Source organism: Lygodium microphyllum, chromosome 9 (genome assembly GCF_053477565.2).
Source record: "Lygodium microphyllum isolate KBCC chromosome 9, Lygodium_microphyllum_v1.1.10, whole genome shotgun sequence".
NCBI classification, from domain to species: domain Eukaryota; kingdom Viridiplantae; phylum Streptophyta; class Polypodiopsida; order Schizaeales; family Lygodiaceae; genus Lygodium; species Lygodium microphyllum.
This window is the reverse complement of record NC_141143.1, coordinates 130,449,216-130,593,394: the sequence shown is the minus strand read 5'-3', so window position 1 is coordinate 130,593,394 and position 144,179 is coordinate 130,449,216. Positions and strand designations below refer to the sequence as shown.

Below are 144,179 nucleotides of genomic sequence, written 5' to 3'. Positions count from 1 at the left end.
GGATGTTGGTGGTCAGTTGCTAGACCCCTTTGCAGGCTCGTGAGAGCCATTTTCTTGTAGTTTTGCAGGCTGGACAGCCAACCATATGTCAATCTTCCGCTTCACTGAGGCCACATGTAGTCTTGAGACCCCGTTGGACGAGTGTCCGGGATGTTGGTTCTCTTTCAGTGATTGACTCTGGAGAGTTTGACTGCTCTCTGTTGTCTTGTATGCGCCATGGTGATGCTATGCACGACTCTGATGCTTTATAGCTGTGCACTGATGAGTTGTGCTTGCTTCATGAGAAGCATTTGTGGATTGCTCCATTGTATGGAGCTGCGGGATCGCTTATCTCTTGGATGTCATGGACTTGAGGATGCTTGACTCTTCTTCTGCAAAGGTTCCCAACACTTCTTGCACAGCTCACTTTCCCATTGGGCATTGGGTAAGATGTCATGATTCCTCACCTTGTCTTTTTTTTCTTTTCTTTGTTTCCACTCCCCATCCACATTGGCCTTTTAGTGGGAGGTTGTTGGGGTAAAAGGCCTCTGGGCCTGCCCATGTACACTATGACCTGTCAGTTCAGTTGGACAACACCTACGTTGTGTGCTCTCTTCTCTCCCACATCTTCCTCTTCTCCTTCTCCATTGCCATCGCATCCCCTTCACACCACACCCTTGTTGGTTTGTTCATTCTTGATTTCATGTGTTTTGGGAGAAGAATGGATAGATCGATGAGTGTGGAGGATGTATATGCTATGTGGGAGATAGCCGCTACCAAATTGGATGAAGCGCTTGAAACAGTAAGTGTTTCATTAGATCCGGTGGTCAAGCTTGTGAAAGCTCTGACATTTTGGTTATGATGTCATGACCTGATAGAATCATCTGTGAAAACAAACATTCATGCATCACAACATAAGTACTACTTTGAAACGGAATAGGAGTGTGGACTCCCGAATGGATTAAGAGTAGAGCTCAAAACAAGTGTGAGATATATTGGGTCTATTGGAGTAGGAGAGATTAGGTGATTTTGGGTTGGAAATTTAGTTTTGAGGTAGATTAGCAAGACAACATAGCCTCAAATACAAACCTTTATAATTTTTTTTTTTTTCAAAAAATCCAATTTTCAGTTCATGTGGGAGGTAGCCGCTACCAAATTGGATGAAGTGCTTGAAACAATAAGTGTTTCATTAGGTCCAGTGGATCAAGCTTGTGAAAGCTCTGACATTTTGGTTATGATGTCAGGACCTAATAGAATCATATGTGAAAACAAACATTCATGCATCAGAACATAAGTACTACTTTGAAACAGAATAGGAGCATGGACTCCCGAATGGATTAAGAGCAAAGCTCAAAACAAGTGCGAGATATATTGGGTCTATTGGAGTAGGAGAGATTAGATGATTTTGGGTTGGAAATTTAGTTTTGAGGTAGATTAGCAAGACAACACAACCTCAGAAACAAACCTTTATAAAAAATAAAAACTTAAAAAAAATCCAATTTTTGGTTCTCTGTTTAATACATTGTGGGATCTAAGGGACTTACTTGCAAGGCCAAAACAAGGGGTTAGGGATGAATTGAAGCTTTCACGATCCATTGGTCTTTAAAAAAATTGGATTGATACTTTGGATGGCCATTAGGCCATTCTTATATTCACATAGCCAAATTAGGCCTTAGTCAATTGGTGAGAAATTAGTGCCTTTGCCTACTTGGATGGTTCATCACAATTCAAAAGGAACATGCCATTTAGACAAGGTAGGCCATGAGGCCATTTGGTCCTAGGCTAGGTTGCCACGCCATTTAGCCACTACCATGTTAAGCTTGCCCACTCACTTGAATGATCACCAAGGCCTTTTGGCCTTGAGAGATGGAAATCAATTAAAGGCCAAAAAGAGGGATGTTCTAAGGCCATAAATGCATCATAGATAATGAAGATGACCAATGGCCAATCCATTAGGCCTATATGCCTCATTAAAATATGGACCTCCTCATAAGCCACAAGACTTATTTCCAAGACGCACACCTTCCTCATAAGCCACACGTTAAGGCCTTTAGCAAGTTCCAATTCAATTATTTGAAAAGGTTTCAAAAGCCTTGGTTCCATTGGCCATCCTTGGCCCCTACACTACATCAATTCACATGCACATTCTTAGACAAGTTAAAGTCAATTATTCCATTGCTCAAGTTAGCATTAAAGCCTTGACCATCACTCAATAAATTTAGTCACATGTAGGCTATTAAAGCCTTTCCCGAAGTTGATTATTAGATGCTAGTAGACCACACCTTTCCATATAGTCACCCACATGCATGTCATGTGAAGCACACACATTGCATGTGAATCATGCACATATCACCTGAATCACCCGCCTGGATTGGGTCACCTGCCACAAGGCCAATGAGTCAAATGCACAATGGCCGATTTAGCCAAATGGCAAGCTAGAAGCCCACGATTGATAAGGCCTGGCTATTAGTCCCATAGCCAATAGGGCATGATTTTGAATGGTTGGCTGGCCTTGAGTATTTTTATTTTGTATTTTCTTAAAACATGAAAATGACAAGGCACATTGGCAATCGGTCAGTATTATGTTGAGTAGTAACAACAACATCATCATGAGCAATAAGCATGTGCTTTCGGTTAAGTAATATTTTGTTCTAATAGATACCATGTCTTGCTTGTTCTAATAGATACCATGTCTTAGATAGCAAGCATCAACATGTTACAATAATCACATCATCACAATAGTAGTGGAGGTGATTTCACAACCACAAATGTAGAAGAGGCTAATTTTGCAACCACAACTAGCAAGCACATCCTAAAGAAGACCAAGCATGTGAGTGTGTATTACATCACCGTCCATCACCACCTCCTCTCTTACACTTCACCACTAAGACTACCACCTGCCACCCTCATTTGACTTCATCAGCCACCTTACACACTAGGCTGCTTAACTCCATACATGGCCATTTGGCCCTCCCCACCCACTCGGCACTACCAACAATAGAGACTTGGCTACCACCACAACCTCCAAAGTAGATGCCCCATCAAACCACCTCACTACATGTCACCTTGCCACCCACTTACCACACGTCTTTAGGTGGTGATCTCATGGCCACATGCCATAATCGCCATTGCGTCTTGATGCAACCATGAGCCTAGTGGCCAATTGGCCTCCCCATGCATTCGGCCATCATAATTCATTTGCCACCCTAGCTACCTTGGGCCAAAACCCTTTGGCCATGTCATCAAGTCACCATGCTAGTGTTTATACTCCATGTTAGCTTGGACTCAAACAATCACTTGGAAAGCCTACCTAATCTGTGGACCAAGCACATTCGTCATGATTGCTACAAGTGGCTAGTTGATTTGTCTTGCAATTGACCACATCATTTGTGTCAATTTGATACCCTCAAGGCCATGATATTTTTTGCCACCTAGGCTTTGGAGTCCACGATTGTCTGTAACTATAACTCGACCCTTCAACTTCATAGTCATAGGTGGATGCTCATCTAGTAACCTCTCAATCTAGTGCCATTGATTGTTGACCACACCACCCCCAGTGGACACTCTTGGACCACCAAAGCTTGTTCTCAAGGACACCTAAGTTGCATTCAAGCAATGCACAAGTTGCCAATAGTGACATGCATGAAGTTGCATGAGTCTAGCAACCTCAAGAAATAAACTATTTTGTCACTCCTAGTTTTAGTTGGTTCAAGTGCACATCAAATTGCCTCAAACATGGATATTTAGATCACCCAAATGGAGCATGTTGTGTCTAACTTTGAGTTGCAAATGGAGGAAATTGACAAGGCCAAGGCAGACTGTGAGGTTGCATCGAGATTTGGTAGTACACAAACTAGCACACACCACCACAACTCGAAGTCATTCTAGCCACCTCCATTGACTTTGTGTCATCAATGCAACCCTAGATGGTCATTGATAGTAACCAATTGTAGTGATTACCTAGTGCTTACTCAAAGCTATCCTCACTCAACTATAGACACCCTTGATTGGGCATGTTGCTCCTATCATTGCTAAGGAATTGTTTCTCATCAAGATTCGTAACTTTGGAACCCTCACAACGTTGAGCTAGTGACTATGTTGAAACACAAGTTGATTGACTCTTGCACTTAGAGCTTGTGACTATTAGCAAACAATTCATGAGGTAAGAGAGATTTATTATTTGATGTTCCTTAGAAGAATAAGGAAAATGGAGTAGAATTGGCACTTTTAAATATCATCCAAGTGGATAACTCAAGAGTGTACCTCTAAGTCCACGTAGTTTCATGTTTCTCAACTTGTGCTTCTCATCATCTTTGTCCTTCTAGAGTGCACAATACAACAATACCTTCCACTCTCCTAGGTTAAGAGAACATCATTAGGTCATGCTCCCCTTGAAGGTGTCGAACTCAAACAAGCTAATAATTCAAGACTCAACATTTCTAGTCACTACAACTACTTGAGCTTTTAGTCTTCAAACCCAAGACTAAAGGAGCCCTATTTATTACTCTAGATCAACAAGAAGACCATATTGACTTGGTAGAGAATTCCTAGGGATATTGACATGAATAATGCCTTGAGAATAGGTGTGTCTTGTATCACAATTTCACATGCAACATATCTATCGACCCTAACTATATCATAAGAATTAGTGCTATTTGAGCTAAAGAGGAAGCAACAACATGTGGAGTAATTTTTTGAGAGATATTCTCCAAACCATCAAGGGTACTCATTGGGCATCACCCATCGATGATATACACCTAAGAAGCACAAATCTTACAGCCCCATGCATAATTGGAAATTCTTGTTGCTCACATGAATATCTTGGATTTAGGCATGTATGTCAAGCTTAAATCTTACCAAGATAAGGGCTATTGACCCTTGAGGTGAATTCACAGAAAGCATTGCTTAAGAAATAATTAGAGCTTCATTAGACTTTGTACTACATCCCTTGGAATTCGGTTATCGCTTTAGAGGGACTTGCATGAAGACACCTTGTGGAACTAAAAACATTGCATTAGGATACCCTTGAATTGGTAGGCTTAAGACATTATCATTTCAAGAGCCCTCACCGAGGGAAAGTGTTGTGTTGACATAATTGAGGTGCCTCACACTTATTTCCATGAGCACCTCAACTTCTCCAAGGTCAACGAGGCTAGTTGGATGAAAGGCACTAAAGGTGGCTTGTGTTACTTCTACAAATCACAATATCAACTAACTCTAGATTTCAAACAAATTCCTTGATCTATCTAGCTACTTGAGCCAATGATGTGTGGTCTTAACTCGAGGAACCATCCATGTCTAATGTCAAGTAAGGATGCTTGGTGTGGGTTTTGTAATTGGGGAAACATAGCAGTTCACTCACCTAGGACACAAACTCTATGAGAATAAACATTATTCCTTCAAACTCATTGTGAATTGAGGCATACTAGAATGAGCATATGACACTGGAAGCATCAATAGCTAGGGGTAATTTGATTGTCACCTCCTCATTACATTTAGGACTACCTATACAAAGGGGGGATCTAAGAAGCCCATACTCAAACGTGAAGAAATAAGAGTGTCTAGAGATTATAACACAAAGGCAAGGACAAAGAAGCAAAGATCAAAGAGACAAGTATAAAATTTTAGAGGGAGACACGAACCCATTCTATCAAATCTAAAAAAGGGAAAGAAACCTCTACAAAACTTCAAGGGTACTTAATAGAACACCATCACATCAACAATCTACACCTCTACATCATGATCCCTTTGGACTCATGCACTAGTAGAATACCATATTGAATAAACTACATAGGGCTAAGCAAGCTTGACAATTTAAGGGCCATTGCAATTGTGAAGAAACAACCAAGGATTTGTAGAAAGAAAGCTAGGGGCATCACTACTATAAGGGGCATCATTGGGGGTGTCTAGGAGCTTGCAACCCACAATATTGCTAATGAGTCTAGTGCTAGAGTTGCTACTACAAATAATTTTACTTGCATGTCCCTTGTGACAGTGACAAAACCTCCTCTTGCTATAAAATTCCTAGGACTCCATGCCAACAACCTTGCAAAAAAACACATGAAAAGTTGTCAAGTGATACATAGAACACTATAGGATTCCTAATGTTAGTGCAATACAAGGAGCTCTTGGGAGAACCAAGCGTACGGAAGGACTAATTAGCCAATGAGCTTGTGTGAAACGAATACTTGGAAACTCTTATTGATCATCAAAGTAGAAGTTGGAACAAAGGTTATGTAGGAAATCATTGGTTGTGGTTTCCCAAACCACCTATAAGGCCATCTTTGTCACACCACCCATTGAACTACGATCCTTGAGAACAAGCCTTCTATAATTGAACATGATAAAGCACCAAAGTCAATAATCAAGCAAGAACAATTGCTAGCACCCATAATTAATATGCTTGATGAAGGGGATATCGTTGAAAGGATATGCTCTTCAAAGCAAGAGGCAATTGAATCACCATAGCCTAGCAATATCGCTCAGCATGACCCAAGGAAGCCTCATGAGGAGACAAAGGAAAAAGAGATCCCTAGTGAGCAATCTAATGATACAATTGCCAAACAAGGCAAAGGCATACAATCTCCTAAATCCACACCTTCATTATCCAAGAGAAAGAAAAGAAAGCCAAAAAAAAAAAACAACAACATCATCAAACAATTATTGCTACAGAAACTACAAAAATTGAATTCAATGAAAAGAGTGAGAAGCCGATAGCCCTGATACACAACCAATTCATAGATATCCCATTCCTGCTTATCGCAAAAGTGCTAGACATGTGAATACTTCTAAAAGTTTCATGCATTCCAAGCAATAGGTGCTTGCAACTATTGCAAATAAAAATCAATCCATGGATAACAAGGTGCATGATGTCTGAAGCAAGTTTGGAAGATTTCAATTTCGACCTTGAGCTAATAGCCTTCATAATGATAGTTTTAATTAGTTCAATTGAGTCCATAGCCTCCCACCAAGAGATACTAATTCCATGAACTACAACTTTAGTCAAAGCTCACAATCATTCAATTATTTGTAATATTATTTTAAGATCCAAGCCTAGTGTCCATGTAAGTTGTAATATTTTATGCCAAGTAGAAAGATCTATAGCTCAGCAAGGATGCGAGCACTAGCTTTCATTCACTTTCATGATGGTCAATGTAATCTAATATGTATGCATAAACTTGGAAAGATTGGCCAAGAGCCAAATAAGATAGATGACGCCCACCTTAAGTGGAAGCCCAAACTCCAAGCCCCACGTATAAAAACCAAAAAATGAACAGATAAGCTCATTCTTGTGATGTGAAAAATTAAGAGCATGTTTCTTCTTCTTGCTTCTATCCTATCTACTTGTGCTCCATCTTGAGAGTGAGGGAGAGTGAAAGTGTGAGAGTGAGGGATTGGAGAGCTAAAGCTCCTTCCTTGCATGTGGTCTTCTCCTCTTCCCCTTCTTGGGTGAGAGGCATATTAGAGGAGGGATTGAGTGGTCTTTCTTCTTCATTGCATTTCTTTTCATGGATCGAGAGCTATGGAGTAGAGGATGCATATCGAGTACCATTGCATGGATTGTGGAGCCATCGTCAAACTGTCACTTCATGGCATTGTAGAAGGTAAGACAGTGAGTTCACTACACCCTTGTTGGTTTGTTTGTTCTTTCTTTCATATGGTTTGGGAGAAGAATGGATATATTGATGTGTGGAAGATGTGTAGGTTATGTGAGAGGTAGCCGTTGCCAAATCGGTTGAAGTGCTTGAAGCAATAAGTGCTCTATCAAGTCCGATGGTGGCTTGTGAAGGCTTCAACAATGGGCTATCTATGTTCTTTGGATTTGGGAGATTTTTGATGTTGGGATGCATTAATAACTACCTTGGGCTACTAGCTTCTTCATTGGATGATTCTATCATATAATTTTTGAATTTTCTCTTTCAAATTGAGTAGTATATGGGGGATGCTGCTATTTTCTTTTATTATTTTGAATTGTTTCCAAACATGGGCGATTTCTCTTGTGGATCGGCAGCTGCATCATGGTTTTTATTTTTGGTAGTTGAAATTGTTGGTGACTCTTTCTAATAGGCAAGCACTAGCTTTTTGAAAACTAGTTTGTTTAGTTTTTCACTCCTTATTCAACTTGGCTCTTAGCTTGGATTTGTGCTTAAACTTAGCTCTCTTATTCCTTGCCTTGGATGAAGCTTTAGCCATATCTAGTAGAGATGCGTATGTGAGAGGTCTAAGCAACCATATCCATTAACTTCCTACATAATAACTTTGAGCATGAAATAGGGCTTCATTATTTGTTATTACCTACATTAGTAAGCTCTTGGGTCTCATTTTTGTTCTTTGTGGAGCCATTCAAGGTCTGGTCTTGGTAGTCTTTGAGGCTATTGAAATATTGTTAGCAACCTTGTTTTTTTCTCCCTCTATTTCAAAAGAAATGGGGCCTAATGGTTGTCATTTTTTTTCTTAAGACTTGAAGAATTCCTTAAGCACTTTCTTGCCATCCTCAATTATCTTGACACTAGGTAATCTCAAGGGTATATATTGTGCTTTGTAATCAACATCACACTTGTTGTATGCTTGAAAGTTCTTCTAAGCAAGACTTTCTTTCCCACATCATCCAAATTTGGGAGCACATAAAACATGATTAGCATGCTTTTAATCTCTACAGTCACAATAATTTTAGATTTCCCTATGAGGAAATATGGGGATCCTCCATAAGGTCTAACATCTGCATCTATTAGTATAACCTTTGGGTTGTCAAATCTCACTCACTGCATCATAAGGCAGGACAATGAAGTCCACATCTTTATCACTAAGAGCATTAGTGGCATGCTCTCTTTAATGATAATTTTGACCCTAAGAAATGCTGGTGATATTAGTTCTAATTCATCAATATTTGTGGCCTTGACATTATGAATTGAAATGTTAGGCCCTATAGACCCAAACAAGGTTCTGCTAGATGCTTAGAATTTAGGGAAGTTTCAAAACATATGAGTAGTACCACACTCATTCCATCTTAGGTTAGGCTTATCTTTGATAGAGGTTCTTGCTTCTTTGATAATTATTTGGCATATACCCAAGTTGTTCATAGTTCGAAAGCTCAACCATTTTTCTTGGGCGGTTCATACCTCTTTCTTTTTTGCATCCTAGCATCATGATTAGAATCAAGTGGTAGTCCATGAGCTTCGAGTTACCCTCTTTGTTATATGTACCATAAGGACTTGTACACACCTCTTCATCATATTATTCTTCAACAAGATATGTAGAGGGATTCGTGGAAGGGCACATTGGGCCCTAGAGGTTTGGGTATCCTTGAAGGATTGAGCTCATGCCTTGGAGGTGTTGATCCTTGATTAGGTGGGGTTGGCAAAGCCAATGATGGATTCCTTGGGTAGAAAGGCTCTCTAATCAGTCATTGTCATCCAACATGTGCTTGTGTAACAAGGTATAGGAGGCTTATAGTAGATGGTTGACAAATAAGCAATATTATGGCCAAAATGGCTGCAATTAGTGCATACTCAATTAGGTCTAGGACACTTCACAAGTAGGTGATATCCATTGCAATGTATATAATGCAAGTCTAGTCTACAAGCTTTTGGTTGCTTTATGGCTTCCATGAGTTTTGTGAAGGGGATGCAATGACAGTGGAGAAGGAGAAGAGGAAGATGCGGGAGAAAACATCACACACAATGTAGGTGCTATCAAGAATGATATGATAGCCTTATTGCACTTTCATATTATACATGAATAAAGAATATGGGTGGTCACCGTAAACAGGCAAGCCCAAGGGCCTTTTACCCCAACAACCTCCCACTAAAAGGCCAAGGGCTACGGAGTGAAAAAACAAAGAAAAAGGAAAAGAGACAAGGTGAGGAATCATGACATCTCACCCAACGCCCAATTGGAAAGTGAACTGTGCAATAAGCATCGGGAACCTCTGTAGAAGAGTGAAGCATCCCCAAGTCCATGATATCCAGGAGACAAGAGATCCCATAGCTCCATACAGCGGAGCAGTCCAAGAATGCTTCTCATGAAGCAAGCACAACTCATGAGTGCAAGGTTGTAATGCATAAGCATTAGAGTAGCCCATATCATTAGCGTGGTGCATAGGAGACATCTGAGAGCACATAGACTCTCCGAAGTCAATGATGGGGTCTCAAAATAGTATGCGGCCTTAGTGAAGGGGAAGACTAACATACGGCTGTAGCATCAACCATAAAGTGCACTGAACGCAGATCAAGAGGCTTGAGAGATGTGTATGTCTCATAAAAGATAGCATGATAGCTGCGTATAACCTTCTGGGCAGTCACCCTCTCCATAACCAAGGAGGATACATCTACGTGACATAGGCATATCTGGCATACATACAAATGCCTAGCAGCCAAACATCCTCAAGTAATCATAGGAGGGTCTCATGCCACTCCATGCCTCGTGTGGTGTAATACCATCCCAAGTTAGACATGGCATCCTATTAAGCAAGTAGACTGCCATCATAAGAGCCTCACCCAAAAGCCATAAGATAACCCAACTATGGTAAGCATAGAAGCAACCTTTGCCTGTAGAGTCAGGCACATGCCATGAGCAATCCCATAATACCATGGGCATAGGAAATCAATGCCAGATTGTTGACAATAGGACTAAAATTTGGGAGAGATATTATGACTCTCATAATCCATCTGCAAGCACTTAGGCCTGCAACTAGCAGAATCCATAAACCTATCAAGCATAATTGCGGCATCCTCAATCCATAAAAAGGGAAAATCCCAAAAATGGTAGGTAGCATGATCCACAAAGGTCATAAAGTATGATGCTGCACAACGGATCATGCCTTCCATAACGATACTTTATGACCTTTGTGGATTATCCACAAATGGTAGGTAGCATGATCCACAAAGGTCATAAAGTATCATTATGAGAGGCATGATCCACAAAGGAAGGCATAGGTCCATATACTGCACAATGGACAAGATCTAGAGGATCATGCCTCTCATGATTGCCATGAGCCAAAGGGGCTCTGCAAGGACCATAAGTATAATCAGGGCAAGCATCAAGATTTGCATGCGACAAAGGAGGAAACATGGAGTTTGAACGAGACAAGATCTCCATCTCTCTGTGGTGCATATGGCCTAAGCGATAATGCCATAACAATGCATGTGGTATTCGGATAACTGCAACCATAGAATCTCCCACATGAGAGACATGCACTGGGCAATGAGAACCAACTCTAGAACCTCTGGCCAAAACCAAGCAACCACGATAGATCTTCCATGACCTATCCTGAAGAGAAACATAGTAACTTGCATCATGCAACTAACAGATAGAAATCAAGCTCTTACTGAGCATGGGAACATGTAGAACATCCTTGAGCATAAGAGAAGCCCCATTAGGCAAAGCTAGGTGTATATCCCTTGCAACAACAATAGCATAAGTCTGCTCAAGGACCAAATCAATACATTTGTCAACCTCCTTGTAAGAAGAGAACCATGCTCTATGAGGGGTAACATGACAAGATTCCATAGAGTCCAAAAGCCAATCAAAGGCATAGGACTGATAACTGAGCAAGTAAGTTGTAGGGAAACAAGATGACAAGAGTACATGCTCTATTACATCATCATGGGTAACCACATGTACCTCACCACTAGAAAGAGTGGTAATACCTGCTGCATCGTTGACTCTCTGCTCATGTCGAGTCCATCTCTATCTCTGCTACTCTCTAATCCATCTAAAATATTTTCTTTTAACATGCCCAAGCTTTCCACAATGGAAGCATACAACATCTATAATTGAAGAACATGTAGAAGACAACAAGGAGTCCAAGTCATCATGAATAGGGCTATCCATAGCATCCATGGAGCTCAAGGAGTCGAGGGCTATCCCAACAAAGGGAACCTATTCATAAAGACAATCATCTGCAAGTACATCAGTGGTAGAAGCATTCTGCAAAGACTCATGAAACCTCAACAGACGGGAGGACATAAAGGCATCAACTAAGGATGCAAAAGCTCCCACATGAAGAAGAGTTGTAGCCAATTGCATGACATAACCAACCATAGTACAGTAAAGCATAAGACATCTATCATAAGAGCATATGGTATTTAGCCATGAATCAGCCCATAACCATATGCATATGCATAGCTCTGCAGTACATCATGCCACCTAGGAACATCCAAGTCAAGTAAAGACCAACAAGTGGCAAAGCATCCTGGAAGAGTTAAGCTCCAGGAGAAGCCCAAACATCTGTACAACAACATCCAAATAAGCGGCTCTGTAAGGTACAAGATAGTAGACAAAGTGCATAGCCGGGTAACCACACATAACATCTGCTCTCTGACATGCACGAGCAACAAGAGCCCAACTAGCATAGAGGCTAGGCAACAAAGAAGCAAGAAGGCCATAACTACATCCCAAGCACTATAAAGTCCACTAATTGACCAAATATCCTAAAATAAATTCAAGCACCAATGAGCATACAAAGCTCAATAAAACTCTGCCAAGACAATGAAGCAACTCTGCTCATCAATACATGTTTGCATCAATTAAACATCCAGGGATCCATAACATTGGAGCATAAGGCCAAGTAGCATCCAAGTCCATAATGGAAACATCCGAATCAATGTCCAATTGCTCCACAAAATTCCTCAAATGCAAGTATTGTCAAGCCCAAACATTTGCCATAATGTAGCGAACCCAAAAGCATCCACCAAGACATAAACCCACATGGGTAGCCTAGGCATAAGCAGTCATAAGTGAAATGCCACATGCAAATAAAAAATGATAGTGAACCATAAAATTGAGCTCTACTTCTTTCTCAAAATCATTGCGGGAGCAAAAAGAACCATGTCGCATCATCCAATATACATCAGTACATAACTCCAAATAGCCAGGAGCACCCCGTGACCAATAGGCATAACCACCAACTATAGCATAAATAGCTTTAGCCCTGAAGTTTCCAGCATTAAATAAATGTTCAAAACTGAGCAAACAATGGCTCAATCTAAGCTCAAAATCGTAGGCAAACCATAGGCATACTTTCCCATATGTATAGGAACCAATCGGGCATAATTGGGCATCAAATGACCATGTAGCATAAGCATAAAATGTAATGAAAGGGGGCTGCCCTATTTTGGGATAACTGTGGACTATGTAAAATAGTCAATGGCTGACCAAATTCAGCCCCAAAAACATCTCACATCATAGGGATACATTTCCTTATATGTAGGCACCATCTGGGCATGATCGGGTATCAAATGATATGGGTAAGTAAGCACAGACATGAAATGTTGATTGTTGTCCTATTCTGGACAGATCTTGGGACTATTCAAATAGTCCATGGTTGAGCTAAATCAGCTCCAAGCTCAATGCCAACCACAAATATTAGTGCCCAAACCCAAAACCAAGTGTCAGGAGGCTTCAACAAGCCATAACCAAGTGTCAGGAGGCTTCAACAAGCCATAACCAAGTGCCAGATAAAGTAAATGAGTTGGAGGCTGTTGTAAATGCCTGGGATAGGCTAAAATTAGGCATGTTGCTATTTATATAGCCAAGAGGAGCTCAAGATCAAAGCCCCAAGCCGTGTGTAAGTGCCCAAGCTCAATACCAACTACCGAGGGGTCTCAATAGACCATAAACAAGTTCCATGTGGGTGAGGAGCTGTTGTAGATATTTGTCATGCTGGAAAAAACATCTATCAACATGGCATGATTGCACCGGTTGTAGATACGAGGTTGGGGAGTTGCTACGAAGGTTGCAAGTGGTCGGGGTCCCCAAGGGGCCAAAGAAGGCCACTAATCAAGTCAAAGGTGGAGGGGAGGCTTCAAGCTTCATGGGCAAGCTCAAGACTAGATGCCCTCTTCAGAACCCTGTTATCCATGAAAATGGTTGAAGTGAAGATCTCTTACCTCATGTGCGAAAGGTTGACAAGAGGCCGGGAAGTGCTCGGGAAGGACCCGCTCTGATACCGGTTGAAGGGGATGCAGTGGTAGTGGAGAAGGAGAAGAGGAAGATGCGGGAGAGAAGAGCACACACAATGTAGGTGCTATCAAGAATGATATGATAGCCTTATTGCACTTTCATATTATATGTGAATAAAGAATATGGGTGGTCACTGTACATGGGTAGGCCCAAGGGCCTTTTACCCCAACATTTTGTGAGTTCAAGTTGTTGTTACTTGAAAAGCAACTGGGAGTTCCTGTGTAGCATTGAGTTCACCATTACTTCAACTTGTTTAGAATTCTTGGGTTCTTATTTCCTTTTTATTTTGCCTCTCTCTTTATATAGTTCTCATATCTTAATTTTATTGTTTAGTACATCATTGATGTTCAATCAATCTAGGGTTAAGTTGTTGATGATGGCTTCATGGACCCTCTTGTCTCAAATACCTTTGGTCGATGCCTTACTCATAGCTTTTGCACTCACGCTTTCTAAAGTGAATTCTTTTGTATAGGGCCCACACTTTAGCCATCTAGCCATTCATAATTTCTTCTTTCTAGTACTCACCACTCATTAGCTATATGATTAGGTTTTCTACATATTCAGATTTAGCAAAACATATTATGAAGAGGTCTTCAAGTGTTGATAATTGTGATTTTTCCACATCATCCAAGCACACATACCATGTTTGCTCTTTTCCACCCAAGCACAATTTAAAGGCTTGTTCTCTTCTCAAGTTAAATCTAAGGTTATTAGCCTCAAATACTTGCTCAAATTGCTCTATGACACTTAGTGATTGTCTCTTACTTGATAATTTTCCATTTATTTGGCAGTGCAAGGGATCTTAGCTTACTCTCTAGTCCTAGGTACTTTACCTAATCGTATTAGTAAGGTATTGGCTACATGTGCCATGTTGATATTATCAAGAAGTTGGTATTGTACTAGGTTTGATAGGGAATCATTGGATGATATAATTTCTCTTGAAGTTCAAGATCAACCTCTTGATACCATCAATATAAATTTGCATTTCTACTCATTTGTTTTATGTGGCTATGTTCAATTTTAGCAAATGATTGAGAGTGTCTTTGATTTGGGTTTAAATAAATTGTAACTTATTTAGTTTGGCTTCATCCATTGATTGTCCAATGTTGAAATTTTGGCATCTCTAAAGTCTTGGATGGACACTTGTAGGTTTTGCAAGACATCCTCCTTGAATCTTTCCATCACCATCTTGTTAGCTAGTCTTTGGTTTGTTTCTAGGCCTACTAGCTCAACTATTCTATTGATGAATTGCTAGATGGAGACATTTTCAATTACTTGTTGATCCTTTGTGTGTTTAGGACTACTAGACTTTGGCATAAGAATTTCTAGTCTACTACATAAGCAAATCAACTAATGGGTTAGGCTGTAGATAGCTAGATGAATCTTCACTTTTCCTGCAAAATCAAGTTCTTTGCATGTCCTAGGGTTTGCTTCATTTTTAGCCCTTGTAGGTAAATTTCTCTCTTATTAAGCTTTGATCTATGTAATTTTACGGGTGTCCTCATTATGTGAAGCTCTAGGGCTTTTCGATGTCTCTTTTCCTTTCCCACTATGTCCCTTTCCAAAGTTTCTATCTCTTAAGTTTCTTGTGATGATCACCACATGCTATTAGTTTAGTCTATTTTCCTTAGATGAACTCCTTATCGAATGTGATATTTTGAAGCACAATTATTTGTGACCTTCCTATGTTGGTGCAAGTTGTGTGCACTTATTTGTCTCAACTAATCCTTTAATGTTCAATTTTTGATCGGTATGTTCTAACTCTTATTTTCTCTACACACGTTTGGTGAAACTTTGTTGAGGTTGTAAGCAATAGATCTTATTTAGTGGTTCTAATGAGCAAATTAGGTCAATGTGCAAACTAATAAATTTTTATACAAGGTCTAAGACCCAAGACACCTCAATGTTAGATACTAGTGCTAAAGTGTGCTTAACGTGAGTCAAATAGCGAGTCCCGCTTGAATAGAATGAGTAAAAATTACTTGTGTTTAGTTCAAAGAGATAAGTTGATTGATTGGATCTTATGCAAGTAAGCTTTTGTAGTGTTTGTTAGGTCAAGTAGCAAATTTAGTTGAAGCTTATAACCATGTTGTGGCTAAACTCTTTGAAAAATTTGCCATAATATATGATGTAAATTCAAACATTGTGTCCTAGGGAAGGTTCAAGTAATTGTCTCTTTACTAGGGAAATTCACTGTAATGAACTTGGCAAATTGATTGAATGACCCCCTAAGTGAGATGAACTTGAGTCTAAGTTCCTAAGTTGGAGTGAATTGAGGTCCTAGTTGGATTTCAAATGTGTCCTATACCTAGGTGTTGTGAGTTCACTAGGTTGGGTCTAATAGAGTCTAAAGAGTTGATCCTACAGACTAACTCAAATCTAGGCAGGTCAACATGTTAGTCAAAGCCAGATGAATTTCTTTACATCTTAATGTGCCTAAGTTGGATATGTAAGTTGCAATCCTACATGGATTGGATTTAGATGAGTTAGGTCTAAGGCATGTCTAAGGAAGTTATGTTAACATATTTGGTAGTGATATGCATAAACACACGTAGGACCACTATGGCACTTGTTTTTCCTCTTTAGGAGGTTTTTCCCCATGGTATTGTATATATGTCTATTCACTTAAGGGCATGCTAAGTCTTGTAAATATTTTTATTCATGTCCCTCAATACACTTTTAGTTGTGCTTTCTCAAGCTTCATCTTCTCCAATGTGTATGTGCATTCTTGTGACAGCAATTGGTATCAAAGTAGGGGCTTCGGCTCTTGGTTAGAGTTAGCACCTTCCACTTGATTTCCTCATATTGGGATGAGATTTGAAAAGTACTCATAGGTTGACAACTATTGTTATTTCATCCTTTGGTGAAAACCTTTTGACAATATTCATTATGTATAGGTAAGAGCCCTTACAATCTCTCTTTATATTTGCTACATAGCATAGGTTGGTTTTCCATATATTTTCCTCTATATAGACAACTTTTGCACCAAGTATAGTCAACGGCCATATTTGGCAACAATGGTATATTTCATATATTGGCTATTGAGGACACCTTAGATGAAACCAACTATCCACTATGGGCCTATATGATGGGTCATATATTGGTTTTGTAAAGGGGCTTTGGAGGATTATGCATAGAATTGATGAATTTCCTGGTGGTGGTTTTGAAGCTACAAGTGCAATAGAAATAGGTTATATTGAGGATGATACAAATTCTAGCTCTACTTTTCTGGAGCACCACCACCACCTACTCTTGAGTAGATTTTTTGGGACGGAAGAGATGCAAAGGCTTACATTTTGATCTCATTAGTATGATCCCACATATGTGCTCATATAAGATGGTTAAGGATGCATGGGATATAGTTGCATGTTTGTATCAAAAGGAAGAAATGATGCTTGTGCTGCTTACCTGCATAAGTAGGTAGACAGTGAACATACATATGAACATGACTCCATGCATAGTTTTTTGACAAAGATAAAAGATCTTAAGAAGCAACTGATTGCTATTATAGATGGGATTTTGCTAGACAATTCACTTATGTAGATTGTTCATGATGATCTTCTTGATTCTTATTAAAGTTTGCATCTTCTTTTTGTTTATAATGAAAGGCTTTGAACTCTTTGTCATTTGATGAGCTATTTTTCATTTTCTTGTAAGAAGAACAGTCTCGACAAAATAGGTACATTATATGTAATATAGATCAAGCTTTTATGGCTAGTTAGAAAAGCAAACAAAAGTTGCCACACAAATGTTGTATAGACAAAGAAAGTTGATAAAGATGAAAAGAAAAATGAGAATAAAATCTATTGTAGGTATTGTAAGTCAAACAATCACACAATTAAGAATTACATTAAATTAGCTATGAAAGAGACCAAGAAGAAAGAGGATGGTATGGCTATTGTAGATACCTCTTCTAAGTTAGAACCTACAAATATTGTGTAGGATGTAGAGTGCCATTTACTGCACAATGCAATTATAATCCTTCTTCATATGTTCTTGCATGTCTATTGTGGATTCAGATGTATGGTACTTTGACATCAATGCCACCAAGCATATTACTTCTCTACATAGTCTTGTCACTTCTCTTAAGGGCATAAGAGAAGTGACAAGACTATGTAGAGAAGTAATATGCTTGGTGGCACTGATGTCAAAGTACCAATAGCTCCTCTCATCCAATTAGAGTTTGCAAAATTGTGTTGATTGTTATTAATAATAGTACTTTCACAATTATTGTCACATGTACCAATAGCTCCTCTCATCCAATTAGAGTTTGCAAAATTGTGTTGATTATTATTAATAATAGTACTTTCACACTTATAGATGGCTTTTTATGTATTGAAGATCAATAAGAATTTGGTATTAGTTTCTACACTTGCTAAATTTGGCTTGATTGTGAAGTTTGTTGATGGAAAATGTACAATTCCTGATCTGTCTTTTAGGAATATGATTATTGTGTCTAAATCTTTGTATCATGGACTATACAAGCTCAATAATTATTGCAAATTTATGGAAGACATTGCACGTGCAATGGTAGATTCATAGGCTATATCAGATGCAAATCTTTAGTATGCACATTTTGGTCATCTAAATTTTGCCAGTTTGTTATGCTTGCAAAAGTTTGATATGGTGTATTTATTTTCTACTATTGAGGCACTTGGAAAGCACATTTGTAAAGGCAATGCATGCATTAGGTAAAATGTGGCATGTTTCGTTCTCAACAAACGGTTCAATGAGAGCTATTTGCAATTGTAGCTTGCACATAGTGAAGTTTATGGTCCAATGCAAATAATGTGATTTAGGAACTACTTGTACTTTTTGACTTATTGATGATTACTCTAAGTATGCATGGATATATAGTTTGAAGAATAAAGTGTCTTTGTGCTTCAAACAGTTTGTTAGCATAGCTAAAAGCTTGTTAGAATGCAAAGTGGGTACTATTTGTTTTAATTAAGGAGGGACTATATGTCTAAGGAATTTAATGCATGTATGGCTAAGAGTGGGATAAAACACCAATATAAAATGCCATATACACCATAGCAAATGGTGCAAGTGAGAAAAAGGACAAATCTCTCATGGAGATGGCATGATGCACGATTAAGAGTCAAGCTTTGCCTCATAGTTTTTGGCTTGAATGTGTTTTATGTGTAATCTATATTCTTACCAAGTGTCCCACTGAGGCATTGTAATATATCACTCCATATAAGGATCAAAAAGCCATTTGTTGCTCACTTGCGTATTTTTTTTGCTTGGCTTATGCTTTAGTACCAATGCAAAATACAAGAAAATTGGATGATAAGGCTTTGAAATGCGATTTTCTTGGGTACATTATTAAAAGAAAAGATTAAGTTATACCATCCATAAAGGAAGTATATATTGGTTGGCCATGATGTTGGTTGTCTTTGTGGAATATGTTGTTCAGGCTTTACTTTCACGAACAAAAGAGACAAATGTATGGTCATAGGATATTTGTGATACTTTATTGCCTCTTTTCAATGATGCACAATCACATGTAGCACTAAATGAGGTAGTTTTTCAGCATATGTAGGTTTCTCATGATACCATAGATAATCCTATTTCTGATGCAAATGTCAATAATGCACTTCTTGATGAGAGGGTAGAGATTGAGTAGTCCAAGTCTATGCAAAAATGGTTGGTGCAAACATTATGTGATGGTAAGTTATATGCAGCATTGACTAGTCATATTTGTTCAGGTTCTCACAGTGCCTCTTATGCATTAGATTGTTATCTGTTGGTTGTTTCTAATTTGTGTGATGAGGATAAGCCTATGTCTTTGGAAGAGTCACAAAATTGAGAAAATTGGATGGCTGCTATGCAATTTGAGTATGATGCTATTGTCAAAAATGGTGTTTGATTCTTATGTGATTTGTTACTTGGCAAGAAGGCCATTGGTACTAAGTGGATTTACAAGTTAAAATTCAAGCTAGATGGTAGTGTTGATTGCTATAAAAGCTAGACTTATGGCAAAGGGTTATGCTTAGCAAAAGGGCATCGAATTTGACAGGACCTTTGCTTCCACTTACTATATGATAACTATTCATAGTATTTGTACATTAGTATAATGTTTGGAGTGTACATTAGTTGGACATCAAAACTACATTTTTGAGATGATTTACATGAGGAAGTGTATGTTTGTCAGCCTCATGGCTTTTTGTTGGAAGGGCAAGAAAACAAAGTATGAAGATTGAAAACGGGTTTGTATAATCTAAAGCAAGCATGTTGGTTTTGGTATGAGAAGATACATGGTCCTTGACTACACGTGGTTTTCAAAAGAGTCAGTCCAATTAAGAGCACCTTCTATGTTAGAGATGAGGATGATGTGCCTCTGATCCTTGTTGATAACATAATGTGAACATTGGTCCTAATGAGATGCATATTGTTGATTTTAAGATTGAGTTGAATGTAGCTTTTGACATGTTAAATTTGGTATATTGCATGATTGTTTGGGCATTCAATTTAAGCAATGTGATGAAGATATTACTTTATGTCAAATAAAGTATGTAGAGATATTATTTTGGAGATTTGGTCTTGAGGATTGCAAGCATATTGCTACTCCTATGGAGACAAGTTTTAAGTTGAGCATTCATGATGTTAGAGACTGTTTTGATGTCTTTCTCTATCAATAAGCTATTGGATGCATGATTTGTTGATGCATTATGAGGCTAGATGTTCAATTTGCATCTCAAAAATGAGTAGATTTATGCATAGCCTAGGCATCAAGCATTGGTAGTGAAGTGTATCTTTCACTACTTGAGTGGTGACACCTTAGGATAAAACATCCCAAGGGGAATCATTGTTACCATATTTACATGCTTTTTTTAATGTTCGTTGGGTTGGTTGTTATGACACATATTTCCACAAGCGGTCTTTTCTTCATGCTTGAAAGCTCATGCATATTGTGGTTCAATGGATTGTGGCCACTTTGGTCGTAAAGCTGAGTATACTGCAACTTTCACATCTATGGTTAAGTGTGTTTAGCTCAAGCAACTTTTTGTTACTTTGGGTATTGAATAGTCATCTACCACTTCTAACTTCAATGATGGTTAGTGTGAATTAGTAGTTGCCTAGAATTTAGTGTTCCGTGCACATATTAATCACATCAAGGTGCATCAACATTATATCACAGAGAGACTCTCTATAGGACATATCAACTTGGCTTATGTGCCAACATAGGACAAGCTTGCACATCTTTTCACAAACAACTTTGCCTTGCAAGAAACTTGAAGCTTTCCATAAAGCTTTGGACTTACTCCCCTTCAAAGATTGATTTAGTCTTTCGGGCTCGGTATTTCCCTGTACATGAGTGCCAAGTATTTTCATTACATCAGTGCTGCCTCCAAGGAACTTTTTTCCCTTGTTAAGAGGAATTTTCCCCCTCAGTCTTGTATATATGCAGATTCACTTTAGGGCATACTAAGTCTTGTAAAACTTATCTATTGATACCTTTGAACACACTTTATGTTGTGCTCTCTCAAGCTTCTTCTTCTCCAAGTTGTGTATGTGCATTCTTGTAACCCTAAATCCAACAAATTACCTGAGGACTTAAGTGCTATGAAGGTGTTGGATCTAACATGTCTAAGGAGGTTACACAATTGGCTTAAGTGGTTTTGATGTGTTGGATCTAAATGTGTTTAAGTATGTTTGAATGTGATGATAAATGCAATGGTGACTATATGCCTAGGTGCAAGGATTCTAGAGGTCACTTTTAATCGAATGAGTCTATGTGGTTAAAGCTATGGAGAGTAACTTAATAGTGGTTCTAAGTTGCCAGTCTAAGTTGATTGCCAACTCGAATTATGAGTCTAGGTAAGTTGTGACCAAGTGGGGGTGTCTAGATTAGTTTAATGCCAAGCTAATTGTGTCTAAATTGTCTTAGTGTGTGTAACTAAATGACACTTTTGCCCCTAGGTGATTAGGATTTAGGTCTTTAATTCTTATGAAGGGATGATCAGCATAACCTTTGTAGGGTGTAGTGTTCATTAGTAAATGCCTAAAGGTGTAACCTAAGGGTTGAGGCCTAGTGACCTACATAGGCTCGGGTTAGGAAGGTAGGTGGTGAGTAGTGATGGCCTTAGGATATTGATTTGTGCCTAGCTTATGATTGGCATAGGTGATGACCTAAATGCATGTGTGTACAAAAGTAAATGTGCAAGTTATGTGTGTTGCTCTAGGATTAACATTATAGCAGGATTATGAGTGACTAAGGAATTTAACACATGAGGGTGCTACGTAGACCTACTTACAATATGTTGTGGTGATGACACCTGTGAATGGGTTACAAAAGTGGTCTTTAAGTTACTCTAGTCTATGAGTATACAAGTGGCTTTTGACTCTAGGTGGGGTGATGTTAGTATAATCTAGACTTAGTGTGTATATGTTTGTGCCTAATGGCTACATATTAGAACCCAAACTACAAGTGTAGCTTGTGTACCCTAAGAGGAACGTGTGTACACCTAATGAGCACCTAACCCTAGGTTGTGTCTACCCTAAGTATGAATCCGTGCGTGCCTATAAAGGGTGGACATGAGTGGTGGTCTAGCACCAAAGTGGTTAAGTGAGAATGCATGTGTGTTTGGACCTATATGTTCACGAGTGCCATGTGTGACTAAGAGGGAAAATAGGTGAATGTGCACATAATTGCATAGGTGATTGCGAGTGGTGAATAGGGTGTTCCTAAAAGTGTCTTTATGTATATGATTATCTTATGAGTTTACTAATATTTATATTTGTGTTAAGTAGAAATTAACTAATATCAAAATAATAAGTAATAGTATTTATTTGGAGAGAGAGAGAGAGAGAGAGAGAGAGAGAGAGAGAGAGAGAGTGTGTGTGTGTGTGTGTGAATAGGGTGTTCCTAAAAGTGTCTTTATGTATTGATTATCCTATGAGTTTACCAATATTTATATTTGTGTTGAGTAGAAATTAACTAATATTAAAATAATAAGTAATAGTATTTATTTGGGGGGGGGAGAGAGAGAGAGAGAGAGAGAGAGAGAGAGAGAGAGAGAGAGGGAGGGAGGGAGGGAGGGAGGGAGGGAGGGAGGGAGAGGCCTTATGTTTTAGCCAAGGAGATGTAACAAATTATTTGGGGGGGGGGGGGGGGATCAAAAATTTTTTATCCCTAGAAGATGGCACTAACAACTTCCCCCCAATTAGTGACCTTAATTTTTTAAAAACTTGTGATGTGGCACATACCAAGGCAATACAGTGTCATTCTTGTCTTGCCAACATATCATCAAAGTGTCATCATCATCGTCTTCATCGTCATCGGTGTATCCGTCAATGTGTTCTCTCTCTCTCTCTCTCTCTCTCTCTCTCTCTCTCTCTCTCTCTCTCTCTCTCCCTTTATAAAGGATTATTCTTTTTATTTTTTATTTTTAATGACTACTCATTTATAGTTATTATTAGATAATTATTAATAATTATTCATATTTTTATTTAAATGTTAACTAAGTAAAATTATTATTATTATTAAATATCATTAACTAATATGTTAATTATCTAATTAGTAATCTTATTATGTAATTTTAATGATTAATTATTATTATTTATAGTCTTATTAATTATTACTCATTACTAATTATTATTAGATAATTATTAATGAATACATTAATATTAGAATTTTTAAATTATTAATTATTATTATTACAATATTAATGATATAACCACTAATAACATTAATTACAAATTAGTCACTTATATTTTAAGCAATTATTAATTAAATATTAATATTTTTATTTAAATATTAATTTCCTAAATTTAGCATTTTTATTAATATTATTATTAAGAATATTAAATATCTAGTTATTAATATTATTATCATATTTTAATTATTAATAATAATTATTAATAATTTAATTAAATATTACTCATGGTTAAATATTATCAATTAATTATTAATAATAGTATGGATTTTGATTATTAATTATTATTATTGATAAAAATGTTACTTATATGATTATTAATTATAAAGTATTATTATCTAAGTATTAGTTGATATTATCAATTATAAGTTTAATATTATTAGTATCTAATTAGTAAGAATGTTATGTAGCTTTTAATATTATTTTCTAATTATGAATACTATTTGATATTGAGATTATTCTACTAATTATTAATATTATTAGGTACTAGTAAAATATTGTTTAACTATCATTTTTAAGTTATGAATATTATTATACATTATTTAGTATTGATACTATTTTCTAGTTATTAATATTATTAGGTGCTAGTTTAATATCATCTAACTATTATTAATATATTCAATTACTAGTTTGATATTACTAGTATCTAATTAGTCATAATGTTATGCAACATGTAATATTATTTTATACTTATTAATATTATTAGGTATTATTTAGTATCTAAGTGCTATATAATTATTGATAAAATAATCTAGTAATTAGTATTTATGAGGGCGAAGCCATTTGGAGAATGTGGGTGATGCAGAGATATTTGGATCATTTAGAGAGGAAAGAAGAGAGATATTTGGAGAGAGAGAGAGAGAGAGAGAGAGAGAGAGAGAGAGAGAGAGAGGAGAGGCCTTATGTTCTAGCCAAGGAGCTGTAACAAATTATTTGGTGGGGGGATCAAAATTCTTTGATCCCTAGAAGATGGTACTAACGGCTCCCCCCCCCCAATTAGTGACCTAATTAATTTTTTAAAAACTTGTGATGTGGCACGTACGAAGGCGACAGAGTGTCATTGTTGTCTTGCCAACATATCATCAAAGTGTCATCATCATCATCTTTGTCGTCATCGGTGTATCCATCAATGTGTTCTCTCTCTCTCTCTCTCTCTCCCTTTATAAAGGATTATTCTTTTATTTTTTATTTTTAATGACTACTCATTTATAATAATTATTAGATCATTATTAATAAGTATTCATATGGTTATTTGAATGTTAACTAAGTAAAATTATTATTATTATTAAATATAATTAACTAATATGTTAATTATCTAATTAGTAATCTTATTATGTAATTTTAACAATTAATTATTATTATTTATAGTATTATTAATTGTTACTCATTACTAATTATTATTAGATAATTATTAATGGATACATTAATATTAGAATTTTTAAATTACTAATTATTATTATTACAATGTTAATGATATAACCACTAATAACATTAATTACAAACTAGTCACTTATATTTTAAGCAATTATTAATTAAATATTAATATTTTTATTTAAATATTAATTTCCTAAATTTAATATTTTTTATTAATATTCTTATAAAGAATATTAAATATCTAGCTATTAATATTATTATCATATTTTGATTAATAATAATAATTATTATTAATTTAATTAAATATTAGTCATGGTTAAATATGATCAATTAATTATTAATAATAGTATGAATTTTGATTATTAATTATTATTATTGATAAAAATGTTACTTATATGATTATTAATTATAAAGTATTATTATGTAAGTAGTAGTTGATATTATCAGTTATGAGTTTAATATTATTAGTATCTAATTAGTAGGAATGTTATGTAGCTTTTAATATTATTTTCTAATTATGAATACTATTTGATATTGAGATTATTCTACTAATTATTAATATTATTAGATACTAGTAAAATATATTCTAACTATCATTTTTAAGTTATGAATATTATTATACATTATTTAGTATTGATACTATTTTCTAGTTATTAATATTATTAGGTGCTAGTTTAATATAATCTAACTATTATTAATATATTCAATTACTAGTTTGATATTACTAGTATCTAATTAGTCGTAATGTTATGCAACATGTAATATTATTTTATACTTATTGATATTATTAGGTATTATTTAGTATCTAAGTGCTATATAATTATTGATAAAATATCTAGTAATTAGTATTTATGAGTGTGAAGCCATATGGAGAGAATGTGGGTGATGCATAGATATTTGGATCATTTAGAGAGGAAAGAAGAGAGATATTTGGAGAGAGAGAGAGAGAGAGAGAGAGAGAGAGAGAGAGAGAGAGAGAGAGAGAGAGTGTGTGTGTGTGTGTGTGTGTGCTATAATTATTTTAGCATTGAAAAAGGGGTCACTAGTGCCCCCATAATTGGTTAAAATAATACATGCAATAGCACACCATGGCCCCTTGCTCTATATCCCTCTCCCTTCTTGTCTCCGTCTCCGTCTCCCTCCCCCCCTCTCTCTCTCTCTCTCTCTCATCCTTTGACATGCATGGCTCAATCATTCCCGTATGTACATGTGCATTTCTCTCTCTCTCTCTCTCTCTCTTATGCATACCCCCTCTCTCTCCTTACCTCCCATCCATGCTCTCTCTCTCTCTCTCTCTCTCTCTCTCTCTCTCTCTCTCTCTCTCTCTCTCTCTCTCTCTCTCTCTCTCTCATGACATGCCTACTTGTACATGTGTAGATTGCTTGGGAAATGGAACCATCGTCAAGTGTGCTACCCCAAATGTGGGGTCTAAGGTTTGCATATATGTAGTGTCTCTCGTTGTGCCAAACCTATTGTGTACATAAATAGCCATTTCTTAATGTTGAAGGTAGAAGACATTTGCATAAACATGAGGTGCAAAGAGGCACATGTAGAGCAAATGTAAAAGATATTTGAAAAAGCATAGAGGAGATGGTGATATTCTTTAGTGTAGCTGGTGGACCTTGACACTTATACATGACTGTGGCTAGAAGACTAGTGACAAGGGCCTTGGTCCATGAGCAAGGCATTCCCATGTCTAACATTGAACTCTCACCAATGGTTGAGGAACTCCAACCACTTGTTCAGAGGAACAGGCAACATATTATTCAAGGAATGGACTTGTATGTAATATAGCAAAATAAAATCCTCAATAAATGATTTTGAGTGTTCCATGCATGTAGATTCAAACATATGGTTCATGTATCATGCACAAAGAGCAATAAGAGGATATAATCTCATCTTCTGAGGGTAAAGGAATGTTGTGTACACAAATCTTTCCATGGTAGTCTATTTCCTAGGCAAGCCATTGATGATGATAGTAGGTGCTTCATATTCAAAATGTCATCTGACAAGGTCGGGTGCTAGGGGTCGACTTGGTGAATTGTATGCAAAGGAATGGTAGTGGTAACATATACAATAGTTAGATATGCTTCGACCATGTGCATCATATTAATGATTAGACCACCATGGTAGCACATGTGTATGACCCAAGCTACTTTCTCTTATCTTATTTTGCCATCACAAGATGAACTTAACACTTCAATTTGGGATTATGCCTTTGTAGTGTACAAGAGTTAATGATTGTGGCAATATGCGAGATGAAAGAAGAAGATGCAAACACACGTCTTATTTTGGTCAAAGTTGAATGAAGTAATGGAGAAGTGTGGCCACCCAAATGTTGATTTTCGAGGGTTCATGGTAGATGAGGCAAGCACCAATTGGAGGATAGTCCCCAATAATTCAAGGAAGGGAGAAATCTTGCTTGTTTCATTGGGAATAAAGTCTCCAAATACACACATCACAGTATGTGTACAAGAGTTTCCAAGACGAGCATGAGCATTTATACCACATGTGGAGATATGCATCCATAGGAGATGATGCAACTATGCAATACCGATGCATTTGGGTCTAGTGGGCATCAAGAAAAGTTGCAGATTGCAATATTCTAGCAATACTGATGCATTTGGGTCTAGTGGGCATCAAGAAAAGTTGCAGATTGCAATATTCTAGCAATAGATTATTGGCTTAGTTGGTGGCATATCAAATATCCATGTTGGAGATGACACTTTGTTGGGGTAAAACTAATCTATAAGAGTAGGTAGTGTGATATGTGGTGCAATTGTTTTCTCATTCTCCATACAATTTTATGCTATTTTTGTGTAGGTGGTGGAGGACATTGCTTATATACTAACCATAAATCTGGCAAAGCTAGTGCATGCAAGTTGATTGGCTAGTGAGGGATTCAAAGTGACTATCATCTTATACGATGCACTTGTTAGTGATTTGGACAGTGCTATACACAGAGCACAAAATGACATGCATTCATCAGAGGAAAGTTTCATGGTGTAGGACCTAATGCAAAGAATCTTTTGAGTTGACTACAACAAGGGATAAGCCCAACACCAATAGTGGTAGCAAGCATAGTGGAGGAGGTTGTAACAGGAACATAAATGCACCAACAACTTGATTTTAGAGGCGATAATGTAACTATATCAAGGAAACAAATGGTTGATTAAAAGGTGGATTGGAGGAAGCAAACACCTCTCACTAGTCTGAGTGTGTGATTGAAAACCAACCTAAAAGAAAGGGCATAAGAAAATTAAATTTTGAGGGTCTTGTGCCTTCTAACCTATCAAATACAATTTCTCCAAATTATTTAGAGGAAATGATGTTGGAGACATACCTTCACGATACCATCTAGGCTATAAGAAGGATTCAGCTCATAGTCATGCCCAATGTCAGGCATCGTTGGAGGACTTGACAAGGAAAATGCAAGAAACCAATCAGAAACAGGACACATGGGATACCCGCACCTTCATTTTGGGGCATCATGGAGTGGTCCAACTCAAGAGGAGAAGCTAGCAATCAACATGGAATGCAACACCAATTCATATGGTTATGCAATGATAGTGTGGACCATATATGGAACATTTGTCCTTCTATTCAACATGCACCACCTAGAGTTCCATAAGTATGGCTAGTGGCATGAGGCACAAATTTGACCACCATAGAGGAAATTCACATGCTGGAGAATGGTGGTTTTGTTTTACAAAAGGTAGCACAATAAGTGGACACTAACGAGGACTCACACATATATCAAAGCAGTGTTTCATAAGCTACAAGGAAAATGATAGATTCAACATAGACTCTCAATGCAAATGTAAAGGGCCACACAATAGTGAAGCCCTTGAAACATGAGCTTTTCAAACTAGAGACACCTAACTCAAGTGTCTTGCATGAGTGTTACAATGTGTACATTGCAAAGAACCCAACATGTAATTGTCAGGATTTCATGGGTCGTGTAGCAAAAGGGAAGGCATATATTTTGCATGCAAGCGCTTCTACTACACGTATCTTCAAGTGTTTGGAATGGATGAAAATGTAAACATGTTTATATACCAACCCATGCTTATTCAAGAGAACTTGCACCTCATATTTGGAAGTAGAAGAAATTTTCTAGTGTTGCCCATAGTGTGACTAGTAAAGCAAAAACTATGCTAGCTCTTAGCATAAATGCATTTTATTTTGTTGAGAAAATATAGTCATAGATTGCTTGGTTAGTTGTTGTGGTCAAAATTTTGATAATCTTTAAGTAACCTTGTCTCTCTTAGTTGTGGAACTATAGCACACTCGCTAGAAGTCAATGCAACACAAATCAAGATCTAGATTGCTTTCATGAATTGTTTTGTATTGAAAACATTGAGAGAGAGAGAGAGAGAGAGAGAGAGAGAGAGAGAGAGAGAGAGAGAGAGAGAGAGAGAGAGAGAGAGAGAGAGAGAGAGAGAGAGAGAGAGAGAGAGAGAGAGAGAGAGAGAGAGAGAGAGAGAGATGCACACACATGAAGAGCCTCCTTCACATTTGATCCAATCTACAATGGCTCAATTAATGAGAGGACATGTAGAGAAGAATAAAGGAAGAAATGTATGGAGAAGAGCTTCTCCATCTAGTCCCGCACTTTCTCTTCATACACTCATATTCTCAACCTCGCACTTTGCTTCTCACCCTTCAAGCTATGGAAATAAAAGGGGAAGAGGAGAGGGAAAGCAGGAAGAAAAGATGAGCTTCACCCTATAAGTTGCGCACGCACACGCGCGTGCGCGCGCGCGCGTGCACACACACGCACACACACAATCTCTCTCTCTCTCTCCCTCTCTCTCTCTCCCTCTCTCTCTCGCCACCAATGTGCATAAGAACACAATTTATTTTTTTCTCTCTCTCTCTCCACCAATGTGCATAAGAAGATAAGCTAGAAGCAAAAAAAGTGAATAGTCTCAAAGTTGTGCACACAACAATGACCTTATCTATTCACTTTTACACATTAGGCTTTTATTTTTGGGCTCCCACTTAAGTTGGGTATCCTCACCATTTTCCACCACAGATTTCATGATTGGTCATGTTTCAATTTTCATGCATGTTAGCGTATGTAGATATTGTTTATGTAAAGTAGCATATAGATTATTAAAGCATTCACTAGGTAGTAAGTTGGAGGTTGATATATTACGTCCTTTAAAAGTTTAATCACAAACCAAAAAATTTCATAGGAACCCTTATCGCTTTCTCAAATCCCACTTCCTTTCACTTCTGCTCTTTAGTTTGCCTTCAATAGTTTTCTTGTGAGGGTTAACTTTTACCCATCTTGCTAATCAAGTGTGCCAGTCCCATGGCACGCTCCTTCGGTTTAGTTCAAGGGACTTCATGGAGGTTGAGATAGGAGAGAACTTGTAGGATGAGAGGGGAATATGAGAAATGGTTGCTTTTGATAAGCGTAACATGGTCACTGATGTTGAGAGGTCTTTCACTCCATTTTTTTATTTGCCCACATAGAAGTTGTGCTCTTCCTTGGGGGGCATGTCTAACTAGTAGTGGATTGATAAAGTACTCATGTAAGTGCAATACTTGAGGACCTACTTTGGTGATGGGGTGATTGGTGCAATGGAGTTTAGGGAGATAGGTCTAAGGGTGAGCCATTGAATGACTTGCTTATGATGTGCCCTAACTTGTGAAGTGGGGGAGAAGAGATAGGGGGATAAAGATGGAGTTGGTTGGTCAGACCACTAGGTGCACCTAAGCTTGAGGACCTTAGGTGTAGTAAACATGTATACACTTGACCTAGTTGAAGCTCTTCGATTTCTCCTTTTTTTCCACTCCTCCAATGGGTGACATCACTATCATCCCAAGCATTTTTCACCTATAGTGCAAGGTACAACATACTACTTTTGACACTGAGTGCCAAGGGACTAACACTCATCTAGGAGGGGGATAATGTTGACCTTAAGGAGCGAAGAAGGATACAAATAAAAGTCAAAGTCAAAGTGTTGGAATTTATTTCTAGAAAATGATTATTTTTTGGGCTTCAATACATTATTTTAGGCATAATCCACCACCACTAATAATGAGTAGTTGTAATTTGTTCCCTTTATTTTATGCAAATGAGAGATCATGATTAATTATGATATAGTGAGATTCAGTCTCATTGTATACAAGTTTTAATATTTCCTAGAGGTAAGTTAGAATATGTACAATAGATCTGAGGATTATGGGCATGCAACTTTTATTCACTTTTTCCTAGACTAGGTCTAACTAATCTACATTGTATCCATATATTAAGAGAAGGAATGGTCAAGAATACAAAAGAGGGGTAGAACATTCAACCTTGGATATGAGCCCTAAACCTAACCCTAATTTATAAAAGAATGATCAAGAATACAAAAGAGGGTTAGGACACTCAACCTTGGATATGAGCCCTAAACCTAACCTTAATTTATAAAAGACAAAAAAGGAAATCGATACCTCATTCTCGTGTGTGAAACTTTAAGAGCAACCATTCTCTTGAATTGATTTCATCCTCATGCACCATTGTTTGAGAGTAAGGGGGGGAGATAGTTTGTGTGTGAGAGAGTGAATGTAAGATATTGAGTGAGGAATTTGGAGAGTAAAGCTCTTTTTCTTTTCTTCCCCTTTGTCCTTCATAGTTTGGAGGGTGAGAAGTAGAGTGAGGGGTTATGAGAGTGAGTGCATGTGAGAGAGTGAGAGATTATGGGTGGTGCATGTGTGAGAGTGAGAGACTAGTTGGAGAATCTATTCTTCATATCATTCTTCTTATTTTTCTTCTCTACATTTCCTCTTATTGGTGGAGCTATTGTGATCAAATTAGACTTAAAGGAGTGGAGTTATGGGTTGAGGAGAACCACTTGAATGGTGAGGCCACCAATGAACCTTAGATGGCATTTGGACTACAACATGTGAAGGTGAATCTACCATGCCCTCCTAAGTTGTTTGGTTTTCCTGCTTGCATTGAGAGTGAGAGAAGGGAGCACAATGACTTGGAGTTTGGACCATGCTACAACTAATTGAGAGATATTTGAGCTATTATACTATTGAAACTCTTGAAAGAATAGGAAGTTGCCCAATATCTTGTCATTGAGGATTGAGCCCGACAAGATGTTATTAAAAAACATTGTTCCATCATGGAAGTATGCTATCCTTAGATCTTCAAAGGATGTATATAATGATGTTGAGATTGAAGATCTAGCACATGAAGACATCATGATCCTTCGATCAATGCACTTTGTGTTTCTGATAATTTTGCAATCATAGCTCCACATAACAATGAAGAACTATGGATTTATTTAATAATTTGCTTAAACAGCTTCTATTTTTTTCACCATGCAAGTTGTTGTACATGGGGCATTCTAGAATGTTTAATACTCACTATTATGCACCATAATAGTGCTTGATGGTACATAACCTAGTTTCAACTCCCAAAAGAGTGACAACTTCTTATAAAAACCGGTTTTCTCCTAGGTCTTTCAAAAGCAATTATCTAATGTACAACAATCTTGTGCAAACATGTCTTTGATGTGTTAAACTTGTAAATGAAAACTAGTAAATACATCAAACCATTCTAACCATCAACCCAAGAATGTGGGTGCATCTTCCTTGTGAGCATAATTTGGTATCTATATTTACCACTTTTGGCTAATCCTAGAGTACACCATCTGTTTTGCATACCTCCATTAATTGATGCTATCAACAAACCATTGATATCCAAGATAATAGTTGGCATTGTCTCAAAACAGTGGACTCTTGGGATCTTCTCACTTGTACTCTTTGAATTTTCCAATTTAATAGGAAAAGATAAGTCGTTTTCTTTATTTTTGCATCATCTTTATCTTTTGCACATACATGGACTCTTTTCTACCACTTCATTCAAACCCACATTTAGGGGGATAGCAACATCTTTTGCTTCATTGTAAGAAGTGAAGATAGTACCTAGCTCCTCCCCTACATTGTCCTCCTCAACAGTCTTCTTTATCTCCATCTAAACATGCATCAAGCTTTATAGTCATGCTATATTTTGAGTGCTCATGGGCATTATCTTCCATCATCTTATCTTTCATGCAAACTTAGGTTTTTTGATTATGACAAGCAGTAAGAATAAATCACTAGTATACCCTAGTGGAATCAATTGAACCACAGCCATGTACTAATGGAAGCTACAAGTCTCCCCAAAGTAACCCAAAATTGGTAGGTACCTACTAGTCTCATAGTACTTCCTAAATGAGAAAGGGATCACTAAAACTTTTCAGGAATACTACACAAACATGAAGTATACAATATAATCATTCATAGGAATACACTATCTTCAAAATTGTTGATCAGATATTTCTTGAATGAAGAAATCATAATAAACGACATCAAAATTTTAGAGACAAAGATAAGGTGTTAGATTTAGCCATTAGCAGCCCCCACACAATGCTATCCTGAAAAACTTTCATTTCATATGAAGATAGATATGAAAATATACAACCAAAAATACATTAGGACAACCACCCTTCATACGACGTCTCATGACATTTAAGGTCTGCACTATACATAATAGATTAAGCACCTACATGCATAGTAAAGTACTAAGGTGCAATCCAAGTCTCAACACCTCACACAACATGGTGGATGACTAGGACAGTCAAGACTTGAACCCACTAGAATAATAGATCAAGCACGTACGTGCATACTATACTAAGGTGTAATCCAAGCCTCAACACTTGGCACAATGCGGAGGATGACTGGGATAGTCAACCCACTAGCATGTAACTAAGTAATATGAAGTACTAAAACTAACCTAGAGAACACAATTATACCTTGTTAGAGGCCTTGCATTACCATGAAAGCTCTCTCTCAACGGGGGCACATGAGTTGCAAGCTCTTGCCATTGTGTTTAGTTATCATTCCATATGTGCCTAGGGAAAGCATTTAGTTCTATTTTCAGTTGTACTTTTTTTTGTTCACTTCATCATTACATAGTACTAATCTCATCTCATTGACTTTTAAGGCTAGTTGCGCAATTGCGCTAGAATGCTTTGAGTATCCTACAGGGGATCTATTCATTGTTGGTCAATGTGCCTTTCCCATAGTGTATTCATTAGCTTTCTACTTCATTGAGCTTGTGATACCATAACTTGACCATTAAACACTTGATTGCTTCATACACACCCCCATCCATCCATGTTGCTAAGTTTCATAAAATTGGTAACACCATAACTTGCTCAAACTCATGAAAATCCTTGAATCAAGGTAAAAGACTCTATGTTGCCTCGATCCAATCAATTCTTGCTTTTTAAATCACATGGAGAGCTTTGACATAGCCTCATACATCACATAAACAACTTGGAAAGAAATTAGACAAGCTCTTATATCTAACATTATGATACCCTAAAGTAGTTGAGTGTGTTTCTTGGGAGCACTATATGAATATGCAATGTCTATGTATCTGGAATTGGCACCTAAATATTTGTTGAAAGCAAACTATCAAGGCCTATAGGATGATGGGTTGGTTAAGAATTCAAAGTATGATGGTCAAGATCATCCTCAACAGATGGGCAATGGGGATACCTTGTTTGAAGGTGATCCAAATAAGCAAGTTGTGTATAGAGATTTTATTGAGGCTTGTTATCAGGTGCCTTATGCAAGGTAAATTGCTACTAAGTCTAGGAAGGATATAACCACGAATGCCATTAAGGATTATAAGTTGCATGTTAACAAGGAAGTTGGGAAAATTTATGTTAAAAAGAAAGCTAAAATTGGAAAGATTTGGTTGGGTACTTTGCATACATAGGTTAAAATCAGCAAGATAGTTCTTACGAGGGTAAACTTCATGCAAAATTTGATGCTATGGATTATCATGTGGATGTTCATGCGGATGATGTACCCTCTGCCTTATATGACTTCTGATTGGATAGTTGGGGTAGTATGGTAGATGTCCTTGGTATAATGCACAAAGTGACTAACTATCTTGAGCAATGTGATAGGGGAAGTGTGGCGAGGATGACACTGGTTAAAGGTTAATAGGATCATCTTATGAAATCACAACAAAAATCAAATTATTTTTCTTAGTAGTTGAAGTTGAAATAGGAAGAGTATGATGTATTGGTATCTCAATATGAAAAAAAAGTTTCGAATTCGCAACAAATCATTGAGATGTATATTGCATTGTTTGAGAAGTGGACAATGGATTTGAAGGCCAAGTGAATGACTGAAATTCATGGTTTTCTGGATAGGTATGTTGCTTTACAAGTTGATCATAAACTTCTTGTGGAATGGTTTCAGTGTTTGCTATGGAGCTCGAAGCTTAGAGCTTGGAGCTTGGAGATGGAGCTTGCTTGAAAGTGCATATTGGATCATGAAGCTACCTGTGCATTTGTGGGAGGAAGTGACTTGATTGGATTCGAAGGTAAGCTCACTACGCTTCCATGGGTCTTGGCAATGTGCTCATGAGAACAACGACAACTACTTTATAGAAGATTTCAAGAATGGATATAAATTGGTTGCAAAAGCCAAGCATGTGGAAAGGATGTTTACCTTGGATGTAAATGTATGCAAGTTGAAGACTTCTATGTTTACACAAGGGTCAAGCTTTAGACTTCTGAAAGAGTTCTTGAATTTGGAAACAAACACTTCATCCATAATCCTATCAAATAAAAAACGTGTCCAATTCGACATAGAAACATTCTATGCATACCAAATGATTTCGTATGTATCCCTGGATATAATCTCAGTTTTAATGAAAAGCATAATTTTTTCCATAAACCATCTTGGTTGCAATTTTCTTGATAGCATCCAATTGTTTGAGCGCATAAACATTCTTTGGTCCTGTTGGGTCCCTGAAAGCTTCCTGCATCTAATCTTTGGAGCATTTCCAACAAGTTAGGTTGGACTTAAGAGGTAGATAGACCACATGACCAACAATGGCTATAGTCAACTTGATTTTCCCAACAATCTTCCCATTAGTTTGCCTCATGATATCCAATTCTATTGATGTATGTGCATTAGTCAGCTACCTATCCCATGGTGTACATTATGCTAACAATGCAAATGTTTTAAGCCACTCATGATTTGTGGGCTCAAGAAGATTAAGAGAAAATGTAGAATCTGCAAAGGGTGTTACCATATTTGTAGCACTTGGCAAAATTTTGGCATTTTCAAGTGTAGTCTTCTCCTCCTTTGGTTGTCCATGCTGGTCATCAACAATAAATTCAGTGTGTTCATCCTCATCTACATTGACTCTTAAGCACTTTGACATGACAAGCTTGTGAGCTGAAGACCTAGATGTGTAAGTCATGGTGGTGCTAGTTGAAAACCGAACCTGCAATGGCAATGGGAAGGAAGAAACATGCATATTCATTGGCTCCATTTCTTTTGGAAAGTCCAAATTGAACTCATTGTTTGACTCGATTGTGCCATGAGTCATGTCAAAATTATGCCTTTCTGACATTTCACACCACACCTTGTCCCTTTGCCACATTTAACACCAATTGGGCATAATTAAATTGACAGTAATATAATAAGGTTGAACCATTCTCTTGAGTTTGAAACCATTTCAGAGCAAGCTTCAAAATATTCGCTTTTAGGTCTTGTAACAAGACTCTTGTTTTAGTACTACTCCCACAGCCAAATTAGAGACAACAACAAATACACCAATGGGTAAACCCATGCAAGAGGTTGTAAAATAGGGGCCACAACTAGCATCTTTTTCAAAACCATGTAAGCCTTTTCCTAATCCTCCTCCTCAAAAAAATGTATACCTTTCTTATTAAGAGTAGTGAAGGGAGAGCAAATATGAGACAAATACCTCAAGTACCTAAGGTGCCATTTGACCTAGCTTATAAATCTCATCAATTCTTGAACATTTGTTGGTTCCTTAGCTTTTTGAATAGCAGATATCTTGGATCAATAGCCACAGTTTCTTTTGACAAAATATGGATCAACCATACTCTTGCTGCAAACACAACTTGAATGGATTTAAGGACATGCCAAACTTCATGTGCCTCTCAAAACATAATGTGAAATGCTTTAGGTGCTCCCCCTTCCTACCAAACACATAGAAGTCATCAATGAATACTCTCATAAAGGTTGTCAAGTATGGATCATAGGTCTTTTATGCAGCTCCCTAAAACTCTTGAGACCCATTCTTAAGTCTAAAATTCATCACTCTACTAACATAAGCTCCCCATTCTGTAATAAATGCAGCCTTGTCCATATCATCTGGATGCATGCTAATCTAATTATAACCAAAAAACCCATCTAAGAAGCTATATCTCATGTCTTGATATGTCATCAAGAAGAGAATTAGTAAATAGTATTGGAAATGGATTTGTTATGGTTGATGAATTCAACTACATGCAGTCAACACAAACCCCAATCTTCCCATTCTTCTTAGGTACCACTACTATTGGAGACATCCATGCTACTTCATTTACTAGTTTGATAAAACCAACCCTCAAAAGCTTGTCAATTTTCTCCTTACCATGTTTAGCATAATTAGGATTCATTCTATACCTCTTTTGGATAATAGACATAGCACCCCCTTTTTAGGTTAATCTTATGCTGACACACTACTAGATCATACGCTCTCACATCTATGTAATCCCAAGGAAATATATCATGAAACTCCTTGCACAACTCAATCATGTATTTCTTGAATGCTTCCTCCACAAAGATACTTAATTTGATGGATTTAGGCTCTCTTGATTCATTTAGGTTTACTTCTTGAACTTCATCCTCCACAACTCTTGCAGACTTCCTCAACTATGCTCATATCTCTGCTCAGCCTAAATAATAGCCTTTTGTCCTTCATCATGCATATCTGAACTGTCCATACACTCTACGTCCTTATCAATTCTCTGATTTTCAAATATCCCTTGCTATTTTGATTCAGGATAATGGTCCTAGGGTCTTGAAATTCTTTATACTACTAATTTCACGACCTTTCCTAAAATTTAGATTGCTTCTAACATGCAAAAGGATCTTTAGGATACTGTCCTAATTAGTTTTGATCTACAGATTGAATAGTTTGCTATTCAGGAACTTCATTTCCAGTACTTTTGGGCTAGTCTTGATACCCTTGAATGATGTTATCATATCTATTTCAAACAATGGAACCACTGAAGGATTTTCTTGAATAAATACATGCTCCTCCTTATCTCAACTTCATCTACTAGGTTGATAGTTTGAGCTACTAGAGGTTTGGAAGTATTCTTCAGGATTACTTTGTTGACAATAGATAATGTGATTTCCTTGATTCCTTTGGGGATGCACACATAATCATGCCCCAAGTTCTGCCTCAACCTAGCAAGTTTAATCCATGGTCTGCCTAGGAGAATATAATATGAATCCCCAATCTCTAACATTCTTAACACAACAAAACTTACTTAAAACTTTAGATCAACCACGTTGATTGGTTCTTGAGAATACCTAATGGTTGTAACCTCCTTTGATCTGCCATCTTGACCTGAAATGGTGTAGAGTAATAGTCCACCTTACTTTTATTGGCCACATATGTCTGTTCAAGAAGAATGTTAATTCTAGATCCCCCATCCAAAAGAACACCATCATATGTTTCTCCTACATATTCCACTTCAATGATAGGGACCTGGTAGTCCACAATCTCCCTTTGTGTAGCTATAATTGCCTAACAATCAGACACTTCTTGAACCTGCAAAGATTTCCCTTCAAGAAGCTCTTGTTGCTTTTGTCTAATTTTTGAGAGAAGCTTTTCCTTAAATCATGGTATCATGTTCAAAATCTAATCTAAGGTCGATTTAGAGAAAATCTTGCTAAGACTTGAAATAACTCTTTTGAACCTCCTCCTTGCAACTTTTTGAACTTCTGTCTTCAGGTTGCTAATTTTCATGATCAAGATTCAAGCTTCCTTGCCACTCTAGATCTTCAAACTCTTCAAGTACTTCTTTTTCTATCTTTTTTTTTACAACTTACTAACTTGCTTTGTGACCATCCTCTTGGCTTTTTCTCATTTTTCCCAATCAAGTTTCATATGGGCTTGACTTCTAGTGACAACTAATACCATAGGTTCTTTAGGACAATCTTCTATTTTAATACAATTGGAACATTCACATAGGATATGCATGCTTACAACATTCATATTACATGACACCTCATCTCCCCTTCCTTGCTCTTCCTCTCTTGATGAATCTCCTCATACCCTTCAAACAATCACTACATCTTTAGGGATCTGCATTTGTTTTTCTTGGTCAGGTAGCTCTTAAGGTGCTCTTGCAAGTCTTCTATCATTGCAGGTCCTTGCTATTGGCATGTTATCTCATTCCTATGCCTTGCCATAGTTCACAGTTGGGTCCTACAAAGTGTTCTTGACCTCCACAACAATGGCATGCTCTTGTTTATATAGTTTGATGTTGTCCCTAGAAGTTAGTCCTTGGCTATCTTGTTGGCATCCTCCTCAGTCCCTTGAAGGGTCTTTGAGGCATTGAGTCAAGAATTACTTAGTTTATTGTAGCTAGCTATATAATCCTTGCCCTAGGATGCATCATTGGCACTTGCTGTCCTATGCAGACATAGAGATTATACTAGCAAGTTTTGGTTTCATGCCCATTCCTTTGACATATTTCACAATATTTTTCCTTTGTGTTTCAGAAAGTCCCAATTATTTTAGATTTTGCTTAATTTTCTTTTCAAGCTTATTGTCCTCGAGCTTCTTCTTACCCTTATCCTTTGCTTTCTTTTTCTTGACTTTATTTTCCTTTTTTTTTCTAATGTTTTTTCTTAGTGATGTCTTTCAACTCTGTACTACTTGAATCATCATTCAAATCCTTCTCATCCTCATCACTATCACTATCATCATCTGACTTTTCCTCTGAGTCTAAAGAATCATCATCATTATGGTTGTTTGACCCCATCCTTCTTTCTAGTCTCGTAGCAGCTCTAACCAAAGTATCTAAAGTATCATTTGGTGCAACCTCTACATTTGCTATAAGACCTTAAATCTTACTCTTCATGCTCTTAATAAAATAAGAGATCTACATTTCCTGAGATAGTCTATTGGCAACATTCAATCTATTTAACAAAATTTGAAACTTTTGAACATAATCTTCCACTAAAATTTCTCTTTGATCTATGTTTTTAATCTTCCTCAAAATACCTCTCGAAGTTTTGTCCTTCCTGAAATGCGACAGAAATGTAGTCCTCAATGCATCATATGTAGTGAAGGCACCCATACCATAACTACTACACCAATCCATAGCTTGCTCCTAAAGAGTGCCTAGAAACTACTACTTTTTAACTTGGTCTCCATACAATTGGTTAAACCCACTTGTTGTCGATCTTGTTTCAAATTGAGCCACATGACAATCAATGTCTTCTTTATTTTCCCCTTAAAATTTGGTTGCTCATACCTTAGGGTTTTGAGTTGGTGTTGCTTGAGTTTTCTGCTCCTATTACCAAGACCTAGTGGATCAAACACTTGCTTTCATTGTATAGGTGGCCCAAAAAGAGTAATTCATATCCACAAAACATCTTGTATATTTCTCCTCAAATCATTAGGAGTCGTCTATGCCTCTAACTCAGCATCATCATTTACATCTCCTCCTATTGCACTTGTGGATGGGATATCCCCTAGCACAATATCCTCAGGTTTAGGTTCCTCCTTGTGTAGGTTTTCATCAACTTTTGCCTCTCTTTTAACATACACTTCTCCTACAACCTGCACTTCTCCATCCACTTGAAACTTCAAATTGGCCCTCAAACAAAATGCATTGGGATTCCCTTCTCAAATATTCCCTCAATTCTATTGCTCTTGTCCAATATGTTTTTTTCCCATATTGAAGACGAGACAAGGTCTACCCCACCTTCTCCTCAATGATAACAACATCCATTAAATCTAACAAAGTTTTGTAGTAATCTAGGCACATTTGGATGATAGACTTGTGAGTATCTAATAAGCACACAATACTTTCATGTGCATATTTTTTATGGTGGAGACAAGCAAAAAATATAGTGCATCTAGCAATTGTTATTGTGCAATGCATCTTAATATGCCAATAATTTATATTTGGCACATTGCTAACTTTGAATAGCTTGAACTTTGCATCTCAACCACTTAGTATAAGTGACCAAATCATCAAAATTATCCCTAACCTGTTTTGCATGGCCAAAGAATGATCCAACAAAGATTGTAGGTGTGCTACAATTTAGCTCTAACAAGAATAAATGTATGTTGAATCCCATATCATTGGGACAACATGTATGCATTCTCTCAAAAATCAAATATGCATACGTGCCCTTGGAGATCATTTACCAAACAAAGTAATCAACTAGAGCATATACTTGAAAAAGTAATTGTGGCACAATAAAAAAGATGGATTGGATCATAAAGGCAAATTACCTATCACGGCCTTGAAACTATAAGCTAGCTAATATATCATTTCTACCATCAAAAGATAACGATTTGAAAGAACATAGCACGTCTTTACCTACATATTTCACATTGTCGAAAGGAAAGGGTCACTCTGGCAAACATACATACAATGCTAAAGAGAATACTATAGATAAATTTAGGCTTGGGAGGGTGGAGCCAAGTCCACATATCTTGTTTCAATGAGGAAGCTACCAAAGCATCCTAAGCTTAGTGTTCAGGACCATCCATAACAGAATGAGACAAAGTTTCCTATGTTAGAGTCCCCTATCAACAACCCATGACACACCATAGAGAGAAATTTAGGTGTTCCCAAAGTTCATGACAATCTCAAGCTACATTGGGTTGCATACACACCCATTAACAATTGAACCTTGCCCTAATACATTATCTCCATTATCAAGAATTTTTGTTGGATAGCTTGATGGAGTAATGAGGGTTGCAATGAAGAAAATCATGTGGCATAACACCATATCTATAAATAGCATGACCACTAAGGAAAAAATTATAATCCTTATACACATAGATGGCACTAGCCCATTAAGTGTTGCTTATGTTCCATTGCACAATAGTCCTCTACATTCGATATTGTTTATGCCCCTTACCTTCCATGGTGCTAACTTCCTGATGTGTAGGTGAGTAAAAGCTATTGTTATAGTGCTTTTCCTTTTGTAGGGACTTGCATTTATGGAACCTCTCCATGTCACTTTAAATGACATCAATAAGGTCCACCCTCTACATACTAGTAGATATTGTCCAAGAAGGATATGGGTACTATAATTACAAAGACACTTCCTTGAAGTAAGCAATTTTTTCCAAGCATCAAATCACAAAGTAAAATCTAAACTAATTTTATTGACAATGATCACATGTGGTATCTAAGCCAAACAGTTTGAGTAACAGTGTTAATGATGGATAAAATGTATCTAAATAGGATTCTTGATGTGCATGATGTTTCACCATAGACACCTAAGAAGCTTCCTTAGGGTCTTGTTCTTGAGAGATCAAACCAAGCTCACCTTGAGGTGACATACTATTGTTGAGACAAAATAGGAGGCTCATGCACTCACATAGGTACACCTACATGATACCTCAAGATTGTAGTTGCATTTTGAGATGAAGTGACACCCAACTAGATGTTGAGGCTTGGATTATACCTTAGTATTTTAGTATGCATGTAGGCACATGTCTATTACGTATGAAGCACCCCTTAAATGTTATGTGATGTCATATGAAGGGTGGCTATCCTAATGTATCTTTTGGTTGTATTCTTTTGTATCTATCTTCATATGGAATTAAAACTTTTTAGAATAGCACCTTGTGGGGGTGGTTGATGGCTGAATCAAACACCCTATCTTTGTCTCTTGAAATTCTAATGTCATTTATATGTTCTATTCATTTAGGAAATAACTGATTAGTAATTTTCAGGATAGTGTATTCTCATGAATGATTATGCTGTGTACTTCATGTCTATGTAGTATTCCCAAAAAATATGTGCTATTTATGGTCGTTTCTCATTCAAGAAGTAGTAGGTTGAGATATGAATATTTCAGGCAGATTGTTGTTTGTATCGATTATGATAGGCCATTACACTTTGGCAAACCTACCTTGTTTGTGTGCATAATGCTCATGATTTAGGAATCAAGTTTAGAGTGCTTTGGATGGGCATAATTTATGACAAGATAATTCCCTCAACAAGGGGATTGGGTCCTCACAAGGGTGGGCCTAATGCCACTCGTTCGGAAGATCCTAGTGCTTTGATTGTTATCGAAGGTTTCATTCCCTCAAGCTTTGTAGCATTGGAGACCCATTTCCATTATGGAATCATTATATAAAATCTTCTCAAGATCAATGCTTACACATTTCAAATAATTTTCCCAAAATTAGCTCAATTCTCAAGAACAAAGCTAACATGTTTCAAAAAAAAATAAAAATCAAAGTTGATTCATCCACAACAATATGGCTTCATGAAGGGATGGAATATTATAAACAATATTTTTAATGTCCGATTAGGGATACCAAAGCTTCTAATCAAGAGATTGTAATGATTCTGGTATATTTTCAAAAACATTTTCATTATGCTACGTAGCCCTGTCTTTGTCAATTAATGTCTTCCATGAGTTTTGGGCCTCAAATGACTTTAGGTATTGATACAATGAGCTATGATGGGGTACTTAATAGAGGGGTAATTGAAGAGATTTCTCTCACTCAAGCTCTTTGTTGAGGATGCCCTCTTAGTCCTTTGTTGTTTGCATTGGTGAGTCACTTGATACTCTATTGGATAAGTTGGTGATTGATAATGAAACTACTGATCTAGCTCTTTCTAGTAGAACTAAGCTTTCGGAACAATCACTTGCAAATGGTTCATCTATGTTTCTTAAGGTTGACAAGTCTAATTTGGATAGGGCAATGGTTATTTGGAGATTGTTTGGTCTATTGGCCTTGGACCTCCACATCAATGCACTATTCATTCGCATTAGTTGTACAAAGAGATATGCATGCTTTGGACTGGTATAATGGAATAGTTTATGGGGGAGAGATCAATGGATACTTGGAATATCCCATTGGGTTGGATATGGCCCACACATTGCTCCCTTAGATGGTTCACACTCTTACTAGTTTTACGTATTGGAAATCTTAAGACACAACCAATGATGATAAGCATAATCGATTTCTTGCATTTATTTCCCAAGCCATAGAAGTCATTTCAAGAATTGGCACAAGCCATCCACTTTATGCTATAGAAATTTTTTTTATATATAATTTGGTTTAAGTTTGAGTCTCCTAGCAGCATATTACCATACCATGTTTGGATAATGTTGCCTTGTTAATTTTCAAGATTCACATTATAGCTTTGTGAATTGCTTCATCACAATCCTTGTGCAAGCAAACATCATCCTTGGGTAAACATTAGTATGGCTTTCATTAATGAAACCGATATCTCACATGGCTCACAGTACAATGCAAGCTTCTTATTGGAATGTTTTAAATGCAAAGCAAATATCTATAAATCTCTTCCTTCACACTTGATTGTTCCTTCAATACATGGCATCCCCTTGACCCTAAAAAGGAGGCTAACTCATTGATTGTTTCTTGACAAAAAATCCTTCACTTCACTACAAATCCTTCACTTCACTACATGTCATCCCCTTGACTCTAAAAAGGAGGCCAACTCATTGCAAACAAAGGCTTTGGCCCCATCCAAGTTGCTTAATTGGCTAGCACAACTAGGTTTAAGGACTATATGAGATGTTATCATTCTTGGGCAATATTGAATTTATTCTTTTTGCTACATTGTTAGAACTTTTGAGTTACTTGGGGTTATCAAGTGATTTGGACCAACTTGGAGAAGGCTTTTATGTGTCCACATGATTTCCTAAAACAAGTAGCCAATTAAGTTTATCATAAGATGTTTAAGATAGGAGATGGATAACTAAGAGAGCAAATAAAGTTTGTTCTCAAAATAGTAAAGCTACATGGTGTAATTGGTTGTCTCAATTGTGGGGATCCAAGTGCCCTAACTAGGGTAAGATTTTTGTATGGAGACTTCTTATTGAGAATCTCCTTACAAGGGATACATAGCACTATCACAAGCTCTCCAATGATAGATGTCTTTTTTACTATGTGATGAGACTTTTGCTCATCTTTTTATTTCTTGTCCAATTGCTAGACAAGTCTAGAGTTTTATTTCTTAAATATGGACTTCAATGAAGCATCGTCATATGATCATCCATTCTTGGGTTTTGGATAAGATGCCATCCACTACCACTTTATAACTATAGTGTGCTCATCTTCTTCACTTTTTGCATTGAACTAGTCTTTGGGATATCTAGTTGACAAACAATGCTTTTTTTTTCTTTTTTTTATTTGGGTGCAATTCAACCTCGAAGTAGCTACAATCATGTGGGATACGTTCAAGGATCGCTATTGTGGCAAGCTAATTCCATGGTTTTCACTGGTCAAGTTTTTTCAGTGCTGTGAGCCATGTTCAAGGATAGCTCTTGTAACTAGATCCATGATTTCTCTTGGTGTGATCCTTTAGATGTAGCTGCTCAACGCTCTGTGAATGGATATCATCTAGACCACCCCGGTTGTGCCCCCTTCTGTTAGAGGGCCCTTTCTAAATGTTTGAATTCAACGAATTAAAATTCACGAAAAAATGCGCGCGCGCGCGCGCGAGAGAGAGAGAGAGAGAGAGAGAGAGAGAGAGCCTCTTTAAAGTCCAGAATTTCTTGAAGAAGCCACCATTGAAGACTCATTATTTTGTGGGGGTATGTTTAGCCTGTTCCCACAACAAGGATAGCTACATTAATAACAGTGAAAGAAACAATCAGCAAACTGTATGACCACAAAATTTACAAAACAAGTGACAAGCTTGCTTGTAGAACGAGGAGAGATCAGAATGTCTATACAAACTCTACAGAAGGGGAAAAAGAAAGCTAGCAAGCAGAATGAGGAGGTTCTCAAACCTAGCCTCTTCATTTTTTAATGTCATATAAATAGTTGGTGTATGCAAGATAGTGCTTGATACTTTGTTCCTGCCATTGGTGCAAAAGGGTCTTCGGATTCTGCAGCATTGTTCGGATCCAAGAGATCAATACAAAATTTGATTGCTTCAACTGCTGACTTTACCGAGAAAAAGCCGAAACTATTCCTCATCATTATAGCATGTTTTAATACTCAAAGCTAGCTGCAGGTATTGTACATATTTACAAGTTAATATATCTCTGCAAAACTGGTATTGTACATATTTACATGTTTTAATACTCAAAGCTAGCTGCAGGTATTGTACATATTTACAAGTTTATATATCTCTGCAAAACTGGTCCACACACTTTCATGGCTAAAACTGTAAGAGCCTATATGGTCATGAAAAATATTTCTCTGGGAATTCTTGCCAGGCAAGTTATCTTACAAAAAGAATGTGGTATGTAAGGGTTTATATCCTTGTCAGATTTCCTGATGGTCTCTTGAGAGGAACACCGCAATAAATAATTATAAACCTTACTGACAAAATTGTGGGTTCATCTAATGTGAACCCTTCAAAAATGCATTGGCTATCTTTGATTTCACATGCCGCTGAGAGGCTGCATTCCATTCTCCCGTCTGCCATCCACACTAAATTATCAATTCATTGCTTCACTTCTGTTAATAGACACGCCCACACCCACACCCACACAACAACACACCACCACCACTGCGCCCCCCCCCCCCCCCCCCCAAAAAAAAAGAACAGAATGTAATTCCCCAATGCAAGATTCACTTGATTAAAATTTCAAACGTCAGAACCCCAAGATCAAAATTTAACTGCAGTTCTTACCTCAAGCATTTCATTGCGATTGCCATCAAACATGCGAAATATTAAATCAAGCTCCCTCTGCAAATATCAAACAAAATCACATGTTTATTGCAGCACACCAAACCAAGGTCCCTATACAAAATGTGATGAAGATAATTAAGAAGGCGATCCATCTAGCAAATCACAACCCATTTGACGAGAGTATATAACAAGGCACTAAGCAAATATCCTGGTTTAAAATACGGTTGCCTTCCATGATACTGTGTATTCAATATGCTAAGGCCCCAAACTTTGATTGGGAAATTTACTCAGCATTCAGTAATCAAAATGCCTTTTATATGACATTACAATCGTCCCCATGTATGAGCAAACCATGAGAAGTCAGTAAAGTGTGGAGGATTAAGCTCACCTTTCTTACAAATTGGGTTGACGAATGAGCTTTGAGTAATTCTTCAAACTCTTCTCGAGTCATTCGACTGCCTTGACCTGACAAACAAGCCCAAAATATCGATATATGAGAACCAGTTTCCTGCTTATGATTGGCAAAGCCAGAACATATATATTCAGTGTGTGCTTGTGAATGAGTATGCACTTTCTGTTTGTATTGCATCCATATTTATATTTACACAAAATCATTGCTACAGTGATGGTGCCCAACAAAACAGAAAAAAACAAAAAAAAAAACTGTAACTTGGCCAATGCATTTGGATAATTATGTGGGTACTAAATATCAATATTGATGGATGCGTTCTGGCATGTAGGTATGTCAGTGTACGAAGGTCTGAGTTTTCAGCAGCAACATCTAAATGATCTCAAATTTTTACAACAAAGAAAAAGGGTCTCTCTTCCTCACCTTCTCTTGTCTGTGTATTATGTACTAGCCACCCTTGAGTGGCCACCCAGGGATGTCATAGAATTTCTTCTGTACAGGGTTTGGAAAGATGGTTCACACTCCTATGGCCTCTGGACTCTATGTAATTGATTTGTCAACTGAAACTTCACTTGCTTTTCCAAGCTTCTGATTGCAAACACAAAAGGGTTTTGCTTACAATCAGGGGCTCCTTTTGTACATTAAACAGAAGAATGGTGTTTCTACGAAGTGTATGACTGAAACAGTGGTTTTTAAGAACAGACTATTGCAGAAAACAAGTAAAAAGAAAGGGATAAGAAAGCAAAAAAAAAAAAAAAACAAACAAGGATTTTGTCTTACAGTGTGTATGTATGTGAAAGTAAAATTTAGAAGAAAGTCGATAATAAGCTGTTAGTATTATAATGACAATCAATTCCAACCTCAACCCATCACCCATGCTCTCTGCGGGCCATTGTGTAGGTCAGTCCTTCATTGGAATTGTAATATTTTAACTGTTGAGCAATTCTAGATAGGTATCCAGACATGAAACTGATTGGGCAGGGTGTACTTCCAAAACAACCCCTTCACATTGCAGATGGCTCCTAACTGATACCATAACCAGCACATATGAAATGAGACTAAACCAAATAAACAGGTTTAGAAAGTATGCCACATCAACCATGGTTCAAGCCCAAATTTTGGCACTCTGGTTGTCAGCCCCTCTGAGACACTTTCAATCACAAGAAAGAAATAAAGACAACTAAAATGAAGTAGGAAACAGAAGCTTGTACATAGCAAAGCCATACTGCACCTATCACTTACTTTTTTAACGACAAAGGAAACACTTTCATACTGTAAAACAACTAGACGTTTATAGAGCCAGCCATGCTGCATCTAATCACTCACTTTGATTTGCTACCAATACCAGCATGAAACACCTCAAACATAAATAAAAGTAAAAAGTTGAAAGCTGAAAACATAAAAGACTGCATTCAGTTGATTAAAATATTACCTCGGTTAGCAATTGATTGAAAAATGTCATCTATGGCATCCATGTGTTGCAACAGGTCCCTTAGGGCAGCAAGATCCTGGCAAACAACAATGTGAAAGCTATCAAAATATCCAGACATGTACCTACTAAAGAAGTAAACACTGGAACCACATACGGCCCTGAGTATACCTGAGCACGGCGCTTGTCCTTGAAAGTTGGCAAGATACGAAATGCAAAAATAAGCCCCACAAAACATGTGATGGCCAGAGTTGAGGTTGACCCCATCACCCAATAAAACATACGAGGGTGATCTTCAATACCACTACATTTTTTTTACAATGAAATTGATGAAAAGCAGAAAATGACATGTTTGTATATGAGAAAACTCTAGTTATGGATCTAAAGAAAAGCACACATACCTCAAGAGATTCATCCCAAAAAAGCTTGCTGGTACAGTAGCTCTGTAAAGTTGGTTATCCATCAGGTGAAAAACCGTGGCAAAAAATAAAGGTTATTTGAAACATCAAGCTTTTCTTCCAAGAACAAAACTGGGGAATGCAGGGAGACAAAAAATTACTTACAAACTTAAGGTTACAGTTGCAATGGATATGTAAAGGTTCATTGTTATGATCCGATTTCGTGTTGTATCAAGTCCAAGCTCCCAAACCTTTTGCCAACAATCACAAACTGTTAGGTGTGTTCCTTCGATTTGTCAGACAGAGACACATCCAAAGACAGGCAGCAATAGATGTAATGATTACCTCTTGTGCTGCATCCATACCCTTTCGCATTTCCTCTAGTGCACCCCCAGCATCATCAATCTACCCAACGGAAAGAGGAGCGCTGTTACACTTATTTGACTTCAAAATGAATTTAATGTGCTGTTAGGTTGGGTGCAGCGCCACCTCACGCTGATAAGATACGATCAGGTCTGCAGCTGCCTGGCGAAGTTTGAGTGGTTGCTGCTCTGCTTTTGGAGCTTCCCTAGACAGGAGGACAAAAAAAGTTGATTAATTTACCATTTTCTATTTACAACTTCAGTTTACAATTCTCAAACTACAAATATGGCAATCATAAGTTTCTATAAATTCACATGTGATTTATCTTGCAGAAAACCTTTATGAATTGTCCCTGATATTGGACTCACAAGTACTTAAAAAAGTTATTAAGGCACAATGCTATCAGTACAATCTAACTATGAAAATAGGAGTCCACAATAGAAAAGCTTTTGAGAGAGGTGTTAGATATTAATACCGCACCACGTGAACATGTGCATGTGTGGGTTTGAACACCCCTTAGACCTACCTATGTTACATAAGGGTCGAACGTTTAGGTATGAACCTTAGCCCCATAAGAACCATAGTACTTGCAATTCAATTATCTTGGCTTTCATATTGTGTGACTCTCTCTTTTCTTTTTGTGAAGTTTGAATTAATATAAAGAGATATTTTAATCAGGCCTTTTGGCCAGCCAAGCACGACCAAAGATTGGCAAGAAACTCTTATGAACCCAAAAGGCTATGAAAACACCACTCTAGAAGAATCAAAGAAGACGATGATGAAGTGGGCAGAGTAGGGGTGCACAATATCCTTGCATGGAGCAGCAACCTCTCCAAGTATCAAGCTAGTCGAAACCATGGAAGTAATCTGCCATAATAGCAAGCCTCGCACACAAACCACATGACCATGGATGCCCAAGGCCGAATCAAAGATAAAAGCATTGTGAGTCCACCAGATGTGCCAAAGAATTGTTCATCACATAAACTGAAAGAAAGAAGGATGATGGGAGTGCAGCCTGGCCATTGATAGCATCTTGCCCAAAACCCAAGAATGGATGGGCATTCCCCAACTTGTGAACGAGGTCCATACCCTAGAAACAAAGTCCCAAACCTATTTGGCAATGGGGCGAGAGATAAAGAGATGAGCAAGGGTCTCATGAGTCATCACAAGTAGTACAAAAAACACATTTGCCATGGAACACACCACTTGTCAAAAGACCCCCAATAAGAAGTCTGCATATAAAAACTTTCCCTTGATAAGGAAGCTTAGACTTCCGTAGACGAGGCAGCCGATCACACCACTTAGCATTACTGCCATGAACAAGCCAAACTTTATTTGCTTTCTTGATGGCCCATCTCTTATCATCGACCATTTTGTGGCACGTTTGATTGGCTGACCGTTTCAAAAAGTCTTCCGGTTTCACAAAAGTCCAATCCAACCATGGCGACAAGAGCTGAACAGCAAGTAAGGGAGAGTGCCTCCAAAGCTGGTCTTCCAAGGTCAATCAAATCAACCTATAACCATGAGGTACCTGGAAGTATTGTCGAATACAACGAAAAGAATAAACCTTGGACTAACCTTGAATAATAGCATCTTGAATAGCCTTCGAATTCAATTTGGCCATCCTATTAAATTTATCCCTTTGCAGTTGCTTGTCAGGCCAAATGAGCAACTTGGATGTCACCAAAACTTCTGCCTAAAAGGAATTAGCTTATAGGATGGTGCCAAATAGTGAAGCAAAGAATCTCCTACCATGATTTTGTTGGTAGTTTAGTCAGCTCATGAGTGAGCTTGGGCATGTACAATTGTGGGCTGGGCACTGCAGATGTTTTACATATATTTTATTGTCATTTTTCTGATGGTTTTGGCCATTTATTCTGGCCGACTGGTGCATGATGCTAGCCAACCCGATCTTCTTATGGTATTATTTTATGCCTATTTATTTGGGGTTCCCTTCTCCTCGATCATTCATCACTTGAAGTTTTCCAATGCAAGTCCTATTGAAGAGAGGGAGCTAGTGCCAATGCCCACACAACCAGTGACTCACTATTGTGTGTGACTATCTCGTGTTTGGTACATGGATTCCATTTTTCGAGCATATCTCTAAGTTCTCCCTTTGCAATGTTCTTTTGTTTTCTCGTTTCTCTCATGTTGTACAATCTATTACAGCAGTCTCCTACGCTTCCATCGCTGCAACCACTTTTGACATGGTACCAGATTTCAAGCTTGGTGCTCTTGATGCTGTTCACTGCTGTTGTAGGTCTGCAAACTGCTGTTGATCAGTCTTTTCAGCCTTTTGCTGTCCAGGCGACCTGCTGCTGCCCTAAATCCCACTGTTTCCAGCATCAGCCATCTGTGTTTTTCCTCCAGCTGCCTGTGTTTTGACTGTTCTACCTGTACTAGGCAGATTGTGACCTGTCTTCTCTTGTTTTTCTGCATTTTCGGTGCTTAATCAGCCTGCATCTTTACTGCTAATGCTGCATTTTCAGGTTCTATGGTGTTTGTAGGCTGGGCAACCTGTCACCCCCATTCTTGGCAAACTTCGTATGCATATTCAGAGCTATGTGGACACAGAGGAGTTCCATATTATGCCTCTAGAGGGCTGTGATGTTCTGTTGGGTATCCCATGGTGTCACAGGAAGCATGCTATCTTGGATACTTACAATAGGAGCAAGACTCATGTGTTAGATGTGAAGCTTAAAGGAGAGTCTATCCCAGTTGTTTCTGCTTCTGCAATTACTTTTGTGATGAAAAATCATACTTCAGCGTACTTGGTTTTTGCAAAGCAAGTTAATGAAGTTGACAGTAATGTGTCTATCCTAGGTGAAAGTAGAAGGGCTTTCTTGGATAAATTTAGTGACTGTTCCTCAGATTCGTTACCAGGAGAGTTACCCCCTGAGAGGCTTGAAGATCATACCATAGATCTTATTCCAGGGACTAGTCCGCCCAATAGGCCACTGTACAGGGTCAGTGCAGCGCAATAGAAAGAGATTATGACGCAGGTTAATGAGCCTTTAGAGAAAGGACTAATTCAGCCCAGTAGTTCTCCGTTTTGTTCACTTGTGTTGCTAGTTCAGAAAAAGGACGGCTCTTGGCGAATGTGTATTGACTACAGAGCCTTGAATAAGAATACAATCAAGAATAGGTTTCCGATTCCGAGGATAGATGACATTCTTGATCGATTACAGGGAGCAGGAAATTTTAGCAGGATAGATTTAAAAAGTGGATACCATCATATCAAAATCAGGCCAGAGGATATCCATAAGATTGCTTTTAGAAAGACATTTGGTCTCTATGAATTTTTAGTCATGCCATTTGGATTGACCAATGCTCCTGCTACATTTAACAGGATGATGGATAGAATTTTCCACCCTTATCGAAGTTTCGTTGGCACATTCTTTGATGATATGATTATCTTTTCAAATAATAAAGAGGAGCAGAGAAAACACCTAGTTGTAGTCTTTAATGAGCTTAAGCGTAACAGATTGCTCATTAATGGTAAGAATAGTAAATTCTTTTTGAAAGAGATTCACTTCCTTGGGCACATAGTTTCTAAAGATGGTGTGAAGATGGATCCTACAAAGATAAAAGCAATTGTCTCTTGGCTAGACTTGAAAACTGTTAATGATGTCCGCAGTTTTCTTGGCCTATGCTCTTACTACAAAAGATTTGTAAGACACTTTGCAGAGATTGCTTCTCCTTTACATACGCTTGAAAAGAAGGATGTCAAATGGCAATGGATTGACAAAGAGAAACCAGCATTTAGATGTTTGAAGGGAAAAATGACTACAGATCCAGTACTTATTTTGCCAGATCTGTCTAAGCCATTTGTAGTGCAGTGTGATGCATGTGGAAACAGCATTGGTGTTGTATTAATGCAAAATGGAAGAGTTGTGGCATACGAGAGTAGAGTACTTTCTATCGTGGAAAGGACTCACCAAATTTATGAGAAAGAATTATTGGCTATGATCCATGCACTCTCTAGTTGGAAGCACTATTTGCTTGGTGCTGATTTTGTAGTGCAAACGGATCATCAAACACTTAGATACTTTCTCACACATGCTAAATTGACAGAGAAACACATGCGTTGGGCAAATTTCCTATCTATATTTCATTTTCAGATAGTGCATGTGGAAGGCAAGAAGAATGTGGTTGCAGATGCTTTATCTCGCAAACCACAAGTATTAGCTGTTTCAATTCCTTATCACCATGAATTGGATAATATGAGAGGGCAGTATGCTGATGATGAAGATTTCTCTGAAATCTATGAACAGTTGATCAATGGCCAACATCATGACCATTATGTGTTCAAAGAAGGCTTTATCATGATGCATGGAAGACTATGCATTAAAAAACAACTAAGGCCAAAAGTTTTATTAGAAAGTCATGCTCCACCATATGCAAGACATCATGGTATTGATGCTACAGTCAAAGCGGTAGAGACTTTCTTCTATTGGCCAACCTTGAGATCTAATATTGATGCATATGTCAGATCTTGCCTTGTATGTCAAAAGGTCAAATTTGATAGACAGAAGGCACTAGGATTATTGCAACCACTATCTATTCCAAAATGGCCATGGGAAAGTATTGCCATGGATTTCATTTTTGATCTTCCAAGAACTTCTTCAAGGAATGATGGAATCTGGACTATCATTTGCAGATTCAGCAAACAGGCACATTTCATTCCTGTAAAGAAAAAGGTTAAGTCAAAACACATGGTAAAGATATTTATGCAAAATATCTTCAAGTACCATGGAATGCCACGGTCAATTGTCAATAATAGAGACCCAAGAATGACTAGCTTGTTTTGGAAAGCATTGTTTGAAAACATGGGCACTACGCTGAAATTTCCATCTTCTTTCCATCCACAAACTGATGGACAGTCTGAAGAAGCAAATTTGACTGTTTTAGATTTACTAAAGTGTTACGTTTCAGATCATAAGACTTCTTGGGAACACTACTTCCCATTGGTTGAGTATGCATACAATAATACAGTGCACTCATCTACTGGCAAAGCACCTTTTGAGATTGTGGAAGGTGGAAAGAAATTGCCTCCCATTTTGCAAACAAAAGATAACATCTTTGAAGCAGATCGTTATGTAAAAGATTGGAAAGAAGCATATAAAAAGGTCCAGTATGCCCTAGAAAAGTCACAAGCTAAACAGAAAAGAGCTGCTGATAGTCATCGTCGAGAGCTCTTGTTCAAAAAGGATGATTGGGTCTTATTGCGTTTTGAAAAGGCACATTTGAGAAAACAAAAGGGCAAGGAACGTTTGTTTCCAAAGTTGAGTATGCGTTATTATGGCCCTTTTCAAATCTCAGAGAAGATCAATGACGTAGCATATAGGCTGAAATTACTAGAGAATTGGAAAATCCATAATGCATTCCATGTGCGCCTATTGAGGCCTTTTATTGGTGAACTGCCAGAAGATTTGGTTCAAGAGGAACAACTTGAAGTAGAGGAATTAGATGAGATTCTAGTTCCTGAGCAGATCCTGGCACATAAGGATAGGAAAGTGAAAGGTAGATCTATAAGAAGATTTTCGGTGAAGTTCAAGAACTATTCACCAATGGATGCCAAATGGATGGAAGAGGCTGAATTAGCAGATTCGCCTCAGTTATTGCAACTTTACCAAAAAGCTTTCTTACTGGAATCCACAGTGACTTCGAATGCTTTTTGAAGCAATGTACATTCTCTATTGTATAGTTGAATATTGTATCTCATTGAATAATGCATAATGTATGTCTTACATTTAGCATTAACATGTGTATCATTGAATGAAATCTTAGTGCTTTGAAGTTGTACTTGTTACACTTTAGTTGAATGAATATGCATGTTGTGACACTACTAGTTCGCGCATACGTACTATCGCCTTGTGTTGCATCCGGAAACATATATATTAGAAAGGCTCCTAATAATCATAGTTGGATACAGGATGTAATCCTCCATCTATGTGAGACTTGAACTTGCGATGACACAAATGGTAGTGGGAAAACTCCTAACATCGCCCCATGTCATCTGTTAGCAAGTGATACATCAAGCACGGAGATAGAGCTTGCTCCCTCCGATCACCTCTCTCTCTATTCTCAGAAGAAATGCTTTGCATGATGGATTGATTCCATCGAAGGTACAATTCTGTGTTTTCTCTGCTCATGCTGAATAAGAACAGTGAACTCTGCACATGCTGAATAAGGACAGTGAACTCTGTTCATGCTGAATCAGAATAGTGAACTCTACACATGCTGAATCATAAGAACAGTGAACTCTGTTCATGCTGAATAAGAATAGTGAACCCTGCACATGCTGAATCGTAAGGACAGTGAACTCTGCTCATGCTGAATAAGAACAGTGAACTTTGTTCGTGCTGAATAAGAACAGTGAACTCTACTCATGCTGAATAAGAACAGTGAACTCTATTCATGCTGAATAAGAGCAGTGAACTCTGCACATGCTGAATCATAAGAACAGTGAACTCTGCACATTCTGAACAGTAAGAACAATGTGCTGGACAGTAAGAATAGTGAATTCTACACATGCTGGACAGTAAGGGATGTTGATCTGGACATGTTGTAGTGTTCCTATGCAGATGGGATTTACTTAGAAGAGATGAAAACCAACTGTTCACAAGTTATGTATTTTGGAACATTACCATTTTTGTAATTTTCTATCTTTTAATTGATAAAGAAATACCAAGAGGGGCACCGGTCTTCGGGGCTAATCTGGTGTTGAGTGAGGGAGAGAGGTATCTGTTTATGTGTATGTAAAGTCCAGGTGTTAATTGAAGGAACTACCACTTTATGTGAGTCATAGACCGGTTTCATGGTACCTCCTTTCTGCTCTACTAACAATAATCCTCATGGCCTTGACTATCTCACTTGGAGTGTTGTAATGAAAGCAGTGTAGAATTACTTTGTATTACACAGGTACAGGATGAGCTTTGGCACATGCAATCCACACTTCCAGAGGCTCATCTTGTGGGGATTGTGCTCTACAAGCTCCCGTTTGGAGTAGCCAATGCTTTGCGGGCACATGCATCCTTGACACCGGTGAGCTTTACCCACATATCCTCAATGTTGCTTGAGCATGAGGTGTCATTGAAGTTACAGGGGAGGCTTCCATCTCAGTACAGTGGCTATGCTAAGGCATTTGCAGCTTCAGAGAGGGGTTGAAGGCCCACTACTATCATTGTGGTGAGAAGGAACATTGTGCAAGGATTGTAAGGAGTTAGTAGCTTTGAGGAAGGAGGAGAAGAAGAAGAAGCAAGATATAGAATCCTCAACTAAGTCATCCCCCTCCTCTTAGATCCTCTAGCCAAGGCACACAAGGGATCCTCTTCTTTAGATCAAGAAAAGGGCTTGGCAGCCCCACCTCCTTTTACTTTCTCGTGCAAGTGATGCGGCCATCCCTCATGACTCTCTAGTGCTAGAGAGGAAGTGTGAGAGGGTGGTGAGGTGGAGCAGACAAGCCTCATTTATACAAATATGCACGTGCACAGGATCCAAAGAGGGACTCTCCAATGCTAGTGAGAGGGTGGTGAGGTGGGACAGGTGAGCCTCATCTATATAAGTATACACATGCACACGATCCAAAGAGAGAATTCCTTGATGCATTGATTGAAGTCTGGCAAGTTTTGAAATCTTGGAGCTTGGATTAACATCCAGGTTCATGATGGGTTGTTACTTGACAAAGAGCAAGATTGGATCCTAGTTCGAGCTTACATGAGGGGACACTTTGATGGCTTGGCTGAAGGCAAGGAATCCATGTTCACATATGCTCAACAGCATTCGTGACAGGATATTCACATGTGCTACTTCAGAGGCAGTGTTTGACAGACATAGAGAGATGCTATGCTTCTTCTCTATTTTCAGGTTCTGGTATGATGGACATTGGCATCAGGTTCACTTTGAGGCAACTTGATGGTGGCTTGATCACCCATTGTTTGGGTATCGATGGTCCTATTTCGGTGGTCTTTGTTATATGGACTATGATGAGTCATCATCAACGTAAGTTGTGGGCCAGGCATTGTAAATATTTTAGGTAATTTTTATTTGTCATGTTTCTAATGGTTTTGGCCATTTATTACGCCAATTGGTGCATGATTCTGGCCAACTTGATCTTTTTATGGCATTATTCTATCCCTATTTATTCAGGGCTCCCTTCTCCTCAAGTCATTCATCACTTGCAATTTCCCAGTGTAGATCCTATTGGAGAGAGGGAGTGGGTATCAGTGCCTAGACACCTAGTGACTCACTATTGTACACGACTTTCTAGTATTTGGCATATGGATTCCATTTCCTGAGCATATCTCTGAGTTCTCCTTTGTAGTGTTCTTCTTTTTTTTTTCCTTGTTTCTCGTGTTGTGCACTTTTGACAGATTTAATCAAGTGGCTGAGAAGAGAAGACTTGGGAAGTTTTCAATGGTTGTGTCAAATACAAAACATTTTACCATGAGGCCTGAAAACTAGTGCCTCCATGAGAAACACCAATATTCTCAATAAAAAACCTAGCAATATTTGTCCAAGGATGATGCTAAGTATATAAGGATTGTAGAACGGTGAATCGTGGGGCCATCATATGAATTTTGACATCCAACAAGGCAACACACCCATCTATTTTGGCATACCATGACTCTTGGAAACTAGTGCGTCCATGCAAAACACCAATATCCTCCATTAAAAACCTGACAATATCTGTCCAAGGATGATGCTAAGTACATAAGGATTGCAAGATGGCAAATCGCAAGGCCATCATATGAATTTTGAGATCCAACAAGGCAACACACCCATCTGTTTTGGCAGAGTATCATGTTGCCAAGATACCCACGCCTAACCTTGCCAATTTCCTTGGTTCTTCCAAAGCATAAAGCGAATGGGCTGCACTAGTTCTTGCAGTGACTTTTGCATCCAAGGAACCAAAGGTAAGAAATAAGAGATCATGCTAATCATGATTTCTTGTGCAACCTTTTAGTCGCACATGTAGAGGCTAACCCTTGGATTTCCAATAAACAAACTTATCATAAATACGGAAAGACATCCAATCAAACAAAGCATGAGGATCCACATCCACCCCAATGGGGTAACCTAGGTGTCAAGTTATCTCACCTCTAGAAACCACACCCCCTTGCCACCCCAAAGCATTCAAATCAAGCTCCATACAATTGATCAGAGTGGATTTCTGTGCATTGCTATGCAAGCCGGAAGTGAGACCAAATAGGCTTCCTCCCTGTAAAAGAGCTTGTCTAGTGATCTCACTATCAATAACCAGCTTATCCAGGAATGAAAGCATCGGATGTGTCACCAAGGCATTGGCTCAAGCTAATAGCCTAATGAGCGAGTATGTTCTTGCAAATGAAGGCAAAGCGTCTGCATTACCGCTAAGCATGTAGTAGCGAATCCAGGAACAGATCTTGTATTGCAGCAAATTGCAATCTTCCATGAGCAGGCTGCCATTTTCTCCACTCATTGCTCATATCCAAGCCTGGCTTGAGGCTTTGCTATTATGTGGTGACTTGTATAAGGAAGTTGATAATGGGCAAATACAAACTCCTCTCGTGGAGGAGATTTACGATGGGCTGAAAGGGTTCTTTGAGGTTCTCTTTCGCACTCCATAAGCTTGTCCTCAAATAATGCAGAGCATCTTGTTCTTTCTAGATGGCCAATTAGTTCATGTTGTATTGTGGTGGCCCTTGGAGGAATTTCAGGATGTGCTTAGGCAGGCAATGTCCAATTTGGGTGGAAGTTGTTAACTTCCCTTTGCATCTTTGGTGGCTTCTTCCATTGGCTGTGTGTTCTCTTGGATAGGTATTAGTGGAGCCTCGGCCCTCACTGAATAGAAATAGAGCTTGTTTGCTCTAGGATACAAGCAAACCTCAATTGACTAAAATACAATTTCAAGACCCTGGTTTACATCCCTTGTGTTATGAGTTCAGATGGGGGACGTTTGCAGGTCACTATTTTTGATGTGGGCCGCTGGGTTATTTTATATCTGAATGTACTCATAATCCTCAAGGATCACAGCATTGTGTGAATCCAGAGGTTGAGATCATACACAAGTGTGTGAGTCTCAAAGTTTGTCTCAAGAGCAACATGTATCTCCTCTTGCACCTACTTGGCAAACTGCAAAAAAAGGATTTGTATGATGCCTTGAGCCTCGTCCTTTGATTGTGAGCAAGTTTCAAAGGAAGCTCCTTGGGTGACTGTGGTAAAGCATCATGCTCGCCACGAATCCCAGTTGGTTCCTATGCACACATCCCTACCTAATGTCACTTGAATGTTTCAATGAAGGGGCAAAGGATTTTATTCTAGGCTCCATGATAAAAGTTCTTCTGATTCTGCCTTGCCGTTTGATGCTCGGGGAAAATTGCTTCCATCAAGGGATGCTTTTTGTACTCAGCAACAGCAGTATCCTTGTCAGGCATTGATTGCTGGTTTGCAGAGGGCTGATCTTGTGGATGTCATTCACAGTAAGATGGAGATCCAGACTGGTAAAACTGCAGATGCAATGGGGAAAGCACTGCAGCAATTGCTTTCTCATCTGTTTATCATCCGAACTTCTCCCTCCTCCCATACTCAACATCCACTAGTGATATCAAAGCTACTCATCATCCACACCCCTTATCTTCACTCTGCCATACATCAGATCTGCGACTATCTTTCCTGTATCTTGTTCATTCTACTCTCTTTCTTTCATGCCTGCACGATAGCTTATATGCTTAGTCAGTGCAAGTATCAGACACACTTCTTGCACTATCAGAGGCAGGTTTTATCACATGCCCAACCTACATGGACAGAATTGTCACGTAGCCTCAAAATGTCCTATTGGGGACATCTGCATCTCCTCATGCCAGTTGAGGATAGCGACATGGAGACACAGAGGCATTGCAGCAGAGGATTTTATCTGCCAACCGTGTTGGACAAAGGCAAAGCCCAAGGAGCACTACATATGTTGTCAATGGAGAGCCCTCCCCTCTCTCCACAACCACTACTCTTCCAGTCACTTACAAGCCATCCTCACAAGTTACCTTGATGTGAGCTACGACTTTACACCCATGACCCACAAGAAGATGAACCTGTCACCCTTACCACTGCCATATCCAAGACATCATCACCACCACAAGAGGCATCCACCCAGTTGCATGAGCCTTGATGATTGGGAGCAGAAGGGGCAGCACCCCATGAAAGACTTATTTTACATCATCAACGAGACATAATGGCAGTACTTTCCAGTACACTTGGCTAGATCTACTTGTCAGAATTTCTCAAATCTACTTATTAGACATTATCTGATTTTAGTTAGATTATATTCCATCTTACATTATACTTCACAATACGACATCCTTTCACTTATACCATATACAAGGTCTCATATGCCGCTTCAGCCTTTTGCAGATGTTAATACTTCTTTCTTTCCTCCTTTTGCTTCATCTGTACCACTTGTTCTTCTGTCTTTGTTGCTTCTTCATATCTTCCTCCTCCTCCCCCACCTCCTCTTGCTTGTACTACTCCTGAGAGTGAGTGGGCATGTGTATGCACATATTTGCATACACACAGACACCCACAGATAGGTGCATACATATGCATGCATATCAGACACATATGAGTGGGTGGCACCTTTGACAAAACAAAGAAGGGCTTGGGCCACTTCATCCAACCAATTCAAGTTGTTGCAGGCTGGCTATTCTGCCTATGACTCAGCAAATTACATGCACTGTCTCTAATAGATTCCCTATGATGCCATATTTGGCTTGCCATCTTGGTGATCGTTTGCGGTTACATTACCTTCTCTTGACTGCATTGTGTTAACCTCATCTTACAATCTCTACTCAATTCTCAATCCAACTCAAGTCTCAGAATAATTTCCAGGCCCTTAGCTTTAGCAATGCCTAATAGCTTATGCATGTAATTGTTCCATGTCTAGACAGGTCACACTCTTCCACCAGTTATTGCAGTTTGTCCCTCAGTTTCCCTGAACCCACATAAGGTCCAGCATGTGAATTTTTGGGGGAGCAAGTCCTTTATTATTTCTGGACAGCACTTGAGTGTGATTCACGCACCAACTTCTCACAGAGGCAGTGGAATGACGAACATTGTCACAGATGGAAGCTGATTGCTAGAATTGTTGCTTGATTCATTTGGACAGCAAACCATTAATCTATAAGATACACCCACTGCAAGACTTTCTCTTGTATTTGCACAGAAATCCACCATATTCGCCGCAGGGGATGAGAGAGATTTCATAGTGACACTAAGTGCATGAGAACAAGAAGAGATGTTTTTCTTTGTACTTAGATTCCAACACCTTTCATTCAGGGCACATATGGTTTGGCATTATAGACCACCTGGCTTTTCCTAGTCAGCCCTTATATTGCACTCTCTCCTGTTATCTTTTGATGTTTCATTGAAGTCTATGCACGAAGTTCCAATCCAATCCAGACTTCAGCAACAAATTTGCCAAGGTTTATAAATCTACAGTTTAGAAGCAGTCTTCTAATAAGTGTTTTGAAAACATTTATGCAGTATCCTTTACAAGAGCCTCTATATCTCAAAAATGCCATATGTGTCATCAATCTTGAGTGTACATTCATTGCATATTGTATATTGGTCCCATGTATCTCGAGTAATCTCTACTATTTTTAAGTAGGAGCAATTCTATAAAATCAGTTCAAACTCTAATCAAGTTCAAGATGTGCGAGTTTGCCAAGTCTTAAGAAAATATGAATCGCAACCTTGTCTTTTGTATAAGAAAGGCTTCAAATACTCCAATGATGTGGCAGATTCCTGTGAACAAGAAACAATGCACTCTCAACCTGCTTATCTTTGGAAATTGTGGCAATAAATGTTGACATGAGTGTAGGAATGGGGATTTACATATTTTGGGACTCTCTTTGTGAATTTCTTTGCTGTGGTAAGAATCTAAGCTAGTTGACTTTCTATGATGACAATTCTTCTTGGAAGGTGGACTTGCAAATGAGGAAACAACATTCTCAAGACCAAACATGTTCTTGCATCCTTACTTTCCTTGAAACCATCTTCAGATACCTTAGAACTCAAACACACCAAAAATCACTGGAAGCTGCTTTAAAACACCACTTGGACTTGCATCTGTCAGGATGAGAAAAAACTCTCACGTGTACAGTTCTCTCTTATTAATGACTAGCAACTTGCTTTGTCAATATGATTGTGAGGGGTTGGCAACTGGCTCAGTGACTGACTTGATGAGGCTGGTCACAACTCTCACTCAATTTGCTCCTGGTCTTCTGCTCACTGGTCCATTGTGTGGTCTAGTCTTGTTGATCCCTCTCATCTCACTAAGAGGGCAACAATGGGGACAACCTCTCTATAAAGCAATGATGATCCCAAGGTAAGACTCTGCTCCTATACTAACAACATGAGAAACCTGATGTAAACAATGCATTTTTCCATCCAATTATTTTCTATCAATACATAAGCCTAGCTTTTCGGATCATGTTATCTAATTCAGGTTGATGCTTACTAAAGTCTTCTATATTTACCTTAAAGCACGTTGAACCCATTTTGTAATTAAGGCTGTATCCTGTCTACTGGCCAAATATAAATAATTTGGAAGTGTAATATCCTGTCACATAACCCCCTACTATAAACAAGCCTTGCACACAGACTGTCCTTTCCTGACAAACCATCGTCATCCTCCACACAATTTACATCTTTGTCTTTCCACGTCCTTTTTCACCACGACCTGTATCATGGTCTTATTTCTCTATTTTGATCCTTCCCCCCTCTCTCTCAGACTCAACCCTTCCAGCCAAGCCTAAGCAGTTTTCCCCAAATAGCCCATTCATATTATACATGAGCCAGAAAAAGGAATTGAGAAGATTCTGATGTTTAGTGAATGAACACAAGCATCTTTGCACACATCTATGTAGTTGACCTACAATTATTTGTGAAATCTACAACCTTATTGCTTCTTACTTTGAAATCAGCTTACAGAAAATATGGATAATGTAGCATGTGTTATTTATAAGTATACCCTTCCAAGGTGCTTGGACCTTCTGTTTTCAGGCATAAAGCATCAAGCATATCATCATTACCCAATATCTGCATCCAAATAATCCAACATACAAAGGTAATATAAATGGGATCACCTCATCAATCAAATGTCAACAGATGTAAAGTTGGTAAGTATGTAAACAACAATAGACCTGGTCCATTGCTTCATGTGTATCACGAACGTCATGTTCCACTTCAGTAAGCGCTCTTTTCAAGGGTAATAACCTTTGCAAACTGCAATCACAAAGCATGCGGAGCATTCTCATCCATTTGTTTCAATTATAAAGATTTCCAAAAGCTGCAACGTTTCAACTCTTGAAAGACGAGTCTCAAAGGAACACCTTACCCGCCTGTATCCACATCATTTGTCAGCTCCTCTAAGAGCCTCTCAGCCACCAATTTTAACCTTCACTCACACCAAACGTGGTTAGGCTAATCAAAGACTGTTATGAATCGTCATCCACAGATTGTCACATACAACTAATGATGGTCGGTACTGACACAAACCAACATAATCCAAAGATTTTGCTATTGCTTGCAAGCACAGGCTGCATGGTATGAACATAACTGCACAAAGACAGTAAATAGGCAGTTTGATAAACAAGAAGTACAATCAATTTGTAGTCACCTTTCAACCTTTTGGTGGAAAAAATTGCATGTTTCATCCAAAATGCACTCCAGCATGAGCAGATGAAAAGGCATTGTAGTTTGTGGATTGTTTGTGCATCGTTTAGCATGCTGAGCCATAAGAGAAGCAAAAGATTCTCTTGCCCTGTAAAAGGTAAAATGCCATCTCAGGAAAAATTTGGCTAAGATTATCACATCCCTAAGCATTTGGACCTTGGTGTACAAATATTGTGACAACAAACAGAAAAAACTCGGCGATGTAAGTTGTGTCCTCTAAGATATGAGGAGACGGACTAAATGCAACCCCAAGAAGCTTGTTACAAGCCACTTTCTTTTCAATATCAAACATACATAGTGGTTTTTATAGATCTGAGAAAGAGCATTAAAAATCATTGCAAACATCCTACATGAAACTGGTATCAGATGAAAAAGTATTACTAATCAATCTCAGATGGCATCCATATGTTCAGTTTAGCCCGAGTTGACTGCAGCTTGACATAAGATAGGGGATATGCACTCAGTGATATGGCTCTCTTGCAAGCTATGCACACACACACAAATAGTTTCTCTCTCTCTCTCTCTCGTGTGCACGTGTGCAAGCTATGCACAAACACAATAGCAAAGGATGGCACTTGCCATCTTTGTGGCCAAGAAATAGAGGAGCACTACACATGCACATGTATATTATACTATGACATACGAGGACGGTACCACTACCTCTTCCGTGATGGTTTTGGACCTCTTTGTCATGTTATAGAGTACAAGGAGCAAAGATGCCTAGGTCTTTTCCTCTTGGAGCTCCAGAGGCGCCGCACAGCACTACTGCAAGACAGGAGGCCAGCTCACCTAGAGGAACCTACATAGAGCAGTAACAAACTTTTTTCACAAATCAAATCCTACTGACACTACCAGCCTAGCAAAGATAGAGCCACCCCACTAGACACCTTCCATTCCATGCTGTGGAGTCACATTAAATAAAGCCATTTCACTTTGTCGAGCACAACGACCCCATATACCAAGACCGTGTCCAAGGAGGCCACACCACAGCCGGATTAAAGCCATTCTCACAAGACTCTAGCATAGTCCCATCGTATAATTATTCTCAGCATTGTTTCATAGTCACTTACTAATTTTAATGTTATCTTCACATTACTGATGAGATGACATTAGACATGGAAGTATTTTGGATTTTGCCAGAGGCCACGTCGGCCTTATGTAGGAATTTATATATCTTTCTTTCGTTCTTTCTTTCTCTCTCTCTCTTTCTCATAGAGATGGAGGTAAACTACTACTACTATTTCTCCGTTTTATCTTCTATTTTTTCTCCTAGAATACAAGTTCTAGGGTGTGCATATAAGTGTGAATGTAATGTACTAATGTAACAATACGAATATGATGGGCACTGGCCACATAGCTATGCCAGCTATAGTGGGTGTATCTGCCTATTGCATCCATAATGAAGATTTCTTGCAAGAGTGGCTCCTTGTCCATACATGATCTTGTAGGATTAGGTCCCCTATAAGTACCGCAAATGCATAGTGTCACTCTTCAATGTGCTTGAAGCAGAGTCTTCATGAAAGAATGACAACAAAGCTCCCACAAAAGAAATGACTGGCCTTGTGTGAATGAGCGAAATAAGGGAGCCAATAAGACATCAATGGGGAATAGTATCTAATGTTAGGTCAACACTCCTTTTGCACCCAAGATCTATAACATCAAATGCATGCTGCAATTCAGCCTTAAAGGCTGCAATATGTGTCTCATGGGGCCTAGTCAATAGCATATTATCCACATAAAGAGTGAGAATCAAGAGATCATCCCCATCCTTGTGGACATATAGTGTGCTCTCAATGTGTGAATCACTAAAACTAAGAGCAATCAAGTGAGCACATATTTTCTCAAACCATGGCCTAGGTTTTGTTTCAAACCATACAAGGCCTTATGCAACCAACACACCTTGTCCTCTGACCCTTTTTGAACAAAGCTAGGAAATTAAGTGACCAACACACCTTGCCCTCAAATCCTTTCTGAACAAAGACGTGATCGCTACTACCATCAAATCTGTGTTTTAGTTTGTAAACCCACTTTGTGCATATCCCACGCTTGCTAGGAGGCAAGTTACATAATTCCTATGTGCCATTCTTATCTATAAAATCTAACCGACTGCAATGTTTTCATTCAATGCTCACTCTAAGAAGTATTACCAAAGCTATAGGCTCCTCATTACATCAATAAAAACAAGAGCCTATGCAACAAAATGACCCTGAGCATGTCTAGTGACTGCCCAAGTTTTGCTAGGAAGAGCAGATTGTTTGTTGTTCTCTAAAGTATCTAACAGCCATCTAGGAATATGCCTAGACTCTCCAATGGCAATCCTTGCATGATGAACAACATCAGCAGCAATGTCCCTATCAATGGGCTGAATATCAGGTTGCTGATTTTCATGCAAAAGTGGCTGATTTTGCTGCTGTAACCCTTTCAATAGGTAGCTGTAAATGACCCTTTTCATGTACCCCTTGCTGAAATAAAAGCAACAAGCTATCAAGCATATCCATCGAACCAACAAGCCTAATTTTTGCATGGATACTTTGTTTGTAGACCATTGCTGCAAAATATACCCTTTATTTTCTACACTACAATCAATGAAAATACATTTGATAGCTTTACCTTGAAGTTTACGTCTTTTTGGCTGTTGTACCAAGGCATACGTCAAACAACCAAAGACATGCATATGGTAACTATTTCACCACTTGTTTACAATAGCCAAGCCTCATAAGGTGTATAATCATTCAATGCTTTTGTGGGGCTTCGATTCACTCAAGCCAAAATTTGGTGGGTGTGACAGCATACAACGTGCCATCTCCATCAGAGTCTGATTCTTTTTTTTAGCAGCACCATTTTGTTGAGGCATGTAAGGCGTAGCACATTGATGCTTAATGCCCCTTTAAGCCAAGAAAGTGTTAAAACTCATGTGACATGTATTCCCCCCTTGATCAATACAAAGAGTAATCAACTTGCAGCCACTATCATTTTCAGCCAATGCTACGTAGGTTTTAAAATATGCAAACACCCTTGATTTGTGCTTCAATGCATATACCCAACAATGACAGGTCCTATTATCAATGAAGGTCACAAAAGACAAATATCCCCCAATGAAGTTGATACACATGGATCCATAAACACCACTATACACAAGCTTAAATTCTGATCAGCATGCATAAACCCACTTTTGGGAAACCATGCACAATGCATTTTGCCAAGTACACAACTCTCATATACATTATGAGTAGGTTTTCAACAAAGGGAGATCATGCAACGTATTTTTGCTTCTCAAGCGAAGCAGACTACCATAGTTCAAATGACCAAATCGAGCATGCCATAACTTGGCATCAACCTATAGTGCATCCTATGATGCTTTCTTCTCATACAAATCAAGTTGATATAGGCCATTGTACAATGTGTTTGTGACAACAAGAGCATCCCCATTACTAAAATCATAGACGTTGCATCAACCCATATGGAATTTAACCATAAAACCAACATATGCAATGGCTGAAAATGCCCAACACATGTAAGACCTTCTAAAGCATGATGATACCCCTATTTTGTACAACAATGGGAATTTGTCCAATGCCCTTGATTGCACATGAAGCATTGTTAGCACATGCGATAGATCTCCCCTTTTATACATTTGTATGTGATACAACCAAGTAGTGAAAGGAGGTAATGTGTGGAAGCATTGTTGTCAAAATACCATATATTCTTGTTTTCAGCCACTAATAGACACTAAGAATGTGATGAGGAATCATACAAATGCCGCACACACAACAAAGACATAAGCCTATTTGACGTCCAAACTAGCCAAACATGCTTCTGCATCCTTCACATTTTGTGAATTTTCAGCAACTCTCATACCCAATTGCTTCCTTTTTTTATTAACAACCAAAGTATAGTGGCAAAACTCTGATTTCATTCAAATAGACCAGCCAAGACAATAGAAACAACAGATAACATCTAAAATATCATATGCTCTATCTTGAGTTGCTTGCACAAATAGGCAACATGCACCTCATTATTAACCTAATACGGAGAGGCAAGTTTCTCTCAAGCATCCTTGGCCATTGCGCATAACCAAATAGGTGGAAATGCCGTGTCTCTTGCATGATAATTCGATCAATTCATGTGCTTGGTCATCTCACCCGTCCCATCTAAGCTCATCAGCAATGGTAGGAGGAGGAGAAGCAGGTACTCATAATCTACTAGTCACTAAAGTGAAGGAGAAGCAGGTGCTCATCAGCAATGGGAGGAGGAGAAGTAGGTGCTCATGATATTTCAGATGCATCTTTTGTTTCAATTGTATTCGCTAGTCTATTTGAATCAAATCAACGCTTTGCCACTATACTATGCTTGCTTGCCAAAAGAAACACCAATCAATACTCATTTGATGAGTTGGTTTCAAATTAACCAACTATGCCATGTGGACATACACGATGAGGCATGTCTTGGTTGTAAAACAACTTTGGGGATATGTATCTAGCACTTCCATCATTCTACAAAATAGGGCTTGCAAGCCTTCTCTTTGTGTCAAATAGATATCCCCAAAGTCGTTTTGCAACCAAGATATGTCTCATCGTGTACGTCCACACGGGATAGTTGGTCCCATCCAACTTGCCATCATTGCCAAACATGTTGAGCAACCACTACTTGCTGCAAATGCTGGTATTTTTTACTAGCTACTATCCAAGGTAGAAATGCAGGTGTGGCACAAAAAGAAAGCAAAGAGAAACTCAAATCTTGCAATTCTATGGCTCGAATGTCGATGACAAATCTAAATGTCAAAAACTCGAAGCAAAATTTGTTCCAATGTTCCATGTCATGCAAGATAACAAATTGGACCTTGATATCAATGAATTTGGGTGAATTTCACAAAAGCCCCAAATTTATAGGATGAAATTTGGTAAAATTATGGCTCAAAAGTGAAAAGGCCCAAATTTTTGTGAACATCAAAGCCAAATTTTCTTCAAATTGACGAAGAATTTTGTGGAATTGGCTAAAATGCTCGAATTAAAGGACAAAGTTTAGCCTGTTTGATTTGATTTGGACAAATCTCCCAATACTACCCCAAATTGTGCTTATATAGAGGTGTTCGTGGAAACAAGGGCCTATTTAAGTCAAGGTTGGGCTTGTCATGATTAATCGATGTGACATTAACATTGAATGTTAATTGTGAGTGTCAAGAGCTGTTGGGTTTGCATTAGATCTACCTGTCGAGAGGCACACATGGCACATTGAATAACATGTGTCAGGGCTGCAACAAATGTGCAGGTCAGAACTGTCACAGCAAGTTGGGTAGGTGCCGCACAGGCTGTCAGTGGCACGACACAAGTTGCAAATAGGGAAACAGTGCCAAAGCAGGGAGACATTGCAAGCAGGCTGTGTACAGAGGGAGAGTATTGACATGCCACATCCACTAATATGAAAATAGAATGAAAGTACAATCACTAAGGTACTAAAGTACCACATCTGAAGTGAGTGGCTGTTCACATAGGGGAAAAAGCACTTCTCCAAGTAGGAGGTAAAAAGTGGTTGTAGATAAGGGAGCATTCACAAGCGAACAACAGAGGAATAAGATAAGGGTAACATTTGAAAGGTGATCCCTTACAAGTTGTTGCAATAAGTTTGGACTCGCAATGCATGGGGCATGAGATAGGCTTGCAAAAAGCCATGTCAAACTCCAACAAAAGCTCAAAAATGTATCTGAGCTCCAAGATAAAGATGTGCTAAGGAAGTTGATAAATCCTCAAGCCAAGGAAGAAGTGGAGAATGCCCAAATCTATCATATCGAACTCCTTCTGTAGAACATAGTCACAAGTAGCACGCAGGACACAGACCTATGGGACTCCGAGACGCCATCCCCAAGACATTTTGGTAACGGGACATGTCACTTTGATTGGTGACGTCACATTCATGTGCGTCACATACGGGACAAGATGCGAAATGTAATAGGAAAAGTGATAGGAAAAGTGACGAGCAAGTCAATTTTTTAAAAACGGGCTGCTTTTTTTATCGCTTCATAAGTCATCATTTTTTTAAAAACATGCAACTAAATTGTTATTTAAAAATGTCACCGATTGATTAATCGTTAGACATAGTGAACAGTCCATAAAAAGAAACGGGCCAACTTCTCTCTTTTTTATTGCATTATCAACTCGCCTTCGATAGGACATGAACAGAAGGATTGAGTTTTGGCACTTCTCATCACTTGGCGACTAAATAGTGAACTTCGAAAGCTCAAAATCAAGATTGACACATCCAGTTCACATCTCACCACATAGCAATCACGGAGATGACTCCAACGATTAGCTACCAGGGGAACCCGGAAAATGTTGTAACTGCAACTGAAACTCACAAAGTAATCCTGCACCAATTCAACATTTATTGTGGTGTTGTGATTTCTCCATTGACAGATATTGTCAAGCTGAGCCAATCGAGGGTCTAGCATGCGCTCTAGACCAATTGCTAGATTCCAAAGACCTTGAGACTCAAGCACTTAATATGTATTCTCTGGGCAGCAATCTGATTTTCTTCTTTAGTGCTTGGATTTGATTGAGCTAATACCATTAAGTTCTTTTGTATCCCAATTGTCATTCAAGAAAATCAACACACTTCACCATCTTACAAATATATATAGATAAGGTCTTCCTGACCTCTTCATCATAGAAAAAGCCCACAAATATATTTAAAGGCATAAACAAGCATACCTTGACTGCACAGTTTGCAATGTTTGGCCACAAATATTTTAGCATTCACTTGTTTCCCTACAAGAACTGACCATTCTAGGCTATTGATTGTAGGTAATGGAGCAGGTCATAAATTGCAATAGCCTGTAGCACTATCAAGTGCCACATAAAAATTGTCATTATAAAAGACCCCTGCTCTGCCAGAGACCTCCCAAACCTAGTATTACAGAGAGATTTTTTTATGACTCTATGATATACATCAATTGTACCGACAAAAGTCTCCATTAGTTCCCAATCCATAAGGTTTGACAGATATATATATATGGTCATAAACACAAAATTCAAACGAGTAGCAGTACAACAATGTGACATGTACTATCATAGTTAAAGGAATAACATAAAGTTTGGTCTATACACTGGAATATCGGATGGCCATTGTCATAGGTGCAGCTCATAGTACATATGTGCATGTCATATTAGCACTTCCTTTACATGCCTACTACCATTATTAGTCATTAGAAAGTCTTTCACCCTACCTTTGTAAGTATGTATGTGTTAGATATGATCAATGCCCCACCCTCATTAGGTGCTACCAATGATCCATGGTGCTCAAAGTTGTAAGGCCCCCATTATGAGGAGAAGCCAAATGTGAGCCCGGACATTGGTTGAGTCCTGACTTGTATATCAGATGAGGTCTATGTGACCGGATGGCAAAAAGGTGACTGTTGTGGGTCTAATCTTTGGGTTAGACGGAGTGGTTAAGCTGGTAGCAACTCGAGGCACATTGCATTGAGTTGCGTGGTAAGGGAGTTAAAAGGGGCCCCTATTGTGGGGTCCGGGGGCCGCGGAAGCGGCCCCTGGCTGGGGGGTCCCAGGGGGGCCAGCGGCCCCCCTGGCGGGGGTCCGGGGGCAGCGCCCCCGGCCCGATGGTAAAGGGAATATTCCTTGGAATATTCCCTGGCCGACTAGTGGAGGCTCATATGGTAGGTCGGTCAGCAGGCCGACCTAACGACCTTCGCGGGCTATAAAAGCTAAACCCCTTCGCAGCCATCTCACACTCATCTTTCACCCAGTCAGAGTTGTTGTTCCAGCTAGCCTTAAGCTCTTCGCCTATCTTCTGTCTAGATCGCCATCTAAGCTTCACTCAGTGGAAGCGCACGGGAGGACAGAGCCATCTTTGTATCAGTTGTTTGGAGTTAAAGAATTTTACTGATTCTCCTCTTATCTGTTGTGTACTCTCTATCTCTTTCTCAGATTCTGTTCGCTGCGCCGTGTAATATTTTACATGGTATCAGAGCCCAGGGGGCTCTAGAGATCGGAGAGAGTGCAAGAGGCAAAGGCTTCAACAGCAAAGAGAAACGATGTCGACTCCGGGAAGCAGTTCTGGCGCATCAGGAAGCGGTGCAGGAGGTGGTGCTGCTGTACCGGCTATTCAAACACTGAGGATTCGTCCACCAACCTTCAGCGAAGGCAAGTTAGATGGTACAAACTACACCTTGTGGAAGTTCAAAATTACTACTATCCTTGATTCTTATGAGCTTCTGGAGACTGTGCTGGGGACTGACGCAGAACCACAGCCTACCCCCGACCCATCAAATCCTAGTGTGATGATTCCTCCGAATGCAGATCTTCTACGAGCTTGGAAACGAAGGAATGCAGATGCATTGTGTGCCTTAGTTACAAGCTGTTCTGACAGTGTTTTGACTCTGATTCAGCATACAACCAAAGCGTCAGAGGCTTGGAATGTACTAAGGAGTCAGTATGAAACATGAAACCAAACAAGGATTCAAAACTTGGAGAATCAACTAGCAGCGGAGAAGTTTGCTGAAGGAGAGACGGTTGAAGCATTCATCACTCGGATTAAGAATCTGCGCGACCAGATGGCTGGCGCTGGGATACAAAAGACTAGCGAAGAGCTAGCTCGGAGGTGTCTTCGGATTTGTCCACAAAAGTTTGATGGACTAGTAACTGCCCTTAATACTCAGGTGAGACCTCAAGCTTTGACTTTTGAGGAGTTTTGTGCATTATTAATGGAGGAGGAGTTGAGGCTGAAAGCCCGAGAAGGAAGCAACAATGGAGATGCTGCATTCTCTGCCAATGCAAAAGGCAAAGGTGTTTCCTCCACCAAAAATGATGGTGACAAAAAGAAGAAGGGCGGCAAGAAGAAGTTTCAAGGAGAGTGCTTCTACTGTAAGAAGAAAGGACATGCAATTGCAGATTGTCGTGTCAAGAAGGCAGATGAAAAGAATGGTACCCTTAAAAGTAAAGGGAAAGAGACAGCCAATACGGCTGAAGCAGAGTTGGAATTATTCATGGCGACCATTGAGGAAGTGTGCTCCTCGGCGCAAGAAGAATCTACCACTGACTCTTGGGTGTTGGATAGTGGGGCCTCCCGTCACATGACCAACAAGAAAGGTCTATACAGTTCTATGCAGCCTCTACAAGAATCCATCACTGTGACGGTTGGAAATGATGCTAAATGCCCTGCTGCGGGCACAGGTACTATTTCTTTTGTTGCTGCAAATGGTGAAGTCAAAAAGCTTTCAAATGTGTTGTATGTTCCCGAAATCAGAAGAAATCTCTTATCAGTTGCTGCCATAACTGATCTTGGTCATGAAGTAAGGTTCAAGAAGACAGGTGCAGAAATTATTGATAGTGCTGGCACAATTGTTGGCAAAGGAGAAAGGAGGAACAACCTGTATGAGCTAAGTGCTCTTACAGCCACCGCTGGAGTGGGCACAAGTAAGCTTTGGCATGAAAGGTTTGGACACATCGGATTTGCAGTATTGAAGGAGATGCAAAAGCAAGGTATGGTTGCTCACCTACCTACAATAGCTGAATTGAAGGAACCATGTGAAGCTTGTATGATGGGCAAGCAACAGAGAAAGGCATTTCCACAAGAAAGCAAGAATAGAGCACATGCTCCTCTAGAGTTGGTGCATGCTGACTTGTGTGGTAAGATGCCTACACAGGCCTTGGGGGGATCTTCTTATTTTATGTTGATTGTCGATGACTACAGTAGGAAGATGTGGGTGTACTTCCTTCGTGATAAGGCTCAAGCTTTTGGTAAGTTTAAAGAATGGCTAATACTTGTTGAGAATGAAACAGGGAAAAGTGTGAAGAAATTTAGAACAGATGGTGGTGGTGAGTTCAACTCAAAGGAGTTTGAAGGCTTTTGCAAGAGCAAAGGGATCAAGCGTCAATTGACGACGCCTCACACACCTCAGCAGAATGGTGTTGTGGAACGCAGGAATCGTACCATTGTGGAGATGGCAAGATGCATGCTAAAGGGCAAGGGATTGCCTAACCATTTTTGGGCTGAAGCTGTTAATACTGCAGTCTACATTCTAAATCGGAGCTACACAAAGGCTCTCAAGGGAAAAACACCTCATGAGGCTTACACTGGTAAGAAACCATCTGTTTCACATTTCAGAATTTTTGGATGTGAATGTTATGCACATGTTCCAGATGAGAAGAGAAACAAGTTACAACCAAAAAGCAGAAAATGTATCTTCTTGGGTTATAGTGATGAGCAGAAGGCTTACAAGTTATATGACCAAGAGGCAAAGAAGATCATCGCGAGCCGTGATGTGGTGTTCAAGGAGGAGCCACATACAGTGGAGGAGGAGAAGGCAAGGTCTTCCACTTTATCATCAAGCGAAGAAGTAGTCCACTATGAACCTGTCCCGAGAGCTATCCCTATCCTTAAGGAGGAGGAAGCATCATCTTCAGATGATGAGGAAAAAGTTCACCAACCTGACATCACCCCACCGGAAAAGCCATTGCCGCGTTGGGTGAAGCAGCTCTATGACCACAATAATCCTATGCCTGCATCTGTTGAGGAGAAGGCAGACGGACCAAGGAGGTCTCAGAGAATAGAGGAGCAAAGGAGGGCTTCTGCTCACATAGTCAACATGGCCTTGATGGTTGAGATTATGAGAGAAGTAAAGGAGCCAACTGACTTAGAAGAAGCACTTGCAGATCCATCATGGAAGGCTGCTATGCAGGCGGAGTATGACAGCATAATGAAGAATGACACTTGGGAGCTAGTGGATCGGCCAGCAAAGCGGAAGATTATTGGCACCAAGTGGATCTGGAAGGTAAAGTACAAGGCTGATGGTACCTTAGAAAAGTACAAAGCTAGACTGGTTGCCCAAGGATTTTCACAAGTTGAAGGGTTTGATTTTCAAGAGTCATTTGCCCCAACTGCCAGAATGACCACTATTCGCACGGTACTTGCAGTGGCTGCCCACAAGAAGTGGCCAGTGTACCAAATGGATGTTAAGTCAGCGTTCTTAAATGGTGACCTCAAGGAGGAGGTGTACGTGGCTCAGCCACCAGGGTTTGAGGCCCCCCATTCTGAGAACAAAGTGTGTAAACTGAAGAAGGCATTGTATGGGCTGAAACAAGCCCCCAGAGCATGGTACCAACGGATAGATAGGTTCTTTTTCAACCTAAACTTCAAAAGATGTGCCTCAGATGCTAACTTGTATGTTTACAGGGATGGTAAAAAGTCTGCAGTGATTGTCCTATATGTGGACGACCTTCTTATTACAGGTGACTATGAAGATATGATCAACCAAACTCGAAAGGTTTTGAGTTTTGAGTTTGAAATGACAGACTTGGGCTTGCTGCACTATTGTTTGGGGATTGAAGTCTGGCAAGAGCCAGGAAAGATCTTCATCTCTCAGAAGAAGTATGCATGGGAGATCTTGAAGGCATTTGGCATGACCGAGTGCAAGGAGATAGCTACACCTATGGAGGTGAATGTAAAGTTATCCGTTGAGGATACATCAGCACTAGCAGACATTGGGAGGTATAGGAGGTTGGTCGGCAGTCTAATCTACTTGTGTAACACCAGACCAGATATCAGTTTTGCTGTTGGTGTTTTGAGCAGGTTCTCAAACAAACCTCATGAGAGTCATTGGAAGGCTGGGATGCGGGTGCTCAGATACTTGAAGAAAACTCTTGACTATGGTATCACATACAGTTTCGGAACTTCTCTTGTGGGGAACTGTGACTCAGATTGGGCAGGAGACATTGATTCCAGGAAGTCAGTTTCTGGTTATTGTTTCTCTTTGGGTTCAGGAATTTTCTCTTGGATTAGTAAGAAGCAACCAACAGTGGCATTGTCTTCTACCGAAGCAGAGTACAAGGCAGCTTGTTTTGCTGCATGTGAGGCCGTATGCTTGAGAAGGATTCTATGGCATATGGGAGTGCAGGATGAAGAACCAACTGTGCTGAGATGTGACAATCAGAGTTGCATCGCCATTGCCAAAAATCCAGTGTTTCATGCACGCACCAAACATATAGAGATCCAGTATCACTATGTGCGTGATTTGATGGAGGATGGGATAGTGGAATTGGTCTACTGTCCAACAGAGGAGAATGGAGCAGATATCTTCACCAAAGCACTTACGAAGGATCTGCTTCAAGTTCATCTTCAGAGACTCGGCATTGGGCCGAGGAGATAGTTTACCTATGGGTGGACATTGAGGGGGGGTGTTAGATATGATCAATGCCCCACCCTCATTAGGTGCTACCAATGATCCATGGTGCTCAAAGTTGTAAGGCCCCCATTATGAGGAGAAGCCAAATGTGAGCCCGGACATTGGTTGAGTCCTGACTTGTATATCAGATGAGGTCTATGTGACCGGATGGCAAAAAGGTGACTGTTGTGGGTCTAATCTTTGGGTTAGACGGAGTGGTTAAGCTGGTAGCAACTCGAGGCACATTGCATTGAGTTGCGTGGTAAGGGAGTTAAAAGGGGCCCCTATTGTGGGGTCCGGGGGCCGCGGAAGCGGCCCCTGGCTGGGGGGTCCCAGGGGGGCCAGCGGCCCCCCTGGCGGGGGTCCGGGGGCAGCGCCCCCGGCCCGATGGTAAAGGGAATATTCCTTGGAATATTCCCTGGCCGACTAGTGGAGGCTCATATGGTAGGTCGGTCAGCAGGCCGACCTAACGACCTTCGCGGGCTATAAAAGCTAAACCCCTTCGCAGCCATCTCACACTCATCTTTCACCCAGTCAGAGTTGTTGTTCCAGCTAGCCTTAAGCTCTTCGCCTATCTTCTGTCTAGATCGCCATCTAAGCTTCACTCAGTGGAAGCGCACGGGAGGACAGAGCCATCTTTGTATCAGTTGTTTGGAGTTAAAGAATTTTACTGATTCTCCTCTTATCTGTTGTGTACTCTCTATCTCTTTCTCAGATTCTGTTCGCTGCGCCGTGTAATATTTTACAGTATGAACTTCTTTGTGCTGCTACTTTTACACTTTCTGGTCTGTAACATTCTCCAACTCCCAACAGAGATTGTGATAGGGGTTTACCTCTAGTTTTCTATGTCAAATCCATTATATAATGCAATACTTCTAATGGAGAAGCATGGAAGTGTAGGTCGTGGTATTGTCCTTGCTGTTAGTAGTAGAAGCGTAGACAAAAACTGCCAAGTAGAAGGAGCTTAAAACCCTAAACATGCAAAAAAAAGGACTTGCAAATAGAACTCACAAAAGAACAAGGATAGTAGTGAAGAGAAACAGCTCTTCTTCGGAAGAAAAGTTCTTTCTTCATTAAATGAGAGAGCCGCACTTTGAAAGGGAAATATATCCATTAAATGAAATGACAACACTGTATTTTAACATCTTTAAAAGGAAAATATTGATATATAGAAAATAAAACACTTTTCTTTCAATTTCTTATTTGCAAAAATATAACTTGAGAAACAATGCGGTCTGTTAAAGTAGCTCTCTCTTGATTGATCCAAACACTTTATCTCTCTACAAATAAAAATGCTCATTATTTAGTCCAACGTAAACCTAATATATAATCAACAATGGTCCAACAGCATCCATTTCCCACTTCTCAAAAACATCATGAGAGCTTCTAAGTTCATACTTCTGAGTCATTTTTCCCATCTTCTAACATTGCAAGCATGACTTACACCACTAGTTTACATCCCTTTGTAAACTAGGCCACACATATCCCTCCTGGAATATCTTCTATAGACTGATCTTGAATGCAAAATGACCTCCATAAGACCCTTCATGATTCTCCTCCAAGATCTTATAGATCTCCTCATTCCATGTTACTTTTCTCAAAATTACATCTGCTCTCTTCATGAACAAGTTGTCATTCACCATTATGTACTTCCACACTCTCCTAATAAAAGGATGATTCTCTCTCTTTTCCACCTCCTTAGGGACAACCCCTATCAAAAGAAACTTTTTGACTAAGGCCAAAAACTCTCTTCCTTGATAAGTGTGAGCCTCTATGATAGTCACAGGCATCACCATGATAGCTTTCTGTGCAACCTCATGAGCAATGGTATTCTCATTCTTAGCAATCTGCCTCAAACCCCATGCTTCCAAATTCCAATCTCTACAAGAGCCTCCTTATTCTATTGCACTTCAACTTTGAGTTAGCATTCTTTACCTTCCACATCCCAACGACTTGCTTCACTACTATTAACGCATCTCCTTTTACCTTCAATCTCTTCCTCAAGTCATGAAACACATATAAGGCCTCCCCCAATGTCACGAGGACGTGAAAATTTGATGCTTTGCTTATATTTAATTGACATTTGATTAAAGGATTAATCAAATGTGCAATTAAAAGATGCACATGTGGGGTGCAAGCCACTTTTTCACAGTTGAAGGCCGAAGGACCCTGTGAAAAAGATGGGTGTCAAAGGCAAAAGTTGTAACAAGTTACACTTGTTAGATTCTAGGTGAATTTTGGTGTCAGCTTGCCCCTAGGACCATTAATTGGCCATTAAGTGTCAGTTGTGACACTAGGGACTAGGCATTAATTAATGGATTAATGCTTGTCCAAGGGTCAATTAATTCATGGGACCACTTTGGGTTGCAAATGGCCTAGCCAATTCATTTTTGGATGGGCAAGGTCAATTTTCTGGGCATGGATTAAGGGCTGAATTAATTTTCAAATTTAATTAATTCTGAAAATTAATTAAATGACTGGAAATTGCTGAAAATGGATTAAAAAAGCTGCCACTTGGCAAAACTTTCCCATGCAAGTGGGGGAAAGGCTAAATAGGCTGAAGGGAGAGGGAAATCTCGTTTTTTCATTTTGGAGCTGTTGGAAAGAGGTGTTGGACTGTGGCTGCCAACATTTGGGGCCATTTCCCAACCATTGGAGACCATTTTGGTGATGGAGATTGCATATTCTTGACCTTGGGAAGCTGGCAATTGCTGCTGATGCACTTTCTCATGAGGATCGCAGTCTCCGATACTCCTATTGTTGGTGCATCCGTTTGGGGCTGGTATAGCAGGACAGTAGCTGATTTTGATCAGTTATTCGCGACAAATCTCAGAATTTACTCTCTCTACAGCATTCTCCCATCTCCTTCAACCTATATTCAGCCATTCTTAGCCATTCAAAGAAGATCTCAGCCATTTTTGGTGGACTGATCTGTAATTTCTGCAGTAAACCCTAATTTACAGCAGAAATTAGGGTTTAGCAGACACCTTGGGATAAATGCCAGAGATTGAAGGCTCAAGGGACTGAAATCAACAGCTGATAATTGAAGATTATCAAGGGATTTCAGGATCCGGCCCATCCCAAATTGATTTGGGGCAGCATTTGGCCAGCCAAGGGTCAAATTGGAGAAGAAGAAGTCCTGGGTGAATCAAGGGGCAAATGCCCCAAAAGGCTTGCTGGTCATTTATGACAACAAGAGCAATTGGTTAGCAAGAGGAGATTGACGAATCTCAAGTCGTACTCCTTCCAATTGAATGAAAGCTAAAGAAATACCGCAAGGGGCGCCAATTTTGGGGCCAACAGGGTGTCTACTGTCCAAGAATGTTATGGTAAAGTGTGTATTTCATTTTATGTGCATTTATTTATTGTTGTAATTAACTCTTAAATCAGGTTATCACCACCCATTCCAAGAAGGAAGGCTGGTTTCACCCAGCATTGCATACTCTGCTTCATTGTTACTCTATACTAGTAGCTTAAACCCTTGCTTCTTGATCACTTTCCCATATGCAGTATACAATGCAAGGCACCTGGAAGCTTCCTTGTGTACTCTCCTATAAAAATCATCAAATAACAAAGTAAAAGCATCCTCAATATTCAATGGCTCACATGGGTGCTTCTATACCTCCTCTTCCTTTAGTATCTTTGGATTCTCTAATCAAATGGAAGGTGAAGGGTAGTGATCCCTTGGAGTAGTAGTATTTAAGGGCTTGAAATCCAAACATATTCTCCAATCGCCAGTCTTCTTGGATAGAATAATGATGGGACTCACCCACTTTGTGTGTTTCACCTAATCCTATCTTCAAAAGTTTGTCCATCTCCTCTTTCAAAACCATTTCTTGCTGAATTGACAAGGGCCTCAATCTCTGACATACAAGCTTAACTCCCATCTTTCAACTCTTGATGTAACTCCTTACCCTTGCTCATCAAATCTTCTCATAATAAGTGATGAACAAACCTAGATATTTATAAAGCACACCTTTATAAGCCTTCTCCTAAATCAAGGGTGCCTTTGTCTTCAATAGTTCCTTTATCTCATTTGCTCTACCATCTTTATCTTCCACTCCTTCCAAGAGAATAGTAGACACTTCATGTTTAGAGTCAACCTCTGATCCTAATGTCTCTTATTCCTCCATTTCTTATGAAAGGTATGACTCACTTTCTGTTCCTTCTCTTCACTTTCATCCTCCAAAGGTTTTCTCTTCACTATACTAAACTTCTTCCCGAAACCCTTCTTATCATAGAGAGTAATATGACAATTTATCTTTGTGGAGATACCAAAAACTTTTACATCCAATTCATCAATAACTCCCAAGCAGCTGATCTTTGAATGATTCGCAAGCTTGATCCAAGATCCTAAAGGGCTTATTATCTCCAAATCAAATCTTTGCACAAAGCTAGTGTAACCACGCATACATGATTACCATCATGCACATATGCCTCTCTAATGTTCTCTCCATAATGCCAAGCCTCCACAACATGCCATATATCTAGAAGATCCTCCACACTAGGCACATGTACAATACTATTCTGTGGCTTTGTCCTCGCTAAATTTACAAACCTCTTCCATGAAGGAGGACAATCTGTCTAGGGATTTTCCTTTTCACCTTCTGGGAGAAGGTTAAACGCCCCTTGCTGTTGACCTTTCATGAGATCTTCAACTTTGGAAGCAATTTGTCCATTGGTCATGTATGTCTCCTTTCCCTAGGGCGGATCGACTAGATCTCACTTAGTGGCACCCCACCACTCTATTATCATATAAAGCCTTGGCAAAGATAATTAGCGACGAGCCTCGCCTCCTCTTACAAAATCTCACTCATGACACCCTAATGAGGTTTGTCCAAAATTGTAGCATCCTAGATGTCTAGACGACATCTTTACCTTCTTTGAGGCCACAAAATGGGACCATCATAGTAGGAAGAGGATTGTATTGCTTCTTTTCGACTTTGAGAAGCCTATGACAGGGTTGACTAGGAATTACTGAAAGGTTACATGACTCTAATAGGCTTTCTACAACATTATATCGATGGTTTCTCAACACTATACAAGACAGCCAGCAGCCAAGGGATCACAGGAAGGTGGAAAGGGAGGAGTTCCACTTGGACATTTCATTTGGACAAGGGTTTCCATTGGCTCCACACTCTTTGCGAAGGCAACGTCTTATTTCCTCAATGTGAGTCTAGTTTCAGGGGTCTTAGGTTGCTTGTATAGATAAAGGAAAAGCTACCAGACTCAAAGTACATAGACAACATAGTCTTGTGTCATGGATGATATGGTGATGCTGGATAGGGTGAGATTGGCCTTGGAGGTGTTTTATGCCGCAACAAGCACAAAAATCAACTAGGGTAAAGGGGCCAATAAGGTGATTTCCCCCAAAAGTAAAACACATCCCACCCCAATGTAGTGACAATTTTGCACAAAAATATCCATCCCTATTTATCCATTGAAGCTATGACACAAAATCTCATATATTAAATATAGGTTTAATGTAAGTCAAACAAATGAGCCGTTTAAATTTGAGTATATCTTTATATTATAAAAGCTCAAATGCATCTTTGAGTGTCACTCCATTGGCCTCTCACTCTCACTCTATTGAGAACCCTTCATGTCTAACTAGGCCGGTTAGATAAAATTATCAAAATGCCCCAAATTTTGGTATATTTTAGTGGCAAATTTTTTGGTGATTTTGTGGAGGGATGTGCTTCAAAAGGCGTCCATGGAGACTCTCAACACCCCTTCTTAAAAGTTGTGGCACATAGCTACAGGGGCCTGGTGAGACCTCGCTTACAATCATCAGGCGCAATTCTCAAGAATCATTCCCTTCAAACCTGGAGCTGTTTAAAAAGTAATACCAACCAAGATAAATGGATCTTTCAGATGGGCCATTCAAGCTTGATTGAAAAGGATATATCGTAACTATTTTGTAGCATCAAGAACCAAGACCCAGACCTACAGGCCATGCTGCAGCAAGCCTTTTTAGGAATCAAGTACTGGAGGAACCATGCAGCCAAAATCAGGATGTAACCCCCAAAAAGTATCATAAGGTGGAAGAAACTTCTTCTCACAAGAAAAGAAGACATCATCATCTTTTATATTAAATTTATGAGGTTTCATAGTTGTATTTCTCCTGTAAATAGTTACCTTTGAAGTGCTTATAATGATACAGGACTTACAAGAAGACACTTGTATCACCTGGACAAGGGCAAATGATTGCCGAAGGCAAGTGGAAGATACCAACTTGTTTGCATCACCAAACAAACTCATTCAAGCACAGTCTAATAAAGCCATCACTTTCATATGAAGGTTAATATACGTGCAGTGCCAATTCAGTGTGAATATAAATGCACAGAAAACCTATTCAAGCACAGTTCCATAAAGGCATGAATACCAAGACCATACCAGTCATAACTGCATCCAGAGAAAACAGGATCAGTGATAACTGCACAAAAACTCTTCAAGGACAGCTCAAAAAAGCTGTCAATTTCATATGAAATTTAATATACATGCAGCACCAAAATGGGTGCATTCAAAAGTTAACCAATGTGACCTTTTCAACAATCTCACTAATTCATTGTTACTTTGACTGGTTTAAACCCCCGCCCCAAAAAAAAAAAAAAAAAAAAAAAAAAAAAAACCTTACTGCTGAGAAGCTTCAGTAATGTTTTGTGCACTTTGATTTCCTTTTGGTGATGGCAACTTAAAAGCTTTTTGCCTATTACAAAGGCAATAAATAGTGTAAGCACACAGGGTGAAAACTTAAATTTTTCTTTTGCATACTTAATGGTCTTTTTGATAAAAAGCTTACCGTGGGCGATGTGCATCAAAGAGTAAACAATGGTTTTGGCAAATTAGAGCTCGCACATTTTCCATCCTAACTAATACCTGTAACAATCACAAGCTTATTCACATCATTTCAACGTCATACCTTCAGACATTTGAACACAACTGACAAAAACTTGAAATTACTTTTTTGAATACCATCCAATTATGATAAAGAAAATACTAAAGGTTAAGATACTTTGAAGATAAGACTTTGAATTGGTGGGAGCATCATAGGTGACGTGTTCGTGAGTATTGCATGGGGAAGGAAGGATTCTTTGTTTTTCTTTTCTTAGTTTTTTGTGTTTTTGGCCCCATAGGCAAAGGGAAGGGAAGAAGAAGAGAGAGGGAAAGAGGGGGATTGCATGGCTGTGGAGAGAGAAAATGAGCAGGGTTTGCACTTAGTTATAATTATGGAACATTAATTGCTAATTTAGTTTCCTTAAGACAGCCCCAAAAAACAATCAATGCTAAATTGTAGGCCATCTCATGGGCTACACCTTGATGCCCTTTGAGCCATGTTCCAGGCTCCCTAGGCATTAAAACATCATTAAACACAATTGTTGCCCCTAGTATCCTAGACACTAAGTGACACTACGGTTAAGGATTCAATTAGGGTTTTCTATGACAGTTAAGCTGTCTAAGGTTAGGATTTATTATAAAAAGGCACTTTATGCAAGAGTAGGACATGAATGTGGCATTTTTCATTGTGGTTGCCTTGAGCATTGTACTATCTCTCATTCATTGTTTCATTGTCTTTCATTTTGTAAAAAACTAGGCTTGAGTTTTTCTTCCACTCCCTTCTTGGTTCCAATTTTGGGCTTAAGAGGGGGTGTTTAGCTAAAATTTTATTACCCACTAATTAACTCTTTAAAACAGCCCCAAAACAATAAACTACTAGAAGTTTCATTAAACGGGGAATGGTTCTAGAGAGTTTCTGTCCCACATGCAAAACCATAATTTGGGAGGATCCTTCCACATCTATAAATAGACGCGCTACCCACCATTCAACCCCATCCTTGTGTGCAGGTTTCTCGATTCTACATGTAGATTGCAGCTATCAGCTCCCATCCACTGGCTGTTCAGCCCTTGGCAACTGCAGCCCTTCCTCCTCCAGCACCTAGCTACCTGTCTACAAGTGCCGCCTTGCTACCTCATACCTTCAACTTGCTGCTGTCCAATAGGCCGTCTGCATCATTCTCTACCTTCTCTCCTGTCATCTTGCTATTTACAGTCTCTAGTGATCAGCATTCATCACTTTTGAGCACTCCAACATCTCCGACTGGTGGTTTTTTCATCCGATGGATGTCACACTCTGACACTCACTACTCTGCTCTTGAGCATTCTGTACACTCTTACCTAAAGTCACCATGTCAGGCACTTTGGTGCCACATGTAGCACCTAGTCACCCATATGTCTAGTCTTTGCCACCCACTTATCCGACTCCTCACACAACCATCCATGCATCTACATCAGGTAAGAATCTATTTAGTGATAAGACTCATTTCAACAAGTCTAACTTTACGACTTGGTCAAATTTGATGTGGCATGTCTCAGATTCACAAGGCTTATGGGACCACATTCGAGGCAAGAACCCCACCTAACCCCCAATGGTTCTCATACAAGGTAGTCTACTCTTGAACAAGCAAAAACACCATAGCAATTGTCAAGCTCATGAATGTTCTTATGCCTGACTTTCACTCAAATTCAGCACTTCAATCTTCCATCTAAGAGTCGGGTACATCTAGTCAACCATTATACGGTTCATTGTGCCTAATGTATCAAACTTGACCACAAACTCAAAGCTAAAAATCACTAAGAGGGATGATTTAATTGTCAAGTTGGCAAAGTATTAGCATTTACTTGCTAAATCTGTTACAACTAGCCCACAAATGTCAAATGATAATAAACTCACTTTGTTCATGAGCAATCTACCACCTAAATATTTCACTTTTATGCAGCAAATCATCTCACAGCCCTAGTTACCCACCTTCTATGAATTTGGATGTCAACTTTTGCATTTCATAAGGTTGTTCAATTAGGTTCACAAGAAAAATCCCATTTGCCATATTTAAGGGGGCTTTGACTTCCACCACACAAAAGGGGAAGCAAGGGGAAAGGAAGAAGAACAACAGGATCGAGTCAAGTAGTGAGGAGCAAAGTAACTCCCCTTCAAAATTGAAACCGGATTGGAAAAATGTCCCTAAGAAAAATAGGTATTGTCAGTATTGCTAAAAGTCCAGTTATTTTGATGACGATGTGTCACTCAAAGGCCAAGAGCAACCCACCCAAAACCCAACTCTTCCCCACCTGAAAACCTAAGAGCTCGATCATCAAGAGAAGACACTTCTACCTCTCCTCCACAAACAAGAGCGGGTCATGCTCCAATACCTTCAACTTATCCATACTAGCAAGGTGCTCAGATTGATCAGTGTTAACATGCTAGTCACATGGCTTCAGGAAAACCCCAGCGGCCAGCCCCCACCATAGCCAAAGGGTCACCTGATTTGTCCACCAACCCTACCAAGGACTTTGGTCCTTTAGTGCTCCTTGTCTCCCTAGAAAAATTGAATGGATGCAACCTTCATTTCTCTTTGAAAGTTGCCATCTGCATCCGATGCATAGCTAGAAGCCCATCGTTACATCCTTGGACATCTACATCTTCAACAATGACTTTTAGCCCAAGAGTTTTTGCTCGTCTTGTCCCAAGCTCCTTCACCATAGTCTTATAATATGACTTGCATATGCAAAAAAACAAAGTATTGTGAGCATGGTGATTATTAGATGAATAGATATTAGCTTTGTCAAGAAAAATTAACATTCTAATGAGACTATGCTGTGACTGGATGAATGGCGATTTTACTAAGCTGATGAATAAAGTAACTGCTGTCAACATGCAACTAACTTTGATGTGGAAGTGGTGGTACATCCACTTGCATGTCAAAGTATAATCCCAATTCAATTTGGTGCATGATTGGATAATGCAACAAAAGGTTATTCCACATTTTGCAAATGAAAGAGTCATACTTTTTTGCATGTAACTTGTACCATTGATAATCTAACCCAATAACTAGTAAAACCATTATGATGATAATAAAAGCTCATCACATTTTGCATCATCATTTACAACATCGGTGACTCAAGCATCTACTTCAAAGGACTCAAGCATAGACTTCTAATGACTCAATCATAAGCTAGCTCTATATATTTCATGCTACAAAGGCAAAAGTGAGCTATGAAGTGTATGAAAAGAAAACTATTTCTTAAACTTCTTCATTTACATCAAATGTTGACAACACAAATTCAGACAAGCACAGCTTCCCTTCTTTCTCCCCTCCAACTTGATGTTCTTCAAGGACTTTTCCTGAATCCACCCAGAAGGCAGGTTGCCTGCATTAGATTTTGCCCAAAATGCTATCATCGACAGTCATGAATGCTCTTGGAGCAGTCACCGACAAAGAACCCACCTAGATGCCATTGCCTGCTGTTCCCATTCCCGATGATGCAGCCAAACCACTCGTCTTGGTGTCCAGATGGTCTAGCTGCTGTTTCTCTGCCCATAAATAATTTCTCTCACCTTTGATCAGCCCAGAATGGCCTCACACAACCTTGCATGGCTCCCAAACATAGTTGACTGCCAAGTATCAAACCTGTCCATGCAAACTCACCTTGTAGACTTAATTTTCTGCCAATAATAATTCAATAAATTGAAAATACATGGTCCTACCCAAACGTTAGCCACGGCCCACCAGCCTTGATTTCGAATTCCTAAGCCCTTTGAACTTGAAAGTGTTGAAACTTTCCACAACCTTAGCTAGAGACATTAAATCATTCAATTCCCTAATCCCCATGACACAAGACATAACCTACACCAAGGTCTCCACTGCCATGAGACAATGGGATGCCATTCTATTGCAAGCAAGGCATTGGAGAAGTCCACGAGCAATTCACAATCTTTGGCTTAATTTCATCCATACACTCCATGGGTGATTGCAAGAGACTACAAGTAGCAACAAATGTGTAACACCCTGACAATGTTGCATTCATGGAAACCTAGTCAGCGATATGGCATCATTTGGTGCCCGTATGACTTCTTCTTTGTTCCCTTAATGTATGACTTCCTTTACACATTTTACGCTTCAAGGGACAACAAATGTAGAACCACCCTCATGATGTTGCTTTCCCGGACACCTGGTCAGTGGTATGGCATTATTCAGTGCCCATATGATTTCTTCATCCCCTTAATGTACAACTTCCTTTGCACATTTTCCACTTTGTTGTAAACTTTACACTTTGTCCTCAGTTTGCACTTCAACTCGTATAGAAAGACATTGCCATAGTAACTAGTTTCCAAGGCCTGGGCAAGGAGCACCTTATAAATCAACTTCTTGAATGGCTGATTTTTAGAAACAGTTGCCTTTCAAAATAAGTATTGTAGCATCTGACACAAATAGACAGATCTACCAACAGGAATCCATCAGTGTATCATCTAGCGAAGTACAATACAGCTCTGATCACTTCTACATCAAACTCTGGTCCTTGTAACTGCAGTAAAGTCGGTCTCTTGCAAGAAATCAGCATCTAGCAGTGCATAGTTAGCCTTCACTAAGACATCGTATTTCAAAATCGTTTTTCACTAAATATAGCACTAAAATGATTTAAAGTCAGTCGATTTGCAAGAAAGCATCATTCCAGCATTGCACAATCAGTTTTCACTGAGAAGAGCAATTGTGGCTGATGCATTATGGAAAACCACATAGAGCTGAGGTTTAACTGTGTCTGCCCAGTTGAAAAAACATAGATAACCTTCCCCCCCCCCTCAAAACAAGGTCAGTGCTGCAATTAAAATCTTTGCTACCACCAATATAACACTTGAATGGGCACCATTTAGACTTTAGCTTGATTACAATACCATCTGTACCTACCATGTACATGCTACTCCATGTAGAAGCAAAAATGCTTTGCAAACTACTATACAGTAAAATTAGATCTGTAAATATAGGACCAAACATGTTTTGAAACAAGCTCAAAGTACCTAACCATAAAACTGGCACTGCAAATCAGCACAATATCTTGGCACATGTTTCATATGACACACAAGAAAAACTTCTGTAGCTATTGTAATCATCACCTCATCTATCACAAGATTTACAAAGCAGGAAACAAAAGCACCTCACAAAGGAAGGGAATGTAGCTGCACCTGATTATTTCTCACAGCAATCGCAGATCTTTTCGGGATGAAAAAGTTTCCAGCGAGAAGGTCCAGGTCCTTTGCATGGACACCCTGCATGCCATAATCCCAAAGCAAAAAAATTGCAGTAGTCGAATGAAAAAATCAAATAGGCAGTGTGTCAAGTGCACTCATGATCCAGATCAAACACTATCAATGAGCAATGAAGAGCAGAAGATTAAAAACATTGTGACAAATAAATTCTTATTGAAATTGATAAACTGCATGATACATCACAATACACTGTACGACACAAACCCATTTTATCTGGATGAACAGGTTCTATTTGCTAAGAAAATAGGAACTTCTGGCAAAAGGACTCAAACATAGATCGTAATCAGGTTGGAAGAATTGCAGTAAGATAACTATGCATGTTTGAGCTTTCACCAATGTCATTTAAGACCAAATAAGAAGCCATGTTGCATCATTTTAAAATGTTACTTTGCCAAATAGCTTGCAAATTCTCAGATATATGATTGCATAGGAGCAGTCAAACCCTTGTCCCTCACATCACTATACTCTGCCATCAATTAATCAGTACATGGCTAGTAGGGTACCCCAGTTTTTCCCAAAAGTCTGCCAATGGTGCATCTGGACTGCAAGGTGCAGCGACACTATAGAGCAACTATATGTTTCTACTCTGCCGATACCCTCACCCATGTATAAACTTGTCACTGAGATCATTCACCCACTTGAGAGGTGGATGGCAGCGATTGCAGGGTGATTCAGATCACATGCACATTAAGCAGCAAGAGGCCTCGTTTCATACTTGGGAATCTAGCACATTCTGCCTTTTAGGCACATGGTTTGGCATTAAGGACTACCAAACTAGTTCTTTACTCGCACTGTATTGGATTTCTTCCACCTTGTGCAATACCAAGAACATTCATCTTTAGAGACATTTGTAATATTTTTGCCTCAGTGTAAACCAGCTTTCTGTGAACAAAAGGGCAGTGAACGTTAACTTGCAAGCATCTAATCTTAAAAACAGAGATTCAGCAAGAAAAAAGCAAACTTTTAAAGAGTAAGAACGAAATGCAATCAATGCATAGGGAGATACGACATGGAATCAATCTTGATGTTGAAGACAAAGAAGACAAGCCAAAACCTAAATGTACGAAGTGGGTAAAGTAACCCAGTTCCCAACCATAGATGACGATACCAAAGGAGCAATCGACTTTAATCAATGCATGGGGAGATACAACATGGAATGAATCTCCATGTCAAAGACAAAGAAGACAAGCCAAAACCTAAATGTACAAAGTGGGTAAAGCAACCCCCTCCCAAACCATGGATGTCGATGCCAAAGGAGCAGCAGCTAAAGTCAGCTATGGTGCTAAGAATCTAATGCAGAACTAGATGAATTTCAGCTAGAAGAGCTATCAAAAAAGCAGCCAACATGGTAGCTTCAAGGGATGCCTAAACCTCAGCCTCAAAAGGAGAAACGTGCATGCTGCTAAACAACAAGGAGAGAACATAGGACCACCAAAACCAACCAGCACTTCATATTGAGATGTTTTAGTGCTAAGGTAAGAATGCAAACAGGGAAACACAAAAGAGAAAGGAGTCCTAAGAAGGTACATGAGCATGAGGACAATTAGCCTATGCACCAAATGTGAAGAAACTACTAGGGTGTGCTATGAGGAAACATAAATTGTACAACCACGCCAGAAACACAAAGACACAGACAGTGATGTGCAAAACTCAAACCCTAAACACAAAACGCAAAACGCAAAACACAAACAAAGAGAGAAGGAGAACTCTGAAGTGAATGGATCAATGCAGTAAATGAATGTATGAGTATATAGAATGCTCAAGGGCAGAGAAATGAGTGTCCCAGTGTGACGTCCACCAAAGACGGATCCCAAGTGCTACGACCACCAGTGGGAGTGTGTCGGAGGGTATAGAAGACCCATATACAAATCATTGAAAGTAGTAGGATGCCTGGCAACAGCAGTGGAGATACGCGACGATGCCGGCAATGGCTGAAACTAACAAACCTAGTAGAAGAGGTGTTGACTGGGGCTAGCAAGGGCTGTCTGGGGCCAAACACAGCAGTGGAGGAAGCGCCAAGTAGCAAGTGGCAACTAGAAGGGCAATCGCCAGGGGCTGGAGCAACATACAAAGTGGTGGCAGCAGTCACAAAGGCTGGGAACAGCCACGTGGAGGAAGGCTAATGTCAAAGATCTTCACATAAACGCGAAAAACCCACATAAAAGGGATGAAGCCAGAATGGGGGCAGCCTACCTATTTATAGATGTGCATGGACCCTCCCAAATTAGGGTTTCACAAAAAATCTCTCGAACCATCCATCAATTTTGTGTTATTCACTAAGCAAGCATGCTTCGAGGCTATTTAAGAGGCTAATTAGCATGGAATGAGTTTTTTAGCTCAACACCCCCTTTCAAGTCCAAAACAAGGCTAGAAAGGAAGGTCAATCCAGGTTTACCCAAGGCACCCCAGGCATCCCACCCCAAAGCAACCAAGGCATTGGACAAACACGCTTAGCATTTGATTAAAAGTTAATCAAATGTGCTAATGTGACTTGTACACATGAGGTGCAAGTCAATTATTTCACAGTGTGAGAGCTAGGACCCCAAGATATCAATTGGTGCCAAAGGCAAAAGTTATAATAAGTTATACCTAACAGGTACTAGGTGATACCCGATATTAGATTTTGGCCTATACCAATTTATTTGTCACTAATGTCGGTGGTGACACTAGAGACTAGGCATTAACTAATTAATTAATTAATGCCCTCATAAGGGTTAATGACTACTCGGGGATACTTGGAAAACAAATTGGCTAGGTTATTTCCTGGTGAGATTGACTTTTTAAGCACTAAAATAATTATCAAATTAATTTTCAAATTTGATTTTTTGAAATGTTATTTAATAAGCTAGATAATGCTGAAAAATGGGATAAGAAGACTACCACTTGGCAAAACTTGCCCATGCAAGTGGAAAAAACGTTTTTAGGGGCTGGTCTAAGTCTATTCTAGCCATTGTGAGGGAGGAGGCTGTAAGAGAGTAACGAGAGGTTGCCGATGTGATTTGCAACAACCATGGATCAATCCTATAGCATGTGATAGTAGTTTGGATCCTGCCAAAAGCAGGTAACAACCACCCAAGGTCTTAGTGCAAATGACAACATACAAGAGGAGACAATAGTCTTTCTAGAGATCCCAAGTTACAAGTGACAGCTTCCATGGCTGTTTGAGCAAGTTAGCAACAATTTTTCAGAATTTCTCACGATGAAACTCTGAAATTTCTCTCTCTATAACACTCTCTCATCCCTCACTCATCTCTCAAGTTATCTCAACATTTTCCAGCAATTTAAGCCATCAAAGGAAAAAATTTCAGTAAATCTCTACTGTAAACCCTAATTTACAACAAAAATCACATGGAATTCCTTCATCCAGTCATGAGGTTGCAAGATAGATGCTTTGACCAAGCACTACTTCAAGGTGTTAAGAGCTTCTTCACAATGATTTGTCCAAATGAACTCTGCATCTTTCCTCATGAGCTTGTGTAAGGGGGCTGCCTTAGTTGCAAAATGTGCTATGAACATCCTATAGTAACCCATATGGCCAAGAAATCCCCTTAATTATTTGAGGTTAGTTGTGAAGTCAAAGTGATAATCTTCTCAATCTTAGCAAGGTCTATGGCTATCCCTGTGAAGAAAACTGCTAGGGTTTGTACTGAGGAATCACAAAATGTACGACCACGACAAAAACACAAAGAGACAAACACAGACACAAAAAAGTAAAACTCAAATCCTAAACCCAAAACTCAAAACTCAAACACAATAGAAGAAGGGAGAGAAGAACACAACTTTAAAGTGAATGAATACAGTAAATGAATGTGAGAGGGCACAAATACTCAAGGGCAAAGCAAAGTGTCGAATAGTGATATCCACCGAAGACGGATCCCAAGTCTACAACCACCAATCGGAGAGTGGAGTGAGGAATCTGCAAAACACTGATGCCAAGGAGCTCCAAAAGGGTGCAAACACAAGCTGAAGGATGTCACCTAGTGGAGAGGGAAGCAGCCACACTGTCGTCGGGCAGAGAAAGCCCAAACGCAAGCAGCTGGAGGGTGTGGAGACTGATGCCTGGCTGATGTGTGTCAAACGCAGGCACCAGGAGATGGTGGAGATGCTGGCAATGGCAGGTGGATGCCAAATGTAGCCTGGAAGATGGCGCCAAACAGTGGGCGACAACCTGGAGAAAGGCACCAAGGCACTGCAAGGGCTGATGGGGAGGTAGTAGCAATCGTGAAGGCTAGACAACCCCGTAGAGGTAGACTGATGGCTGAAATCTGCACACGAGGGTGAGAAACCTGCAAAAAGGGATAATGTTGAATGGGGACAGCTTGTCTATTTATAGATATTAAAGGATGCCCCAAAGAATAAGGGTTTTGAGGGGATCACTGAAACTCTCTCAAACCGCTTCCCTTTTTAGGGTTTTTCATTTATTAAGTGTGTTTTGGGGCTGTTTAAGAATACTAATCAGCTGAAAAGCGTGTTTTAGCTCAACAATCCCTTGTGCAAAGACAATGTGGCCCAGCAGGACTCCTGAAGAAACCCCAAAGATGCATTTGTCAAGGTTGAGGGAGATCCCATACTCCTGCAATCAATCAAAGCACTACACCAGGTGTCCCCAATGCTTGCAGAGTGGACTGAAGACACAAAAATCATCTAAATATACCTCAATGAAATCATATGGGTGGTCTTGGAATGGGGTTATCATGATTCATTGAAAGGTAGCAAGGGTGTTACAGAGCCCAAAAGGCATCACTCTATAGGCACAAGTCCCTCATTCTGTGGTGAAGGTTGTTTTGGATTGGCCTTCTTTTGCAATCTGCACTTGATTGTATCCACTAAAACCATCCAAGAGAGATGAAAGTTCCACAGACTACTTCTAGATACAGATCTGACTCCTTCAGGAGAGTAGCTTCTTCCTCTGATACTCTACTAGAGCTATCTTTCTCTGCTTTCTGCTGCAACTTTGCAAATCCTTCTAGATGCTAAAATGGTATGAGGGTTGTCGCTAATATGAGTTGTGTGATACTCAATCCCCGACTTGAGGACTCATCTTCTAGGATGCATCCAAGAATGTAATGCGATAAGAACCCTCTAAGGTCTCTGATGTTGTGGGGTTGGTGTTGTTTGTCTCTTCCATTTTGTGTACATCCTCTGCATGTGTTGCGGACCATTAACGAGCTCGAAAGGGACCATGGTCATTCCGTCCAAGAGTAGGGGTTCTTCATTCTCTGAAGCCTTGATCATGTCCTGACGGACCTCCTCTTCGAATGGAAGAGATTCTTGCTCTTCATTGCTTTCATTAACTTCATCTTTGAATTCATCATCTTCCACTTCAGGCTCTATCTCTGCTTTTACACAGGCTCTGTAAGAGAAGAACATGCTCTGTTTCTACTTCTCCTTCTATCTCTAACTCTGTTGTGGCCATGTAACAAGGAAAGCAGTACATCCATGCCTCTATCTCACTATCAAAGGTAATTTCAAAAGTCATTCATGGTTCTGGTAGGAGGTATTTACTCATTGGCAGTGACATTGCATCTTTCAAGAGATGGCTTTTAGTGCTCACTATGAGGGACTGTGCTTCAGATTTCTTTACAAAAATTTGATTGGTAGCATCTTCTTCCACTGATATTCCATCCGTTGCTTCATTGGAAGAGTCAAATGAGACTTCTATAGAGATGGATCCATCATCTTTTTGTGTACCATAGAGTTTCAAAACCACTTTGTTAGGTCCCCCTTTAAACCAATCGATCCTTGCTTGTGCTTCAAATTGCCATGGTTTCTAAGTAACAGAGGATAAGATGTTTCATAAGAGTTGGGCTTTACCACTAGGTATGTCATCCAATAATCTCTTCCTACAACTGTGGTCTTGATGTAAGGAAGGATGCCTAAAGGCTTGATTTTGCTTCGATAAGCCAATTTGATAAGCCACTGAGTAGGTTGCATGCCTTGTAGACCTAAATCTTTCATCGTCACATCCGTCATGATGTTCACTGAAGAGCCGCCATCTATCAATGCACTTGCAAAGCACCCTTCTATCCAGACGCCAATCTCTAGAGTGCCAGGATCCAGGAAGACGTTAGCCATATCCACTTTTTTCACAGGCTCTGGGGCCTTATTATTTTTTGTAACAGCTGTAGAGTTGATAATCCTTGGGCCATGTTTTCGTATGAGGATGCTTTTAAATTTCTTTCAACAATTGGGAGACAGCATCAATAATTGGCGGAATGTACGGTTTGGGCAAAAAGTACCCACATTCTTCACCAAGTCATTCCTTTATGGGATCCATGGGCTTCTCCAACAACCGGCTAGGAAATGGAGCTATACCCACTTTCATTTTTCCTCTTTCTTCAATCAAGAGCTGCATCACCACTTCATCTATCACTAGAGGTACATCCATCTCTTCTATCTTCTAGTCCTTTGGTTCTGCATTCTAGACTGTCTCTATATCCTTCTATCGCACTAGACTATATTGTGGCTCTATTGAGAGCTTGAACTTCATAGTTTTTGTAAGTGGAACATTCTCTTTTTGAACTGTTGGTTCTCTTTTCTTAGCATGTTGAACTATAGCTACCCCCAATTCCACCAAGTTGGAGATTGGCTCCTACGCTTTCTAGTGGCTATTAGTGGCATTAGCTTTTACAAGGGCTAGACTAGGATAGTCCTTAGCAATGTGGCCTTCTCCTTTGCATCGGCTATAGAGGGGCTTGTAATCCATGGACCTTCTAGGGTTTGGACAATCTGGGGAGATATGACCCTTTCTCCGCATCTGTAGCATTCCACTTCTAATCTTTATCCACTACCAAACTATCTTCCTCTATAACTGGATAATATCACACTTGTGCAAAAGGTGCACGAAGTGTCTTTAAATAATAGAAATAAAACCTTAATGGTTTAACCGTCATAGAAAGCCCTAAAATTAACCCTAACCTAGATACACTTAGTGCTTAGGACACTAGGGGAAACAATTGCATTTAATGACAATTTAAATGCCTAGGGAGCCCGGATCATGGATCAAAGGGTATCAACACATAGCCCACAAGATGGCCTATAAGTGCCCCTCCATGAAATGGACAAACTGATGTAGAAAAAATGACAGAATCCTAGAAAATAAAAAGAAATATAAGGTCATGGTTGCACAAGTTCATCCAAGTGGATATAGCAACCTATGGCAATACAGACTATGACAGATCATGGAATAAATGGAATCAAGTTCAAGGCTTGCCGACAACCCTAGAACTTTGGTCAAGAAAGAGCCTTTGTGAAAAGATCTATCAAGTTGTCTTCAATGGATATGTAAGATAACTCTATTTGTCCAACTAACATCCACTCACAAACATAGTGGTAATGAGCTTCTATATGATTTGTGTGGGCATGAAATTCTGGGTTCCGCACAATAGACAAAACACTCTAACTATCAGTGTAGATAAGTATCGGAGCTATCTAGTGCGCATGAAGATCTACAAGTAAGTTGTGAAGCCAAACACACTTCATTGTGGCTATGAATGTTGCTCTGTACTCAACTTCACAATTGGAAGTAGCAATTGAAGTTTATTTCTTGCTTTATAAACTACATTTGCTACTTCCAATTAGGTACATCTCTTGAAACAAGAGATATACCCAAGAAGAAATAGTTGCCACCATGTGAGAGACAAGAATCTGAACATCCATTCCAATCACTATCAAAATATCCATGCAAAGTGAAGCAAGTAATAAACTACAGTTGCTACTTCCAGTTGGGTACATCTCTTGAAACAAGAGATGTACCCAAGAAAAAACAGTTGCCACCATGAGAGAGAGAAGAATCTAAACATCCATTCCAACCACTGTCAAAATATCCATGCAAAGAGAGTAAAGAATCAACCTTGTAGAAAAGGCCAAGATTCGGGGTGCTTTAAGATACTCCGCTACCTACCAATGAAGTACTAAAGGGCTATGCATAAATCTGCTCAACTACGAAATAACTAAAGATCGCGTCTCATGTGACATAGATAAATCAAGCATCCAATAGCATGTTGATTTAAAGTAGCATCAAAGGATCCACTACTATCATCAAAAGTGAATCTAAAACCGGGCTCCAAGGAAGTAGACACGGGCTTACAATCCTCAAACTAAAAGCACTAAAGAAGCTGTCCAATATACTTGGACTGTGTCATAATGATGCCCCTCTCAATGGTGGCAAATTGGATATCCAAATAATAGTGAAGTAGATCAAGATTTGTCATGGTAAATATTTGCTATAAATCAACCTTAAATGCAGCAATTTGACCAACATTGGTCCTAGTGACAAGCATGTCATCAACATAAAGCACAAGAATAATAAAATCAGATCCTTGATATCGAATATTCAAAGTAGCCTTGGTAGGGCTACTCTGAAATTCAAGATGCAATAGATGAGAATGTATGCAGGCATACCAAGCCCCTGGAGCTTACTTTAAACCATACAAAGCCTTCTTGAGACAACAGACTTTGTGCTCAGAGCCTTTAACAACAAATCCTAGAGACCAAGAAACATATACATCTTCAGTGAGATATCCATGGAGAAATGCGGTCTTGATGTCCAGCTGATGTACCTCCCAATGAAAGTGAGCAGCATGGGCAACAATATTCCTGATGATAGTAATGCGACAGGTAGAGGCAAAAGTCTCCTCAAAGTCGATTCCTTACTATTGGGTATAACCCTTGGAGACAAGGCAAGCTTTGTACCTATCAATAGAACCATCTAATTTTCTTGTTTTTTTATAAACCCATTTGGTACCTATTGCACACTGTGAGGCAAGTCACATAGCTCCCAAGTGTCATTCTCATGGATGGAATCAATCTCTGCCTTCATTGCTTCCACTCAACAATCATCTAGAAAAGCATCTTTATAACATAGAGGTTCTTCATTGGATGCTAGAGCCACCAATGCACATGCAAGAAGATTCCCTTGTGTTTGCAGTCCTGAAGAGTGTCTAGCAGCCAGCGAGGGACTCTTTTAGACTGCTGAATTTCAGCCCTTGTATGCTCCAATTGATCAAGAATAGGGGGCTGCTCTTCAAACAAGGTATCATGATGCTATTGTGGCTGTAAATCAGGCTGAATAGACTACTATAATGTATTTGTAGATACTGGAAATGAAGGTTGAGAAGAAGGATCAGCCATGGAACCATTATGGAAAAGCAGTAGTAGGCTGTCAAAGATGTTTGAAGCATCAATAGTCAGCCGTTTTTGACAATCCAACAAGGAGTAAGAAACCTTTTCAGCAAAGATAACATCTCGGCTAAAAATAACATTGCTTGTAGAGGGTTAATAAAGACAATGCCCTTTACTTTCAGCACTATATCCAATAAATATGCAACGAGCATCCTTATCATCCAGCATGGTAATAAAAGTCTTGAAGCAAGAGAAGACTTCAGACTTACATATCAGCCCATATACTCAAGTGACTCAAGATTTGTCATCAATGAATGTGATAAAATGTAGAAATCTGCTGATGGATTTGGTCCGCATAGGACCACAAACATCACTGTGAAAGACATGCAAATAGATGGCGAATGAACATGAGAATCCTTAGGAAAGAAGAATCGATGCATCTTACCACATAAGCAACCTTCACAAATGTAATTTGATGGCAAGTGAATTTTTAATGTTCTTTTAATAAAGGAAAACCTTTTTTTAATTTTCGTCTTGCAATTTTTTTCATCTCGCGAGCCTATTTCACAAATCAAAACAAAACATTTCGCGAGTTTCTCGGTTTCGAGTTTCGCCAAGACGAAATGTGTTTTTTGGTTACTATGCTCCAACGCAAGAGAGGAATTGTGAGAGGGCGGTAAGGTGGGGCCAATGAGCCTCACCTAAACAAGTATACAAGTACATAGGTTCCAAAGAGGAACTTGATGCATCGATTGAAGTCTAGCAAGTTTTGAAATCTTGGAGTTGGGATTGACAAGGTTCATAATGGGCTGTTAGTTATGATTTCCAACATCAGAAATCTACTACGAGCATTTTTAGAAACCAAGGATAGTCACAAGAAATATTGAATAGCCACATAACTCCTGATTTATGTGGAACCTGTCCACTAAAAGACGTTGTATAATATTTATGTACATAAGAAGAACCTACCAAAGCATGTTGTTTATGCTCCACGGCACAAAAAAGATCCCAATTACCAGAAAAACAATTATCCACAACCAATACTGCTTATTGCCAAAATAAATGCCTTTAACATTCCATAAAGCAAGTATCATGATAAACGAAAAGAGAGAGAACAACTAAATCACCGTTTTCCCTTTAACATCCGTAGCTTTAGTAGCCTGAAATCTCTCCATCTCACAACGGATCACATCCACAAGATCCGTTGTCTACAAACTAGCAATCCAAGCACAGGAAGGGAACTGATGTTGCTGAGAACGGAAAACATCCCAAGGGGGCAAAAGCCTCCCACGAGCATCAAAGCGCAAAGCAGAATCAGAAGCACTTTTATCAACCACACCAACTGCAAGTATACGCGAAGATTGAGGTTTCATGTAAAAACCGCTACCTCTGCGTTGAAAAATCCGAGTAACAAGATGAGGAGATGGGTGAGCACAAGTCGGAGCAGGAGTTTAACGAGATTCTGTTGAGCATTGCATCTAACCGTAGTGACCCAAGAATCATCCTCTGAGGAGGTAGATCCCGACTAGCTGAATGCAACTTTCGCTCAATACCAACCTGGGAAACATCCTTATTTCCAATATCATGTCCATGCAGACCAAGAGACACAAGAGGAACAACGTCTTGCTGCTAAGTCAAAGGTTGGGGATCACACTCTTGCATATCCATGTCAGGGTCCAAAGAATGCTACAAAACCTCAAGGCTACTATCACATTCAGAAATAAAATGGCCCGACTATCCACATCAAAAACAGTGTCCGGCAAATGTCCCCCGTTTGAGCCCCAAAACCAACGCCTACAACCCAAGCACCTCAAAACAAATTTTAGTAGGCCGAGGTTTCCCAATATCCCAAAGCATACAAGCCATGTTCCTATTACGGAAGGCCAAACGGGGCTCCACCAACATCTCGCGAAGGGATCTCAAAACCAAAGAAAGCAGTCTCCAAAGATGTGCAAGAAAATTGACTACCTCCACCCAAATTGGGCATGCCTGCCTAAGAACCTCCTGAAACTCAGCCATAGGCCTCCATGGGACCATATAGACCAACTGACCATCCAAAAACAAAGGAATACATTGCATAATGCAAGCATGCACATCCGAGTACGAAAAAGGACCTCAAAAACCCCTTCGCTCCATCATAAATCTCTTCCACGAGAGAAGCTTGCACCTGCATAAGAACATCATCATAACGCGCATCATCACTCACAAGCAATGGACTACAGCCAAGCATAAATCTGAGCCATCAAAGGAGTCCTGCCCATAAAATAAAGGATGGCTGCTCTCTCATGAAAGGCAGCAATCTACTATAAAACTAGGTCAATTCACATGACAGCAACCACATGATCCCCTTCTCATAAAAAGCTCACTTTACCCTCATTAGCATGAACATAATCAAACATAAGATCGTTGGCAGTGGCAAGCATGAACTGGAAAGACTCATCAACTCATGAGCAAGAAACACAAACACCTTGTTGAGGCAAATCCGAAGCACACAAAACCGGTTCATCAAACGTCATCTTACGGCGTTTTCTCATCTTATCCCCTTCCATCAACAACTAACCAAAATCCTCAATCAAAGAGTCACCATCCGACTCAACCAATTCTTTCTCGCCCCCATGCCCAATAGGCTAGTCAAGAAAAGCCACATCAATGCTACTTGACGCATGCACATTAGCCATAATAGAAGCCCAACCTTTGTGAGTGCTGCGCGGAATAGCAAACGTGACAAGCACTATCTGAGGTAATAACTGCAAATCTGCATTGGATTGGAGCTCAAATCTGAAGGTCAAACTGTGAGTAACGCCTTATCTATACACATGCCCTAGATCAAAAACATGTCTCTTTCACTATACACAGCAGAAAAAGAGCAGGGTGCCATCACTGTACAAACACCCTGCTCAGAATTAAGTCTAGATCCCGAATTTGCAAGGACAAACCAGCGTGCAAGTTGTTGTGCAGCTTGCCAGATATTCCAACGATGGGCTGCAAGACCCAAGGCTGCACGACCTTAGAGCGCTTCAGGTGGGGGATGCCATGCAAGAGCACACACAAAGCAACATCATGTTTATGATCTCAACTCTCTCTCTTTTTTTTTCGTAAAAGGATCTCAACTCTCTCTCTCTCTCTCTCTCTCTCTCTCTCTCTCTCTCTCTCTCTCTCTCTCTGTGTCTGTGTGTGTGTGTGTGCCTGTGGTTCTCTCTAGACCAACAACTAGTTCTAAAAGATCATGGGACTCAAGTACTTGTTCCATGAGATTTGACCAAGTCATGAAGATTATCTATTAAAATGGGATTTTCCAAAAAACACATTTTTTGCCATCACAACTATTAGAGTACAAATGTCAAAGAGCTCAGGTAGCAGTTGAAAGAGTAGGATGTAAGCCAAATTTTTGAAAAGCATGAGATGAGAATCTTAATAGACACTTGAAAAGGGATGGATATGTGGAATCTGAGAATGAATAGCACCAAGATCATGCTCATATGAAACAGAAGGTAACCTTTGAGAAGTTACAAACATACCTGTTCAATTTATTTTGCATCTAGAACCTCAATTGTTCTCTGTTTGCGTTTACATACTCGTTCCAATCTAGGTCTCCTAGGCAACTTACAACCAATTCCTATATAATAAGAAGAGCAACAAAGTGTGAGAGTGCGCAACGGAAGAAGAACACGAACACAGAGGATGGGAGAGAGAAAGCAGGGAATGAAGGAAGAAAGTCTGCACTGACTGAGATGAATGCTGAATACACTGAAATGGACGGAGCAGTCCCTGCACGCAGCCCGGAACGTCAATGAGGGCACCAGAAAAGACTGAATGCAATGGCAGCACTAATGCCGGAGCGGGAGAGGACGGAGAGAGTGCTGAACCTGCAGAAGACAATGCTGGGAATGACTGGGGGGCTGCTATATATAGCCCCAGGCCAGAAAACTGGCCGACCTGCCAAATCTGGCCGACTTGGCCAGATCTGGCCGACCTGCCCAGAAATCTGGGCCGACTGCACATGAAAAAGCCCAGTGTGGGCTGTGTGACTCCCGAAGGCTGAATATAGACAAGAACAGCAACTACTAAGCTGACAGAGCTCCTCTGTCTCCTGTCAGACTCTGACAGGAGCTCACAACCAGGAGATGACAGACTGAGAATGATAAAAGAGCAGGCTAACACCCCCTCTCAGATCCTGGGAGGGTCTGAAGACCTAAGAACCGCATGTGATGAAGCAAAGAAGCCTAAGGCAAAGGCTTCGTAAAGAGATCAGCTGCATTGGCCGCCGTAGGACAATAGACCACCACCAGCTCCGAATCCACGATCCGCTCTCGAACATAGTGATACTGAACCTCAATGTGCTTCGTGCGAGCATGAAACACCGGGTTCTTCGCCAGAGCAAGAGCACTCTGGTTGTCCACGCGCAGCTCCGTAGGTCCGGTCTGGGAAAAGCCAATCTCCGCCAGTAAGCGACGGAGCCAAACTGCCTCCATAGCGGTCGAACATAGGGCCCGATACTCAGCCTCTGTAGAAGAAAGTGCCACAGTAGGCTGCTTCTTGCTGCTCCAAGAGACAGCACCGGATCCAAGGGTGAAAGCATAACCTGTAGTGGATCGTCTCGAATCCACATCACCTGCCCAATCAGAATCACTCCATCCAGAAAGGGTAATCCCATCTCCATACATGATCCCAAAGGATCGAGTCCCCTGTAAATAGCGAAGAACCCGCAAGGCTGCCTGCCAGTGATCCTGTGTAGGAGTCTTCATAAAATAAGACAATAAAGCCACCACAAAAGAAATATCCGGCCGAGTGTGCAGTAGCCAGATGAGAGAGCCGACAAGGCACCTGTAACGAGTGGCATCTGTAAGGGGGACTCCATCTGTCAAAAGCTTGGACTCAGGGTCCATGGGGCATGAGATAGGCCGACACGCGACCATATCAAACTCTGAAAGAAGCTCGGAGATGTACCTGTGCTGCGAGATAAAGATGCCCTGTGCCATCTGATAGATCTCCAGTCCTAGAAAGAAGTGAAGGATCCCTAGATCCGTCATGTCAAACTCCTGCTGAAGAATGGACCGAGTATGCTCCACCTGCTGAGTGTCGCTCCCTGTAATGATAAGATCATCGACATACAAGATAAGGAAAACAGAAAGGGAATCCACAACCCGTAAGTAGAGATTGGGATCATGAGCGGAGCGCGCAAAGCCACTCTGTAGAAAGAAGCGGTCAATCCTCTGGTACCAAGCACGAGGAGCCTGCTTCAGGCCATAAAGAGCCTTCCGCAGCCTGTAGACATGATCCTCCTTCCCCTGCACAAGAAAACCAGGAGGCTATGTAACATAAATCTCCTCCTCAAGGACGCCATTCAGAAAAGCAGACTTGACGTCCATTTGATAAACAGGCCAACGGTGGTGAGCGGAAAGAGCCAAAAGAACTCGAATGGTGGATATCCTAGCTGTAGGAGCAAAAGTCTCGAAGTAGTCCAAGCCTGCGCGCTGTGCAACACCCTTGGCAACAAGCCTAGCCTTATGCTTGTCCAAGGAGCCATCTGCAAGATACTTGGTCTTAAAGACCCATTTCACACCTATCACCTTCCGTTTCTCGAGACGCGGAACAAGCTCCCAAGTATGGTTTCGCTCGATGGAATCGAGCTCGGCCCGCATAGCCTGTCTCCAAATATCCTGTGCAAGAGCCTCCTCCACAGTGGAAGGCTCGGAATCCTGAAGAATCTGTGACATAAGAGCATAGTTCACACATAGTGAACTATCCCGCTAGGCCTGTAAACGGGCTGATCGACGTGGACCTGTAGAAGAAGCAGGAAAGTGAGTAACACCTGAATCCTGCATGAGCCGGCGATACCATAAGGGAAACCTAAGAGACTCCTGCTGCTGCGAGGGAGACCGGGTAGTCTCCGAAACCTGCAAAGCACCCATATCGAAGAGGGACTCTCCCTCACCAAATGAAGGTAGATCCTCCGCATCGGAAGAAGGCTGTGTATCCCGTGAAGATCCCGAAGGGGAGGTGGAAGAGCTCATAGAAGACGGAGGCACATCCACCAAAGGGGAAAGGGAAGCCGAAGGAGGAGGAATAGGGGGGGTGCTAAGGGGTATCCTGGAAGGAAGAGAAGGTTGGGGGGGGGGGGGGGGGGGGGGGGGGTCCGTCGATGACGAAGAAGCACCTGGAATGGAACCATCAATCGGATCCTCAGAGGCCGAAGTCTCATCAAAGATCACATCCCTGCTCACCTCAACCTTCCGTGTCGTCGGGTCGTAGAGCCGATATCCCTTCGTGGTCGTGCTATAACCCACGAAGATAAGCTTTCTCGACTTAGAGTCGAACTTCGTCTTCCTCTTCTTCTTGTCCACATGGACAAAAGCGTCGCACCCAAAGATGCGAAAATGGGACACTGAAGGCTTCTTCCCAAAGAAAGCCTCATAAGGAGTCATGTCCTGTAAAGCCGAAGTCGGAGAGCGGTTGCGAATATGCACCGCTGTAGCCACCGCCTCACCCCAAAGGAAATGAGGAAGACTCCTATGCTCCAGCATAGATCGGGCCATCTCCACCATGGTCCGATTCGCACGCTCCACCACACCATTCTCAGATGGTGTATTCGGATGTGAATACTCCACCCGAATACCATGATCCCTGCAAAACTGAGAGAAAAGGTGAGAAGTGAACTCGCCACCGTGATCAGCTCGAACGCCACGAACCTTAGAAGTTGTTTGGGTCTCCACAAACACCTGCCACTCACAGAAACGGGAGTACGCCTCGCTCTTGTACTCCAAGAAATAAGGCCACACATAACGACTAAAGTCGTCCACAATCAGCATCAAATACCGGGCCTTCCCAAGGGAGGCCGTGCCCATAGGTCCGCAAAGGTCGGTGTGAACCAACTCGAGCGGAGAAGTAGCCCTCCTAGAAGCAACCTGAGGGTGAGGCTGCCTATGCTGCTTGCCCCTCAAGCAGCTAGGGCACAAAATGTGAAGACGAGGGAAATCTGAAAGTCCCTCCACCATCTTCCTCCGAGAAGCCCGCCGAAGAGAATCGAGGTTCAAATGACCATACCGAGCATGCCAAAGCAGCCCAAGCTCATGGGAAGTCCTCGCAGCCAAGGCTGTGAGCGTATAAAGCCCACCCTCCTGTGTACCTGTCCAAAGAGCATCACCGGCAGAAGCATCCTCCACTGTGACTACATCCTGAGTAAAAATGACTCGGGTACCTAGCTGAGTAAGGCCATGCACAGACAATAGGTTAAAACCCAAATCAGGGACATAGAGAACTTTGGCGGAGGAAGACCGCCTGTCAGAAAACATAGGTAGAGTCCCCACGCCTCGAACAGGGACTGTAGAATTGTCACCAATGGTGATTGTACCCCCTCGGGAACGAAGATCCTGAAGCCAATCCTGGCGGAAGGTCATATGTGAAGATGCTTCACTGTCTACGAGCCAAGGCTTCTCCAGAGTGGTAGAAGCTAGGGCTGTATCCTCCTCAAAAAAGACATGCACAAACGCAGATTCTGTCGTGGCTGGGGCCGCCTTTGAATCCTTCTCCTTAGGCTTCAAATGGGGATACTTCTGCCAACACTTCTCCTCGGGATGAGTGCCCTTCCCACAGTGGGGACATTTGGGCTTCTTCTCCTTCGCATCCTTCTTGTCCTCCTCCTTCTTGTCCTTAGCCTTCTCGTTCTTTTGTTTCTTCTTCTTGCCGCCACCTATGCCTGTCGTAAAAGCCTTGGTGGAGCCACTGGCTCCCACCTCTTTGAGTTGCTCGTCATGCTCCAAGACAAGCGGGGAAAGCTCCTCCCATAGGAGTGTCTCACGGGTCCTCGAGGTGATGAGGCTGGTATAGAAGACATCATAACGGGTGATGGTAGCTGAGTCAACAGAATCATCGCCATATCCTCAGACGATATCATACGACCAAGAGAGGCTAACTCGCCTCGCATATCCTCCATCTTTGTGATGTGCTCCTTCATGGAAGGAGAATCATCAAGACTGAGCATCCGCAACTTCTTCTCCAAGGAAATCTTGTGGGCAAACGTCTTGTGCTGATACAAAGACGCAAGCTTCTTCCACACTTCCACCGCGGTCTGTAACCTGTGAACATGTACAAGAACGGAATCATGTAGACTCATAAAAAGGAAGGAACGGGCTCGAGAGTTGAGTCTATCCCACAAGGCTGCACGGTCCATAGAGGTGCCATCGGACGAATCCGCGGGGGGACGGTCGATGGGCGAAGAAACAAGCTCCCAAAGGTCAAATGTATCGAGGATGCATGCCACCTTGCACGACCAGAGGGAGTAGTTGGAACCATCCAACTTATCTTTCTTCAGAAAGGAAGGGAGAATCGGCACCTAAATGGAGGGAATCAAGGAAGGCATCCGCACATCTGAAGCAGTCTTCACGGAAGATACCTTCACGGTAGATGGAACCCTCTAAGATGCATGGACTGAAGAAGGACGAGTGCGAGGAGGTTCTTCCCGACGTCGAACCTCCTGATAATCCCGCCTCCGCTCAGAGGAATGATGAGAAAGGAGTTCATCCTCTGAGTCGTCAAAGCCTGAAAACTGGTAAGACATCTTCCAATCTGCAAAATACCAAAGAAAATTGTGCCGATGTCGAAGTATGACCAGCAGTTTGGTCACCAACCACCAAGACGCAGGCTGAGAAAGCCTACAAACACCTGGATCTGCAAAACGCAAAGATAACTGATGACGATCACCAGAAAAGAGACCACCAGCACCAGGACACAGCCAGAAAATGAGTCGCCAACAGGAAATGTGCCGCCAGGAGTGGTAGCGACCAGCAGAACTGCAAAATGCAGGCTGAGGATGTGTCGCCCAGCAGAAGGAGGGACAGCCTGATGGAAAACGCAGGGTAGAAGGGTCGCTGGATGACGTGGCAGCCTCGGAAGACTGCATTTACAGCAAACGCAGGAAGAAGAGCCTCCTACAGGAGCCGCCTTGGCAGTTGCAAATGAGATGACAGCAGCAGTGAGGTATCTCTCCAGCAGTTATGTCCTCCGTGCTCTCAGTCAGGCAATGATACCATGTGAGAGTGCGCAACGGAAGAAGAACACGAACACAAAGGATGGGAGAGAGAAAGCAGGGAATGAAGGAAGAAAGTCTGCACTGACTGAGATGAATGCTGAATACACTGAAATGGACGGAGCAGTCCCTGCACGCAGCCCGGAGCGTCAGTGAGGGCACCAGAAAAGACTGAACGCAATGGCAGCACCAATGCCGGAGCGGGAGAGGACGGAGAGAGTGCTGAACCTGCAGAAGACAATGCTGGGAATGACTGGGGGGCTGCTGTATATAGCCCCAGGCCAGAAAACTGGCCAACCTGCCAAATTTGGCCGACTTGCCGACTTGGCCAGATTTGGCCGACCTGCCAAATCTGGCCGACTTGGCCAGATCTGGCCGACTTGGCCAGATCTGGCCGACTTGGCCAGATCTGGCCGACCTGCCCAGAAATTTGGGCCGACTGCACATGAAAAAGCCCAGTGTGGGCTGTGTGACTCCCGAAGGCTGAATACAGACAAGAACAGCAACTACTAAGCTGACAGAGCTCCTCTGTCTCCTGTCAGACTCTGACAGGAGCTCACAACCAGGAGATGACAGACTGAGAATGATAAAAGGGCAGGCTAACACAAAGAGGGTTTTTGCCTCATATAAATTCAAAAGGTTTATACCAGCCTATGATTAGGCTTGGGTTAAATAAAGGCATTCAATCGTCAAAGGTTCTCAAATTGGTTTGTCCTCCCCTAGTTGAGAGAGAGCCAATCTCTCACCAACTAAATGTCATGATTCATACACACCTCCCTCTACCTATGCCAAAGGAGACAATAGCATGTGTCACATGTTGAGAAGTGGAGTTGGGCCACCTTCTTTGTATATATTCACTCAACACCACCTCTAACATCAACCTGAAATTTAGATTGGTTTTAGAATAGAAAGAAGAGAGAGAAGAGAAAGAAGTTGAGGAAGCATCCTTCATGTTGAGGAAATAGTGCCACAGCAAGGCCTCCAAAGAAGAAAAGGCAATGTGGGTAGGAAGCTTCCACAATGAAGGTGATTAAGAAATCATAGGTTAGTATATGTTGCTCGCACAAACCTAGATCTCATGGCAGCACCAACTTTGATAGCATATAAGCATACACTAGAGTTTGCAAAGAAAACACAGTGTATACAAGCACAACAAACACAATGAACTCAACAAAACATTAATGAAGAGGAGAATAAGTGAAAATTGACTATTGAATGGCTAAAGGAGTGGAGTGGTGTGCAAGCCAAGGGGAAGCATCAAAGAAAGTCATCTCCCTGAACGGATCCTTAGTGCCACGAAACACCAATATCGATGGAAAAATATGATATAGACCACTCTAGTACCAACACATACAAAGAAGTGTAAGAGCGCAATGGAAGAACACAAACACGGAGAGAGAGGGGAAGAGAGAGACTGCAATGAAAGAAGAGAATGGAAGTGATAAATCTACACTGAACTCAAAAAGAAAGCTGAATACAAAGTAGACTGATCAGTCCCTGCACACAACCCAAAGTGTCAATGAGGATTCTGGGTCAGGCTAATGACAAATGGCAGCACTAGAAAATGGAGGAGAGTCCTAAAAGCCAGAGTGTTTGAACCTGCAAAATATGAATGAATTACTAGCCACTGTTTGATGGCTATGACTAGCCAAAGTGCTAGAAATCTGGCCAATGCTGTGTAGGCATGCCAAAAGTATGGCAAACTGCATGAAAAATAATAAAATAATGCAACTGCCTCCATAAAATGCTGATCGCCTTAAAACCAGGTGTGATTGCACACTGCAGCCCACTAAAATAGCAATGCAAGGCTAGAAATAAACCTCAGCCCGCATGCTCCCACTACTGTGCTTTGCATCGAGGCTGCTGCATCAAACAGCCCTCTTTTTAGCTTGTACTATGTCAATGTATCATCTCTTGGTTGTGAGCTCCATCTGAGCCTGAGAGACACTAGGAGCTCTAATCATTCCTGCCCATTCTGGAGTGTGAACTACAGTGCATTACACTTTCAATGAGTCTTTTAGTATGTCTATAATAAGATCAAAAAATGCAGTGACCAGAAACCTCGCAACAGCCTCAGGAGCCAAGAGATGTGACTGGAAATCAAAAGCACGGTCGGAGGATTGAAAGGGCAAGCAACAACTCCTTGCAATGTGGGAAAGTAGGGTGGCAACCTGTATCATGAGTTGATAATGATAATGATGATGACAATGATGATGAGAGAGAAGAGAGAATGTTAGCGACAAGTCTTGGAATAGCAAGGAGATATAGGATGGCTAGCACGAGTGAGAGAGTGAGGGATGAAACTTGAAAGTGGCAATGCACAATGAGCCTCTTTCATAGAACTCCGTGTATTCTATCAACATACTAGATTCTCATACTAATTGATATATATTCTTTTGGATTCTCATATTGATTGATATATATTCTTTTGGGACTATTTTTAGAGCCAATAAATAATTATTAATAAAGTGGCAATTTATTGGTTTGCCAGCACTTATCAATTGAGTGTCTGCTCTTCTTCAGTCACACTTTCTCCCATCTTCAGCCTTCACATTCCCAAGAGCCTCAATATAGTCACATTGTGAAATGTGAAGGGGCTTTTCTTTGTATCATCCTTCTTCACAATCTATGTTGTTCTTCTCATTACCTTTGTCTTTCCTCTTTGGTTTTCTATTGTAAGTTCCTACTTCAACTCTCGTTTTGACAGGTACCTTCTATCTAAATTTCTTGTATCAAATGTGTGTTGAGATAGACTCCAACATAGTTTTATGTTGGATGTTTCAAGATAGTAGGAGAGCCAAACACTTCTGTACACCAATGCATTGCTTGCTTTTTTCTTCCCCTTGCTTCCCTACCTATATGCTTCAAAGTCATGTTCAGATGAATGTTGCCCAAGCTTAATTTTAAAATTATTTACACTGCATTCTTGACTAAGCCATTGTTATAGCACGGTTTTGTTTGTTTTCACCTTTTAAAAAGATGAAAGAAGCCAAACACCGTGAAAAGAAAAAAGAACCACAAATTTGTGGAAAGACGGTTAGAAAATGAACCACCACAAGCACCAACTCAATTTCCCATCATGAGTAGGACATCATCCATGAGTTACGCACCATAATGTGTGATCATCCATTGCTACTAGGAGCAGAATTCACCCAAGAAAGAAATTTAAGAGCAGGTTCTTTGATGAGCGATTGTTAGGCAACAGTTATGTAAATAGTAGGATATCTCACGTCTACATGGCCACTATTATGGGTCTTCTAACATCACTTACGGAAAAAGTTCCATATTAAAACACCACGGTGAAGTAGAGCTTCTAGAGGAAAGTCACAAGGTCATTGTAATGTTTGCCATGACACTAGTAGAGGATTCATGATGTCAGCAACACTCAAAGCATTAACCAAAAAGTAGTAGAATACCTTGGCGCCATAGACTTATATGCTATACTAAGACAAAAAAATGCAAGCACCATTTGTTTCTCAACATTAAGCAAAGAAATCAGAGGGTCACAAGATTGAAGGCAAATAACAAAAATTAGATTCATAACAACAAAATCGTTCAAAATGTTGGTAGAAAAGGCAGAACAACAAGCGGGTTACAAGACACGTCTCTAAAATGGGCAACAAACAAAGCCATTACTAAAGTGGGCACTATCCTCTAAATAGAAAGTTTACAATAGTCACACACAAGGCAAATCCTCTTTGTCCTAACTGAAATCAATAGGAGGAATACAGCGGTGATACTGTTAGCAGTCATGTTTGTCATGCCTTGTCATCTCCTGCCTGTGAGCCTCAGTCTGAGTCAGACGAGGACATTAGGAGCTCTGACATGTCCGTCATGTGTTATGATGGAGGAGGCTAGACACAGTCGGACTGGCTGTCAGTTAGCATTTCTATGCATTCCCTTTATTTGTCGGGGTCCAGAGTGCATTTTTAGGGCAGTTTCTGCATTTCCCAGGCTGCCCACACCTGCCAGGCATTGTCCCCCTGTTTCGGGATTTTTTGGCCCCAGATGTGCCACGTCAGCAGTCGGACTGCATTAAATGCAGTCGGCCCATTTTTAGGGCCCCTGGGGCAGGTCGGCCAGTTTTGGGCTCTTTTGGCTATATATAGCCAGCCCCCCACACTTGGCTGATCATCTCTCTTCAGCAGGTGCACACCCCGACGTCCTTCTCCTCCGTCTTTGGTGCTGCCATCGTCATCAGCCTGATCTGATTCCCTTACTGACGCTTCGGGCTGCGTGCAGGGACTGATCAGTCCATTTCAATGTATTCAGCATTCATCTCAGTCAGTGCAGACTTTCTTCCTTCATTCTCTGCTTTCTCTCTCCTCTCCTCTGTGTTCGTGTTCTTCTGCTGCGCACTCTCACATGGTATCATCGCCAAACTGAGAGCACGGAGGTCTTCATCGACTGGAGAGAGACCACACCTCTCATCTATTGCTGCCCCCCTTCTCTCCAACAGCCAGGCGGCCCCTCCAGGTGGTCTGAATATTTGCATTTGCTGCATCAGCCCCTTCCATAGGCTGCCACGTCATCAACCAGCTCCTGCTCCCTGCGTTTTCAGCTGGGTGGCCTTCTCTTCAGCTGGGCGACTCCCTACAGGCTGCGTTTTGCATCCAAGGTGGTCGTTTTCCCTCCTGGCGGCTCATCTCCAGCAGGCGCTTCTTTTCTGGGCTGCGTTTTGGTGCCTGGCAACTTTCCCTCCGGATTTTGTGCCCTACACAGCTGCGTTTTCACCTTCTGGTGCTTGGCGACCTGATTTCCTGGAGTTTGGTGGTTCTTCTGGTGGTTGGTGACCCTTCTGGTGGTCATTCTTCGGCATCGGCACAGTTTTCTTTGGTGTTTGGTATTTTGCAGATTGGAAGATGTCTTATCATCAGTCTACAGGTTTTGATGATTCAGATGATGAGCTTTTGTCTCAACACTCATCTGAACGGAAGCGTGATTTCTATCGCGAGGATCGTCCTACGGAGTCTATTCCTCGTTCCCGTCCCCCTTCTATTCATGTATCTCGGCAATCCCCTTCCAGTGGGCCGACGATGCAGCCTTTGGTACCCCCTGTACAGGTACCCGTACTTCCTCAGCTGCCCAAAGAGGACCGGTTGGATGGCTCCAACTTTTCTCTATGGTCCTGCAAGGTGGAGTGTATCTTGGACTCCTTCGATCTTTGGGAGCTTGTTTCTATTCCTACTCCCCGGCCTATGGTGGATCCCGCAGATGGGACATCTATGGATCACGCAGCCTTATGGGATCAGCTCAATTCTAGAGCCCGATCTTTCCTCTTTCTGAGTTTGCAGGATTCTGTCCTTGTTCATGTTCACAGATTGAAGACTGCAGCGGACGAGTGGCAGAAGCTAGCGTCTCTCTATCAGCAGAAGACGTTTGCCCACCGGATATCTCTTGAAAAGAAGTTGCGGATGCTCGCTATTGATGATAGTCCTTCCATGAAGGACCACATCAACAGATTACAGGATATGAGGGATGAGCTTGCATCCCTCGGTCGGACGATATCTTCTGAAGACATGGCTATGATTCTTTTGACTCAGCTGCCATCGCCTCGGTTTGATGTCTTCTACACCAGCCTTCTTACATCGAGGACCCGTGAGAAGCTTCTATGGGAGGAGCTATCCCCGCTTGTCTTGGAGCATGACGAGCGACTCAGAGAGGTCAGTGCTAGTGGATCCGACTCCACTAGAGCCTTTGTTGCAGGTTCGGGAGGACAGAAGAAGAAGAAGAAGAAGTCAAAGGCTAAGCAGAAGGACAGTTCTTCAGGCTCTGACTTAGATTCAGAGAGACCGAAGTGCCCACACTGTGGGAAAGGGACACATCCCGAGGAGAAATGCTGGAAGAAGTACCCTCACCTTCGTCCGGGAGCGAAGGGTGGATCTACATCGGAGCCTTCTTCTACCTCTACACCAGCTGTTACCCATGAGTCAGTGTTCCTTCATATCCATGCTTTGGAGGAGGATCCTTCTTCCATGGCTGCAGTGTCTTCTGCGCAGCCTTGGTTAGTGGACAGTGGTGCTTCGAGTCATATGACTCCCCGAGGTGATTTGTTACAGGATCTCCGTCCATCAGAGGGTTCAGTCACTATTGGTGACATTTTATCGGTGCCTATTAGTGGTGTTGGCACATTGCCTTTGTTTACAGACCGACCTACGAGCTCCTTTTCACAGGCCCTACATGTTCCGGATTTGGGCCTTCCCCTCCTCTCAGTTTATGGCCTTACGAGGCTTGGCACACGAGTGATCTTCACCGAGCATGCTGTTGTTATTGAGGATTCTTCTACAGGAGCTGTCTTATCTACAGGTTGGCAGGAGAGCGGGCTTTATAGGCTCCATTCCCCTTCTTTGATACAGGGTCCTCCGCGGCAGTCTATTGCTACACCCGTTCCCGCTTGTGCACCTTCTATTCCACAGGTTCCTTCCCATCCCCCACCTTCTCCTCCGGTGGTTCCCTCGTACCCCCCATCCCTTTCAGAGGGGGACGATCTCAGTGATGTGGCTGTGGATTCCCTGGCCCCTAGTGTTTTAGAGGGGGCTTTCCAGGATCGTGAGGAGCTCCTTCAGCGGCAGTCTACATTGACGGACTTCATCGACCTTGGCATTCCTCTTGCTGTCAGAAGTGGAGCAGCGGTGGAAGTATAAACATGTGCTGAAATAAACTGCTGAAACACAAGACAAAAAGAGAAAAGAAAGAACACGATATAGATGAGAACTCAGATGTATGCACGGGAAATGGAATCCATATATCTGAACACGAGACAGTCGCATACAACAGTGAGTCACTGGCTGCGTGGGCACTGGCACTGGCTCCTCTCTCCACAGAGTCTGCAGATGGTGAAGATGAAGTGACTGACTGAGGAGGAGCCATTGAGTATAAATAGGCTGAAAAAGTGGGGAGCAATAATGCTGGTCGGACAGCATTTAATGCTGGCCGACTGCTGCATAAAATGCCCCAATGGCATAAAATGCCACACCAAAAAAATACCTAAAATACCTAATAAAAATGCCCAGCCCAGATCAAGCTCAGACTCACACATGAGCTGACAAATACTCTGCTAACACCCTCTCTCAGATCATGAGTGATCTGATACAATACAATAGTACAATGAAAAAGGGATCAGAAACTATACAACATAGAACCACCAAGTAGAACCATGGATACCCAAACAGTGGGTGATCAAGCCACCACCAAGGTGCCTCGGAGAGAACCTGATGTCGATGTCGATCGTACCAAACACCTGAAAATAGAGAAGATCATAGCATGTCTCTGTGTCCATCATCAATGTCTCGCAGTAGCATACAAGACCATCCTGTCAAAAATGCCTCTGAACATAGGTGACCATGGAGTCCCCGCCTTCGGCCAGACCGCCAAAGTGTCCCCTCATGTGAGCTCCAAACGAAAGCCTTCCGCTCTCTGTCAAATAACCAGCTCAGCATGAACCTGGATGTCAATCCCAGCTCCAGGATTTGATTCCACCAGATTGAAGTCGATGCGTCAGGGACGTCCCTCTCTGGAACCTGTGCACCTGTATAAAAAATATAGATGAGGCGCGGCTGCCCCACCTGAACACCCACTCACACTCCCTCTCTGGCACGAGAGTCGTGAGGGATGACCTCATCACCACCACTAGAAAGCAGCCGAGGAAGGGGCCACCAAGCCCTTCCCGCGATCCAAAGAAGAGGATCCCTTCCGCGCCTTGGACTTCACCTTGGTCGGAGGATCGGAGTCGGAGTCTGATGAAGGAGAGGACTCGTTGGTAGAGCCAGCATCCCGCTTCGTCTTTTGCTCCTTCTTCCTGGAAGCCGCTAACTTCTTGCAGTCCTTCCGCAAATGTCCCTTCTTGCCACAGTGGTAACACTGGGCCTTCGACTTCTTCTTCCCGTCACCCCTCTCTGAAGCTACATAAGCCTCACCTCCATAATGTGCCGGAAGCCGCCCCTGTAATCTCAAGGATGTCTCATGCTCAAGAACCATCGAGGTCATATGTAGCTTATCATCAGTGGAAGTGCACGGAGGAGCCATATGGAGAGGATAAGAAGAGAAGTAGAGAAGAGATGGAATTGAGAGAGGAAACACAGCCAAAACACAAGCACAGACTACAAAAAATGAGAGTTCACATGCAAGATAACCCAAAATCTGATCAATAGAAGACAAAATCTGCTGCAGAAAGTCAAAAAATCAGTCAAAAACTGCCAAAAACAGCAAAAACGGCCTGAATTAACAGTCACCCAGCCACGAAGACGCTGAATCAGCAAAACGCAGGCTGTAAACTGGAGAAAAACAGATAGAAAACTGTCGCCAGCAGCTGCAGATGAAAAATGCAGGCAGCAGAGGGTGCGTAGGCAACAGGCGATGGCAAAACTGCAAAAAACGCAGGCTGAAAACAGCCCCAAAACAGGTCGCCTGGCTGCGACAGCAGTCGTCTGATCAGCAGGGGTACAAAACAGTCCTGAAATCAGCAAGAAAACACAGCAAAAACGCAAATCCTGAAAATTGATACCATGTCAGAAGTGGAGCAGCGGTGGAAGTATAAACATGTGCTGAAATAAACTGCTGAAACACAAGACAAAAAGAGAAAAGAAAGAACACGATATAGATGAGAACTCAGATGTATGCACGGGAAATGGAATCCATATATCTGAACACGAGACAGTCGCATACAACAGTGAGTCACTGGCTGTGTGGGCACTGGCACTGGCTCCTCTCTCCACAGAGTCTGCAGATGGTGAAGATGAAGTGACTGACTGAGGAGGAGCCATTGAGTATAAATAGGCTGAAAAAGTGGGGAGCAATAATGCTGGTCGGACAGCATTTAATGCTGGCCGACTGCTGCATAAAATGCCCCAATGGCATAAAATGCCACACCAAAAAAATACCTAAAATACCTAATAAAAATGCCCAACCCAGATCAAGCTCAGACTCACACATGAGCTGACAAATACTCTGCTAACACTTGCCACCCCAGGATCCGTTTCTCCCTTGGCCTTCAGCCACATCCAGGATCTGAGAGGGGGTGTTAGCAGTCATGTTTGTCATGCCTTGTCATCTCCTGCCTGTGAGCCTCAGTCTGAGTCAGACGAGGACATTAGGAGCTCTGACATGTCCGTCATGTGTTATGATGGAGGAGGCTAGACACAGTCGGACTGGCTGTCAGTTAGCATTTCTATGCATTCCCTTTATTTGTCGGGGTCCAGTGTGCATTTTTAGGGCAGTTTTTGCATTTCCCAGGCTGCCCACACCTGCCAGGCATTGTCCCCCTGTTTCGGGATTTTTTGGCCCCAAATATGCCACGTCAGCATTTTGCGACTGCATTAAATGCAGTTGGACTGCATTAAATGCAGTCAGCCCATTTTTAGGGCCCCAGATGTGCCACGTCAGCATTTTGCGACTGCATTTAATGCAGTCGGACTGCATTAAATGCAGTCAGCCCATTTTTAGGGCCCCTGGGGCAGGTCGGCCAGTTTTGGGCTCTTTTGGCTATATATAGCCAGCCCCCCACACTTGGCTGATCATCTCTCTTCAGCAGGTGCACACTCCGACGTCCTTCTCCTCCGTCTTTGGTGCTGCCATCGTCATCAGCCTGATCTGATTCCCTTACTGACGCTTCGGGCTGCATGCAGGGACTGATCAGTCCATTTCAGTGTATTCAGCATTCATCTCAGTCAGTGCAGACTTTCTTCCTTCATTCTCTACTTTCTCTCTCCTCTCCTCTGTGTTCGTATTCTTCTTCCGCTGCGCACTCTCACAGATACATGCAAAATGCACAAATCCCAAGTCACACATAATCATATAGGGTAAAGGGCCGATACAGGGTCATCTAACTGTCCCCATCAAATCTCCCCCCCCCCCCCCCCCACCACAAGGCAAGTTACACAAGGTTTTACAAAATCCAAAATATGAAAGATTTTACATGGCTCACTTGTTTAAGCCGCATTAAGCTTATATGTGATAGTTATGAATTTGTATCATAGCTTTAAGTAGCTCTTAAAAATGCATCTTTTGTGCAAAACTGTCACTTAGTTGGGGTGGAATGTACTTTGCTTTTGGAGGGGTATCACTCTATTGGCCCATCTACCCGAGTGCATCTTGAATTGATTTATGGATTATGAAAAAGAGCGATGCCATGAGATTATGCAACTTTTGATAGCGACTTCAGCAATTTCAACTAAAAACAACATGGACAGGATGTTAATCGTGATTGTTTAAGGCCTACTACCTTGAATTTGATATCTGAATGTTTGAAAAACACTACTGCATAGTTCACATTGAAATGAATTTCTGAATGTTGGAAAAAACAAGTGTGCGAGGAATAAAGCACTGACCAATTCAGCACTGTTGAGGACGAGGGGCTCCCAAGTGCCATCGGAATTGATCTTGATGACACTGTACTTCACAGAGCTACTGAAGGGATTCCTGTCTTCTCTACCGGAAGCAGCAGACGAGGCGGAGGCAGACCTGGCCGGTGCGGCCTGCTCCGTAACCACGTGCTGTTTGAAAGCATCCACAGCTTCACAATTGCTGCTGATGATCCTTAAGCCGAGCCTGCGGCGAGCCGCCTTGCTGAGGGGGAGGAACGTGTCGGCGGGGGAGCCGTGGCAGAATCTCGGTGCCCCGCAGCCATGCAGTGGATTGCCAGCGTCCCGCTTCTTCAATTCAAGGAGCGTTCTTCCACCAGAGAGCAATTGCCTTTCCAGAAGAAGCTGCCGTTGGAGGGATGCTGCGAGAAGCTTCGCAGCGGCTCTGCTACCGGCCATGAGACATTCCTCAGACAGCGCCCTATACCGCTTGATTCATTGGTTGATTTGCTCGAGAGAGCAAGAGAAGGGAGAAAGGGAGCTGCTTTCTTCAAAAACAAAAAAAAAAAACCAAAGGCTTGCTTTCTTCCCAAACAAGCAATCTCAAGAAAATTTTGCTAAGATCTTTAATATTACTTGCTACCTTTACCAACACCAATTTATGCCACATAAACACTTAATCCTAATAATCATAGATCCTAATCATAGGTTGATCAATCCGTGTGTCAATATGGTAGGGTAAAGGGGTCAGTATACTGCCACCAAAAAATGGACCCTTACAAATGACCCTTCACCTGGCCAAGGAGACCCTAAAGATCCAAATCAAATAATATACAATAATCCGTTCTTTTCTCAAAATTAGGTGGGGGCATTTTGACCCTTGGTTCTATGGTATGCTCATCCCCTCACTACTAGTACATGTCAGTGTTGCATGCATGAAATGGTAGCACTACCACATATCCTCTACCTTGCACCCCCCTCTTGTGCAATGCCCAAGACAACCATGGTGGGGCTTTGATTCTATCTACTTCTAATATTCCTCTTAATCAAGTCATCATTTGGTTGCAAGCTTCAACACTTGCTTTTATTATGGGCAAATGCATCAATTTGGCATCAAGAACATGGCATGTATGAGAATCAGAGAGGTATGATTTCCCTAAGCTTCCACTCCTCAATATAGACCTTGAAAGCAACTGGCTTGTGGGCATAATCCCCAAGGATATGTTAAATATCATCACTCCTTTATCTTTCAATGTTTGAAACAATGCCTTGGAGGGCTTTCTCTTTCCTCAAATTTCAAATATGCATGTGGTTAACTTGGTATTGGCAAACAACAGTCTTTTCGAAAGAACTATGTGATGCTTTATAGGCGAGCAGATACTAGATAACATTTTTGTTCAATACATTGGTATTTTGGATCACATATATAATTTATTGTTGACCTTATTCTCATTGATCCACATTGATATTTTAAGCATTAACAAGTTGATTGAAGAGAGAGGGTTGTCTTGACTTGTGACTCTCACTACATAAGACCTCCATGTCATTTGAGTGAGTAAATCATGTATACCAGCTCCTCTAGAAGAATAGGCAAGCATGCCAAAAGATAAGTTATCAATTGACAGAAGTAGGATTTGGACTTTGCAAAACAGGGACATATTTAATTGAGAAATAATAGACATGAGTATCTTTGGAAGAAGAATAACAAATATAGTGAAAGTAGTCTTAAATTGGCAAACCAAGATGGGTTGCCCAAAGTAGGACCACACTGAATGAGAAAGCATAGATATATCTTTAGAAGAATAAGACATTTGGAAGTTTATGAAAACATAGTGCTATTATGGATGCAAAAAACATGTTTGCTAGATTATCTAAGCATGATGTTGCCTTGTGGAGTGTGATATTGTCCACATACAAGGATTATGGGGAACCAAATAATGCTTTATAACTCTATAGACATATGTAAGTAAAATATGTGAGAGAAAGTGATGGTGAGATGTAGTCACCGTGGATTTTGTGTGTGTGTGTGTGTGTGTGTGTGTGTGTGAGGGAGGGAGAAAGCAAGCACATTGAGAAGATTTTAATGGGTACTCATTTACCCTTAATCTTCATTATTTTCACTTGTATATGGCTATACAATGTGTACAAGTATAAAGGGTGCCCACCCAACCTTTGGCCTTTACCCCAACAACCTCCCACATAAAAGTCAATGTGCCTTAAGGAAGAATAAGTAGTGAAGATACTATCCAATGCCCATCAATACTCTGTAATGTGCAAAGCACTTGCAAGGTAAACTCTTCGTGAGAAGATTTACAAAGTGAAAGGTGAGAAGGATCGAAGCTTGCTTGGAAGAGGTATGGCGGGAGAGCAAGAGCAAGAAAGAGAGAGACACAAAATGGGAACTCCAACAGTCACAATGTGTGACCGCACCTTTCTTTATTCAAACTGTTACTAAAAGAATAAAGAATAAAGTGACGGTGACAGGTGCCCACCACATGTTGCAGTGTGTAGTGGCGGGTACTGTCAGTGTAGTAATACATGGGCGACTAGGCTAAGGCGCCTTTACCCCCAACAACCTCCCACTTAAAGGTGAATCTACCCTAGTGAGGAGTGAAAAGAAAAAAAGAAAAGACAATACAATGTACACATGTACAACGGGATGAGGAAAAATGCCATCTCATCCAACTCCCATTAATCTCATGAGGAAGGCAAAGCGCTCAATAGTGAGGCTTTTTCGTGAGCAGATATGCAAGATTTTCATCAGTGGAGATCTTGAGAAGGTCTATAGACCCTCCATGACCCCACATATGAAGTGATACCTCACCTCAATGTGTTTTGTATTCGCATGGAAGACTGGATTCTTGGCTACTGAGTAGCACTCATAGAATCCAAATGCAACATAGGTATAGCATCAATCCCAGTGTCATGAACCAAACGGCCTAACCATATAGCCTCCTTGCAGGCCTCAATGGCTGCAACATACTCGGTCTCAATAGTAGAGAGAGTCGTACACTTCTGAACCCTAGACATCCAAGAGACAGCACCTCCAGCATAGGTGAATACATAGCCAGAAGTGGACTTCCTACTATCTGCATGTCTTGCATAATCACAATCTGTGTACCTCACAACTCATGTATCTTAGCTGCCATAGCAAATACACATATTTGTTGTGCCCTTCAGGTATCTCATGATACCCTTTACGACATCCCAATGGTTCTTACCAGCAAGTGTAGCCATATAATGTGCCACAAAACCAACTGCAAAGGCAATATCTCGACGAGTGGCTATTATGGCATATATCAAACTGCCCACGACTGATGCATAAGGGATCTCGGCCATCTCGACCCTCTACTCATCTATCTATAGACAATCGGCCAGTGAGACCTTCACATAAGAAGGTAATGGACAACCAATAGGCTTCATGTCTTGCATGTAGAAATGCTCAAGGACTTTATGAATGTACTCCCTCTGTGAGAGGTAGAGTAGTCCCTAATACCCGTCACGCTTAATGCGCATACCAAGAATGTGAGAGGCCTGTCCCAAATCCTTCATCTCGAAGCTCTTCTTTAGCTAAGATTTAAGAGCATCTAGCTCATCTCATGAGCTTTCCCTATTATCAGCATATCATCCATATAAAGTACCAAAATAAGCAATGAGCCATCACAGGCTTTCTTCATGTAAAGACATGGATCCATAGAACTCCTGTTGTAGCCCTGTGACTACATAAAGGCATCAAACTTGTGATACTACTCCCTAGGTGCCTACTTCAAGCCATAAAGACTTTTTTTCAATTTGCACACTAGGTGCTCCCTGCCAGGTTCTTCAAAGCCCTTAGGCTGCTCCATGTATATCTCATCATGCAAATCCCCATGCAAGAATGCAGTCTTGACATCCATCTGATACATGTCCAAGTCAAGCTGCGCGACTAATGCCAAAACCAAGCGTAGGGTGGTCATCTTGACCACATGAGAAAAGACTTCATCAAAGTCAACTCCATTCTCCGGTTTAAAACCCTTAGCAATAAGTCTTGCCTTATAAGTCGACTTAGGGTATCTAGGAGTACTTTTCAGCTTATACACCCATTTGCATGGCAAAGCCTTCTTGCCCTTAGGCAATGCAACCAAATTCCAAGTCATATTCTTATGCAGGGAGTCCATCTCAGACTACATAGCCCTCTCCCAGGAGTGACTGTCCCCCATGCGCATAGCCTCATCATTAGTGAGAGGCTCTCTTGCATCTATAACCAAGACATAATGCATTGAGGGCTCAAAACTATTAGGCAGACGTCTATTTCACTGTAGGCTCTACTACATATCCAACATCCTGTCCAACACCTTGGCCATGTGTACCAACTGTTGCTGCAGGCTCTGCTGCATATCCAACACCTTGGCCATGTGTACCAACTGTTGCTGCATACTCTGCTACATATTCAACACCTTGGCCATGTGTACCAACTACTGCTGTAGGCTATCCAATTGATTGTGCAGGAGCACATGGCTCCTCCTAGAATATAACCCTGTGTATCTATACCACCCTCTCAGGCTGCCTATGCATCTTGTCTTCATGGAAGACTATATCATGACTGGGGATGACTTTCCACGCCTGCGGATCCCAAAGGCGGTAACCCATCTCACCTACATCTTTATAGCCAAGGAAAATGCATTTGACACTTTTAGAATCCAGCTTATTATGCTTGTCCTTGGGCACATGGCAGAATGCCTCACATTCAAAGACACGTAGATGAGCATAAAATGGAGGTTTCCCAATCCAACCTCCTCTGCAACCTAGAATTCCAAACCACTAGAAGGTGATCTATTTATGATATGTACAACTGTATTGACTTCCTTAGCCCAAAAGCTCTGTGGTAGGCCTGCATGGCCGAGCATATTGCATACACGCTCCTAGATGGTTCTATTCATCCCCTCAGCCAAACCATTCTGGGGTGGGGTATAGGGGGGGCGGTCAACTGACGCTTAATATTCCTCTCATCACATAGCTGCTCAAAGGCATGTGACACATATTCTCTCCCATTTTCAGTCCTAAGGCATTTTAGTCTATGCCCAGTCTAGTTCTCAACAAATGCAAGCCATCTCTGAAACATAGCCAAGACATCGAATTTAAGCTTAATGGGATAAGCCCAGACTTTATGCAAAAAATCATCAATAAACGTCACAAAATACTTTGCACCGCCCATAAACTAACAAGGCATGGACTCACAAACATCCGAATGTACCAATGCCAAGAGCTTACTCATATGTGTCCTACCAGACTTCTTATGCATATTTCTAGTTTGTCTACCATAAAGACAATGCTCACATGAACTAAAACATGAATAGTCAAGGGGTGGTAAGTACTGCAAACTAGAAAGTATTTTCATTCCCTTCAAAGACATATGGCCCAAATGGGCATGCCAAAGAGATACATGTGGGATGGAACTCGCTGACAAAACATGGTCAACAAAGGACCCATCAACTACAAGAGAATAGAGGTTGCCAGCCTTGGCACCTCTAGCAAGCACAAGTCTACCACGTGTGAACTTCCAGGAAAAATCCCCAAAAGAGACATGAAACCCAGCATCATCAAGTTGCCCTACAGACATAAGATTGCATGCAAGCGCAAGTACATGACGTCCATCCTATAACAGAAAAGTACTACCAGTAGAGAACTGTAGTTGTACATCCCCAATGCCAACAATAGCAAGTGACTTGTCATCACCCAAGCGAATTGAACCAAAGATAGTGCGGTAGGAATGGAACCACTCATGACATGGTGTAACATGAAATGAAGCACCAAAATCCAAAAGCCAACATTATGCATACATAGAGTGAACCTCGGTCAATGGCGTAGCATCACAGGAACTAGCAGCTAGTATGTACTCCCCATCGGAGTCATCAGTCTGCATGACATTTATTTCCTCGATTTTCACACTGGATTTCGTAGGTACCATGTTGCAATCAGAGGACTTTTCCTGTACTTTGTCTTTCCCCTTCTCCTTGTGCTTCTCATTGCGCAATTCATGACACTGTGGGTGTATATGACTCTTTTTTCTACAATGATGATATGTCACATTAGCTTTTCTCCCACGAGAATTGCTGCACGACTTACCATGTGACTTAGACCTAGACTTCAGCGAGTCTCTACCACAACCATTCCCATGGTCATTCTTTCCATTACCATCTCTACCTCTAACAGTCAAAGCATGCGACACACGAGAGGCATCCAAGTTCTTACGATTGATCTCCTACTACAGAAGAGCACTCTCTACATCAGGCAAGTTCAAAATAGTAGCAAGAGCACATAAGGCAGTGCGGAATACATTCCTTGACTTACTCAGAGTCCCAAGCAAAAACAATGGAGTAACCTTATCATTGAAGGTAGTGCCCTGCAAAGTCAAGTTCTTGAGAATAGCATGGAACTGGCTCAAATGAGCAAACATCGTCATATTCTTCTTCATACGCAGGTCCATAAGTTGCTTCAGCCAATACATCTGACTTGCTAGACTTTTCTTGTCATAGAGGTTCTTGATCTTATCCCAAAGCTGCCAAGCACTCTGTGCTTCCTCAACCACATTGTAATGCATGTGTTCAGTGAGAGACAAGATGAGGGTGGACTTGCATAACTCACCAAGCTCCATCCATTCGTCTCATCAATCATAGTTTAGGCTGTTCTCCATGCAACCTTAGTGGTTTTATCTACTTTTTTGCACCAATACCTACCAAACTTGGCTCTTCCAATAGGCATAATTTGTACCATCGAGCTTAGTCATGTTAAAGATATCACTATCAATGGAAGAAGATGCCATACTGCAGTCCAAAATGGTGCAGACAGTTCAAAATTGCTTACTAGTTTCTACTGTAAACAGCCAAAATACTACCAAAACCAAGGCAAAATGACCACAAACCGATAACTAATGATATTGTCCACCAAGTACCATCAAAAGTACATAAAATCAGGATGATTTAGCATGAAAAATACATCACAATCCATGCATAATTGCTCGCTGTAATAAATTATAGCCAAGTACAATGAGAGCAAACTGTAGGCAAAATGAATGCACCAAGTCAACCACTGACTATCAAAGCATAACCGGCATCAAGTGGGTATAAATCAGCATGTGACAGTCATACGTACATCGAGCAAACATCCAAGCATGTCAAATGAATCTGTCAATAAGCCGGCACACCCCCTATGTAATAGAGCAAAGTGTACACAACACTGGCAAGACCTGACACAAATAGGTGTATGCTCAGGGAGTGCAAAGCCCAAATCAACCCAAGTACATCTATGAGGACCATGACATATCAACCATGCAACATCCAAGTGAAGATCCCAGTCTCAAGTGTCCAAATGCTCAAGTAGCATAAATTGCTATCAAGCATCTAAAGACACTTCCACTGGCACAAAAGCCGTAAATATCAAGCAAAGAATCTCAATAAGGGCATATGATAGCACCAGTGCGAGAAGCTCCAAGATCAAGCATTAATAAGACCTCATGGGCATATAGGCCGTGTAACATCCTTTTTTAGCATCCATAGACATCAAGTACATCCAAATTGTAACTATGGCAAGCCAAGAAATAGCCAAAGTAAGCTCCAGATATCAAATGCCAAGCCAAAGCAAGGCTTAGTAGCATCTAACTCTAGACAATGTAACGAGCATGTAGTAGTGGCATAGGCCCAGCACGTCAAGACCGGTCAGACATAAGGAAAGTACATGTCATAAGTACATCAAAAGACAGAGATTCAAGTGCTACAAAGTGGAGCTCAAGCTCAACCAATGATCCAAAGCAATATCAAGCTCAAAGTCGATCCCCAATGATCAATACATCAAAGTACATTCAAGACATAGCTTGAATCCAAAAGACATTAAATATCCACTGAGAAGTACGATCGGCCCCATTGAAAATAACATGAAATCATGTCCAAAACTGAGCTAAACAGTGCTCAATCCAAGCTCAAATCAATATCCAAGGCAAAGGCACAATGTGGCATACTCCACATACATGGGTACATCATGAAGCTCCCAAACCATAGCCATAAACATTAGGCATAAACTCCTCTGTAAATGCTTGCTCTCTAGAACTGTATATAGCCATAAACCCTATGAAAAAATGAGCTATCAAGGCTCAAATTATCCCACAAATTCTCCAAAGCATCCATATAAGGTCCAAGCACAATAATAGCATCCATGTAGCATAATACAAGCCATATGCATAACAAAACATGATGTCCTGGAAGTATAATAGCAATCTGCCCTATTCTCATAGTCAAAGGTTGAAGCTCAACATGTCAAAACGGAGCTTAAATCCAAAGGATGAATGCCAAGTGGTTAGCAATCATTGCCAAGGTGCCAAAGACCATTGCCAAGCTATATAGGAGCTTGGGAGTGAAGAGATCTAACAGGGGAGGTAGCAGCCCAAACAAGCACAATCACACCAATTGCTATTGTATTTGTTGTTGCCTGTGCTGAGGGTTATGGGGCATATGGGGCGCATCAATGGTGCTCAAGGAAACCCACACAAGTGGCAGACCAAGCCTATTTAATGCTAGTGCAAGTGGAGAAGCAATGGAAGCATACGAACATACCTAGGTGGAAGAAGCCATGGCTGTCAGGAAGAAGACCCAATGAATGTAGTGACTCAATAGGAAGCTGAAGACTCAAACCAAGCTTGAGTAGTTATGAATCCGCCGTGCTCTGATACCAGTTGAAAGGTGAGAAGGATCGAAGCTTGCTTGGAAGAGCTATGGTGAGAGAGCAAGAGCAAGAAAGAGAGAGACGCAAAATGGGAACTCCAACAGTCACAATGTGTGACCGGGCCTTCCTTTATTCAATCTGTCACCAAAAGAATAAAGAATAAAGTGACGGTGATGGGTGCCCGCCACCTGCAATGTGTAGTGGCGGGTACTATTAGTGTAGTAATACACAAGTGGTTAGGCGGAGGTGCCTTTACCCCCAACACAAAGTCATCATTCATATGAATTATGACAAGCTCAATCTGCTTATCTTCGAGCACCTACATGATGATGTGATAATTCACCTCAATATGCTTTGTCTTTCCATGAAAGGATTTCATGCCAACTGGTGACTATCACTATACAAAAGTGGGTATCTCTCCTACAATACCCAAATCTTCCACTAGATGAATAAGCCATATGACTTCCTTACATGCCTCAATGGCTACAACATATTTGGCTTCATTGGTAGATAGGGTTGTGCATGGCTCCAATCGAGATCCATGAGACTGCACCTCTTATGAATGTGAAGATAAAACTTGTCACACAGACTTCATACAGTCTACATTCCCTACCAAATGTGCATTTGTTTTTGTATAGATTCTCAATAACATGATATTGGATGAACTCTTATTGTTTTAAGAGTTTCAAATGCTCATCAACACGACTCTCTCTCACCTAGTCGGTTCACATATTGATCTCCAAGCCATTCAATCTCTCCTCGCACTCCAATGCAAGAGAGAAACAATTTGCACAAGAGCTCATAGTAGACTCACCTTGGTGCATTGTAGTCCAAATACCTTTGAAGGTTCATCAATGGCCTCATGATTCAAGCGTTTCCCTTCAATCCATTCCCATTACTCTATCGCAGCAACTGATTCAATTTGCAAGCCCTTCAACTAAGAGAGGAATTGTAAAGTGAAAAAAAGGTAGCACATTCAACCTTACACTCTATCTCTCACCCTCCAACCAATGAGAGCAGAAGGGGAAGAAGAGAAGAATACAAAAGGAGAGAATAGCTTAACTCTCCAAGTCCTTCACTCACACTCTCTCTCACTCTCAGCAAGGTGCACAAGAGGATAAGATGGAAGCTTGAAGAATGGTGCTCTTAAAGTTGCACACACAAGAATGAGTTCTCTCATTCTCTTTTTGGATTTTATACATAGGGTTAGGCTTAGGGTTTTCTCTAATTAGTTGGGCACCCTACTTACTTTCTAGGCTCCTTGATTGGTCCTTTTTAATTTATGCATATACTTTAATTTCTATCTCATTCTAGGATATGTTGTAATTTGTATGGTGTTGGGGTAAAGGCCAATGTTGCTGGCCACTCATCTCACTCAACCCTAACTATACATGTATACGTATTCTTTATTTTTTAAGTGATAAGGCAATAAGGTGCAACTTATAAGAGAGCTACTAAGGCACTGCAAATGCAACATCCTCTCTTTCTCTTTATGTGTGTGTACATGTGTGTGGGACTCTCCAACCAATGCTGTCAACAAAAAACTTTGCAATCTTTGTTTTGGATTAGATATGACATGCACATCGGAGGTCCTCGATAAATACTCACAAACTGCTTGCATGAGCTTAGTTTGTTTCAATTTTTTATTTGAGGTTATTTTGAGCTTCATTTTTCACTTGTAAGTGATGCACAAGATTTTTTATCCTTTTCTACATTTCTGCACATACTCTTCAAAACCTATAACTCATGTCATAGGTTACAACATCCATTGTATAGATGTTGTATATAGATTACCTAGTAAAGATAATAAGTTACAAGTTGTTGGAAAATAAGCTATATCATACTGCACTCCATTTTATAGAGACTATAAATTGCAAATTCTATAGTTTTAGATTTTACTATTTACTGGATGTTGTATGCAACAATTGTTTATTGGGGAATAGATTTTGATGTATGTACCATTGTAGTGCACAACCTACATACATTGCTAGCTATGAGATATAATCTATGATGTGTGCTTGTGAATGAGAAACTTTGCAAAGATTGTTTTGTTTTTCATTATAGTGAGATCAATGAAATTAGTCTCTCAGATGAATTTTTGGACAACTAGATGCTATTATATTGTTATGTCCGTGATGAGTTATTGATATAGTAATACATTATATTGATTGTATGTAGTGATTTTCATAGCTTTTGAATAGTACTATATGCCTCATTTCTCATTAGTGATTTTCACAGCTTTTGAATAGTATTGTATGCCTCATTGCTCATTAATGGTTCATTTAGCTTATTCTTAGTTTCGGTCATATCGATTGAGCAGTTACTGCAAAAAATCTGCCACTTTTTGGTGCATTTTAAAAAAAATTATTGGGTGCTTCTACTCAATAGTTAGTTGTTGTTTGTGGAAATGGCTTTGTCATTTGCTACAAATAGGGAACTTTGTAATGACACGAAATTTGATGGTATGAACTTTACTTTATGGAAAGGGCAAGTCTAGGATGTGCTAATACAAAAGAAGGAGTTGAAACTGATAAGAACATGGGTGCAAAACCTGGAAATGTGTTTGAAGAGGACCTGAAGGAATTAGATAAATTTGCTAAGTCCACTATGAAATTACACCTAGCAAAATCAATTGATTTTACTATTGTGAATGAAACCATTATGCATGACTTATGAAAAAAAAAATGCAAAACATGTGAGGAAGAGACCACCTTAAATAAGGTGTACTTGATGAAACAACTATTTGAGTTGTAGATGAAGGAGAGTACCAATATTGCCTTCCACCTCATTGAGTTTAACATAATTTTCAGCCAAATGCGAGCAAAGAAACTAAAGCTTGAAGATAGTATTAAGGCAATCTTTCTACTATGTTCCTTGCATGCATCATGGTATACCTTTAGGACAGCTATTTATAATCCAATCTCAAATGAGCAGCTGAAGATTAATGTAGAAACAAAGGCAAATAATATTATAAAGGTTCCAAGGATGATCATACACAAATCCATGTCCCAAAAAGACATTGAATGCTACCATTATGGTAAAAAAGATAATGCTAAGAAGAATCATTTTAAACAGAAGTGAGAGGAGAAAGATACGAACAAGAATGACAAGGATGCTAATAAGAAAGAGGGCAAAGATAAAGCAAAAATTGAAGAAGTGATTGCAGTAACTACACATGAAGATAATGATGAAGTATTTTTTACTTTTAGTCTTCTTGCATATATATTGATTACATTAGATTGGTACTTGAACCAAGATTGGATATTTGATTCTAGTGCTCCTTTTCATGTAGCTTCTCATAGGAAATGGTTTTGTTCATATGACAACAATAGATGTGGATATGTCCACCTTGGGAATGTAGATACATGTGATATAGTTGGTGTAGGGGATGTGTCATAAGCATTCAATTGTCTTCATACATGAAGCATAGTGTTGATGATTGTCCCAACTTTGATCGAAATGGCCAAGCTTCCTTATGCATCATGCATGGTCAGTCTCATCTATGTCATGATTGCTACTCACATGGGCATTGCATTTGTAGTGAGATTTATGAGATGATACATGTCAAATCCTAGTAAGAAACATTGGAAAGCAATAAAAGGTAGCTTGAGGTACTCAAGTGCTCCAAGGGATATGTGCATATGCTTTGGGAGAAGCAATACTAATGTGATTGCATACGCAAATTTAAACTATGTAGGGAGTATTGATAATAGAAAGTCAACCACCATAGGATATATATTTGCCTTTGTATGGAGTACAATCTCATGGATGTCTCATTTATAGAAATATATGGCATTACTCTACCATTAAGGCAAAGTATGTAGTAGCCACAGAGGCATGCAAAGAAGCTATATGGCTTACACGTTTAGTGGGAGATTTGGGCCTTGGAGAAGTCATGCCATTGTTGTATAGTGATAACTAGAGTGACATTATGTTGGCAAAGAATCACGTGTTTCATGCAAAAACCAATCACATAGAAGTGAACTATCAATTCATTTGTCAAGTGCATGAGGACAAGTACATTGGGTTGGTCAAAGTGCATACAAATGAAAACCCTATAGACTTTCTCACTAAGAGTTTGCCCTTGAAGAAGTTTGCACACTATTAAGAGTTGATGGGTATTAGATGAGGGTATCTCACATATTCTTTTATTGTTTTGTCTCCTTTAAGGTAAATTAACCTTGAAGTGGGAGGTTGTTGGGGCAAAGGCCAATGTGACTGGCCACACATCTCACTCACTAATCCTAACCAAACATGTACACACTCATTCTTTATGTGTTAAGTGATAAGGCAATAAGGTACCACTAATAAGAGAGCTATTGAGGCACCACATATGCAACATCTTTTGTGTGTGTGTGTGTGTGTGTGTGTGTGTGTGTTCTTTGCACTTTGTACAGCTTCATCATGAAAGAGTGATCCTGGCTCTCAAATAACATTACAAAATTTATAGTGCAATTGCAAAAATAATTGAAGGTCATTATAGTTGCATATTGTAGATGACAATGCCTAAATTAACATAATCCAACTCAAAAGAATAATCATTTCCAAAATAATGACTACATGCTTCCACTTGACTTTGCATCCTTCTTCGTTGTTTGATGTTAACATTATCCCTTTCTAGATGAGTGCTAGTTCCTTCACTCATTGTCATAGGTATCACACTTCAACTTTGCACCATAGATGTGGAATGTTGGGAGCAGTCATGATGTTGTCCTTGGAGAAGTGATATTAATGGTTAACATAGAATGCTTCTTAGCACTTAGTAATTAGTGATTGGACTTGTGGTTGGTGATGGAGCTTGTAGAAGGGGGTGTTGTTAGTGTTGGTACACTTGATTGATGGTCCTATTGTTGGGTAAACTTGAATGGGCACTAGAGTTGAGTTGTAGGCTATAGAAGATGGAAGAGTCATTGTTGAAATATCAATGATAGTCCTCTTTTTTGGTGCACAGGGTACATATTATTGGTTTGGGAGGTTTGAATCAAACTCCAAGAAATCCTAAAGTAGAGTTTTGTCCCACACTTGAGGTTGTAATTTGTGTAAGTTATGGTGCAATACTTTGTGAGTGCATGTGTGTACTTAGGTAGAAAACTCCATCATCTCTTCTTACTAATGTAGTCAATGAAGCAAGGAAACTTGGAGTGGATGAAGATAGGAAGAATTGTCATTGTTGAGAAAAAGGGTGCTTGAAGAAGGTTATAGGGAGACACCATTGGTTGGTTGGATAGTAGTATATAGGATAGGGTCTCCAATGGTCACATTTATGAGTGTAATTGTAATGATTGATTTCTTTTTCAAGTGCCTTTTCTACTTTACTTTCATTGTTGAGATGATAGCATTGAGATGAATGAAAAGCACAGAGAGAAAAGTGCAAGAGACTTAGGATGATAGATTAGAGAGTCAAAATCCCTAGGTATGTCCTACCCTTGATGGACTTAAGTGAATGTGGGGGAAACGGGAATAAGTGTCTAGAATGCTAAATAATCATGAAGTCTTTTCCATATTTGGGCCTTAATGGGCAGGCATTGTTGTTGAGCCTCTAATTAGAGGAAAAAGGGACACTTTACTTTATTCTAAGCCCATGCTTTTGAGCTAGTGTAGAGTTGTGTTAAAGAGGGAAAGAAGGCAGCCGTTGGCACTTTTTGCACTAAATTTTTGGACAAAAATGAAGAGGAACCAGGGAAGAAACTTGTATGTGGTTGCTCCTGGCCTTGATAGGAAATAAAAGCAATCTTTAAGGCTGTGCTCCTGGCCTTGACAGGAAATAAAAGCAATCTTTAAGGCTTTGATAGGGCATACATGGCATATATAAAGTTAAGCTAGGAGATATACTTTAGATTTGATCAAAGGACTACTCTATACTATTATGAATAATGTTTAATGCAAGTTATTGTTGTCCATAGAGGGCTCTCATTGTTCTATGCTTGAAGGTTACTCTTGGCTGTCTTGAAAGAGGGATTTTTTGGGCATATCATAGGGTATAATCATTTGCTATGAAGGGAGGAAAAGGAAAAGCAAACCCTTGATGCTTATGGACTATTCATGAACCTTTTTTACTATTTTATACACATGGAAATAGGGAATCAATGTTGTTCATAGAGTTGTCTCTCTAATCTATGTCGAAAGATGGCTTTGGATTTCTTGAAACAAGAGTTTTAGTAGATTATTTTGATACCTCTTGCTTCGTAGCTATTATGTGATGGAAGATTGAAGTTTGAAGCTAAAAAGAAGGGCATTTTGGGAACCCAAAATAGGGATTTACATGTCTATATGGCCTGAATATGAATATACAACCTATTTTTGAGCCACAAATACATTGTTTGATATCTACACTCATGTATGGTGAATTATAATGCAAGTGGGCTACATATAATTGGGATTATGTTGATCTATAGTCTTAGATATTAGTCTATATGTTGGTATACATGTTGTATACATACAATTTGGGCACAAGATTTTATGTATAGTCATAATTTGTGGTTAGAAATTTTGCATATATTGGATTTTTGATGGTGTTCTTGCATATATTGGCTTTTTGTTGTTTCATACCATCTTCTTCTACATCTTTATGTGCTTAGAGCTCTTCTTCTTAAGTATGTTGGGGTAAAGGCCAATGTGGCTACCCACCCATCTTACTCACTTACCCTAGCTATACACACACACACACACACACTCATTCTTTTTTCTTTGAGTGATGAGACAAAAAGGTGATGCTCACAAGAGAGCTATCGCAAGCAACATAAATGTAGTATCCTCTATGTGTGTGTGTGTGTGTGTGTGCGTGCACGCACGCGAGTGCACACCTGCAATCTCCATTTTTCTTGGAGCTCTAACAAATGGTATTAGATGGGAGGGAGTCTCCAGTCCAACATTGCTAATATAAATCTTCACATTCTCCATTTTGGATTGACGTTCAACATTCATAAAGAGATCAACAAATTCTTGGGGGGAGGGGGTCCCATATACGGCTCAAATTGCTCCATTTTTTTATTTGAGGCTATTTTGGGGTCCGATTTAGGTCTATAAGTGTTGCATAAACTATTTTGCCTTTTTCTCCAATTTTTCTCAAGCTATTCAAAAACTACAAGACAGATCAAGGGTTATAGTTTCCACTATAGAGACACTGTATACATGTTAGTAGGCATTAGTAACCATTGAGATAAATTGTTAGAAGTTGCAATATTTGTGAGGAAGCATTAATGTTGTAGTACCATGTTTTAACTATATGTGGTAATTTTCATAGGGTTTGGACATTGCCATATGCATTATTTGCTAAGCATTGGTTCATTTTTTAGCTTCTCTCAATTTTGGTCATATTGAGTAGGTGTTGGAGAAAGTCCTTTAGTTTTGTGGTGCAATTTGTTGATTTTTATGTTTTTGCCACTTGACAATTGTTTGCAATTTTGCATAAATGGCTTCATCATTTGCAATGGATAGGAACTATACAACATTAGGAAGTTTGATTGTACCAACTTCAATTTATGGAAGGAGTATATCCAAGTTATGTTTATTAAGAAGAAGCAATTAAGGCCCGTAAGAGGGACATATGAAAAACTAGTAGACATTTTTGAAGATGATTGGTTAGAGTTTGATGCATTGGCTAAATCTACTATTACATTGCACTTTGCAGAATTTGTGTATGTTATAGTTGTGAATAAGACTACTACACATGACTTATGGAACATGTTGTATGATAATTATGACAAGGAAATTTCCTCTAATAAATTTCATCTCATGAGAAAGTTGTTTGAGTTGCAAATGAAGAAGAGCTCTACTATTGCCTCTCACCTCAATCAATTCAACACCATATTCAATCAAATGCAGCCTCAAAAGTTGCGGTTTGAAGATGAGGTTAAGATAATCTTTTTACTATGCTCCTTGCTTATATCATGGGATACTTTTAGAATAACAATTAGTAATTTATATCTAGATGGTGAGTTAAATTTTAATGATATTATGGGTAGTTTATTGGCTAAGGAGATATGTAGAAAATCCATGGACCAAGGCTAAAATGGTCAGGCATTGGCAACTCAAGAAAAAAGAGGTAGAAAATAGTATAAAGGTAGAAATTGGGGACAGGAAGGTCACATAGTAAATCCAAGTCTAAGAATGACTTCAATGCTTCCATTGTGATAAAACAAGTCATATAAAGAAGGATTGTTACAAATGGAAGCAAGAGAAAAAGGATACGAAGAAGGAGGATAAGGACACTGATAGGAAAGAAGGTAAAGGAGAGATAAAGATGGAAGAAATCAATGAAGTGATTGTGTATAATGATGATGGTGAAGTGTTGTTTACTTCTACTCTTACATATGCTAGTTACATTGAATAGAGCTCAAGATTGGATTCTTGATTCTAGAACATCTTTTCATGTAACTCCTCATAAGGGATGGTTTTGTTCAGATGATAGTAGTAGGAGTGGATTAGTTCATCTGGGTAATGACTATCTATGTGATATAGTTGGTGTAGGTAATATTCGATTTGCTTTTCAAAATGGATCTCCCTTTATTCTTCAAAATTTATGCCATGTACCTAGGCTTATTAAGAGCTTGAGATCTATTGATTAGAGAGACAAATTAGGATACTCTGCTACTTTTGGGAGTCAGTCATAGAAAGTCTATAAGTGATCATTGGTTGTTTGTTGAAGGGGAAAAATGTGGCACTATGTATTTCCTTCATGTATCTTTTGTCAAAAATCATGTAATTGCAATTATAATTGAGTACTCAAATGTATCTTTATGGCATCAGTAGTTGGGTCGTATGTTTAGAAAATGATTGCAAATGCTATCTCATTTGGATTACTTGGCTTCTCTTGATTTTCTAATCTTTTTGTGTGTGAGCATTATATATACAACAAATCTGCATGTTCAACCCATAAGAAAAACTTAAATAGAAAAAGGAGTAAGCCACTTGAATTAGTGCATAGTGACATATGTGGGGCCACTAGGAAAGATGAGGCATTATCTTATTTTTTGAAATTTTTAGCACTTGTAGAAAATTAGGCTAGCAAGAAACAAGTGTCTCAAAACTGATAATGGTGGAGAATATATATGTCTCTCATGAGTTCATAACTTTTTATGAAGTATGGGATAAAAAGAGAACTTACTAAACTTGATAATCCTACCCAAAATGGTGTTGTAGAGTGTATGAATAGGATAATAAATGAAAGGATGTTGAGTATGTAATCCAATGGTGGTCTTCTCCAATTGATTAATACTACTTTGGATGGCATTATTCTTGAAGAGGCATGGCGAGGCACAAGAAGCCCTCTTATGATTACTTAAGAGTGTTTGGTTGTGAAGCTTATGTGCATGAGCCAAAGGAAAAGTGTAGCGAGTTACAACCAAAATCCACTAAGTTTATCTTTTTGGGCTATGGACAATGGTAGAAAGATTGTCCATAGTAATGATGTGATCTTCAATGAGAAGAAGATGGATACATAGCTTCTTAAAGAAGTGGAAACAAGAAAGGTTACTTTCTAGGATGTAGTGCCACCTATTCTTTTGTCACATAGGGCAAGTGCTAGTGCACCAAGTATGCAGATAGAGGATATAAGTGATACTATGGCTAGTGAGCAAGAAGTTGGGAGATATATTGAGTAGTAGGTCGAGAGCCCTATGGTGCCCACTCCAAGTTAGCCCATTGTTCTACACAGATCTACTTGTATCTCTTGTCCCCCCGAGAAATTTTAGCTTGGGTTGATTATGTTGATAGATTGGGGGGGGGGGGGGGGGATCTTCTTATAAAGAGGCCATGAGTCGTGATGTAAGCTTAAGTGGGAGCTATCTTGGAGTTTGAAATGGATTTAATCATGAAGACTCAGACTTGGGAGTTGGTTCTTTTGCTGAAAGGCAAAAATGCTTTCCCATCTAATTGGATCTATAAGTTGAAGGTTACATATGATGCTAAACCAAAGTAGAAGGCAAGGTTGGTAGCCAAAAGGTTGTAAGAAAATGGTGTGGAATTTGATGAGATCCTTTCACTTGTGTAAAGTTGACTACTCTTCACATTGTGCTTGCCTTGGTGGCTAATGATGATATGGACCTTGTACAATTGGATACTAAGACAACATTTCTATATGGTGATCTTCATGATGAGATTTACATGTAGCTAGAGGGTTTTGTGGAACATGTCAAAGCCTATACGCTAGGGTCTCTATGGGCTGAAGTAGGTCACATGAGTATGATACAATAAATTTGATGCTTTTATGCAGTCTCATGGCTCTAAGAGAAGTGAGATACACCATTGTTTATACACTAGAAAGACTAAATATAGCAACTTGATAGTGTTAATCCTTTATGTGAATGATATGTGGATAGTTGGGAAAAACAAGTGTGAGATTGATGCCCTTAAAAGAAGATTAATGGAAACCTTTGAAATGAAGGATTTGGGACATGCAAATTACATTTTTGACACATGCATAATTAGGAATAGAACAAAGATATTGGTTTATTTGTTCCAAAAAGATTATGTTAGCAAAGTGCTGTAGCATTTCAGATAGAAGGTATAGAAGGCAATTAGTATTCCATTGCCTCCATATGTGAAACTTAGTGTTGATGATTGTCCCAAATCTAATGAGGAGAAGGCTGAAATGGCCAAGGTTTCATATTCAGCTTGTTGGGTAGTCTTATATATGCTATGATTGCCATTCGCTTGGACATTGCATTTGTAGAGAGAGTCTAGAGTAGGTACATGTCAAATCCTAGCAAAAGCACCAGGAAGCAGTGAAAGGCATTTTGAGGAACTTAAGTGGTATGTACATATGCTTTGGGAGAAGTAGAAGCCGTGCACTTAGATACATAGATGTAGACTATGCAAGGAATGTTGACAACAAATAGTCAACCACAACATATGTTTTTACCTCATATGGTGGTGTAATCTCATGGATGTCTTGCTTGCAAAAATGCACATCATTATCCACCATTGAAGTTGAGTATATTGCAATTACATAAGCATGCAAAGTATCCATATGGCTTACTTGTCTAGTGGGAGACTTGGACTGTGGTGAAGACTTGTCATTGTTGCATAGTGACAATCAAAGTGCCATTGTGTTGGCAAACAATAATGTATTTCTCCTTACTGGTAAAGGTGATGTACTTAAGTATGTTACCAAATGCTTAAGTTGCCCAACGAGTGAAAGTTGAATGTGTCGAGATGCTAGGCAAGCTCTAGCCACTTAGCAATCTTGAAATGAAATGAAAATTTATTAGATTCATGGATTTTATAGCTAGGTTACCTTCTCTTTAGGGAGGGTACAACTCAATCATGGTGATTGTGGATATATCAACCGAAGTTGCTCACCTTATGGTCAAAGTCTCATCGACAGATAGAATTAAAGTAATAGGGCGAAATGAACATCGTAGCTATCAAAAATGGGGATTTCCTGAACTTCCCATGACTTACCACTTCCTGAGAATCCATTCCCCAAACCCATATTACTATTCTGTCCCTATAACTGAATCCAATAAGGAATTATTAACCTGGTGTTGATGTATCTCTTGGAAGAAAAATCATCCCAACCTATCTCTATCTATCCCAGAATAATTGTACTTAAGGCTTATGCCTCTTTATGGATAAATGAGAATTTTATGATTATCTGTCTTGTTGCACAATATTGATGAAAAATAATATGCACCGTGAGATAAGTTGTGAAGAGATGTGTAAATGCAATTTTAATGCAAAAGTTTAAATTGAACCAGATACAACCCCAAACACAAAATTAGAACCATGTGCACTAAGCCCGGCAGAGGCACAAGAGAAGAAGTTTCTTCTCAAACAAATCAAACCACCAGAATTTGATGGGAAAGGAAGACTATTGAAGCCAATGCCAAAGTATGGATTGAATCCATGGAGGATTACTTCAATGCAGTAGGAATGGCACTTGCAAACCAGGCCATGATTGCTAAGCTTAAACTTACCGGAAAAGCTAGGCTCTAGTGGAAGTAGTGGTGTAAAGACCAAGCAGTCTCACGAAAAGCACAATAACTTGGGATAAGCTAAAAGAGGCAGTGTAAGGAAGGTACATGCCACTTGCATACAGAACTCAGAAGATGAATGAGTTCTTTGAGTTGAAATAGTTGGGTCTATCTCTAGAGGTGTACTACTGAAAAACACGCTAACAATGAGTATTTTCCAACAAGTCTCTAAGTTTTGTGATGGGTTGAATCCACCAATGAACACTCGATTGGAATCAATGCGTCCTTCGGATCTACAAGATGCATTGATAAGAGCAGGACCCATTGACCAAGAAGTCCATCCAAAATCCAGGAATAACAGACCCTGGTCTCACAAAGATCAAAATCTAGGGATGCCAAAAGCTCAATTTAAAAGGGCGCAAGGACATAGTCAAGGCCAATGGAAGAAGCCGAGGGCAAATGCAGTTAGTGACTTTGTTCCCACTCAAAGAGACGACCATAATCTGCAATGTTTTCACTACAAGGAACTTGGGCACTTCAAAAGAGAATGTCCCAAACTTGGTGAAGATCGTTGTCAAGGGAAATTCAGTGGGCAAGCTAGGACCACTCGTGGCCGGGGTCACGCAGCAATGGGAAGGGCAAAAAATTCCAACATCACCATTAAAAAAAATCAATGAAGAAGAAGACCCATCCATGGAAGTGGAGATTGAGAGGGCATCAGTTCATGCCGCTCTCCATAAAAAGGGGCCAAATTGCTAATTTCCGGTGATCCAAACTCCATCAGATTACCAAGGTAAGAAATTCAAAACCCTGATTGACTGTGGTAGTACTCGTTCTTTCATTTCACCAGCTTGCGCAAGAAGGTTAGGAATAGCCATTGTAGCTGCACCTACTTTGCTTGTCAAACTAGCAAATGGGTGAGAAATTACTTGCACCAAACAAATTGCTAAGGTGGAATTTCTACTCAGAAAAGAGCCTAGACCTACTAAGTTCAGGGTAATGAATCTAGGAGTTCATGAGTGCCTACTCCGGATGGATTGGCTAGTCCCCAACGATCCTCACATCCATTGTGGGAAGGGCCAAGTTTCTTTTCGGAATCCTAAAGGTGAGTTAGTTACAACTTAAGGAGAAGCTGGTAAACCAAAGATCCAGCTAGCCAAGGCAAGGGGAATAGCTCAAGGAATAAGGAAAGGATTACTTGTCTATCTGATCAAGCTAAATAAGTCAGAATAGGCAGAGGACTCCAATGAATAACCGTCATGGTTAAAAGAATATGCGGATGTATTCTTGAAAGAATTGACATAATTACCATTGCCTAGGGAAGTAGATCATGAGATTAAGCTAATACTAAGTGCTGCACCAGTTGCAAAAAGTCCCTACAAGATGTCAATTCATGAAGCTATTGAGTTAAAAGAACAACTCAAACAACTATTGGACCAAGGGTACATATGCCCCAATAGTTCTCCTTGGGGAGCTCTAGTCTTGTTCCAAAAGAAGAAGGATGGTACACTTCATCTTTGCATCGATTATAGAGGCCTGAATCAAGTAACCATAAAAAATAAGTATCCCATCCCAAGGATAGAGGAGTTACTGGATCGATTGCATGGACCAAAAATATTCTCCAAAATTGATTTGAGGTCAAGATACTACTAGATCCATGTCAAGGATGAGGATATTCCTAAGACGACATTCAATACCAAATATGGTCATTTTGAATTCACAGTAATGTCCTTTGGATTGATTAATGCCCCTGCCACATTTAATAGGCTAATGCAAGATATTTTTAGACCATATCTCGATGATTTTGTACTTGTCTTCTTTGATGACACCTTGGTTTATTCCAAGGACGAGGAGGAACATGAACCCCAAGTTCGCATCGTCCTTGAGACCATGAGGACACACAAGCTCTATGCTAAGAAGAAAAAGTGCGTCTTCCTCAAGAGACATATCGAATATCTTGGATTTATTGTGTCAGAAGAAGAAATATCTGTAGACCCTATAAAGGTTAAGGATGTCCAAGAGTGGCCTCCACCAACCACTATCAAAGAAGTGCATAGTTTTCTTGGCCTAACAAGATGTTACAGGATCTTCATTAAGGACTATGCCTTAATTGCAGCACCCCTCACAAATCTTCTAAAAAAGCAGGTTGCCATAGTATGGATGTCCACCAAACAATCAAGTTTTGATCAACTCAAGCATAGCTTATTGACAACACCAATTCTGAAACTCCTTGACTTGAGCAAGGAATTTGAAGTTGTCATGGATGCTAGCTCACTTGCACTAGGCTGTGTACTAATGCAAGAAGATCATCCTATAGCATATTCTTCGAGGAAGCTAAAAATCCATGAGAGGAATTATGCTACCCATGACTTGGAGTTGCTACCAGTTATTCATGCTCTCAAACTTTGGCAACATTATTTGCTTGGCAACAAGTTCTCTTTGGTTATGGACCACAAGAGCCTCAAATGGATCTTCACCCACGCTGACCTCAATATGAGGCAACGATGTTGGATTGAGGTTCTGTAAGAATATGACTTTAAGATCAAGTATAGACCTGGTAAAGAGAATGTGGTCGTTGATGCCTTAAGTCGCAAGGCATTCCTCAATTCACTTATTATGGAGGAACCTTCAATGGTGGAATCATTAGCAACTATGGTGTCAATGCCTAGTCATCCTATCCTTGAATTAGCTTAGGAGGGAACTAGCCATGACCCATAATATTTAAAGATGATAAAGGAGATTTTGGAAAAGGACCAAAACCCAAGACTTAAGATCAAGTATCAAGAATTCTCTGTCAATGGGGGACTTGTCTATTTTAGGACAAGATTATGCATTCCCTCAAGCAAGAAACTCTAATAAAGTATACTTTGGGAAGCACATGACTCCCCCTTTTCAGGCCACCCCGAATATGTTAAGACCCTCAACACAATCAGGAAGAGCTACCATTGGGAAAAACTTAAGGGAGATGTACTCAAATATGTCCAGCGCATTAAGACAGAGCACATCAAGATGCCTAGCAAGCTGCAACCTCTTGACATTCCTCAAATAAAGTGGGAATTTATTAGCATGGACATTTTTGTTGGGTTACCTAAAGTTCAAGGAGGATACAATTCAATTATGGTTATAGTACGCAACCAAGTTGCACTTTTATTATTTAAACATTTCCCAAAGCAACCTTTTGCATTAAATTGAATTTGCAACCCTTACTCTACCATTTGACCAACTAACACTAAATTCTTTGTGATGGATGGCATACGTAATATGTCTGATAGATTCTTTGTTTGGCCATTATGCAACGACAAGGAAAATTTTTCAATGTGTAAACTTAGGTGCTATGAATCATCATCCCCATTTTCACATAACCTAGATTTTGTAAATCCTGCAGCTTTCCAAACCATTCAGCATAGCTAGTCATACGATTAGATGCACCTGAATCAACATACTATATATCATCATGTGTCCCCTTTCCTATAACAACATTCATCATATGTTGTATAACAAACATACACTCATTTTTGTCTTCATTTTGTCATGAAGATGATACATAGTTTTCTTATTGTAATTTACTACTACATATCTTATCTTTCTTAGCATAACATTGGGCTACAATATAACTTGTTTCACCACAATAATGATAAACAATACTAGAATTTCTAGAACCTCTGTTTTGCCATCCACATTTTCCTCTAAAAGTCCCCCTACCTCAAAAGTTTCTAAGGCCTCCTGAAATCTGCATTTTATCAAAATTTTTATTTAACATATTTTTCTGGTTATCACCAGCACATTCCATATCATGGCCTCTTAAAGAGAATCTACCACATCTCCTTTTTGAACTTGAGTAAAATTTTTGGACCTATTCACAGTTTCTTTTAGAACATTCATCGTGCATGTTGATCGCTTCAATGATGATGAGAGAGACCAACTCATCAAAATTTGAAAACAGTTTTCATACATATACAAAAGTGATAAATGATTTCTAGGCCTTCTCGTCATTGAGGCCGCCCAAAGTAGATGAAACTAAATCATCATCATCAAGCATTGTATCAATAGCTACTAATGCATCTGCAATGCTTCTCAGTTTTAGAACATACTGATTTATAGATATCTTCCTTTTCTTCAAGGTGTTCAACTCTTACTTGAGTTGAATCTTTCGTGCCTTTGTATTTACTGATAATATATTCTCAAAGATTATCCAAGCTGCATGTGAAGTTTTTACATTTTTGATATGTCCCAATATAGTATTATCAATGAATGCGGATAGCCAATACATCACCTTTTTGTCTTTTGCATTCCATTCTTTGCATGTCTTTAATTCTTCTGTAGTCATATGATTACTTAGCTCTGGCTCCTTTTTTTCACTTGAAACAAACTGATAGAGGCATTTTCCAATAAGAAAGTTTGTCACACAAAACTTTCATGATGGGTAGTTATTCTGGGGTTTCCACTATTCTCTACTATTATCACAAAATTGATACAAAATAGCAAGCAAGTCTTCTGTAATCTTTCAAAACACCTGTATAGCAACACATGAAGCAAAATTTTTCATTGATTGCTTAACAATACATATAATTTGCAACCTGTTAGAAAATAAAAATTGTGTTTGCTTCTAGGAACATGCCTCAAAACTTACAAATTTGAAATATGTAACATGTGTACCCTCTTTTGGTCAACGCAATTGAACTTGTAGTATATCTTGAAACTATTGTCTACAATGTTGCAGGTCTAAAATGGGGCTTGAAATGGCCTCAGGCGACCCAAAAAGCTACAGCAAATCTCTAAAGGGCTTATCTATAAGTAGCATATATAGTACTTTTCATGCACAACACAAAATCTCACAAAAATTTGAGATTTTTACCTTGCCCTGATTTTGATGCCTCTACAAGCTCTATCCCCAAGAGAAATAGTGGAAGAATGGGAGAACTTTTCACTTGTTTCTTGCTTGCTCAAATCCTTGCTTCTTCTCATTCACTTCAGCCTTCAAAACTAGCCTCTCTTAGTGGTGTTGCTCTAATACCATGCTATGAATTGTATGATGGGGAGACTTCCTTAAGTTACTACTCTAAACGCCCACCATATACATAAGAGGAAGCTCACTCAAGAATACAAGAAGAGAGATGGAATCCAAAATATTTTATTGCTAGTTTCTTCTTCTTCTTTCATACAAAATACAATGTACACAAAGTGTAGGTAAGATACAACATAAAGAAAAGTGGCTTACTAAGTCAAATAGTGCATAATTAACTATACTAATCGACTGGTGCTATAACTATGCTAGTTGTAGATAGGTGTGACAAAATAAATATAATAATTAATAAGTGAGTGGCCATGTAAGGATCATAATGACCACCAATATGCTAAGTATAGACATGTGAACCCATCTAACTAGGTGGTCTATCATCAATATCTGCATGTGTTGTGCTTGCCATCTCAACATGAACACTCATCAATAGCATCAACCCAACAAGGATCTCAGTCTTCTACTTTCTTGGGGGTGTTTTAGTTATCTAATTATCTTAACACATTTATGTTTGACATGCAAAGATGGTTTCTTTCATTAACCATTAAACATTGGTTCCTTCATGCAAATTATGGTCATAGACACAAAGACAATGTCAAAAAATACTTTGAAAGAAATTAAAAAACAATATATTCATCTTGCATATTCTCCAAGGTGCAATGCCAATCCTGCATTTAGTCCCTTAATCCAGGACTCATGTCCAACCTCAAGCACAAGATCCAACAATCCATCCTTATCTAGCATCAGAGCCTTCCAAGAAGTCCACCATCCTAGGTCATGGAGAGTTTGGTCCATTCCTAAGAGCATAAGGGATTAACTAGCTAGAGCCCCCTAGCACCCTCACCTCCTACTACACTTAAGGGTTCCCTATGGAGAGACCTCTCACATCTAGGGTCAGGCCTAACCTCTAGTGCAGTCAAACAGTCCCTTGGTGAAGGTCTCCTATCTACTACTAATCTTGGGAGAGGTTTAGTGTGTAATAAAAAATCCACCTATGAGAGGGAGCAATAAATTTATATAAATACACAATCAAGCAATTAGCTTGTTAAGAATAGCTATGAAAAAAATTCTTTTCCATAACATCAATCCAAATCACCATTTTGAATGTTCCATATGAGTCAACCAACATATCTTGGTTAGGAAGGAAATCTCTTTTTCCCAAAACAACAAGCCTTTTTGAAAAAACGAGTCAATAACTAAACAACAATCTTTGGATACTTTACAAAGAATGATGTAATCCATGATAACTTATTCTTTCCTAAAGTGCAATTGCAAAATTACGCATGTTGTACTCCTAGGACCTAGATCCCATATTGAGATACATATCTCTAGCTTTTCTTTACATTACAAGCTTCTTTTTGAATGATTCAACACTTTTCTTTGTCAGACACAATCCATACATAATCTCTTTCTCCTAATTTATTGAATAAATTGTACTTTCATGAATGATCATCCCATTATTTCTATGCAAGACTTATTAAATTAGGTGTTGATGAGATTAAACTAGTACAATTGTCTCCTCTTAACAATCCTAACCCATTGTGAGGACAATTGGAACAAAGTGGAACCCAAGAATAAGAATAAGATCTAGTGGAGCACTTGGGGATTCCTTGCAATTTATGGATTTGATGAGAGTTTTCTTGATGGTATAGTGAACTTGAAGTCTTGTCACAGAGCTGCCCTTGAACTTGATCTCTTTGTCCAATAGTCCTCCCTATCTAGTTCTTCTTTAGCATGTTTCTATCTTCTATCCCCCCATTCTTGCTCTACTCTTCTTCTTTATTTCTCCTTCTAACTCTACTCATCTCTCTCTCTACCTCTATTTCTCTCTCTATCTCTATCTCTC

The 144,179-nt window shown here is 40.2% G+C and overlaps 1 protein-coding gene across 3 annotated transcripts; it reads right to left on the bottom strand.

Moving 5' to 3' along the window:
* Positions 1–45,708: 45,708 nt before the first annotated feature.
* On the bottom strand, positions 45,709–117,277 carry LOC148031584 (magnesium transporter MRS2-2-like). Of its 3 annotated transcripts, XM_087685157.1 has the most exons (17): positions 116,735–117,277; positions 88,178–88,261; positions 82,964–83,040; positions 82,799–82,870; positions 63,934–64,077; positions 63,652–63,711; positions 63,458–63,539; positions 63,286–63,353; positions 49,407–49,485; positions 49,263–49,322; positions 49,083–49,168; positions 48,921–48,962; positions 48,691–48,823; positions 48,523–48,598; positions 47,070–47,146; positions 46,682–46,738; positions 45,711–46,467 (listed from the first exon to the last, which is right to left on the bottom strand). In XM_087685157.1, the coding sequence occupies exons 1-17, from the start codon at positions 117,164–117,166 to the stop codon at positions 46,390–46,392; spliced, it is 1,707 nt and encodes a 568-aa protein (XP_087541283.1). In that variant the 5' UTR covers positions 117,167–117,277; the 3' UTR covers positions 45,711–46,389. The 3 variants fall into 3 exon arrangements, with proteins under 3 accessions (XP_087541285.1, XP_087541284.1, XP_087541283.1); XM_087685159.1 differs by lacking the exon at positions 63,934–64,077 and having other exon boundaries at positions 45,709–46,467; positions 116,735–117,274; XM_087685158.1 differs by lacking the exon at positions 82,799–82,870 and having other exon boundaries at positions 45,709–46,467; positions 116,735–117,274.
* Between the last annotated feature and the right edge of the window lie 26,902 nt (positions 117,278–144,179).

Bases quoted from the DNA above. Each gene is read 5' to 3' on its own strand.
- LOC148031584 (XM_087685157.1), bottom strand. From the start codon at position 117,166: ATGGCCGGTAGCAGAGCCGCTGCGAAGCTTCTCGCAGCATCCCTCCAA. The intron at 48,599-48,690 runs GTATACTCAGGG...GTTGTTTGCCAG, and splicing joins AGGACAAGCGCCGTGCTCAG to GATCTTGCTGCCCTAAGGGA. The intron at 47,147-48,522 runs GTAATATTTTAA...CTTGTTTGTCAG, and splicing joins TCAATCAATTGCTAACCGAG to GTCAAGGCAGTCGAATGACT.